Source organism: Lepidochelys kempii, chromosome 8 (genome assembly GCF_965140285.1).
Source record: "Lepidochelys kempii isolate rLepKem1 chromosome 8, rLepKem1.hap1, whole genome shotgun sequence".
Classification (NCBI taxonomy): Eukaryota; Metazoa; Chordata; order Testudines; family Cheloniidae; genus Lepidochelys; species Lepidochelys kempii.
Window position 1 is genome coordinate 37,413,831 of NC_136387.1, and position 140,314 is coordinate 37,554,144.

The 140,314-nt window shown below is 48.9% G+C and overlaps 6 protein-coding genes and 1 non-coding gene across 13 annotated transcripts; 3 read left to right on the forward strand and 4 right to left on the reverse strand.

The window, feature by feature from the left end:
* Nucleotides 1–1,488: 1,488 nt before the first annotated feature.
* LOC140916444 (uncharacterized) lies at nt 1,489–3,115 on the forward strand. Its single transcript, XM_073358091.2, has 2 exons — nt 1,489–1,985; nt 2,574–3,115. Exons 1-2 carry the CDS (start codon nt 1,580–1,582, stop codon nt 3,113–3,115), a joined length of 948 nt encoding a protein of 315 aa, XP_073214192.1. The 5' UTR covers nt 1,489–1,579.
* Nucleotides 3,116–8,879: 5,764 nt separating this feature from the next.
* WDR55 (WD repeat domain 55) lies at nt 8,880–21,503 on the forward strand. Of its 2 annotated transcripts, XM_073356082.1 has the most exons (9): nt 8,880–8,955; nt 13,809–13,868; nt 14,773–14,915; nt 16,035–16,135; nt 16,904–16,991; nt 17,846–18,025; nt 18,438–18,537; nt 18,868–19,037; nt 19,974–21,503. In XM_073356082.1, the coding sequence occupies exons 1-9, from the start codon at nt 8,938–8,940 to the stop codon at nt 20,293–20,295; spliced, it is 1,182 nt and encodes a 393-aa protein (XP_073212183.1). In that variant the 5' UTR covers nt 8,880–8,937; the 3' UTR covers nt 20,296–21,503. The 2 variants fall into 2 exon arrangements, with proteins under 2 accessions (XP_073212183.1, XP_073212184.1); XM_073356083.1 differs by lacking the exons at nt 8,880–8,955; nt 14,773–14,915 and adding an exon at nt 10,453–10,503.
* Nucleotides 21,504–30,473: 8,970 nt separating this feature from the next.
* Nucleotides 30,474–30,556, reverse strand: TRNAL-CAG (transfer RNA leucine (anticodon CAG)). Its single transcript has one exon. It is a non-coding gene; the product is annotated as a tRNA-Leu (tRNA).
* Nucleotides 30,557–36,398: 5,842 nt separating this feature from the next.
* DND1 (DND microRNA-mediated repression inhibitor 1) lies at nt 36,399–46,937 on the reverse strand. Of its 2 annotated transcripts, XM_073356087.1 has the most exons (5): nt 46,829–46,937; nt 44,226–44,343; nt 39,314–39,775; nt 38,326–38,745; nt 36,399–37,547 (listed from the first exon to the last, which is right to left on the reverse strand). In XM_073356087.1, the coding sequence occupies exons 1-5, from the start codon at nt 46,850–46,852 to the stop codon at nt 37,531–37,533; spliced, it is 1,041 nt and encodes a 346-aa protein (XP_073212188.1). In that variant the 5' UTR covers nt 46,853–46,937; the 3' UTR covers nt 36,399–37,530. The 2 variants fall into 2 exon arrangements, with proteins under 2 accessions (XP_073212188.1, XP_073212185.1); XM_073356084.1 differs by lacking the exon at nt 36,399–37,547 and having other exon boundaries at nt 37,682–38,745.
* Nucleotides 46,938–50,305: 3,368 nt separating this feature from the next.
* On the reverse strand, nt 50,306–73,943 carry HARS1 (histidyl-tRNA synthetase 1). The gene is made up of 13 exons (XM_073356093.1): nt 73,783–73,943; nt 73,468–73,557; nt 68,843–68,962; nt 68,150–68,245; nt 66,953–67,078; nt 66,589–66,696; nt 62,513–62,611; nt 57,606–57,699; nt 57,144–57,271; nt 56,820–57,062; nt 52,907–53,023; nt 51,846–51,992; nt 50,306–50,859 (listed from the first exon to the last, which is right to left on the reverse strand). Exons 1-13 carry the CDS (start codon nt 73,873–73,875, stop codon nt 50,800–50,802), a joined length of 1,521 nt encoding a protein of 506 aa, XP_073212194.1. The 5' UTR covers nt 73,876–73,943; the 3' UTR covers nt 50,306–50,799.
* A 9,789-nt stretch (nt 73,944–83,732) lies between these two features.
* LOC140915792 (histidine--tRNA ligase, cytoplasmic) lies at nt 83,733–97,334 on the reverse strand. Of its 5 annotated transcripts, none has more exons than XM_073356089.2 (13): nt 96,869–97,334; nt 95,566–95,655; nt 94,877–94,996; nt 94,402–94,497; nt 93,244–93,369; nt 91,392–91,499; nt 91,045–91,143; nt 90,293–90,386; nt 89,808–89,935; nt 89,484–89,726; nt 87,830–87,946; nt 86,944–87,090; nt 83,733–86,462 (listed from the first exon to the last, which is right to left on the reverse strand). In XM_073356089.2, exons 1-13 carry the CDS (start codon nt 96,977–96,979, stop codon nt 86,406–86,408), a joined length of 1,536 nt encoding a protein of 511 aa, XP_073212190.1. In that variant the 5' UTR covers nt 96,980–97,334; the 3' UTR covers nt 83,733–86,405. The 5 variants fall into 5 exon arrangements, with proteins under 5 accessions (XP_073212190.1, XP_073212189.1, XP_073212192.1 ...); XM_073356088.1 differs by having other exon boundaries at nt 89,808–89,938; XM_073356091.1 differs by lacking the exons at nt 93,244–93,369; nt 94,402–94,497 and having other exon boundaries at nt 96,869–97,329.
* Nucleotides 97,335–97,517: 183 nt separating this feature from the next.
* Nucleotides 97,518–124,537, forward strand: ZMAT2 (zinc finger matrin-type 2). The gene is made up of 6 exons (XM_073356094.2): nt 97,518–97,641; nt 109,463–109,556; nt 110,759–110,882; nt 112,058–112,131; nt 120,701–120,846; nt 122,874–124,537. Exons 1-6 carry the CDS (start codon nt 97,624–97,626, stop codon nt 123,015–123,017), a joined length of 600 nt encoding a protein of 199 aa, XP_073212195.1. The 5' UTR covers nt 97,518–97,623; the 3' UTR covers nt 123,018–124,537.
* Nucleotides 124,538–140,314: the final 15,777 nt, after the last annotated feature.

Consider the following 140,314-nt stretch of genomic DNA (forward strand, 5'->3'; position numbering starts at 1 on the left):
CCTTTGTCCCCTAATGCCATGTCAGCGCATTAGCATCTTATTGCAATACTTAACCCTAAAATATCCCAACAGACCCATCCCACTCCCCTCTCCCTGCCCCCTCCCTCAAACTGGACCAATCCCTCCCTCCTCCACAGAGAACAATACCATCCCCCAAAACTGGACCTGCACTGCCCCCCCAGATGATGGCGACCCACCACCCCAAATTGGATCCGTCCTTCCCCGCCCCAGAGGAGGGCACCCTCTACCCCAGACTGGATGCATCCCCCTCCCCTCCCCAGACTATGGCACCCCCCTGCCACTCCCCCAAACTGGACGTGCCCCTCCTACCTCCCCAGACAACGTTGCCCCTCTAACCATACTGGACACATTTTGCCCCCTCCTCAGACGACAGCACCCCCCTACCCCAAAATGGACTAATCCCACCCCTCTCCCCAGATTATGGCATCCCCAGCCCTCTCCCCCAAACTTGACCTATCCTGCCTCCCTCTCCAGATGACAGTGTTCCCCTCCCTCTCCCCCAAAGTCAACCTGTCCTGCCCCCATCCCCAGACGACGGCACTCCCCATGCCCCAAACTGGACATGTCCTGCTCCCCTCCCCAGTCGACGGTGCCCCCTGACCCAACTAGACCCATCCCACCCTCCTCCCCAGATGATGGCATCCCCCGCCCCTCCCCCAAACTCAACCTGTCCCACCCCTCTCCCCAGGCAACACCGCCCCCGGCATCCTCCCCCAAACTGGATCTGTCCTGCCCCCTGCTCCCAAATTGGACAAATCCTGCCTCCCTCCCCAGAAAATGGCACCCCCGCAGCCTCCCCAAAATGGAACCTTCTGTGAGGAAGTGGGGGGTTATCCTTGTTATGTTGTATGTGAGTCTTACTGTTTAGCCTATGTGAGTTTTACTGTTTTGCATGAATAATGTGTACCTCAGTTTCCCTGTGTGCTGCACCAATACCTCGGTGGTGGGAATAGGGGTGTGTCACTTTGGCTGAGACCTCTGGGGCAGGTGAGGCTGTTCCAGCTGTCTGCATGTATGCTATGCCCTGGTCTACACTAGGACTTTAGGTCGAATTTAGCAGCGTTAAATCGATGTAAACCTGCACCCGTCCGTCCACACGATGAAGCCCTTTATTTCGACTTAAAGGGCTCTTAAAATCGATTTCCTTACTTCACCCCTGACAAGTGGATTAGCACTTAAATCGACATTGCCGGCTCGAATTTGGGGTACTGTGGACACAATTCGATGGTATTGGCCTCCGGGAGCTATCCCAGAGTGCTCCATTATGACCGCTCTGGACAGCACTCTCAACTCAGATGCACTGGCCAGGTAGACAGGAAAAGAACCGCAAACTTTTGAATCTCATTTCCTGTTTGGCCAGCGTGGCAAGCTGCAGGTGACCATGCAGAGCTCATCAGCACAGGTGACCATGATGGAGTCCCAGAATCGCAAAAGAACTCCAGCATTGACCGAACGGGAGGTACGGGATCTGATCGCTGTTTGGGGAGAGGAATCCGTGCTATCAGAACTCCGTTCCAGTTTTTGAAATGCCAAAACCTTTGTGAAAATCTCCCAGGGCATGAAGGACAGAGGCCATAACAGGGACCCGAAGCAGTGCCGCGTGAAACTGAAGGAGCTGAGGCAAGCCTACCAGAAAACCAGAGAGGCAAACAGCCGCTCTGGGTCAGAGCCCCAAACATGCCGCTTCTATGATGAGCTGCATGCCATTTTAGGGGGTTCAGCCACCACTACCCCAGCCGTGTTGTTTGACTCCTTCAATGGAGATGGAGGCAATACAGAAGCAGGTTTTGGGGACGAAGAAGATGATGAGGAGGAGGAGGTTGTAGATAGCTCACAGCAAGCAAGCGGAGAAACCGGTTTTCCCGACAGACAGGAACTGTTTCTCACCCTAGACCTGGAGCCAGTACCCCCCGAACCCACCCAAGGCTGCCTCCTGGACCCAGCAGGCGGAGAAGGGACCTCTGGTGAGTGTACCTTTTAAAATACTATACATGGTTTAAAAGCAAGCATGTGAAAGGATTACTTTGCCCTGGCATTTGCGGTTCTCCTAGATGTAGTCCTAAAGCCTTTGCAAAAGGTTTCTGGGGAGAGCAGCCTTATTGCGTCCTTCATGGTAGGACACTTTACCACTCCAGGCCAGTAACACGTACTTGGGAATCATTGTAGAACAAAGCATTGCAGTGTATGTTTGCTGGCATTCAAACAACATCCGTTCTTTATCTCTCTGTGTTATCCTCAGGAGAGTGAGATATAATTCATGGTCACCTGGTTGAAATAGAGTGCTTTTCTTCAGGGGACACTCAGAGGAGCCCATTCCTGCTGGGCTGTTTGCCTGTGGCTAAACAGAAATGTTCCCCACTGTTAGCCACAGGGAGGGGGGAAGGTTGAGGGGGTAGTCACGTGGTGGGAGGAGGCAAAATGCGACCTTGTAACGAAAGCACATGTGCTATGTATGTAATGTTAACAGCAAGGTTTACCCTGAAAGAGTGTAGCCACTGTTTTATAAAATGTGTCTTTTTAAATACCGCTGTCCCTTTTTTTTTCTCCACCAGCTGCATGTGTTTCAATGATCACAGGATCTTCTCCTTCCCAGAGGCTAGTGAAGCTTAGAAAGAAAAAAAAACGCACTCGCGATGAAATGTTCTCCGAGCTCATGCTGTCCTCCCACACTGACAGAGCACAGACGAATGCGTGGAGGCAAATAACGTCAGAGTGCAGGAAAGCACAAAATGACCGGGAGGAGAGGTGGCGGGCTGAAGAGAGTAAGTGGCGGGCTGAAGAGAGTAAGTGGTGGGCTGAAGACAGGGCTGAAGCTCAAATGTGGCAGCAGCATGATGAGAGGAGGCAGGATTCAATGCTGAGGCTGCTGCAGGACCAAACCAGTATGCTCCAGTGTATGGTTGAGCTGCAGCAAAGGCAGCTGGAGCACAGACTGCCACTGCAGCCCCTCTGTAACCAACCGCCCTCCTCCCCAAGTTCCATAGCCTCCACACCCAGACGCCCAAGGACGCGGTGGGGGGGCCTCCGGCCAACCAGCCACTCCACCACAGAGGATTGCCCAAAAAAAAGAAGGCTGTCATTCAATAAATTTTAAAGTTGTAAACTTTTAAAGTGCTGTGCTTAAAGTGCTGTGTGGCATTTTCCTTCCCTCCTCCACCACCCCTCCTGGGATACCTTGGTAGTCATCCCCCTATTTGTGTGATGAATAAATAAAGAATGCATGAATGTGAAGCAACAATGACTTTATTGCCTCTGCAAGCGGTGATTGAAGGGAGGAGGGGCGGGTGGTTAGCTTACAGGGAAGTAGAGAGAACCAAGGGGCGGGGGGCTTCATCAAGGAGAAACAAACAGAACTTTCACACCGTAGCCTGGCCAGTCATGAAACTGGTTTTCAAAGCTTCTCTGATGCGTACCGCGCCCTCCTGTGCTCTTCTAACCGCCCTGGTGTCTGGCTGCACGTAACCAGCAGCCAGGCGATTTGCCTCAACCTCCCACCCCACCATAAACGTCTCCCCCTTACTCTCACAGATATTGTGGAGCACACAGCAAGCAGTAATAACAGTGGGAATATTGGTTTCGCTGAGGTCTAAGCGAGTCAGTAAACTGCGCCAGCGCGCCTTTAAATGTCCAAATGCACATTCTACCACCATTCTGCACTTGCTCAGCCTGTAGTTGAACAGCTCCTGACTACTGTCCAGGCTGCCTGTGTACGGCTTCATGAGCCATGGCATTAAGGGGTAGGCTGGGTCCCCAAGGATACATATAGGCATTTCAACATCCCCAACAGTTATTTTCTGGTCTGGGAATAAAGTCCCTTCCTGCAGCTTTTGAAACAGACCAGAGTTCCTGAAGATGCGAGCATCATGCACCTTTCCCGGCCATCCCACGTTGATGTTGGTGAAACGTCCCTTGTGATCCACCAGAGCTTGCAGCACTATCGAAAAGTACCTCTTGCGGTTTATGTACTCGGCGGCTTGGTGCTCCGGTGCCAAGATAGGGATATGGGTTCCGTCTATGGCCCCACCACAGTTAGGGAATCCCATTGCAGCAAAGCCATCCACTATGACCTGCACATTTCCCAGGGTCACTACCCTTGATATCAGCAGATCTTTGATTGCGTGGGCTACTTGCATCACAGCAGCCCCCACAGTAGATTTGCCCACTCCAAATTGATTCCCAACTGACCGGTAGCTGTCTGGCGTTGCAAGCTTCCACAGGGCTATCGCCACTCGCTTCTCAACTGTGAGGGCTGCTCTCATGTTGGTATTCATGCGCCTCAGGGCAGGGGAAAGCAAGTCACAAAGTTCCATGAAAGTGCCCTTACGCATGCGAAAGTTTCGCAGACCCTGGGAATCGTCCCAGACCTGCAACACTATGCGGTCCCACCAGTCTGTGCTTGTTTCCCGAGCCCAGAATCGGCGTTCCACAGCATGAACCTGCCCCATTAGCACCATGATGCATGCATTGTCAGGGCCCATGCTTTCAGAGAAATCTGTGTCCATGTCCTGATCACTCACGTGACCGCGCTGACGTCGCCTCCTCGCCCAGTATCGCTTTGCCAGGTTCTGGTGCTGCATATACTGCTGGATAATGCGTGTGGTGTTTAATGTGCTCCTAATTGCCAAAGTGAGCTGAGCGGCCTCCATGCTTGCCTTGGTATGGCGTCTGCACAGAAAAAAGGCGCAAAACGATTGTCTGCCCTTGCTTTCACGGAGGGAGGGAGGGAACGGGGGCCTGACGATATGTACCCAGAACCACCCGCGACAATGTTTTAGCCCCATCAGGCATTGGGATCTCAACCCAGAATTCCAATGGGCAGCGGAGACTGCGGGAACTGTGGGATAGCTACCCACAGTGCAATGCTCCGGAAGTCGACTCTAGCCTCGGTACTGTGGAAGTGCTCCGCTGAGTTAATGCACTTAATGCACTTAGAGCATTTTCTGTGGGGACACACACACTCGAATATATAAAAGCGATTTCTAAAAAACCGACTTCTATAAATTCGACCTTATTCTGTAGTGTAGACATACCCTATGACTGCTGCCCTTTGTAACCTGAGACCCAGGAGGGGGATGCAACCAGGTGACGACCAGCTGACTCTTTGCCTGGGAAGCAAGACAAAGACAAGGAGGAGGGCAACATAAGAACATAAGAATAGCCATACTGGGTCAGACCAAAGGTCCATCCAGCCCAGTATCCTGTCTACCGACAGTGGCCAATGCCAGGTGCCCCAGAGAGAGTGAACCTAACAGGTGATGATCAAGTGATTTCTCTTCTGCCATCCATCTCCAGCCTTTGACAGAGGCTAGGGACACCATTCCTTACCCATCCTGGCTAAGGTTAATGGACTTAACCCCCATGAATTTATCTAGTTCTCTTTTAAACCCTGTTATAGTCCTAGCCTTCATAACCTCCTCAGGCAAGGAGTTCCACAGGTTGCCTGTGCGCTGTGTGAAGAAAAACTTCCTTTTATTTGTTTTAAACCTGCTGCCCATTAATTTCATTTGATGGCCCCTAGTTCTTATATTATGGGAACAAGTATTCTCTATCCCTTTTTTAATGATTCCTAACATCCTGTTAACTTTTTTGACTGCCCCTGCACACTGCGTGGACATCTTCAGAGAACTATCCACGATGACTCAGTGGTGTCTGAGGTCAGGTTGCTGGAAGCTGGCAGTTTGCTTGGGGGGACTGGAAGAGGGGGAGTCCACGGCTTCTGGTCCAGGACTCCCCAAGATGGTCTTGGCTGAAAGTCACTGATTTCTGTGCTAACAAGTTCTGTTCTACGCTGTGTTCCTGTTGACTAATAAACCTTCTGTTTTACACTGGCTGAGAGTCATGTCTGACTGCAGAGTTGGGGTGCAGGGCCCTCTGGCTTCCCCAGGAGCCCCGCCTGGGTGGACTTGCTGCGGGAAGCACATGGTGTGGAAGGGGATGCTGAATGCTCCGAGGTCAGATCCAGGAAGGTGAAAGCGGTGTAAACTTCTTGCCCTGACAACATGCTACACCAGAGTCTTGACTGGCCTTATATGGAGTAGTTCCAGAGCATCGCCCTAATGACTCCGAGACAACGTCCTGCCCCACTCCCCAGATGACAGTGCCCCTGCCCCCTCCACCAAACTGGATCCATCCCGCTCCACTCCACAGATGATGGCGCCCTCCATGCCCTCCCACAAAATGGACCCATCCAACGCCCCTCCCCAGCTGATTGCACCCCGTCCACCGCTCCCACAAACTGGATCCCTACCGCCCCCCTCCCTAGACGACAATGATGACGCCCCCCACCACAATCTGGACACATCCCACCCCCCGCACCAAATGACTGTGCCCTGCCTACCCCTCCTGCAAACTGGACCCGTCCTGCCCCTCCCCCAAACTAGACCCATCCTGCCCCCTCCCCAGAGGACTGCGCCCCCACTCCCTACCCCAAACTGGACCTGTGCCACCCCCCTCCTCAGACAATGGCACTGAAGGCCCCCTCCCCCAAATTGAGCCCATCCCGCCCCCTCCCCAGATGATGGTGGCCCCCACCCCCTGCCCCAAACTGGACCCACCCTGCCCCATTCCCCAGACAACAGCACCCCCTGCCCCCTCCCCCAAACTGGACTCATCCCTCCCTCCTCCCCAGACAATGGCGCCAAAGGCCCCCTCCCCACTTTGCCCGTCCCACGCCCCTGTCCCAGAAAACGGCGCTCTCCCAACCCCAGATGATGGGGCCCCCCCAACCCCTCCCAAACTGGAACCATCCCAACCCCATCCCCAGACGACGGTGCCCCCACTCTCCTCCAAACTGAACCTGTCCCGCCGCCCCTCCAGATAACAGCACCCCCTACCCCCTTCCCCAAACTGGACTCGGCCTTCCCCCCTCCCCAGATGACAGCGCCCCCACTACCTTCCCCAAGCTGGACCCCTCCTGCCACCCTCCGCAGACAATGGCACCCCCCTGCCCCAAACTGGACCCATCCTGGCCCCTTCCCAGTTGACAATGGCTCTCCCCCACCCCACACTAGACCCATCCCACCCCCCTGCCCAAATGATGGCTCCAGAAAGAAAGAAATCTGATGAGGTTCAATAAGGATAAGTGCAGGGTCCTGCACTTAGGACGGAAGAACCCAATGCACAGCTACAGACTAGGGACCGAATGGCTAGGCAGCAGTTCTGCGGAAAAGGACCTAGGGGTGACAGTGGACGAGAAGCTGGATATGAGTCAGCAGTGTGCCCTTGTTGCCAAGAAGGCCAATGGCATTTTGGGATGTATAAGTAGGGGCATAGCGAGCAGATCGAGGGACGTGATCGTCCCCCTCTATTCGACATTGGTGAGGCCTCATCTGGAGTACTGTGTCCAGTTTTGGGCCCCACACTTCAAGAAGGATGTGGATAAATTGGAGAGAGTCCAGCGAAGGGCAACAAAAATGGTTAGGGGTCTGGAACACATGACTTATGAGGAGAGGCTGAGGGAACTGGGATTGTTTAGTCTGCAGAAGAGAAGAATGAGGAGGGATTTGATAGCTGCTTTCAACTACCTGAGAGGTGGTTCCAGAGAGGATGGTTCTAGACTATTCTCAGTGGTAGAAGAGGACAGGACAAGGAGTAATGGTCTCAAGTTGCAGTGGGGGAGGTTTAGGTTGGATATTAGGAAAAACTTTTTCACTAAGAGGGTGGTGAAACACTGGAATGCGTTGCCTAGGGAGGTGGTAGAATCTCCTTCCTTAGAAGTTTTTAAGGTCAGGCTTGACAAAGCCCTGGCTGGGATGATTTAATTGGGGATTGGTCCTGCTTTGAACAGGGGGTTGGACTAGATGACCTCCTGAGGTCCCTTCCAACCCTGATATTCTATGATTCCACCACCCTTTCCCCCAAAGTGGACCCATCCCACCTCCCTCCTCAGACGACCGTCCCCATTTCCACCCCCAAACTGGGCCCGTCCTGCCCCTTCCCCACATGACTGTGCCCCCTGCCACCTCCCCCATATTTCATCTGTCTCACCCCCCTCTGCAGATGATGGCGCCCCCAGCCCTAAACCAGACATGTCCTGCCCCTCTTCCCAGAAGATGGCACCCCACCTACCCTCCCCCAAGCTGAACGCATCCCCCTCCCCTCTCCACACGACAGCACCCACTCCCCACTCCAAACACAACCCGTCCCATCACCCTCCCCAGTCAACGGTGCCCCCCCACCACCTCCCCCAAACTGGAAACCCCGCCAGACTATGGCACCCCTGTCCACTCCCCCAAACTGGCCCCTTCCCCCAGACGACAATGACCCTGTTCCCTCCTCCATATTGAACCCATCTTGCCCCCTACCTCAAATGACCGCTCCCCCTCTCCCAAACTGAATCGTCCCGCCTCCCCTCAGCAGGCTACGACGCTGCTCCTTCTCGTAGCTGGACTCCTCCCACCTCCGCAGTCTACAGCGCACCCCCGTGTTCCCCAAATTTGGAACCATCCCTCCCCCGACAATGGCGCTGAAGGCCCCCTTCCCCAAACCGAGCGTGGCGGGAGCAATGGGAGCAGCGCCTGTTCGAGCGCTCAAGGCTCGAGCAATTAGCACTGAGTCCCGGCCCGGCGGGGCAATGTTCCGCGTGCACAGGGGTAAAGTCGGCTCGGGGAGGGGCAAAAGTCCAAACACCGCCCGCGGGTCTCGAACCCCCTGAGGGGCTGGTGTTTCAAAACTTTAAAGTTTAGAAGTAACCACTGAACTAATGCCAACCGCGTAGCCTGTTCCGTCTGCAGAGCCTAAGAGTTCTCAGCTGGGCTTGACCATGCAAACGACAAGCGAGAAGATAAACGTCATAAACCCTTTAAATTGCCCTCCCCGAGACGGGTCCTGGAAGAGGAAAGGCTAACCCGGCGCCTAGCTCAAGCGCCTGACTGGAACGCATCCACTCCTTCCCTGCCAGGACCGTTCCGTGGCGAGATGGTGGCGCCCAGAGAGGTGAGCGCGAGCCGATTCCTCCATCAGAGCGAGCCGGCCACTCCCTCACGACCCGAGCTGGTGGCGGTTTTTTTGGGGGGGAATGCGACCCCCCCCGCTGCCCCGACCCCGCCCGCCTCGCGGGACCCTGTTCTCCCCGCGGCCAGTCAGCGGCCTACGTGTCCCGGTCCGGCCGCGGGTTTCTTGGGCTGCCCCCGCGTGCGCGGGGCTGCGGATCGACCCCCGGGGCTGCAGCCGCCTGAGAGAGGGAAGCTGCTGGCGGGGCCCGGGGGGCAGGAGGCTGCGGCGCCCGGGAGGCGGCTCGAGGCTTCTGGCGCCGGGTAACGGGAGGAAACTTTTCTTTCCCTCCTTTGGCGCGGGGAAGGGTGGTTTGAATCCCGCATTTCCCGGTTCAGCAAACCCGGCCATCGGCTCCCGGCCCCAGGACAGGCCTGTTCCTGCACTCAGGGGCAAGCGGTTTAGCCCGATGTTCCTACCCACGCGCTCAGCAGAGGAGTTAAAATGATGAGGGGCATGGAGCAGCTTCCAACTGAGGAGAGATTAAAAAACTGGGACTTGTCAGTTTGGAAAAGAGATGAGGAAGTGGGGGATCTGATAGAGGTCCATAAAATCATGACAGGTGCGGAGAAAATAAATAAGGAAGTGTTATTTACTCCTTCTCATAACACAAGAACTAGGGGTCATCCCATGAAATTAATAGGCAACAGGTTTAAAACAAACAATAGGAAGTATTTCTTCACACAACGCACAGTCAACTGGTGGAACTCCTTGCCAGAGGGTGTTGTGAAGACCAAGATTATAACAGGGTTCAAAAAAGAATTAGATAAATTCATGGAGGATAGGTCCGTCAATGGCTATTAGCCAGGTTGTTTGCCAGAAGCTGGGAATGGGCGACGGGATGGATCACTTGATGATTACCTCTGTTCAGTTCATTCCCTCTGAAGCACCTGGCATTGGCCACTGTGGGAAGACAGGATACTGGGCTAGCTGGGCTCTTTGGTCTGACCCAGTATGGTAATTCTTATGTAGTAGCTACTAGAGTTTGTATTTTAAATATCATTAGCCTCCAGTCTCATTGAGATGAATGGGCCAGTTCATACCTGAGAACTCTTGTTACTGGCTGCCTATAGGCCTGGGTGGATCTGCCTATGTGTTAATGTTTGGGTTGCACTTGAAAGGTTTTTTTCACAGGCATCAGTGCTAAGGCTTGATAGCTTGTTTGTGTTAAAAGAAAAGGAGCACTTGTAGCACCTTAGAGACTAACACATTTATTTGAGTATAAGCTTTCGTGAGCTACAGCTCACTTCATCGGATGCATTCAATGGAAAATACAGTAGGGAGATTTATATACATAGAGAACATGAAATAATGGGTGTTGCCATACACACTGTAACAAATGCATCCGATGAAGTGAGCTGTAGCCCACAAAAGCTTATGCTCAAATAAATTTGTTAGTCTCTAAGGTGCCACAAGTCCTCCTTTTCTTTTTGTGGTTACAGACTAACATGGCTGCTACTCTGAAAACTGTAATGAGCGTGATCACTTAAGGTGAGCTATTACCAGCGGGGGGGGGGGGGGGGGAGAGAAGACACCTTTTGTAGTGATAATCAAGGTGGACCATTTCCAGCAGTTGACAAGAATGTCTGAGGAACAAGGGAGAATAAACATGGGGAAATAGTTTTACTTTGTGTAATGACCCATCCAATCCCAGTCTTTATTCAAGCCTAAGTTAATTGTATCCAGTTTGCAAATTAATTCCAATTCAGCAGTCTCTCGTTGGAGTCTGTTTTTGAAGTTTTTTTGTTGAAGAATTGCAACTTCTAGGTTTGTAATCGAGTGACCAAAGAGATTGAAGTGTTCTCTGACTGATTTTTGAATGTTATAATTCTTGACGTCTGATTTGTGTCCATTTATTCTTTTACGTAGAGACTGTCCAGTTTGACCAATGTATATGGCAGAGGGGCATTGCTGGCACATGATGGCATATATCACATTGGTAGATGTGCAGGTGAACAAGCCTCTGATAGTGTGACTGATGTGCTTAGGCCCTATGATGCTGATGTGATTAGGCCCTATGATGGTGTCCCCTGAATAGATATGTGGACACAGTTGGCAACGGGCTTTGTTGCAAGGATTGGTTCCTGGGTTAGTGGTTCTGTTGTGTGGTTGCTGGTGAGTATTTGCTTCAGGATGGGGGGCTGTCTGTAAGCAAGGACTGGCCTGTCTCCCAAGATCTGTGAGAGTGATGGGTCGTCCTTCAGGATAGGTTGTAGATCCCTGATGATGTGGTGGAGAGGTTTTAGTTGGGGGCTGAAGGTGATGGCTAGTGGCATTCTGTTATTTTCTTTGTTGGGCCTGTCCTGTAGTAGGTGTTTGTGTTGTTTCTAAAAGGAGTGCCGAGATTCCTGAGCATGATTCTACAGCAATTAGTTTGTCCCCCTTATACCTGGGGCCCTGACCTGCTTGCATCATATCTGGCTTTGCTGGCGTTGTCTGTCTGCACTCTTTGATTCAGTACATTCACCTCTTCAACAGTGGCTACACACGAACTTGCACTGGTCTAACCAAAGATGTGTTTTTAAACTGATTCAGTTACACCACAGCAAACTCCTTTACGGACACACATGTATTGATTTACAGGGACTTTCACTCATTTAACTAAACTGGTTTTTACACAGATTTAGTTAAACCAGTCCAATTTCTGTGTGTAGACCAGGCCTAAGGCTCCGTCCACACTGCAGGAGAAGGGCTGTGTTAACTGATTCCATTTTTTTAAACAGTAGGTGTTCCTTTCCCATCCCTTGCGGGTCCTTAGCAGCAACTCTTGTTCCTCAATGGAGCCCAGTAGTCCTGCCCTTCTCTTTGTGCCCCATGGAGGACTCAGGGACATTTTGTCTTCCCTTTGACATGCTGTGAGAGGAGCAGCTGTTATAGTTCAGGGCAACTGCACTTGTATTCCCCCTCTGCTGGGTGGAGGCATGGGTCTCTCTCCCTCCTGACTGGGGTTTTTCTTGGCTGCACAGTTCCCTACCTACACTGTAAAAGCAGCAAAGAGTCCTGTGGCACCTCATAGACTAACAGACGTATTGGAGCATAAGCTTTTGTGGGTGAATCCACAAAAGCTTATGCTCCAATACGTCTGTTAGTCTATGAGGTGCCACAGGACTCTTTGCCGCTTTTACAGATCCAGACTAACATGGCTACCCCTCTGATACTTACCTACACTGTGTTATTCCCAGCAAGCCGGGCAGCCTGGACAGGCCAGTGGCTGCACTTTGCTCTCTCTCTTCAGAGGCTTTAAACAGTGTAATTGTGCACAGTTACAAGTTACCCCACAACTCTTTCTAAGCAAGCACATTTATTCTGAAGGTGAAAGCATTACAGAGAAAACATTAAAACAAAGCATGCTAATAAGCTTTCCAGAGATCACCCTCTCACTCCAACAAGGGCTCTGGTGAAGTCAGTCCTTCAAAGCCCACAAAGGGATTTTTCTGTGGCTACAAGTTCATAACTAGGGCCCTACCAAATTCATGGTCCATTTTGGTCAATTTCACAGTCAAGGGATTTTAAAAATAGCTGAAATCATGAAATTTACTATTTAAATCTGAAATTTCATGGTGTTGTAATTGTAGGGGTCCTGACCCAAAAAGGAGCCGTGAGGAGTCGCAAGGTTATTGTGTGTGGGGTTGTGGTACTTCTACCCTCACTTCTGCGCTGCTGCTGGCAGCGGCGCTGCCTTCAGATTTGGAGAGCGGTGGCTGCTGGCCAGGAGCCCAGCTCTGAAGGCAGAGCCGCCGTCAGCAGCAGCACAGAAGTAAGAATGGCATGGTATGGTATTGCCACCCTTACTTCTGCGCTGCTGTCTGCAAAGCTGGGCCCTCAATCAGCAGCCGCCACTCTCCAGCCAACCAGCTCTGCAGGCAGCAGTGCAGAAGTAAGGGTGGAGCATGGTCTGGCATTGCCACCCTTACTTCTGCGCTGCCACTGGCAGGGTGCTTCCTTCAGAGCTGGGTGCCCAGCCAACAGCTACTAGCCTCTGGCTGCCCAGTTCTGAAGGCAGAACAGAAGTAAGGGTGGCAATATCACGATCCCCCTAAAATAACCTTGCAACCCCCCTGCAATTCCCTTTTTGATAACCCCCCCCAAGTTGATAAACGCTGGTCTCCCCCATGAAACATGTACAGTATAGGGTAAAAGCACACAAAAGACCAGATATCACAGGGGGAGACCCGATTTCACGGTTCGTGACGTGTTTTTTTTCATGGCTGTGAATTTGGTAGGGCCTTATTCATAACAGCTTCAGCTCAGAACAAGTACATCCGTGAATAGGTTAGTCTTTCCTTTCTACAGCCTGGGCCTTTGATCTTCAGATTCTGGAAACAGATAAGCAGTAGACAATCATCCTCTTCTCAGGATATAGCTCCAGAGGGCTTTTGCATAATTTGCATTTTCCTCCCCTGGAGATTCCCCCACTTGACACAGTGTCCAAAAACTCATTCTGGGCTTATTATTCAGTATAGTAATTTGAAGTTCCTAACTCACACCCCATCTCCCCCCAGCGAGCACATACAATCCTTGATAACACGTAACCTTTATGTTTGATACAGTGGACTCGAAAGATACTTAATTCAATGGGATTTTTCCAGGCTATAGAAGGAAATAGTCATATCTGTCACAGTAGTATCTCCTGAGTCCTGGCCCCAGGGAACATTTCTTGCTGGGGCTGGAGTGGGTCCATTTGCCTTGAATGTGTTCCCTTGGTTGTAGCTGATTGGAGGCAGCTCTGGCAACCTGCTCCCCAGGATGCACCTTCCCCCACTTAAATCTGATGGTCTCTTTCTCCTTCCACCTAGGGAACGTCTCAGGAGCTGGAGGCAGCCGTGCAGGAGGAGGAAGATGCAGGGCATATGCAGGTGGGCGCCCCCTTTTGGGTGTATGTTGGATGGGCAGTGGGGAGCTCTGCTGGTGTCCCCTTGTATGTGGGGAGGGTTCAGTAGTGTAGGATTGTAGGCCCTGCTAGCAGCCCCTGTGTGCGTATAGGGGAGAGTGGAATTGAGCATCCCGGTGGCTCCTTGGCTGACCATCTAGCTCAGGGGTGGGCAAACTTTTTGGCCCGAAGGCCACATCTGAGTGGGGAAATTGCATGCAGGGCTATGAATGTAGGGCTGGGGCAGGGGGTTGGTGTGTGGAAGGGGCTCAGGGCAGGGGGTTGGGATGCAGGAGGGGTGTTGGGTGTGGCAGGGGGTTGGGGTATAGGCAGGGGTCTCAGGACAGGGAGTTGGGTTGCAGCGAGGCTCAGGGCAGGGAGTTGGGGTGCATGAGGGGATCGGGGTCTGGGTTCCAGCCCGGTGCCGCTTACCTGGAGTGGCTCTGGGGTGGCAACAGCACGCACCGGGGCCAGGGCAGGCTCCCTCCCTCCCTGCCTGCTTGCCCTGGCCCCACACCTCTGTTCCAGGAAGCGGCTGGCACCACGTCCCTGTGGCCCCTGGGTGGGGGAGGGGGGACAGAGGTTTGAGTGCCCTTGCCTGTGGGTACCTCCCCCAAAGCTCTCATGGGCCGCAGTTTCCTGTTCCCAGCCAATGGGAGCTTCAGGGGAGGTACCCACAGGCGAGGGCAGTGCACGGAGCCCTCCATCCCCCAGGGGCCGTGGTGCTGGCCGCTTCCTGGAGCGGAGTGGGGCCCGCAGCACCATGGGGGTGGCAAGCCCATGGGCCAGATCCAAAGCCCTGAGGGGCTGGATCCAGCCCGCAGGCCATAGTCCCGTCCTGTCCCCTCCCCCCCCCCCAGTCTAGCTCATGTCTCTCTACCCCCACAAAGGCAGATCTAGAGCAGGAGGAGCTGGAGCCCAGGCTCCGAGACACCCCAGAGGACATCTCCTTTGAAGCTGCTGCCAACACCATTGCCTTCCACCCCAGCCAGGACATCCTTGCAGCTGGCGATGTGGACGGCGATGTCTATGTGTGAGTTGGATCTATCGGAGAGAAGAGCACTGTGTAGATAATCAGCAACAGGCCCTAGCAACAGGCAGTACAACCAGGGAGTTGCAAGGAAACCCCCAGGGGTCAGCACTACCCAGGAGATGGAGAGAGAAGGGCCCCTATGGGGTGAAAACTGTGGGTAGGGGTCCGTGACCCCATGGCCCATCCAGCTCTACCCCACCACTGTCGATAGGAGCCAGGCTCAGCTGCTGGAGGTGATGGTGCCAGGAGAAGCCGTGGGTTTGGGAAGAGGCTTCCAGTGGAGAGTGATGTGTGTTCACAGGTGTTGTTTTCCATGCTCCAAGTCTAATCTGGCTTGAAGAACCCACTTATCTCTGCAGAGGAAGACTGAGGCTGGGCAAAGCTGCTTCTAGTATTGGAGCATTGCATTTGGGATGCTGTAGCTGGGGACACATCATCCTTCCTCCGCCAAGGGCTTAGCCTGGGAACAGGTTCTTGGCTGGCATTTCTCCATTTGGCTGCCACAAATCTGTATTGCACTCACACAGGTATAGCGCAAGGTCTCTGCCTCTCACTGCACCTGCCGTTTGTCCCCGCTGCAATGGTGCCTCTCTAGTGACCCGCCTTGGAAGGCATTAGATTAGATTTCTAGGGAACCCGCCCGGCATGTTCAGTCCCTCACAATCCCATTGGTTTGAAGATTGGTCTCCTACTAACTGTGGGGAGTCCCCAGTTCCTGATAGTGAGCGCTGGGAAGCAGGGGTCTCCCTTTGTGGGAGCTGAACCTTGATGCTGAGATGCTATCTGTTCCTTTCCCATCACACAGCTGGGGCTCCTGCTCCACCGGGATCTTTTTTCTTCCATGTGAATCCAGCTCCTCAAACCTGACTCCTGTTTCTCTTCCATCCCTGGGGGCTGGCGATGCCCCAGCAATCTGGACATGGCACATCCCTCCTTTCTTCAGTCCTGCACCATGAAAGCCCCCTCTGGACACACACCTCCTCATTCCTGTACCAGGAGCCCCTAACTTTGGATCTGAATGCTCCTTCCATGCCCAAAAGCTGTGCTCCTCAGCTGGAAAGGCAAGACAGGGAGCAGCTTCTCACTGGTGTCCCCTTAACACACATGCTTTTGTTTCAGGTATTCGTACTCTTGCCTGGAGGGTGGGAACCGGGAGCTCTGGTCTTCAGGACATCACCTGAAATCCTGCCGGGAAGTGTCCTTTTCCCATGATGGACACAGTGAGTGCACCTCCCCTTGGCTTTCTCGCACCATTGTAGTGACCTGTGCAAACTCACTGGGTGGAGGTCAAGCTAGCAAGGAGGATGCCTTTCTGTCTTCTGGGGGGCAGCCCTTCTCCTTGCACCCTGGAAGGGGGGCTGCTGAGCCTCTCTGGGTCACAGCCATGCAACAGTTTGAGGAGTTTGCTGGGTTTTGTTTAGAAGTCTCTCAGCCAATTGCTGAGCAGGCCGAGCTGTGGTTGGCTCAGGAAATGTGCTGAGCTCCCAGCCTGCGGATAAGATCCCCCTGCAATCAGCTATGCCTGGGAGTGAGGGATCCAGAGAGCCTGGGGAGCACAGGGAGAGTGTAGAGAGGCAGGGCTGGGGCTGCTTGACTGTTGCACAGTGACTGTTCAGAGCCATTCATTCAGTCAGTACTGTGGAGACTAGAAATCTGAGAGGTGTGGCGGGGGCAGGGCTCCCAGGCTGAGACTCTCCCATGCTGCGCTTTCTCCTCCCTCACCAGACTGCCAAGGGATTCCTCCCTGTAGCTCAGAAGTCCCATTCTGCTGCAGTGTTTCTGCTCCCTAGCACACTGCACTACGCTGGATCCTGGCTGGCTTTGTGATCACAGAGCCCAGGAGTAACAGTAATCCTGCAGGAATGTTGCTGGTGAGGGATAAGCACAGGACATGGGCACTGGAGTTGAGTAACTCGGTGTCACTCCTGCTGCTCCGATTGCTGAATGGGCTGGGGGTGCCGAATGTATACTGTGTGTCTTGTTGCCAGAGCTCTTCACTGTGTCCAAGGATAAATCCATCCACATCCTGAACGTGGAGGAGGGCCGGCTGGTGACACGCTTCTCCAAGGCTCACAGGTATGTGTCTATAGGGAATTCCCAGTCCCACGCAACCCTCCAGCCCTGCCCTGCCCTGCCCAGCAAGGGCATCTTGGGAACTGGCTTCCCAAGGTCCCTAGAGCAGGAGAGTGGTTCCTCCCTGAGTGTTCTTTGGCTCATGTTTCCACTAAAGCTGGCTGCTCCCCTTGGCAGGGAGCTGGTCTCCCATGCACTCTCTTGCCCATCGTGTCCATCCCTGACGCTGAGTGCTGCTCGGTGCTGGCTGGGCCATGTGTGGGATGGGGAGCAGGGAAATCTGCCCTAAGGCTGCCCTGCATGGTGGGGCTGTCAAAGACTCAGGTGGGACGCTGGGGCAAAGAGCAGGCCAAATGACCAAAACCCTGGAGCCAGCCGTGGGGCCGGAACTGTAGTGGCTGCCTGCTGCGTCCAGATGGCCACCAGTCACCCTCTAGCACCCCTCTGGCTGAGTCGGGCTGCAGGAACTAGCTCTGGAGGGAGCTGATTCCTTCCTCCCCCACACACACTGATGGGAGGCGCTGCCCTCTCCAGATGGCCCCCTTGAGAGGGTCGAGAACTTTCAGGGAGCTCTCCACTGCCTGAAGATGGGCTCCTTCCATGTTCCCTCACCCTAGGAGCACCCAGCGTGCTGGGGGTGCCAAACTCCCCACTCCCCCAGATTCCACCTGTGCTCGGTACTGTGGCTAGAGCCGCCATCTAGTCAGACCTCCCTGACAGGGCCTTTGAATGGCAGATGGCTCTCTGAGGTGTCTCCAGTCCTTGCCACAGCAGGGAGCATCTCACAGGGCTGCCTCAGCTAGAAAGATTCTCACAGTCCCCGATGCTGCTGGTGACTGGAGTGGGGGTCTCCACAGCTCGGCCCTGAACAGTCTGCTGGTGATAGATGACCACCTCTTTGCCACGGGGGATGATGGTGGGATGCTGAAGGTGTGGGACCTCCGCAAAGGCACAGACATCATGGAGATGCGGCAGCATGAGGAGTACATCAGCAGCATGGCCATAGACGAGAACAAGAAGCTCCTGCTCACCACCAGGTGATGGTGGGCTCCTCAGCCACGTGCGCCGCAGGTGCCTGTGGGCAAATCAGGTAGCAAAGCCTGCTCCAGGGGGTCTGAGAGCAGCTCCCCTAGGGGGAGAGCAGGTTTTTTTGCACCTCGTTGGTTCTGCTTATCTAATGCAGATGGCATGGTTGTCTCCACCCTCAAAGGAGGGGGTAAGTGCTGTTATCCCCATGGCTCCAGACCCTCTGTCTGACCCCAGACTCTCTGTAATCACTGGAGTTTGTTGTGCTTCTCATCCTGGATGATCCCAAATGGGGGAATCACTTATACCCTCTCTCTGAAGTATGCAGCCACCTCTGGGAGGTGTACAGGTAACACTTGCCAGGACAGGAAGTGAGGAATCCCATGTTTAAGTGAATGCAATTTACCACTTTGGTTCCCACAGCGGTGATGGAACCATGGGTGTCTTCAACATCAAGAGACGGCGCTTTGAGCTGCTCTCAGAGCCTCAGAGTGGAGACCTGACGTCCATCGCGCTGATGAAGGTAGGAGCTCACAGGCCACCTGTGACTGTCCTTCATGTGGGAGTAGCAATATGGAGCCAGGCTTCCCTGCCTCAGCACTGAGCTGTCCCAGACATGGGCAGCGGTGGGCGCCCCAGTTCCCTTTAATGTTCAGCTATGAGCTCGAAGGACCCTGCTGAGTTAAACATGTGGACTCCCTTGACTAAGAGGAAAGGAGCCCATTCTGTCCCTTGCTCCCTGTGCTATCGGCCCCTGACTGAGCACTTCCTGCTAGAGAGCCCATGTGGGGAGGGGAGGGTCCTGTCCTGAGCTACTGCTTTTTCAGCTCCACCTCATTCACCTCTTGTCCAGAGGGGGAAGAAAGTGGTGTGTGGCTCTAGCGAGGGGACCATTTATCTCTTCAACTGGGACGGTTTTGGTGCCACGAGCGACCGCTTTGCAGTGAAGGCCGAGTCCATTGACTGCATGGTCCCTGTCACGGAGAATGTCCTGTGCACGGGTTCCATCGATGGAGTCATCAGGTGAGAGAGCCCAGTGCTGGCTCCTGGCAGGGAGGCTGGGAAAAGGGGGCTGCTTGCCTTGTTTCTGCTAGCGGGGCTAGGAGGACGGGATGAACTTCTGCTCAGAGGATCTACAGGGTGTGAATAGCAGGGAGAGTGGGGGGCGGGGGAGAAGGGCAAAGGGAGTAGGAGTACTGGGGTAGAATTGAGGTAGGCAAAATATCAGGAGATATTTGCCAAAGGCAAATGCAGTCATGGAATAATCTACCAAGGGAAGAGGTGGGAGCCCCATCGGTAGGGCACATTACAAGCGGACAGGGCAAAGCCCTGGCAGAGGTACTGCAAGGGAAGCTCCTGCCCTGATGCTGGGGGATGGACTTCAGACAGCCTATTGGGTTGGATCCTTCTGGGTGCCTCCATGAAAGGGCTGTTGGTGGGAACTCTTGGGAGCTGTGCTGCTAACGCCATGGAGGCAGTTAAACTGGAAGAAATCAAAACCCCAGGCTGGCCTTGCTGTGTGTTCAGGGCTGTTCCCACTGTGTGTTTCATTCTGGGTGCTCCTGTTCTCAGTGCATTTCCCTTCATGGGTTCTGGCATTCAGCTCTCCCCACCTGTTGCTGCTGGATTTGGATTCATTATATTAATTCCTGACAGTGAAGTGAGGATCCATCTCCTTGGAGATGAATTTTCTGAGCTTGCTTACTAAGCCCTGAATTTGGGGTTTTAAACCAGTTGGCATTTTCCCTCTTCTAAGCTCTCAGCATCCCAGAGGACCCCCATCTGGTAGGTAGTGATGGGGTAGCATACAAGGTTACTGGACAGTTGGCCCTATATTATATAGTCTTCTAATCTTAGTGCCCCAGAACACCTCCTTTTGGTGGGTGGGTTGGCTGGAGTACCACGCATAGTTACTGCACAGCTGGCCCTCCATTAATCAAGCTTCTGTTCTTGTCCCAGGGCGGTGAATATCTTACCTAATCGGGTGATAGGCAGCATTGGGCAGCACCTGGGGGAGCCCATTGAACAGCTGGCCAAGTCCCACACTGGTCAGCTGCTGGCCAGCAGTGGCCATGACCAGAAGGTGAAGTTCTGGGACATCTCATCACTCCGCTCCATGGTGGTGGATGATTACCGGAAGAGGAAGAAGAGTGGGCAGCTGAAGGCCCTGAGCTGCAAAGCCTTGGGCGGCAGAGAGGACTTCTTTGCCGACATGAGAGAGGAGGCAGAGGCCCCAAAGGAGGAGCAGGAGGAGGAGAGCGACAGCGATGACAGTAACTGATGGAAGCCCAGTGGCCTCTGGGAGATTCCATGGCCAGAAAGCTCCGTAGGGACATGGACTATGAAGCCAGCAGATTCTGTAGCCATGGGAAGGATGCATCCTCACTGTGTTGTGGAAGCAGTTGGAGGCCAAGCTTATTTCCCCATAGAGGACTGGCTCATCTGGGAGTGTTCCTGCAGGCCAGAGTGCTAGCAGGGCCCTTGGTGCAGCTGAGTTGACAAGGCGCAACATCCCTCTCTGCATTCCTCATTAAAGGCCAATAGAGGTCTTATTGGGAGAGGGGCTGGAACCTCCTGCCAGCTGGGATGACCAGGCTTTGTTTGGAAAGAAGCAACTCTCCTGATGGGAAAGGAGTGTCTCCAGTTTTCTCTCTCCAAGAGGAAAAAACCTACCTCAGACCCCTTTCCACCCTCTGCCCCAGCCCTTCCCTTGTGAGCTCTCATGAGCACCAGCTGCTTTATGAGACCAGGGCTGAGTCCTGAATTCCTTCCCCAGCCCTGCTGGTTGGCAGGAGCCTAGCGGTGAATGTGGTAGTCTGTGCTCCAGGAGCTCTCTCCAAACTCCTTTGTGTACCAAAGAATCCCTGCAGCCTCTGGAGCATGGGAAATGCAGGGAACAATGTGAATTCCAGTCTCCTCTGCATGGAGCACTGAGCCAGGGCCCTAGAGCATCTGGCTGTGCTTGTCTGAAGCAGGTGCCTGAGCTCTGAGTGCTGCCTCTGGGATTACACAGCAGAGGGTTCCCCGTTGCTCCTGTGTCACCCGAGATGCCGAAAGCCACTTTCTCAGAACTGCTGCTTAGGCACCTGTAGTAATGAGATGTGGGACAGGGAGGGGAATGGGAAGAAGAATCCCCCCGGCTGCCAGCCATGTTTCACACCAACCCCCTCCCTGGCCTCTTGAAGTTTGCTACAAACTACTGAGCTCAGAGCCCCTTCGCTGGTCTGGGCAATATGGGCACTGTTGCCAGCTGTATTTCTGACAGGCCAGGCTCTCCCCAGCCACCCTCACAACTTCTCCTCCCTTTAAAGGTGTCTTCAAGAAAAACAGCCAGTTGCACCAGCTTCTCTCCAAGCTGGGAAGATTCATGTAGACAAGAAACTTGGACAAGCTACAGTGCAGAGCCCCAGTGCTGCCTGTCTCAGGAGAGTAACTGATTCCCATTGTGAATTTGTATGTGAATAAACCACCAGGAAGCCTGTGTCCCAAGCTGGCCGGGATCACTTTATGTGATGGGGTTGGGGTGCATGTGATAATCCAGCAGAGTTTGCTATTAGATCAGTACTGCCAGTATGTTGTAACAGTGAGAGTGTGTGACTGACCATCACACTGCTACTGCTATGGCATTTGCTGACTGGGAGAGTGCGCGCTGCTTTCTGCATGTGTCTACTTAAATGGGGAAGTGGATTGGCAGAGATCGGGAGCAGGCGTTTCGTAGTGCAGTCGGAAGGCATGGGGACAGGGATGTGGCCCAGTAAGTTACAAGGCCTTTCATCTCTGGCCTCTAAGATTCAGATTTGACGTACAAGCTGAGGGAGCGACCAAAAGACACAGCAGAAATTATCTTGGCTCTCCTGACTATTCGACATTGGTGAGGCCTCATCTGGAGTACTGTGTCCAGTTTTGGGCCCCACACTACAAGAAGGATGTGGATAAATTGGAGAGAGTCCAGCGAAGGGCAACAAAAATGATTAGGGGTCTAGAACACATGACTTATGAGGAGAGGCTGAGGGAGCTGGGATTGTTTAGCCTGCAGAAGAGAAGAATGAGGGGGGATTTGATAGCTGCTTTCAACTACCTGAAAGGGGGTTCCAAAGAGGATGGCTCTAGACTGTTCTCAATAGTAGCAGATGACAGAACGAGGAGTAATGGTCTCAAGTTGCAGTGGGGGAGGTTTAGATTGGATATTAGGAAAAACTTTTTCACTAAGAGGGTGGTGAAACACTGGAATGAGTTACCTAGGGAGGTGGTAGAATCTCCTTCCTTAGAGGTTTTTAAGGTCAGGCTTGAGAAAGCCCTGGCTGGGATGATTTAACTGGGAATTGGTCCTGCTTTGAGCAGGGGGTTGGACTAGATGACCTTCAGGGGTCCCTTCCAACCCTGATATTCTATGATTCTATGACTGAGGGGGCTGGCCTGACATTCCTTACTCAGGTTGACCGCCTATGGGGCTGGTTGTCACCAGGGGCAGGGGACATGCAGAGAAGCCCCAGGGAAGGAGGAGTGTGGTGGGCCCAGGTGTCTGGCTGTTGCACCCCAATTCAGTGTCAGCTTCCATTCCTGCATGTAGAGCCACTGCAGGCCTCTATTCAGGATAATGGTTTTTCCAGCACCCCTTTGGCTAGTGCCAGGCTGTCTGTGTTACCGAAGAGCAGCTTGGTGGGGGGTTGCCCTAGAGCCCAGATCAGGGACCTAGAGTGGCCCTGGAGACAGGAGCTGAGATTTTTCCACATGTGCATCTGATCTGTGTGAGCGGGTCAGGGGTTGCCTATGCCCCTGTGCACTTCTGGAAACCCAAGAAGTGGCAGCCTCATGCTCTGGGGCTGCCCCATCTGTACAAAAGTCGAGGGCAACTATGGAGCCCATTTAGCCCTAAGAAGAGCGGTTTCTGCCTTTGGCTGGGGAGGTGTGAAGGGGAGAGCTGGAAGCCTGTGAGGTTAGGTCTCTTGCCCTAAGAAGAGAGCAGCTACAGGCAAGCTAGTGCTGTTGCTGTGGTGAAGGCAGCTCTCTGCTGGTCTTGAGATGTCTGAGGCAGCCTTGTGGCACCAGGTTCCCCTATCAAGACAGGAAATGAGGCCTCCTGGCTTCTCACCACCAGGAATGAGAGCCTCTTGTGGAGGGGCTGGAGCTGGCTAACCTGTGCCCCTCTAGAGACAGCCCTGCCCTTCTAAGCGGCCTGGAAGGGAGCAATTCAGGCAGCAGTGAGCCAGACCCTGAGTTCAGGGAGTTTCTTTTTACCTGTGTTGCTTTTTAAATGGGCAGAAAGTGGCACAGGACTAATTTGGGCTGGTGCTGGAGTATATCCCTTTGCATGGCATTTGTGCAGGAGCTGGGAGCTGAGCACCAGGGATCTGGGGAACAGATGGATCCTTGCCAAGCTCTTCACTATGTGTAGTCACTGGGGAGGCGTGGAAGAGAACGTGCCATTGTCTGCGATACAAGAGGGACTTCATGCAGTTGAGGTTATAGGAAGGATGTACTGGCCCACCCCTGCCTGCCTTCCCTCCTCTGCTTCCTTTTCCTCCTCCCCCTCTGACACCGAGCTACCGTTAGACTGCCAGCTTCCCAGCCTGCCTGCCCTTGCCAGCCCTAGTAAAATTGTTGGTAATTTGAAAAAGTCCGGTTCAGGGTGAACAAAATAGTGTGGGGTTTTTTGTTTTTTTTTGTATTTGTAAAGGGCTAGAGTCACAAAATAGCCAGCGGAGGAGGCACTGCTGTCCCTGCCACCCTTAAACATGTCAGCCCACCAGATAGGCACTCAGCTGGGATTTGGGAGACCCAGGTCTGAATCCTTGCTCTGGGCCAGGGCTCTGAACACAGGTCTCCTTCATTCGCAGTGCCTGCCCTAACCCCAGGCTATTGGCGTGAGGTGCTCTCAGTCTCTCTCTTGCAGAAGCTGTTCCACTTTGTGTAGGTGATTGATTATTCTTCGGAGTAGAGGGCTGGGGTCTGGAACCTCAGTCTCCCAAGTGAGTGCTCTAGCCGTTGGGCTGTAGAGTCATTCTCACATTTGTATGCTGCTCTAATGAGTATTCAGGCATTTTACCCAAAGTGGAATAGCTTCAAAGGAGAGATTGGGAGAGATCCACAAACAAATAGCCTCAGTCCAGAGCACGGAGTTGAACCTGGGTCTCCCACATTACAGGGGAGCATGCTAGCCTCTGGGCTAGAGATTATATGGTGTGGGTAAGGGTACCAGCTCCACCATCCCCTTCTATGGTGTGAATGGCACCTAAATCCCCTGGTGAATCAGGCCAACAAAAAATTTACAGGCTAAAACTATCTGGCAAATTCATGTCAAATCTGTGAGTATAAGAGGGTTAAAAAAATAACTAGATAAGTTCATGGAGGAGGATAGGTCCATCCATAACTATTAGCCAGGAGGGGCAGGCATGGTGTCCCTAGCCTCTGTTTGCCAGAAGCTGGGAGTAGGTGACAGGGGATGGATCACTTGATACCTGTTCTGTTCATTCCCTCTGGGGCACCTGGCCATTGTCCACTGCCTGAAAACAGGATATTGGGCTAGATGGACCTTTGGTCTGACCCAGTATGGCCGTTCTTATGTTCTTAATAGTTTTGGCTTGACAGAAACTGCATTTTTTTTTTTTTGGGCTAATAAACTATTTGTCCAAAAAAAATTGCCCACCTCTACTTTAACACAGCTTGACTAACGCAGTTCTCCGAAAACAATCCATTCCACCAATGGGGAGGGAGACGAGCCTGGAGCCCTGCTAGCTGGACTCAACATGAGCAGGCTCTGGCTATGCCTAGGCAGCAGAGAGAACCACGTTCTGTGTAACCCGGCTCTGAGTCACTTGGCCTGGTTACAGCTCACCCTGTTGGGACACACACACAGCAGTATGTTTCCCGGCAGGAATGGCAACTGTGCTGGCTTGTCCATGCAGCATGGGCGTGTTTGTATCAGTGCATGCTGGGGAAAGGTGGCTGTAACTCCACAGAGCAGCTGGTTCCAGAGCAGCCATTTCTCAGGGTGCAGTGCACAACCTAGGAGAAAGGAGGACTGGCTTATCTGTTTACATGGATACACAGGCAGATGCCACAGGCCTTCTTGTGCACAGGGTATAAACACAATAACACCCATGCAGTTAGGAGCTGTGAGTTAGCCATGTTGATGTGGACATGAGCCATATATGAAGTCAAACATGTGCCAACCTGTTAAAACTCAGTAAGTCCTTGTGCGTTCAGTTATGAGGGAGCTGGGAATCTAGTTCTAACATGGCTCCAGTGTGTAGGGTATGTAGGACCTCAGCTTTGTTTCCCTACATGGGCGAATGCCTTGGCCGTACTCACTGATTCACAGTTTAAGGCCAGAAGGAACAATTAGCTCAGCTAGTCTGATCAGTACATCGCAGGCCATGACATTTCACCCAAATGTTTAACTAAACATTTTAATTAATTAATTAAAGTAATTTAGCCCTCAAGAGACTCAACTGTTGTGTGCCACAGGCAGAGAACAGGACAGATCGAGATGTCACCTGTCCCTGAGGCCCCTGTAACGGCAGGGAATCGATCAGGCGAAAGTATGGCCAGATGATCTGGGGATCCATGCTGCAGAGGAAGATTAAACCCCCCCCAAGGCACCAGACAATCTGACATGGGGAATTCCTTTCTGACTCCAGACCTAGCAGTCAGTCAGACCTGAGCATGTGAGCAAGACTCACTAGCCAGGCAACTAAGACTGATTCTCTGTACCACCTCAGAGCACTAGCCCACCCCAGCTCGTAGACCACCTCTAGCTGTGGCCCATCTCTGATGCTTCACCCCCACCCTTAGATTGTACTGGAGAGTGTTGTAACCAGGCACTCTGACTCAGCTGTAATCTGGGCCTCCCTGGCCACAGAAATAGGTTCAAACCATGTTAGAACATAATCTGTTTTTTCCTTCTTGTATGTGATGATCTATTTCAACCCCGGTAGATTCCTAGGCTAAAGCTGGTTCCAGATGTGGTTATAACACATGGCCTCCTAACCTCACACACCAGGAAACCTGTTGGAACCTGCTTTGGCCCCAGCCCTGTTTAACAGAAGGCTTTTTGTTGTGTACAAGGACTCTTAGATGCTCCCTGCCTCCCCCTCCTCCCAGTTCTCTGTTCAGTTTCCACATAGGCTGGTTTCTAGCTGGCAGGGTGGGGCAGGGAGGATGGACTGGCTGGCAGGGAGCTGGTGGATGCAGATGAGGTTTCTCTTGTAGGTGAAGCTGTGTGCTCTGTGTGAGGCTCCCTGCAGTCTGGACTGTCCCTGGGTGCGTTGGCCCTGCTGTGATGATAGTGCAAGTATAGCAGACTTGCTGCACTGGTGTGGGCTACGTCCTGGGCCCCATGTGCAGTGTCATTGCTCAGATGTGCCCAGAAATAACCATCACGGTGGTGGATGTGAACGAGGAGAGGATCCGCGCCTGGAACTTGGATCAGCTGCCTGTCTTTGAAGTACTGCTCAGGAAGGGGGCTGCGTTCCAGTGACTGGAGCAGGCTGTGGGGAAGGGCAGCCTTCTCGCTTTGATTGCTGTCAATCACTCGGTGGGGAGGAGAGGCTCCCTGCCCCACCCTGGGCTGAGCTGACTCCCCGCTGCAATGAGTGTGACTCCAGTTACAGCAGAGGCTGCGGCACAGGGACCCCAGTGCCTTTTCAAAAGTTTTATTAGCTCAGCACAAAAGGTGAATGAGAGTTGTTGAGTGGCTGAGTTTGTCCCACTCCAGTAACAATGCCCCAGTAACCTGGGATTGCCCAACGGGATTGGATTGGATTGGACTGGCCAGAGATGTGGCTGAGCCCAGCATCCCCTCTCCCGCAGCACGGAGCGTCTGATGGCTCAAAGGAAACTGTTACTCCACAGTAATACCTGTAAATGCGTGTCTTGTCCATGACACGCACCTCCCAGTTGGTGCCCTGCAGCACAAGGCCTGCAGTTGATCCTGGTCAGCGTCACTCTGGTGCTGGCCTCTCTAATTGGTGGGAGTGTGTCCGGTCTTCTTGCCACTAAGAGTTCTGCCTGGGCGCTGATTGGTGCTTAGCTGGAGATGGCCCAGGGTGCTGGTGGGCTTCCATGTCCTGTTCCTCAAGGCCCCATGCAGGTGACGTTGTGAAGGGCACTCTCCTCTTGCAGTCCCAGCCAGGCAGGGCCTAACATGGCTCAGTTTGAGAATCCCAGCCCCGGATGAGGTGGCTGCGGCTGAGGGTGTTATTGCTAAGCCCTTTCCCCCTCTGTGTTGCACCAGGAGCTGGAGTATGAGAGAATCCACAAGGCGATGCTCAAACCAGCCTCTATATTTGATGGCAGGAGAATCCTGGACAGTTTGCATTATTGGCTGCAGCACTTAGGCTTTCAGGTACTTCCTCTGCACCCCCCACCTCTGCGTGTGTGCGTATGAGGATTCAGGCCACTGGGGGCCATGGCAGGAGAAGGCAAAGAGCAAATGGCGAAGGTGCAGTGAGTTGTCTGGTGATGTGCACACTGCCCTCTGCTGGGTGCAGTTTGTACTGGTCCCTATGGGTCCATTGACTCCTCTAGCAGAGCCCTGGATTTTGGGTGCTGGAGGTGGTGGGTTTGGTTCTCTGCTGCTGCAGTTGACTGATGACTAATGTGGGGATGAGCCTACAGGGCAGGATGGCTGGGCTGAGGTCTTCTGTGTGGCTTCCTCTTTCCAGGTGGAGACAATTGGGAACATCAGCCAGAGAATCCTGTTCACGGCAAATGACATCTCTGAGCTGGACCTGCTGGCTCCCCCCTTAAAAAAACGAAGGTTTAACCATGCTTCACCTGCCTCCCTGCCTGGGATCACCTGGTGTGACACAGACCAACCCTGGGGCTGAGATTGGAGCTGCACACAGTGATCCACCTGACCGCTGTGCCATCCTGTAGCTCCAGGGCTGACCCTGCGGGCAGGCCCTCCCACTGCAATCGGCTCAGCCCAGCCAAAGTCCTGGTGGGCCTGTCCTACCTAACATCCGAGCCTTGGCGGATGGCAAAGCTGGTTCTAGGGCAGCTTTTTAACTACAGCATTCACATACTGTGTGAACCTCGAAGTCCTTCACTTGACTTTTAAATGCCTGCCTTCCATGTGCTTTTCTCTCTGCAGTGAGTACATGGCACCGTCCCCCACCCGCTCTGCTGGGAGGGGGTGGGGATGGAGCCCAGACTGGCCCCCCGTATTTGTTCCTGCTCAGAATGTTCATACAGTGTTTCATTCCAGATTTTCATAACAAAACGCATTTGGCTGCCTTTGGGGCACTGCTGGGGCTCTGTGCTGTGAACTTCTGCCTCTGCCCTGTTCTAAGGGAAGGGACAGGTGGGCTCTAGGGCCTCTGTGGCTTCGTCTCTCATGCTGCAGTTTCCAAACTGCTCTTCAAAGGGCTGGTCCCTTAGCCTGGGGTAGGTGCTGTTTGGGAACCCCTGCTTCAGCGGGGTTAGGGCTGGTGCAGCGTGCTGGCTTGGCAGCTGTGCAAGGTGAAGGCCAGTGGTTCTCCCATGGACAGCACCAGGCAGAGAAGTGGCATGGACCGCAATGTCCTGTGGCCTCCCATGGTTGGAAAACACTCACAGGAACAAGAGGCAGGGCCATCTCTGGTTGGTAACACCTTGTAAAAAACGGTGCATTGTGGAAGGTCAATGGCTTTCTATGGGACAACCTCAATAACTAGCCTAACCCAGAGAAGCTAACAGCCAAGGCACACTAGTGCTGCAAAGGCCAGCTCTTCCATTGCCTTCCACGCTAACTGCTGGAGAACTGGCCAGTTGCCTGTTGCTCCCCATAATTGTCTTTGATTTCTCCTCTCATAAATTAGGGTGTGACAGCAGCACCTCCATGGCATCTCTCAGAGCACTGCTGGAAGACAAAGTGTGAGCCTCAGGCTGTAGTGAGGGAAACTGAGGCAGAGCTTAAGGCCAATGCTTTCAGATGGCAGTGTCCAAACCATGTTCCTCCAGCCATAAAGTTTTACAAGGTCTGTCAACAACAGTTTGCTAGGGAATGAGGGGTGGGTTCCTAGCCAGGGCCAGGAACTGGAGGAGCACAAACGGCAGCGAGCAGAAGCCATTGCACCTGAGCTGAAGCTCCCATCTTTGAGCACTAGGCCCATGCCCACCCTGGGGCCATGGTGCCTCATATAAAAAAAACAACCCACCCCGCAATTCCTTTGGCTTACCCCCACCCTACTCGCCTTATGATCATCAGCTCCCCTGTTCCAGTCATCTACACTGCATGAGAGGGGAAGCCTGCTGGGGCAGAGACTCAGAGAGGAGCCTCAATGAACAAGCCCCCCCCCCCACCGCCTCAGTGCCCCAGAATGGTGTTGGCTCCAGCTTCCTGCTGCCTGGAGCTTCTGATGACACTAATGGGGCAGTGGGTATGGGGAATTGTTGCTCCTCCTTTCCTGCTCAGACCCTCCCTGCCACCATCCTTGAGCGAGGCCAGGGCTGTGGAATACCCCGCTCCCCTCCCCTCTGACCCATGGATGGAGGGGTTTGCCCAGCCCACTGGGGGTCTCAACATGTGCTTTGGGTTTAAGCTGCTGTCAAGCAGGGGTCTGGCAGTCGCATCTCTCTCTCTCTCTCTCTCTTAACCTGGCACCATTAGGGAGGTTTTCTGTTCTAAGGAACAGAAAAAACATAGATCCTTTTTGCTTCTTCTCCTTGCCTCCCCTCATGCCCATTGATCGAGACACCCTCCCCCCAGCCCATGCCCCACAGGGCTCCCAGCTCCCCACCTGCATTAGCTTCCTATAGCCATCCTCATTAGCGTAGGATTGCTTCTTGGTTCTGTGCATAGCAGGGTTTTGCCTGGTGCCACTTTTCTGCTGCTTCCAGGGGGCAGAGGCAGCAGAGCAAAGTGGGGGCTGACCACAAGGCTCAGAGTTGGGGGCAGGATCCCGGTGGATGGAGGCACAGCTCGCTGGTTAGAATGGCCTTTGTGCAGGACATTAGCGTCGGGCCCAGCCTCTCCAGTGCCTCCTAGTGGCCACACAGAGCAAAACAGCTCAGCGGAGCCAGTACTCCCAGGGTTTTCTTGGGTTTGTCCAGGGTACCCTGGCAGCATTGTGCTGGCCACAGCGGCAGAACCTGGCTCTGCTTCCTGGCTTCAAGCCCGGTGTCGGTCGCACAGCTTCCGGCCTCAGCATTTGCCTTTCCGGAGGCGGTTTGCGGGAGCGAATTGCTGTTTAACATGGCAGATTGATGAAGGCCGTGTGAGCAGGGGCTGTGCTGGGGGGGGGGGGGGGGGGGTCAGAGTCTGGCTCGTCCTCACTCTCCTCTGTGCAGTCGAGCTTTCCTAGCCTGCCATTAGGCGAGGGTCGCTGCCCGTCTCTGGAATACGTGGCTGTGGGATACAGAAAAAGGCTGCACCCTATATAATATCACAGGCACAGCAGCTTATGCGAGACATTTACCACTTTCTAGCGCTAAGCACTCGCTGCTTTCAGGAGTGAATTTAATAAAAATAGCATTTGTCAGAAGTGGGATTCGAACCCACGCCTCCAGTGGAGACTGCGACCTGAACGCAGCGCCTTAGACCGCTCGGCCATCCTGACAGCTGTAGAAAAAAACCCTTCCTGAAGGGAGCTGTGCTTACTTGCCAGGTTTACTGCTTCCAGGCACGTGCAGGACTTTGCTTTTCCCCAGCTGAACTCCCTGCTATTTCCTCCCCTTCCTCCCGCTGCATGCAGTGTGTCCATGGCTTGTTTCAATGTTTTGTGGTAAGCTGCCACCCTGTGGCTATTTTGAGCCATGGCAGTTAAACTGACTGCCACCTCCCCCCAGCTTACAGTGTCCTTTCAGCCCTGAGACTCCAGGCGAAGTTGTAGCAGTTTGTTTAACCCAGGGGTCTCAAGCTCAGGGCAGGGGGTAGGGCTGCAGAAGGGATGTGGGGTGCAGCAGGGGGTTCGGCTGCAGGAGGGGTTCATGGGGGGGCTAGCCCAGCACACACCAGGGGCAGGGCAGGCTCCCTGCCTGCCTGCCCTGCCCCCGCACTGCTCTGGAAAGTGGTCGGGACTTGGGGGCAGGGGGCACAGGGGGTCTGTGTGTTGCCCTGGCCACTCCTCCAGGTACCTGCCCCGAAGCTCCCATTGGCACAGCTCCCCCCTGCCCTACCCCCAGTGCGCGCCAGGCCAGAGCCTCTCTAGGTAAATGCTGGGGGGGAGGGGAGCAGGGGTACTGCAGGGAGCTGGCAGACTGCAGAAAATAACCCCTGGGCTGCATGCGGCCCACGTATTTGCAACCCCTACAGCCGGTGCCCTCACTTGTAGCACAAAAGACAACCAGGCCTTACCCCAACACCTTGCAGGAGACAGGCATGCTGCCATTTGGGATGAGCCCCATGGCCAGCTAATTGGCCCAAGAGTTTGAAAGCATAAGAGAGGATTTTGGGTCAGGCTGTCAGGTATTTAGGCACTACAGCAGCATAGGCACTTTTGAAAAATCCCATGAGGCACCTAAATACCTTTAAAGATCCAGCTTTCAGCACCTCACCACTTCAGACTCAACCACAGTGGCCTTGTTTCACTGACTGATCTTCTGTTAGCCTGCCCATTGCACCAAGACCTTGCTGATTACCTGTTCTGTTCATTTCATCTAGGGCACCCGGCACTGGCCACTGTCGGCAGACAGGATACAGGGCTAGATGGACCTCTAGTCTGACCCAGTAGGGCCATTCTTATGCTTTTATGACCTGGAGTGTTTGAGAGTTTGTTCATTTGCCATTTCTTTTTATTGCACCCCCTTGGGCCTGTGAACTCTTCAAAACAAGCACCTACTTAGTACATTTTACCCATTGTGCAGCACCTGGGATTGCTCTGCACTCCAGAAACCACTGACAGCTAAACTCTAAGCCCATAGGCAGCAAGAGCGAGGAACGTGCCCTTCTGCTACACCTCACTTGGGATCCTGTGTGTGGAAACAGCAGCATATGCAGCTGAGGCTTTTAACATTTCAGCAGTGACCAGTGAAAATGTTGTAAGCAGGGGAGTCTCCTGCCCCTTTATGTAAGGGCAGCTTTAAGAGCAGAGGTTCTCAGACTGGGAGTCATGAGCCTGCAGGAGGTAACGAGCTGTCAGCTCTGTAGGGCTCAGAGCCCAAAGCCTGGCCCTGTGTGGGGATAGTAGCCCCTGCTAAATTAACCCCCCATTTTCAATTTATAAGGGGGGGGTTACTGAGAGGCCTGATGTGTGAAACGGGTCACCAATACAAAAAGTTTGAGAACCACTCTCTTAAGAGTAACAGAGGCGAAGGAAAGAAGGAACAGGTGGCAGCGATAGACCATCTATAGGGGAAAAAAGCTCTTTGCTTTTTATAAATTAGCAACAAAAGGTGCTAAGGCTGATGTAGAGACTGCTGAGGCTGAGAGCTACTGCTACATGCTTAATAGATGCTTGATGGTTGAAAGGGGATGTGCTTGTAGCAAGACTTAGAACTGCGCCATGTTTTTATTACTGTAAAAGTCAGAGGCCCCTGTCACAGATCCACAGGCCCCATGTTCAAGACAGCCCCTTCAGTACAGTAGCCTCCTCTGGGTCACACTCTCACTAGGGGAGGCCTCTTGGCTTGTGTCTTAGGACCAAACCTCAGAGCTTTCAGCTCCACTGCTTCATGCCTTGAGCTCCCTGCAACAAGTCCCCCTGGATTGGGCACCTGAGAAAGACTGGCACACCCAAAGGGAGCAATGCACCCCCTACCCAACACTGGAGTGACTCAGCCAGCAGGAGGGTTTATTAGATGTCTGGAATGCCCTTAGTTACCCTAGAGAACAGAAAGTTACAGAATAGGTCATGTGGGTCAGTGCTGAACCCTCTGACTTCTTTAGTCCCCCTCAGGAAGCTTCTCTCCTGCCTCCAGCAGCCCACACTTAACAACCCCACCTGGCCCTCCTCAGTCCTTTGTTCTCCAGCTCATCACACGACAGTGGCTTCCTGTAGATGGTGGGCCATCCCCAGCCCTTTGTTGCTAGGTGCCAAGTGTATGACCAACTGGAGTGGCTATTGTGTGTGGGCCTCTCCCTGCACATGGGACCCCGGCAGCTCAGCACTGATCACAGTTGTATCTCTGAGGCTATGAACACATTACAGTTTACATTGGTATAAGCTATGTCACTGAGGGTATGACTAAACAGCCCCTAAAGGCACATTAGTTACACTGACCTAAGCATCAGTGTGGACACTGCTATGTCAGTGGGAGAGCTTCTCCCGCTGACATAGCCATCCCTGCTCCTGGGGGCTGGAGTAATTTAGTTGATGGGAGAGCTCTCTCCTGGCAGCACAGCATGTCTGCACTAGCAGTACTGCATAGGTGCAGCTGCACCATTGTAAGCTCTGTAGTGTAGCCATAGCCTGACTCTCTCCAAAGAGTAAACCACCTTCCCCCTGTCCCTGTTTGGTGAAACTAGTTAAATATGCACCACACAGGGAAACTGAGGCACACACCACAGTCATACAAAACATTAAAAATTCCCACTTCATCCCAAGCCCGAGGAAGAATAGGTGCTAGGTGCTGTACCCAACATACACAAAAAGGGCAGTTCCTCTGCCCAAGTGACAGTCTACCTGGACAAAGGGTGGGAGGAGAAACATTAAGTAATGCACTCACATAGCAAGTCAGTGTCTGAAGGACTTGAACCCCACTCTCAGGCCCCAGGATCTATGCCATGCTGCCTTCTGGTAGCACCTATTTAAACTAAATAGCCATCCCTTGACCTTCATCAAATCAACATACTTGGCCCTTTGCATAAGGGATTAAAAAAGCCCAACCTTCCACTATATAGCCGACTGCTCATGCATTGGCTGTAGCTTTTCTGATACTAGAGAGCAAGGTGAGGGAAGCTTAGGCTTTGTACATCACTGAAAAACACCAGTCTTCTGCTGCAGCTCACCTTTAATACACCAGGCCTGGCACACAGCCCACAGATGCTCTGGCCTGTGCACAGCCCTTTCTCTCCTCTCCTGCCCTAGGCCTAGGTATAGGACGGGTTTCTGCTCCCTCCTTTCCAGAAACCAGTGACAGACAGGTGGGCAGCAGTACAAGGGCTCAGCGTGGTTATCCATAATCAGCCTTTCCTAAGTCAGGCCCCATTAAAAAAAGGTGTCAAGTTAGGCCTGGAATTCCAGGAGTGACCAGTGATTTTGGGTGCCAACATCTTGAATTTTAACCGCATGGTGGGGTGGAAAACAGAGCCAGAGCAGGTTCATTCAAGGCCATGGCTCCCATCATCATCTCAAGCCCTAACAGCATCTAGACACAGAGACATACTGAGGAGTTGCTCTGACAGAACTGGTCCAAGGCACCGCAGTTACCTGTGCCAGTTCATGCAGAGGACAGCTGTGACCACTCTGGTAGGTTGGGACAGAGACTAGGCAACACCACCCATGCAGGAGCAAGTCACACAAAAGGCAGCACAGTCCCTTAACTGCAAGAGCCATTTGCATGGAGAGTTTACAAGCCATTCCAGAAAGCACTCAGCTAGGAAGGACAGGGGGATGGTCACCCTCAGGGGAATGCACTAAGGAGCTGGGGCAGAGATGAGGGAAGGGAGTCCAGAGTGGAGAGTACTGTGCTTTGGCTCTCCTACACCAAGCCCTCCAACAGGGCTTTCCACACCGACAGCACATTCAGCAGTATGGAGTAGCCAGACTGTGTCCCAGATGGGCTGTTTGATCACAAAAGGATGCCTGTGGTACATCTCTTGCCTGCCTGCTTACCCACCCTACCACTAGGAGAGGGGGAACTCCCTAGTCTCATAACAGAAGAGCCTGACAAGGGGGGCGATGAGAGAAATGTGACAAGAGGGCAAGTGCCAGCAGATCCTTGGGAAACCTTATTGAATTAAGGGAGTTTCTGTACTATGGGGCTAGGGTGTACTCTCTAGGGGGACATGATGTGAGGCTAGGGGATTCAAGGACTAGATTGACCAAGGGGGCAGATGAGAATGAATAGGTTGGAACCATCAGTGGGTTTCCTGGGAAATACTTTGGGAAGGGTTAATACAAATTCCCTTAACTCTACTTACACAAAACCAAGCCTGCCCGACATAGGCCCTAAGGAGAGGCTGCTGCTTATCGTACAAGAGGCTGGAGATCAAGGGCCTGAGCTGCATCACTAAAAAGGCCAAATCAGCCCTGTCTGGGCTCTAGTTCTGAATCAGACAGCTATGAACTTTTAAACAGGGGGGAAAGGGGTATGTATAGATGCTGAATTTGTAACAGCTAGTAGGGGCCTAGGATGGAGTGGGCATGAGCTCCAGGAAGCACTGTTCCTTGCATGGAGGTTTTTTTAGTGCTTTCAAAAAGTTTTCACAATAAGAATAAATGTACTTGCTTAAAAACTGGGTGTAACTGCAGGCAGTTACTCTGGGCATAAGCAGTGGAGAGGAAGCAAAGCACAGACAGTGGCCAGTTTATGCAGTCTGGCTTGCTAGGAATATCACAGTATAGGCAGGGAACTGCAGCACAGAAAACCACCTCTCAGGAGAATGAACTAGTCTCTGTCACTATCATGAGGTGACAGCAGGAAGCCAGAGAATTTAAGTAGGAGCCCACAGTGGAGCACAGGAGGGGAAGACAGGTGCAGCTGCACTGAACTGATAGATCTCCACAGGAAGGGGCAGCTGGTTTCCCAGGAGGACATGAGCAACCACCATGAGGCAGGTGCTTCACTCCTAGCTGAGCCTTTGCATTCATCCCCAAAACCCCTCTTCAAAAACCCATCTCAGGGGCAGAGCATCTGTCACCCCTTCCCAAGTTCTTTAAGGCCAGGGCAGCTCACCAGCAGACAGACCCTGGAGATGCTCAGTACCAGGAGTAAGGCTGAGCACCTGCCACTGCTCCCTGAAGCATTTAAGCTTCCACTTTACCTTCAGCAGCAGCTGGCCTTCTTGAACTGAGCTGCCCCCTGCCAGCAACTCTCCCTACACCTCAGCAGCTCCTCCCTAACCCTGCCAGCCCCAGGCATTAGCTAAAGGAGAGATGAGGTTGAGCTTTTCAAGGCCCAAATGCCATGTGAGTGGACAGGCCAGTCTTGGAGACAAAGCAGTGGGGAGAGCAGAGCTCATGCTGCTGGGGGCAGGGACTGGGTAGTCAGAGGCTAGGCTGGAGGATACTCTAGAACAGCACCTCACTGGCCTGGCTTTGGGAAAGAAAGTGTAGCTGGCACAAGGGCAGCAGCATCTGGCTACTGCTGACAAGGAAGCCCACCAACGCTTCTGCTCCAGCAGGATGGTGACTCAGCATTGCAGCAGGGGAGAAGAACCCCTCCCCCTGAGCCCAAGCCAACACTGGTGACAGAGGCAGGATCTATTCCACATACAGGGGGCCCAAAGGGCGGTTGTCACCATACTCCAGAGAAGACCAGACACAACAGTTGCCTTTCAGGCTACTTTAATACAACCTCCCAACCCTTCAGTCAGAGTCTGAATGATCATTCATACACAGTGGCATGGACTGTCAACACCACTGGGGACTGGAGGACCCCAAATGCCATTTCCTTACAACCCCTTGCTCATAAATAGCTTGGTGCCTCAGAGAGGTGGTCACCATTTCCTCATTAAAAACAGCTCCCGTCACCATGCCAGCCGTGACCCTCCCCTACTTAGGCACTAGCAGGATTCAGGAAAGGCCTCCGCTCACGACTCAGCCCAGGAGGGATGCTTCCAACAGAGAACACTGGATTCTTCCAAACAGAGCGTAGGCCAGTGGAACAGGCAGCATTGCAGGGGGTGTTTCCCACCCAGCGTGTGTCCCATGCTCTTCCTTGCTTCATAGGACAGTTGTCTGACCTCATTGGCCAAGACCACAATAAAAAACTCAACCAAGCTTTTAAAGCAAAGTAAACAACTTTCAAACAGAATGAGTCAAACAAAGAGCTAAGAGAACAGGATTTAGTCCCAGGAATTTAAACAGAGCAGCCCTTCCCCCAGATGAGGGTAGGGAAAGCAGAGGCTTGCTCAGTGCACCTGCAGGGCTTGCTACCAATATAGCTCTGTGCTGTACATGCCAGGGACAGTCATTAATTGCCCAGTCTAATAGCAGGGAGTTCCCCAGGCCCTCTCCAAAGAGCACTCTGGCAGGTACATTTCAATACAAATAAAACCCTAACAGAACAAAAGAAAAATCTTCGAGCCTGGTCAGACTCACCCAGTCACCCAGCATGCATCTTCTTATGACCCCAGGACCTATGCAGATTGGGTCCTTCATTGCCTGGCCAGTTTAGCTGGTCCCTCTATGATGGTATGTGGGAATCCCCATGACATGCACCTCCCCGGGTTACTGCACCTGGGCACAGCCAGAGCAGAGAACATAAAAACATTAAAAAAAAACAAAAATCTGTGTCAAACATCTGAGAGAAAACACAAACAGGGACCAGAAGCAGCCTCTGCTTAGTGCCCACGTCCTGTAAAACCAGCTTACAAAATGTGAACACATCTACCCCACCCCTCCTCCCCTCAAGGGGCCAGAGACAGGAACACAAAGCCAATGCACTGAGCCCCAGAGGGGCAGCGCACGGCTCTGTGGAAACATCCAGCCTACACCACCGGGCACCCTGTTGGGGAAGGAAAAGAGAATTAGAGCCATATGCAACACAGCAGAGAGCTAAACAGTCAGAGAGACAGTGTGCCCCGCCCCTTTCCCCATGCCTGAACACCCCTCCCCTTCCAAAATAGACTATTTACCCAGCCTTTCCTGCAGCTCTCAGCTCCTCCTTCAGCTACAGCTCACATCAATACACTCCAGCCACTGGAGTGCTAGCACAGGAAGCCCATAACCCAGAGTCACTCTACTGGGTAGTATTTCACCTACCCTCCAGCAGGAGGCATTTCACATTCCTTTGATTTCCGCCCCCTTCCCCATCCTCGAAATCCCAAAGGTAACAGGAGATACTGGCATCCCCTAACTTGGAGGGCAGGAAAAATCCCTCAAGCGAACAGATGTTTCCAAGATTAAACCTTGAAACAATTTTAGTTTCATCTTCCTTCTCGCTGGCTCATTTCACTTTCATTCTGAATTTCCCCCTCAGCCAGACTCAGGGCAGTTCATGCCTGGTCTCTAACTCTACCGAAAGTGTCTCACGCATAAGGACTAAGTTGCAATGGCTAGGTTGGCCATGCAGAAGAGGACTATCAACCACTGGCATTCCACTGGAAAGAATGTGCAAACATTTCTATGGCTCTTTCCTAAACCTACATAAAAAGGTCAAGATACCAGGCTGAGTTTGGTCCAACAGCATCCCTGTAACTGAGTCACTGGGTTTTTAATACCCTGGCTTTTGGGAGCTGTTCCCCTCAGCCCCAAGACCTCTGCAGAGCCGTGCACAGACTCACCCAAAGTTTTGAGCAGCTGCAGCGCTATGGCATTTTTGGCCTTGTCATGTCCACTCAAGCCAGATTTATCAGGTTTGATCCACATAAACCCACTGAAGGGGGATGGGTAACCTGGAATCACCACCTGATACCAGAACCGCAGCCAGCCGTCAGGGTTTGCTTGGACACATTTAGTTAGAAACACAGGGATTCCCAGCTGCTGCTCCTTGCACAGTGCGTTCAGGTAGTCTAACACACAGAGTGCCTGTGGCAAGGGGCACGTCACAGCATTACCAGGTGCCTGGCTCGGACTGTCCCTCTCGCAGCCACGAGGCTGTGAGCTTTCCGGGAAGGTTCTCTCTGAGTTGGCACGGAGTTTCTGCTTCATGTCTACTTTCAGCCAATCCACTTCGATTTCCTCTCCATACAGGCCCAAGTTACCTATGCACAAGAGGAAGCAGGTCTTAGTTTCAGAGCATTGGTGCTCCTGGTGCTGAGAATGGGGACGGTACATGCAAGAAAGCAAGAGGGAGTAAGAATGCACACAGATTCCTCCCCCCCACACTTATCAGGTATTGGACAAGACAGTGAGATCCTACTGATAATTCCCTGCAATTCTGGGTTGGGTTTACACTGACAATGGCTACAGGTTACCAGATATAGGCCTAAACTAGAGAAAACCCACCCCCAAACGCATCTAGCCTGAGGGACCAGCAACAGCTCTGCTGTCATTTCCAAGCTCTCCTTTCTGCCCTGGTGATTTATACCCCAGGAAAGCCGGGGCAATCAACTGCCACAAACAAAGGCAACATCCGAAAGGACATGGAAAGGGACAAGACAGTAACCAGTGTTGCCATTTTAAGGTGATATCACCCTATCAGAAGATACATGCACCCACTACTCCCAGACTAGTGCTCAGAGAAGCCACTGCCACTTCTGGGATCTGCAATGCCCCTTCCATTCTGATTCCTCTTGCCCTGGCCCACTCCTCCCCACAGAGGTGGAGTACCTTCCACTAGAGTTTTCTTGGCCATGGCTGCGGCTCGGTGGGAGTTGTATTTCAGCACTGCAAGCTGTCCCCCCTTCCGGGAGGGGCTGCGATACAGGGATATGTTCAGGACCCCTGTTGTCACCTCCTGCAACAGTGTCTGCAGCTGGCCCTGCTCCACCAAGGACGACAGGCCATCCACACATAGCTCACACTTCTCAGTGCTCCTGCAAACCATGATGGGGCAGCCCTTCTGCACCTCAAAGTTGTTCAGAGCCGCAATAGCTACTTGTGCACTGCGCCGATTGCTGTACTTGGCATAGGCGAAGCCACGGTTGAGCCCGCTGAAGGTCATCATGAGGCGGAACTCATACAGCTTGCCCACGCTTTGGAAGAGAGGAATTAATTTGTTTTCATAGATGTCCTGAGGGAGTTTTCCAATAAATACCTCTGAGCCAGATAGAGGGGGCTCCCCGATCCAGCCTGTAGATACACAAAAGCCAAGCAGTAAGACAGACACCCCCAGTCTCCAACAACTGCGCTTCCCTGAAACTCAGTGTGACAAGAGGCTGTGCCACTGGAGAGCAAAGTGAACCAGGCCTCAGCTTACCCCTTATCTGCAGAAGGATCCTGGGTAGGCAATGAGCCTTGGACACCAGCTCTGCACACAGGACAGGCTGGAGCAGATCCAAAAGGGTAAAGAGCAAGGCCGTCCTGCTCAGTGGGAGAGGACAGAGGGAACCCTCTCATCCAGGGGTGAGAAAAATTTTAAAAAGGTTTCTTTGACTTAGTTTTTTAAATTATTATAAGTTTCTTTTTATAAGTAAACCAGTTTAAAAATGAAATCTGATTAATTGCTTAAAACATTTAAATTAAAAAAGTTAAATCCATGAGCTGCTATCAAAAAACTTGGAATTAAAGGCTACTTTTCTATAGGAAGAAAGGTCTTCCCCCAATTCTAACTTGGCTCTATAAGCTTTATAAATATGGCACAATAGGTCATGTACTGTATGAAAGGTTTTATTTAAAAAAATTATATGCTGTTGTGTTTAAATTCCAGTTACCATCCTAATGGAGCTTGACAAATCATTAGCAAAAAGTTAATTATCTAGCAAGTAAGCAGTATATCAGTCACCATTTTCTAACATACTAAAAACATACAATTAAGACTCTGAAAATGTTAAGCTATAAAGTTGCTTAGATACATGTGGCAAAAAGATGCACCAAATCTAGTGTCAAGGCTCTATTTAGTTGTAAAGCACTATGTTTTAATGGGTACACCAACCAGTAAGACAGCACCTTTCTTTAAAAATAAGTGGAGTACAAATGGAAAAGTTAATTAAAATCAGTATTCAAACAGAGGCTCTCAGTTGGTGATTTGAAGATCAGTGATCATCTTCAAAGGCCTTGATTTAAATCAATGCACCCTGCTCCTTTCACAGCACACCCTCCCTCTTGCTCACCCACCAGGCTGCTATGAGGGAAGCTAGCTGCTGGGTGCCCAGGTGTTTTAGCCTCCAGAACCTGCCCCACCCCACCCCCCCAACAACTGTCCCAGTCTGGGGGGGTCCCTTGGCATGCTCTCAAGGCACAGACCCTCTGTCTACACCCCTACTGCCCCAAGACCCTTGGGCTCAGTGCTGACCCTTCAGATCCACTCCCCTCATCTTAAAATACATCCTCCTCCATAACTCCATCCAAAAGCATGAAGAGGGCCCTACCAAATTCATGGCCCATTTTGGTAAATTTCATGGTCATTGGATTTTAAAATTTTAAATTGCATGGGTTCAGATATTTAAATCTGAAATGTCACGGTGTTGTGAGCATGGGAGTTCCGACCCAAAACGGGAGGGATCATGGGGAGATCGCAAGGCTATATTGTAGAGGGTTGCAGTATTGCCACTCGTACTTCTGGAGAGCTGGAGCCGCTGGCCGGGAGCCCAGTCTGCCGTCAGTGCTAGTGCCAGCAGCACGAGAGCTGGGTTCCTAGCCAGCTGCTGCTGAGCTTCCTGCAGCTGGGGGAGGCTTCCAGAAGTGGGTCTCTCCCAACCCTGGGAGTGGCCCATGCAGGGGACAAGGAAGTCCCATTCGTCCCCCCCCAGACCAGCCAGGATTAGCAGCTGGAGCCTGGCACATGGTAGAAGCCCCCAACTGAGGCCGCCCAGCTCTCCCTTTCCCCAGCTCTGGACCAGGGTTCAGAGGCTAAGGGGACATTGGGTTGGCTGTGCATGGGGCAGGGTGACCAGAGTTCCTCCCAACCATAGCACCCTGGGCAGTTGCCCATATAATCCACCTGTAAGGCCAGCCCTGCCCCCAAAAAAGTGATGACCCCCTCATACCATGGTACCCTCACTTCTGCGCTGCTGGTGGTGGCGGCACTGCCTTCTGAGCTGGGTGCCCACCCAGAAGCCACTGCTCTCTGGCCACCCAGCTCTGAAGACAGCACAGAAGTAAGGGTGGCAGTACTGTGACCAATGGACAGATTTTGCAGGGGAGATCAGATTTCATGGTCTGTGATGCATATTTTATGCTTGTGAATTTGGTAGGGCCTTAAGCATGAGCCTTTTTGGTACCTCTGTGGGCTCAAGTGGTAGGTGTGAATGCTTAACACATACACACTTTGCACAGAAGTCCAACACATCCTTGATCTTTAAGAGAGAAAATTACTCAGGGTCTACCTACACTATAAACTTAAGCCATCCTCTATTAGGTTGACTTACTGTGGTAGTGCATATCTGCACTACTGTCCTTGGTTTGGTGGTGCACATCCTTACCAGAAGCGCTTCCACTGACCTAAAAGAGGCAGCGTGGGGAGCTGAGACCCTAGTCTTTCAATTTTGCTGGCAGCTCCCTGCAAGAGCCTGAGCTGCCCCCGCCCATGAACTGCCTCCCCATTCCTTGCCAGGAGCAGGGGGAAACCACCCGGGGTTTCTAGCCTCCTTGTTCCCGGCTCCAGAGCCATACAATTGACAAGACCACCAACGAACATTCCCGGCTGGGAGCGGGGTTCAGCTACCCATCTCTCCAGGGGTACAAGAGGCAGTTGGGCTCTAGCTGCCTAGCTTCTTGTCAATTGACAAGAGCCAACAGCTTCTGTAAGGAATGCAGTGTCTACACAGACACTGTGTTGCCCTAACTACACCTACATAAGCCCTACACCTCTCGTGGCAGTGGAGGAATTATACCTGTGTAGTGGGGCACTTGCATCGGCAGGACAAGGCTGCAGTGTAGACACTGACATAATTAGGTCGATGCAAGCTGCCTAACATCGACCTAACTGTAGAGTATACTATGCCTCAGACTACAGATCATTTAGAAAACCTAACTGCAACACCCCTCACTAGCTCACCCTGCCCTTGGCAGACAAACTCTCTTCAGGTTGTTTAGCAGGGTCCCTGGCCTCAGACTTCTACATGCTGGACTGCTTCTCCTGCATGGAGACAGGGGTGTCCCTAGACATTTTGGTGTCCTCCGCGGCTGGGGGGGGAACTGCACCCCAGCACAAGCTGGCAGAGTGGAGCAGGTTGGGGCTGGGTCACTCCACTTCCTGCTGCCCAGTGATTGCAGAGCAAGTCCCACCCTGCACTCATGGTGTGACAGGAAGTGGAGTGACTGGGCCACAGCCCACTCCACTCTGTTCCTTTGGCTCCCAGCCTTGGGACTTGGAGGGCAGGGGGTAACTGCCCCCCCAGCACTCACTGGTGGTGCAATGTCTAGGAGTGGCCCTGCTCAGCGCTCACAGAAATGGGGCCCATGACCCTGCATACCCCCACCCCCGGGTCACCTGTCTGTAGCTGTTGTGGGCTGCAGGGGTTCCCCCTTCACACATGCAGAACACCTGAGCAGGATAAGGTGGAGAAAGAGGACGACTTGGATGACACGCTGAGCAAGATCCTGCAAGCCAGAGCTGTATCAGATCACGAACAAAGGACCTGGAGGTTGAATACTGCAGACTGTATGGAAAAGGATAGAGTGGACAGGAGAAAGATGCAGGAGTCCCAACAGGAAAAGACAACAGATTTAGCAGGATATAATTGAGCTTCTCCAGCAGCAAAAATCCCTAGAGACTCTTGTGGACCTACATGTTCAAACACAGGCTTGCCTCCCTTTGCAATCCATGGAGAGCTTCATCATATCACTCCAATACACCCTTCAACACTCTTCTCATGGCTCTACAAATACCAAAAAGATCGCGTATCCTGTGCTTGCAACGCTCATGATAATAGTGCAGAGCTGTACAGACTCCATGCTTCTATTAGAGATGGCTAACAGTGACAAGCCCTGCCTGGGTTCATAGGACTTTCAAAACAGGAGCAAAAATTATGGGGTAGAGATGTTATGCTATGCAGAAAGTTGCATGATGGGAACTTGACCCTGCAGTTCCACCCACCCCTGCACAACTTGTTTCTACCCCTCCACACATTGCCAAAAGTTCCCAATGGCACTTGCACACCAGGATACCTACCCACTGCATATAGTTATAGGCACTCCTAGTGAGCGTGCAGAGCACCAATGCAAGGAGCCAAGCATACAAGTGATATAACTGCAGCAGCTTTATGCTTATGTAACGTGCACTGGCAAGAGTTTGTAGTGTGGATGTGTCCCAATGTGCTTCACCTTGGGTAAGTCATCACCGCATTCAAATGCCAGGGACAATGTTGTGTCAGACATGATATATCCTTGCCAGCAGAGGTGGAAAGACACACACACACACACACGATACTAGTTTTCATAGCAACAGCTTCACAGTATCAACTAAAATTCTTACATTGTACAGACGCCCCCATATCACCACACTTCCTCATCAGGAAACTTATCTAGGTTTTCCATTCATTGCTACCCATCATGGAGCTGTGAATGGACTCAGCAGTTTGGAACCAGTAGAGTGACTGTATTTCTATGCCTAAAGTAACTGAAAAAGCGGTCAACTTACCTGGAGGAGGGCCTCCATACTTCCTCTGACCATTGACCTGCACCAGTTGGATGCCAGTCATCTTCACCCAGGCCAACAGGGCTGTTTTGTTGTTCTGATTGATGGCATCACTCCACATCTGTCAAGGAACCAGACAGATACTTTGTCCAAGGTTGGCCCAGTGGTTATTTCTGACCTCATGTCTGAGGCCTTCAGAGGAAGTGAGTTAGCAGTGACCCACACCACCAGCAGACAGACACCCATTTACAACCCTCCTCCAAAAACTACCACCAACTGGTATGTAAAACTTTAGACTGCGCTTTCTTATTCTCCAGGGTCAGAGAACATGTGACAAGACTCCTACATCACAGAGACTTCTGGTGGCTCTACTCAGTCAAGGTTCACCTACCTGGTCTGGTTAAAAGGAGCCATAGTAGATCCAGTGTTGCAGGGAGGCCTCATCAGCTCACTCCCACTTACTCCATGGTGATGAGGACCTATGAAGCTCCCTAGATTCCAGCAAAGACTCCAGAATGAAGTCCAGGTTGCAGAAGGTTTTCAAGAGAAAAACCTCAGTATTAGAGAATAACTTAAGAGTAATACATAAAAAGGTGTTCAGACACCTTGAAGAAAGCAGTCAGCCAGCCACCAACTCAGACTGATGCTAAGACAGGACATCTGGAACAGGATGGCAGAGAGAATATCATACTGCTGTGACAGCCTCTGACACACTCACTCCAGTTAGAAGCTACATTTCCTAAGACTTAAATTGCAACTCAGCTGGAGAAATATTGGTTAAGTGACAGCTCCCATACCCCACCCAAAGAGACATCAGCATCTTTCCTAGGAATGGAGACACTACTACAAGAAGTTACTAAAACCTTTTCTACATGGGACAATTGCATCAGTTTCACTCAAGTTTTTTTTTTTTAAACCCACTTTTAATTAAACTGGCACAAACCCCTGTGTAGAGGCTCTTATCCTGGTTTCAAAACAAGGATGTTTTGATTTAGCTTAATGTGATTAGAAGTCAGTTTAAGTTGCACTGAAATAAGTACATCCACACAGGGGTCTGCATTAGTTTAACTAGACTAGGTTAGACATCACCCTTTACATACCATGTAGCAAGCATTTTAGAGACCGCTCTCAAGCCTCAACATTAGTTTCTACAGCTAGTACATATTTAGTTGTACTGTTTTCTAAAGCAGGTAAAATCCTTCCAGAAGACAGAGATTAGAGAGCAGGAAAGTGATTGGCCCTAAACCGCCTAGTTCTCTAAACCAGCAACAATGCCCCCTACATACAGAATCAAACATGCGAGAGCACCTCATGGGGGCTTAACACAGCCATGAGATGGCCATAATGCATGTTAAGATTTTAAGTCACCTTCCTTCTCCCCTTTTCAAGATGGGCTTCCTCCCCAGTTTGGGTTGTCATTGTTGGGTTGTCTAAAAGTGTTTTAGGAAGATTATTTTCCCCCTCTAATCTGGGTATGCAGCACCCTGCCACCAAAGCTAAGCAACTTGCATATCTTGACAAGAAACATGGTCTCATTGCAATAGCCAGCTGAAGGGAGTGATAGCTGAGCAGTTGGGAACACCTGTGTCAGCCAAAAAAAGGCAGTGGGTGTGTCAGAACCATCAACATACAACAGATAGTGCCAGGGGCAGCCCAAACAAACAGACTGACATTTACAGATAAAGAAAACCAAAAATGTGTAGCTAAATCCTGGGGAGAGTTAAGTTAGTTTATCTCTGATTGTTTGGCGGCTCCAAGCCTTTGAGGGATCAGTACCACTCAGACACGGATTTCCAGACTCCACCCCCACCTTTTCCTGGAGTTCCACTCCCTCCCCTGCTCCTCCGCAGGGACGGGCATCACCCGACACCTCCTCGCTGGTCTCCCACCTCAGGGCGCACACAACCTCCGTGCTCCTCCATTCTGACAAGGGCGCCACCCCAGGCCCAGCCTCTTGGGACCCATGGGGGAGGGGGAAGAGCTCGCAGAGGGGACCCAAGTTCATTAACGCTCCCTGGGGCGGACTCCTCTCCGCAAAGCGCCTGTTTAGGGGAGTCTCCGGGGAGCGAGTTCGGCCCCTTGGCCAGACCCGCAGCAAAACGGGCCGGAACCTGCTGCAAGGCTCCGCCAGGCCCCTGAACCTAGCACTTGCCATCCAGCGCCAGCTTGCGGAGCGACGCCGATTCTACCCCTTCCCAGCGGGTCAGCACCGGGAGCACTGGAGCGCCTACCCCAGAACACCGGCAGCGTCGCAGATCCCCTCCATGCCGGCACTCCCCGCACCAGGAGGGTCCGGACGCCCCCGCCCTGCCCGAGGAGCCGCTCACAACGAAGCTCTCTCCGCGGCCGGCAGATGGGTCGGGCCCCCTGGGGCCGGGGAAGCGCTGAGCGCCGCTCCAGGAGCCCTGTACCGGCGGAAGGCGCCGCAACAGCCAAAGGGGCTGCGCCGCCCGAGGAGGCTGGAGGTTCCCCCTGCCCTCCGGGAGGGGGAGGCAAGAGGGGACCGGAACTACCCAGGGGCACATGCTCGGCACCATAGCCCAGGCCCCCTTGCTCGGGCCACTATCCAGCCAGGCGAGCCCCGGGAAAGGCCCCAGGGCGCTCACCTGCGCCTCCAGCGCGCCCTCCATGCTGCGCCAGCGAAATCCCTCGCAGGGGTGGCTCCGCCCGTCGCCCCTTTATAGCCGCCCCAGGCCTGGAAGCTTCCAGCGGCCCCGACCGGGGCTCGCTCATTGGGCGTTGGCTGGGCTCACCCCGCCCCCCGGGGGTTAGGGTGGAGCCGGCCTCGGCCCTGGACGTCGGCGAGGCGCCTCGCTCCGGCACCAAGGGTCAGGGGGCTGTGGCAAAGTTGCCGTCTCCAGGCATCGTTACAAAGTTACAGCCCGAGGGGGCCTGCGGAGAGGGGCGCTGCTCCCAGCAGCTCCCGTGCCAGGTCTGCCGGCAGGGCAAGGGGCCAGACGGGCAGTGTCCCCACGGAAGGGGTGGGAGCCCCAGCTGATCCCCCGAGGGTGCAGCAGTAAGGCGGATAGCACCTGCCACTTCTTCCTGTTCCAGAGCACTGAAGGATGGTTATGCACAGAACCCCCCCACCCTCCCCATTAGGTCCCTTACTGTGCCAACACTCACACTCATGATAAAGACCACGAGAAGTAATGGCTGCAGGAACCCACAACTACTACTAGCCCAATGCCCTGGTAGGCCCAGCTACTGTCGAACAGTGAGGGCTTGATGCTGGCAAGATTCAGAATAGCATAAGGGAACTGAACAGGAATAGAGACTGCTCAGGAACCAATGCTGGCTTAACACAACGAAATGTCCCTGCATTTGCTAGCAGGGTCAGAGAAAGGCAACATGTTCTGGGGTGGTTTGTGCACTGCCCTGCATGAACACGGCTAGCAAAGTGTCATGCTCCCCCCTCTCTCTAGTTCAGTCGTTTCAGATACTGTTGCCCTAGCAGTCAACAAGTTTTTTGCAGAAACTTACAGCTACCTACTCATAACCAGCTTCTCTGGAAAAGAAAGCAGGCACCAGAGCCAGCCAAACCCACCCAGTTCTGATTTTTCAGGGAAAGTGGCTCATGGAGAAGACACGTTTCTGCATTTCTTTTCTCACAGAATTAATAGAGCCGCTTCCAGCCCTATCCAACCCAACCCAGCACAACTTTGGTTTGTTCAGAAGAAGTTTTAAAGGAAAACAGCAGTGATCAGTTGTAGCACCTTGGAGTCAAGTATTATTAAATCAGAGGCGCCCTTTGAAGTAAGTGGAATATCAGGGTTGGATCCTGTTCTATTTGCTTAGGAACCTTAATCCTTAGCCCACCCTCTCTGTACCACCACCAGTTATCTCAGTGAAACCTCCCCTATACTGATACTCTAATGAGAATTAAGGTTTTGCTGACTGTATGACTTTAATAATTCAGCACCCATTTAAATGCATGAAAAAGTAGCAACTCTGCAGTTTTCTTTCTTGCTAGTTGGAAAGCAGGTGCCAGTTCCTACATTTAAAAAGTGTGCTAAGTGTGACCACTCTTACCTTGAAAGAAAAATAGGAGCTGCTGTCTCATTAATTTATGCTCTTGAGTTTTACTTTTAAGTATACAAACAGGACAGTCTGCTGAAGATGCAACATTTGATTTAAAGTGATTTAGGTGACATTTCAATGCATGCAACTTTCTAATCAGTCTGGGATATTTCCAAAAGGCTCAGATCATTAGGCATCCAACTTCCACTAAATTTAATGGGATTTGGACAAATTTGAAAATTCCAGCCTTGGACAAACACACTTAAATAGCATTAGGGTTTGACACAGAAGAAGGGGAGCGGTTAAGACTCACTTAAGTGATTAATCTTGAGAGAGAGGATTTGGGACAAAGATTAGGTGAATGGTCTCAGAAGTAAACAATTCTACATTCTACAAGCCCGAAGGGATGCAGAGGGGCAGAAATGTCTAAGGTTTAGACAGGCTATAGCAGGGGTGGGGTAACTTTTTGGGACAAGGCCACATCTGGAAATAGAAATTGTATGGCAGCCTATGAATGGCAGACTATGAATGCTCACAAAATTGGGGTTGGGGTGCAGGAGGGGGTGTGGGCTCTGGGGTGAGGCCAGAAATGAGTTCAGAGTGCGGGAGGGGACTCTGAGCTGGGGTGGGGGAGTGGGGTGCAGGCTCTGGCTGGGGGGTGCAGGCTCTGGGGTGGGGCTGGGGATGAGAGGTTTGGGGTGCAGGAGGGTGCTCTGGGCTGGGACTGAGGGGTTTGGAGATTAGGACTGGGGAAGGGGGTCAGAGCGTGGGGTGAGGCTCAGGGGTGCAGGCTCCGAGTGGTACTTACCTCAAGTGGCTCCGAGAAGCAGCAGCATGTCCCTTCTCCGGCTCCTCCACAGAGGAGTGGCCAGGCAGCTCCAATTGGAGCGCATAGGAGCAGGAGCGGGGTCACGCCGCGGCTTCCAGGAGCCACATGGAGCATCCCCCAACCCTGCGCCCTGGCTGGAGCGGGGCCATGCCATGGCTTCCAGGAGCTGCGTGGTGAGGCCCCTGACCCTGTGACCCGGCTGGAGCACCGGAGCGGGACAAGCCCCAGACCCCACTCCCCAGTGGGAGCTTGCAGGCCACCTTAAAATGGCTCGCAGGCTGCAGTTTGCCCACCCCTGGGCTTTAGTATAGTTCTTATGGCACCGAAATAGTAGAGGAAGAAGAGCTGATAAACCCTACTGACTGGTAAACTTAACCCAATAAGCAGCAGCCGAAGCAAAGGTGGCTAAAAATATATTGAGGTTTTTGCAGGGGAGTGCATTGTGAGAGCTCAAGGAGATTATCAAGTGATAGTACACTGCACTGGGTAAAGACTTTTTGGAGTAATTTGGGCAGCATAGAGCAACTAAAATAATGAGACAGATAAAACTGGGATTATTTAGTTCTGAGAAAAGGGAGTTCTGAGAAATTGAGAGGGAGCTGACTGCAGTACATCTGCTTGCTAAGGGTTATCCTCCAATTAAACTGAACGTGTCTGAGGTCACTGGGTAAACCAGAACTAGGGGGCACATATTTAAAGGATCCCATGTAAACCAAATTAAAGTAGGGATTATTTTACAGACTGGTGAAGAGAAAACAATGAATGATGGAATCAAGTCCTAATGCATTTAAACCACAATGGGAGGACTCTATGGAATTTTATACATTAAAGGGGGGATTAGGAGCAGCCTGCTGCCCTTCATAGGGAATTTAGTTGATTATGAGTGACTGGCACAAAGTTAAATTACTTCTACAATACTTAAGGAATTAGATAAGAATAGAGATGGCAGGGACATCCTGGCTACCTCCTGCTTCTGCACACCACTCAACTCAGGTCTTCATTTTGCTTTTTCTTCAATGTTTCCAATGGGAGTTTCCAGATAAGGCTTTTCACTGCACACTCCAAAATACCATCCCCAGTGCACTTTTTAAAAGGTCTCTGGAACTCAAGGAATGGAACAGCAGCATCAGTGACATTTAACACCTGGCCCTAGTCCAGGGGGAGTGCGGGGGAAGAGGAACAGAAACCTTGACATACTGGCAATTCCAGAAGACAGTCACACAAGAGGCAGGTGTGGGACTGTCAGAAGGTTTATTAAACTTGCTTAGAATGTTTTACACTTCGAGACAAGGTCATTTGCCCTCTAGGCAGAGAAGTGACACTGTGCAGAACATTTATTCAAACAGAAAGGAACATGAAGCTATGACCAAGATCCTCAGTGTCTGCCAATGGCCCAGGGCGCTACAGCTCTGCCCAGTAATAGTAATGATTACAGACACACGGCTGGCATTCTCCAGAGTGTCTCAGGAAACATCCTCTCCAGCTCTCTCACTGGCTATGCCCAGGAGCACAGCGTTCTTTAAAAAGCAAAGCAGCATCTCTGCTCCCTCTGGGAAAAGGAATTTCATGATAAAATAATAAATACGGCTTCAAAGACCCCTGTGTCCCCACTGACATGTCATGAGCAAAATAGCCAAGAACTGCGGCATTTAGAGAGGAAATCTCTAAAGTCTTCCCCTTCCCCAGTATCAGTTGAAATCCAACAAACTAGCAGGTGTGGCTGGGAGGCTAGGGCTGGCATGTTCGCCTCTTGATTTCCTCAACGAGGTTTTCCCTGCGAACATCAATCTGAAAAACAAATACAAAATGAATTAATAGAACCACTCCCCTCCTATAATCTAGCCTCCTCCCGGAACCATTCTTCTCCAGTCCATCCAAGAATACCCCAAATCGCAGGCACTGCCCTGTCTGACAAAAGAGCACCAAGCCGCCCTCCCACAGATCAAGCCAAAGTACCCAAAACTGTTCATTTTTGAAGTAATGTTTCTAACACACACACACACACACACACACCTCTTCTCTGCAAAAGAACTCCTAGGTAAGTGGCTCTCCAACTTGATTCGTCTCTAGCACAGGGTCCAATCTAAACAGTTTTTAATAACTCCTTTCTCTATGGCATCCTTAAGAGCTGGTTGCCTAGCGCACAGAGAATGCTGCTATCCACCTTCTCATGCAAAGAAGCACGACCATATCCAACACGTTCACAGGCTCTCCCTGACTGTAGGAGCCAGTTCAAAGTTGCCCTTGTTTCTGAACCATCCCTCTGTAGACTTGCTCCAGCTTATACGTGCTAAGTATTGTCACCAAATCACAGACCTTATCTCCACTCCCCTCCCTGTCCACATCTAGCATCTGCCTCCCCTCTGTCTCCACACTCAGTTTAGCCATTGTCGGTGGGCGAGCCTTCTTCTCTGCAGTACCTGCCACATCAAACAGCCTTCCTGTATCTCACTGACTCTTCAAGTCAGATGAATGTGCCTAGCTCCTTTGATATCTTCTGCTGTTATTAACTCTAAGGCCTCCTGAGATGCAATATGTGGGAAGGTCCCCATACTAATACAGCTGCATTATATCCACTGTTGGGGTATAAAGGAGAAATTCAGCAAAGGTACCCAAGAATCATTCATGTGGCTGAGAGATTACTGACACCTCAATCTCTCTTCCTACATCCATTCCCACGTAGTGGGGTGGCTTTAGTCCATTTCATCTTTGGCAAGACAAAGCCTGTTAATGTCTATCTTCAGCCTATCACTTATATGCAAAGGCATCCTCACCTCTTCCCTAGTAGCTACGACTCGCAGCTTGACAACTCCATCCTTCAGCTCCTGCTCTCCTATGATGGCAACGAGAGGGATTCCCGTGTCTTCACAATACTGCAGCTGGTTCAGCAGCTTGGGGTTCTTCTTATACAGCATCTCTGCCTAGGGCGGGACCCACAGTACAGCAATAGATTTAATACCTGCTGATTTCTTCAGGCACCCACTTGTCATTCCTGTTCTTGGATTTCCCCATCTAATTTGCATTTGAGGCAGCAGGACCAGATCTCTCAATCACCAGGCAGGGCTCCCCACTTTTGAAAAGCAACCCAATTAGAATGCTTCCAAAACTGGAACAGCTTACCCAGCATTAGCAAAGTGTACCATGGGCACAGGTGGAGCTCTTTTCCTCTGCACTGCTTTGCTGAAGCACAGGGAGCCTCTCCTATCAGTTCCAATGGTGGGTCTGGCAGCTGAGGCTAGAGAGCAAAAGATGCAATATTCCCCAGCCAGGCATGGCATCAGGGGCGTGGCACAAGGCTCTTTGTCTTAGCTCTGCTGGCATCAGAAGGGCAACCGATTCATGCCATGTTAGAGAGTGACTTTTGCCCTGTAGAAGAGGTTAGCAATATTCCCAACTTGGAAACCAACCTGGAGCCAAGTGAGAGCTTGTGTAAAGGATTTCTAGTGCTGCACAACCCAGGGAAAACAGGAAGTCTGGAAACCACCTGCTGCTGCTGCCAGGATGTAGCGTGTACAACTTTCCTTAAAGGGGTGCCAACCCTCCTTCCCAGCGACTGGCAGCTCTGGCCCTGCCTTGTGTACAGCAGAGGGAATGCCTAATTGTAGGAATGGTGAAGCTGGATAGACGAGAACAGGCAGCAAGGTCACATTCAAGTAGGCAAGGCTTGCTGCTCACGTGGCATGTCTCCCCAGAGTGTCTCCCTCCTCCCCACTTATGGGGTTAGGGTAACAAGAACAGGAGAATGGCTCTAAGCCCATGACCAGCACTGGGAACGGAAGGGCTGGAGCCAACCAGTTTCCTTCCTCTCCCTCACTCAGACTCTGCTCAGCCATACCTTGATCCCAGAATCCCACAGCTCAGAGATGAGCTTCAGTCTGTCTTCAAGGAGTTTCTTCTGTGCAGCCGCTACAAGCACCTGTGTCTCTGTGGTCCGGATCTTTTCCTCTGAAGCCTGGATGCAGGGACAGAGTCTTGTGAGAGTTGTTGACGACGTATAGAAACACCCAGCCGCTCATGTGCTGAGACACTCCTTGCCCCCCACTGACCCTTTCTATCAGGAACCACCACCACTTCACACAGAGCATTTTGCATGCATGGATTCAATGGGACTGGAAAGCCAGTAGCTTTGACAGTGGAAGGACAAGCCAGCAGCAGCAACGCAGTGGAAGAGCCCCTGGGAATCCCAACAAGCCAAATCCCCACAGTTCTACATCCTACTTCCTTTGGGATCCAATCTCATTTAAAATGCAGTTTCTAGCTTTCCCCTCTCTAGTGCCACGGCACTGGAGTTTCTGCTGGACATGAGCAATTCCATGGAAGCTTCCCCTCAGAGGCCTTCCCAGTGTAACAGATGTACTCTCACTGATGTAGCCTTACAAAAAAACATCACCAGCTCCACAGCAGCAGCAGGAAAGGTGGGACCCCGACCGAGCCAGGAACCACTAAGTAAACAATACCAAGCTAGAACGAACACACTCTCTCCCCCTTCTGCCCCACTGGAGGCCAGGAGCTTCACCATCTTTATGCTCTTCCTCCCCTTTCTGCCAGTTACTCAATGTGGCATTTTCCTGCCTCAATTTTCCTGAGAGGCCCCTTGTAAAGCTCACCTGTTAAGGAGAAGCAGTGGGCTTGTGCCCCAAGCTGGAGAGGAGGTGGTGGCCTAAATAGATTTGTTTTCTTAACATGAGAAAAATCAGATCTTGTCTGGTCTGTATTTGTAAGGGGACTATGGCTGACTAGAGAGCTAGGGTCATGAAATCACAAGAAACTGAAACATAAGCAATTGAGCAGGGAAGGGATTTGCAGTCAGGTTGCTTTAGACTAGGTGGTCTGCCCCTTTAAGGGCCAGGCAGCCCTGTTATGAGGCAGAGCCCATTTAAGAACAGGTGTTTGGACTTGGGAGAGGGAATGATCAGCTCCAGCTGGGAAGGGTCAGGTGCTTCCCATACAGACTGAAAGAGCTCAGAGGAGGGAAGCTACAGGAAGCAGGTTGGTTATTGTGGCAAGGGACCTCCCAGGGTGACGGCCCTTAGAACGACTGGGGAAGAGCCTTGTTTTGTGTTAGTTTGTGAGTTGTGTGTTTGAACAATTAATGAAGCCCTGAGGAAAAGGGTCCAATCCAGCCTCTGGGATGGTGCCAATCCTGCTGGGGCTGTGGAGATAAGTTAAAATAGCCAGTAGGCTGCTGGCTTAACTCCTGACAAAAGACTTGGCAGAAAAGTTCCCAGGAACAGATGCCCCTCCAACCCAGCAAGGAAGGGGCTGGGGAACGGAGGAAGGAACAGGAGCAGAGGTCAGAGGTAGCACCATGGCGATGGGGCAAGGCACCTTCACAATTCTGCAGTGACAGACACTGCTTTCTCCAGTTAGAATGTGAGCTCCTACCTCCCTGCTCAGTGTACTAAAATCCATGAACATACCATGTGGTAGCTGTCACCCTGAGAACTCTGTGCTGTACCACTTTATCTTTTGGTCAATAAGTTCTTTGGGGCAGGGGCTGCGTTTTCCATCTTCCTAGGTGTTAAAGCAGCATGTGGCCTGAGGAAGCCCCGATTCTGATCAGGGCCTTTGGACATAACCACACTATGAATAACAAGAGAGGAATATCAGAGCTTTGTCCCATGAAGCAGAGGCAGGGAAAATTCCCAGACTGGGTCTCGTCTCCCTTGTTTCTTGGAAACTGGGGCTGGATATGCTTCATTTTGATGGTAAAAACAAAAAGCCTTTTTCTGGGAAGTCCTTCCAGTCCTTGTTATACATTGTGGAGTATAAAAAAGGACTTGGCCATCCACTGCTTGTCTCCTTTAACCCTTGATGCTCTCCCTTTTAATTGGCCAGCCTCTGCTCTGTAGTCAGTGCAATAGCAAGTGGGCACATGATCTTTAACTGTGGCTACAACCTGCTGTCCCTATCCCCTGGAACGGAGCACAGCAGAGTTAAAGTCTGGCTAACAGCTCTATGACTGAGTAGCCCAGAGAAAGAGACAGCAATGGCTTTCATAGAATCATAGAATATCAGGGTTGGAAGGGACCTCAGGAGGTCATCTAGTCCAACCCCCTGCTCAAAAGCAGGACCCAACCACAATTAAATCATCCCAGCCAGGGCTTTGTCAAGCCTGACCTTAAAAACTTCTAAGGAAGGAGATTCCACCACCTCCCTAGGCAACGCATTCCAGTGTTTCACCACCCTCCTAGTGAAAAAGTTTTTCCTAATATCCAACCTAAACCTCCCCCACTGCAACTTGAGACCATTACTCCTTATCCTGTCCTCTTCCACCACTGAGAATAGTCTAGAACCATCCTCTCTGGAACCACCTCTCAGGTAGTTGAAAGCAGATATCAAATCCCCCCTCATTCTTCTCTTCTGCAGACTAAACAATCCCAGTTCCCTCAGCCTCTCCTCATAAGTCATGTGTTCCAGTCCCCTAATCATTTTTGTTGCCCTTCGCTGGACTCTCTCCAATTTATCCACATCCTTCTTGTAGTGTGGGGCCCAAAACTGGATACAGTACTCCAGATGAGGCCTCACCAGTGTCGAATAGAGGGGGACGATCACGTCCCTCGATCTGCTCGCTATGCCCTACTTATACATCCCAAAATGCCATTGGTCTTCTTGGCAACAAGGGCACACTGCTGACTCATATCCAGCTTCTCGTCCACTGTCACCCCTAGGTCCTTTTCTGCAGAACTGCTGCCTAGCCATTCGGTCCCTAGTCTGTAGCTGTGCATTGGGTTCTTCCGTCCTAAGTGCAGGACCCTGCACTTATCCTTACTGAACCTCATCAGATTTCTTTTGGCCCAATCCTCCAATTTGTCTAGGTCCCTCTGTATCCTATCCCTGCCGTCCAGCGTCACAGCCCTCCAGTGTCACCTTTCAAGTCACTTTGTTGTCTGCTGGGCTGGGGACTTCACTAATAATAAATCCACTATACAGAATTCCCCAGTGCCCTTTGCTGTAAATGTGACACATGGGAACAGACCTCCAAAGCCAGCTATTATGAGACTCTCCTCCTTGCCAACGGGATCTCCTCCTGCTTTATCCCCGTATGGGCAACGGAAGGGGTTGAGTTTGGCACTGGAGTTATCCACTGCTGCCAGCCATTATGGCTGACCTTCCCAGAAGTGGCCCTTGAGTCAAAGTGCCTCAGGTTTTGGGTGCCCAAACCGAGAGCTGTCAGGTGTGACCGTAAGAGGCATGAACAGCTTCCACTGGCTCCAGCTAGAGTTTGGGTGCTCAGCACCTCAGAAAGCCAGGTCCATGGCGTCTCAGGCTGGGCACCTAAATTAGTGGGCACTTTTGAAAATCTGTCTGTAAATATAGTCAGGGCCACCATCCACTCTGCAAAGAGGGATCTAGCCCCTCCGTCTCATGACATTCTAAGCTTTACCTGCCTTGAGAGTGAACTGTGTGATGTAAGAAGTGCCCAATTCCTCTTTTCTTAAGAGTTGTCATGTGAGCAGGGCCTTAGAGGCTCTGACTCCAGATCTGAACCCGGGTCTTTTGTTGCCAGATGGAGCTACAGAGACTGCTCAGCCACTACTGTGCTATTTACCTACCTAAAATAGGTTGATCATGTAGAGCCACAGGAATCTGATTTAGGCAACTAAGTGGCTGACCAACACAGGTTGTGAGCCTCCACTCACCCCCACTCTGCAGCTTTTGATCAGCCCTGTGTCAGCTGGGAGGAAAGGCAGGTGCCAGTCTGTCCCCCAGGATCAAAGGAGGAGGAGGAATCAGGTGGCAGTCACCTCCACTTTCTGCTCCATGATGGAGAAGATCCGCTCGATTCCGATGCTGACTCCCACACAGGGCACCTTCCGCCCCTTGGGGTCGAACATCCCCACCAGCCCATCATAGCGGCCACCTCCAGCCACACTGCCCACGCTGACCGGCTCTTCCTTGTGGGCGTTCCGAGGCTGCAGCAGGATGGCCTCGTAGATCACCCCAGTGTAATAATCCAGACCCCGTGCCAGGCTCAGGTCAAAGGAGATCTGCGGAACAGGAGGGGAATCCCATTACCAGGCACAACAAATGACCCAATCAGGCCTGCTCAGTGTCCCTCCACCACTCACCTTATCTGCAATGCCAAACAGGGTCAGGTACTCAAACAGCAGCTTCATGTCTCCCAGCCCCTCTCGGGCCAGCTTGTTCTGGGACAGCTTAGTGTCCTGGAGCAGCTGCTCAGTCAGACCCAGCCCACCTGCAGAAATGACACACAATTAAAATATAAAAGGCAGGGAGGGCTTGGGCTCCCATGGGCTCGCTCCACTCAGCCTGGCCCACAGCCACCTGCTCACTCCTCCAGCCTCTCTATCTCCCTCCCAGGGGATACCGACCACGCACCTTACCTGCGATGTACAGGCTGCAAGTCAGCTCAGCCTGGGCAAGAGCAGCTAAACCTCTGGGGAACCCTGACCCTCCCCATATAGAGACCAAGGAAATTGGAGTGACTGGTGAAGTGACCCACACAGGCTCTCCGCTGACATGGGTGAGGCCGGACAGGGAACCAAGTTTCACAGCTCCACAGAACTCACCATGCAGTTGAACGTATTCCCCGATACGATCTGCAGCCTCTCGCGAGAGCCCCTTCTCTCCAACCATCTCGCTCTTCACATCCTCCCATGTTGCCTGGGGAGGGGGAGATGAGAATGTTAATCACAGCTCCCCAGGCTGAACCTGCTGCTCCTGGGAGTTCTCAGTGGAGCGCTCATCACCATCTCTCCCTGTCTGCCACTGTTCTGCTTCATATAAATAGAGCAGCAAAGAGGAATTGGGAAATCAGACTCTAAAGCACCTTGATGCCTCAGAATTCTAGGATCTAGTCAGTTTCTCTCATGTGAAGCAGAACAATGTGGGGCAAGGTGTAAAAGAAGACACAGAAAAAATGGTTACAAGAAGAGAAAGTGAGAACACAGCTAGAAAAGGCTAAGAGAAAATAAGAGGGGAAAAAAGTACTGCAGGGTAGACAACAAGGAACACTTTGCCGAAAAACCTACCCCACAGCACCAAGGTTGGTAAGTATTTATCTCCCCTCTTTTAACAGAGGGGAAACTGAGGCACATAGTGGTTAAGTGGCTTTTCCAAAGTCATAGCTAGAGTCAGCTTCAGAGCTGGGATTAGCTGTGGTACCTGGGCTTCTGGTCCTGGGATCACACCACTACAAAGAAAGAGGCAGCGATGAAGAGGGACAGATTGGCTACTTTTGTTAGTGACTCAGTTGTCTGTGGAACGATGCAGGCTGGCAACATTTACAAATGAAAAGCCAATTATGTATTTTAGTAGCCCACTAGACCAGGCCATTCACTCCCCTCCTAACTACTATATTTCTTGGGAGTGCTACACCAAAGAGCATATCCAATGATCCAACACATACTACCCACTTACCTATGCATCCCCTCAGGGCATTGTTACTCTGACAACGTTACCCCTTACCCTACCTTAAAATCATCTTGTAAATCCAACCCTGGGACAGCAGCTCTAATGGAATTCATCAAGCAAGAACATGGAGCAAAGCTATCACAGAACTCAGGGGTTACATAGCAAACAAAAAGAAAAGGAGTACTTGTGGCACCTTAGAGACTAACCAATTTATTTGAGCATGAGCTTTCGTGAGCTACAGCTCACTTCATCGGATGCATACCGTGGAAACTGCAGAAGACATTATATACACACAGAGACCATGAAACAATACCTCCTCCCACCCTGCTGTCCTGCTGGTAATAGCTTATCTAAAGTGATCATCAAGTTGGGCCATTTCCAGCACAAATCCAGGTTTTCTCACCCTCCGCCCCCACACACACAAACTCACTCTCCTGCTGGTAATAGCCCATCCAAAGTGATCACACTATCAGAGCCACACTATCAGAGGCTCGTTCACCTGCACATCCACCAATGTGATATATGCCATCATGTGCCAGCAATGCCCCTCTGCCATTTACATTGGTCAAACTGGACAGTCTCTACGTAAAAGAATAAATGGACACAAATCAGATGTCAAGAACAACATTCATAATCCAGTAGGAGAACACTTCAATCTCTCTGGTCACGCAATCACAGACATGAAGGTCGCTATCTTACAACAAAAAAATTTCAAATCCAGAATCCAGAAACTGCTGAATTGGAATTCATTTGCAGATTGGATACTATTAATTTAGGCTTAAATAGAGACTGGGAGTGGCTAAGTCATTATGCAAGGTAGCCTATTTCCCCTTGTTTTTTCCTTACCCCCCCCCCCCCCCGACGTTCTGGTTAACCTTGGATTTAAACTTGGAGAGTGGTCAGTTTGGATGAGCTATTGCCAGCAGGAGAGTGTGTGTGTGTGTGGTGTGTGTGTGTGTGTGTGTTCTCGGGTGGGGGGGTGAGAAGGCAGTTTCCAGCACAAATCCTGGCTTTCTCACCCCCCCCCCTCCCCCAGAACACAAAAGGATACGCGGCCTAAAATGTTTGAAAACCTCTGGTCTGGAGCAATGGGGGAAGGAGGGCTGCTAAAGACCAGCTGCTGCACGCTTTGTTTTATTTACAACTACTCAATATAGTTAGTTTACTAACCACTCTGCCTTTTCCTGTGTGTGCCGAGAGATTTCACTAGAGCAGCTGTGTAAATTTTTCTCCCCCAAATTCCTCTGAATTAGTAAACATTCCAGCAAGTTTCCAAGTGTCCTACTGACACCCTTTGCTACCCACATAGGGATGTGCAACGCCCAGTGACGCCAAGGGTAGTGCTTGCTGTGCGCTTGCAGGGGTGGGCCCTGTGTATAAATTTCTCACTGTTAATACTTTCAAACATATGAAGATAATTGAAGTACAGCAGACATCTCAGCTGCAAGGATGGCTCTCAGTGCTGTGAGTAGAGGCAAAGCCAGATTAAGGCACAGACACTATAGGTCCCAGCACAAGGGTCCCCTTCTCCTACAGTCGGGTGAGCACATCAGAATCTCAGCTTTCGTAAAAAAGTTCCAAGCCCTCATAAAGTAGACCCTCAGTTATGAACTGACCAGTCAACCACACACTTCATCTGGAACTGGAAGTACACAATCAGGGAGCAGCAGAGACCCACTCTCCCAAAAAAGAAGCAAATACAGTACAGTACTGTGTTACATGTAGACTACTAAAAAAATAAAAGGGAAAGCAGCATTCTTCTTCTTCACAATAAAGTTTCAAATCTGTATTAAGTCAATGCTCAGTTGTAAACTTTTGAAAGAACAGCCATAATGTTTTGTTCAGAGTTACAGACAGTTCAGGGTTACGAACAATCTCCATTCTTGAGGTGTTCATAACTCTGAGGTTCTACTGTATTTTCAAAGGAAAGCTCAAAAACACAAACAAAGTGTAACTGGTGTAGCTATATCTGCCTGAGTCCACAGAGAGTCTGAAACAGCAGCTCTTAGAGGGGTAACTGTCCTATGCATCTCAACCAGGTATTAACATCAATACTCAATGCATGGTGTCGGGGTGGCCAATACCACCCCAGCACAGGATTGTGCATATGGCAGGAGGAGAAGATTACAGTGGGCGCAACCCAACCTCCCAAGCAACTACACCAGCTACCAGGTTAAGTACTTTGGAAGCTCCCTGCTGTCACTGCTGCCCCTCTGGGAGAGGGGCTGGGCCCCTCCTGTTGCTGCTGCCCTAAAGGACAAGGGGGAAGAAGGAGACCCTATGCTAATGTCTGTGCCTCTCTGGGAGGGGAGAGGGCCCCCCTGCCATCAGGGCTCCAAGTGTGTGTCCACGGCAGAAGGAGGTCACAGAGCCCCACCTCTGTCACGATGTCCCTAGGTTGCCTTACCCTGGCTCCTTACCTGGGCTTTAACTCTGTTTACAGATTTTCCAGTGGTCTGGTTTCTGGCTCTGACTCTATCATAGAATCATACAATATCAGGGTTGGAAGGGACCTCAGGAGGTCATCTAGTCCAACCCTCTGCTCAAAGCAGGACTAATCCCCAACTAAATGTTCTTTTAAGGTTAATAACTTTTTTTAAGGTTTCCCCCTTTAGTTAGCAGAGAGGAGTAAAGCCATTCACAGCCTTAACTCCAGTTTGTAAAGTCTGCCTAGGAATTACAGTCAAGACTCCATTCAGCTGGGCAGCCAGCTGCAAAGAAAACTGTCTAGAGAGGCAGCTGAAGGCCAATCCACTTGTTGACCTCATTTCATCTTCACAAACCAAAGTGGAGGTGAGAATTGCTGCTATTGTTCCTCCTGGAGTCAAAGCTATTGACCAGAGCAGAGTGCTGGTGTGTTATCTTTAACTTTGGCTACAATAGAGAATTGCACCATTACAGCTTATCCACACTAGCCAGCCTGGTTGGCATAAGCCTGTCAACCACAAGAAATGGGCAGATTCCGTGCACTGTGGGTACCAATCCCAGCCCTCCCAGCTTCTTCAGGCTGGTCTCTCTTATCTTCCTCTGTACTTCCATTTGATTAGAACATGGAGATGGTTTCACCATTACCCCATCTCCCTAAGCACCCACAGTGCAGCTCCTTCCTTCCTCACAGGACACACAGGTTGCTAGGGCAGGGGATGCTTTGAAGTGACAAGTCCGCATATGACCCCAGCCTTCCACAGACACTACAGCCAGCAATGCCCAACCTCCACAGACTGCATGTCTCCTGCTTTGATGCTGGCTGGAGCATTGTTGAGCAGTAGAGCACTTGCTCACAGGGTGATATTTACAGAGCCATTGACAGGACAATGCCGCTACATCCTACTCATTTGCAAATTTACCTGACAGAACTCAGTCCTCAGTCACTTGAAGTGTGGCTCCCTTGCCGGATCCTAGCTTCTATACCCATCCTGCAGCAGTCTGCCACTATGCCAGATACCAAGGCTTTAGCAAGGTTCCATTAATACTACAGATCTGTGCTGGAGAACAGCTGGGCTGTAACGAGGTCCCCAGCACAACAGTGGATGTTGATGGCCCCAAAAACACTGAATTAGGAAAAAAAGCTTTTGAACATTCTGATGCAGCATGCCCAAATAAATTTGTTATAAGAGATGGTGCCCCAAGGACTCCTCGTTGTTGATGCAGCACGGATTCCAGATGGCAACCAGGAGTGGGGTGGTGGGATCCCTGCTCCAGACACACAGGAGCTTCACTACTCCAGGTTAATAACCAGCAGCTCGTACTTTAAGTCTTGCGATAGTGAATTAAGAGACCTGCAGAATCCCATCGATTTAGGGTGACTTGCATTGTCAATCTGTTTGCTCAGGACCCACTGGGGATGTTAAAGGAAATAGTGTAACTAGGTCTCCACAAAACACCCTATCTAGGTGCTGAACCCCCAATGCCCAACACACAGGGTGAAGAAGAGAAATAATTTAACATTTACTAGCATTCTCTAACCAACTTCCACTGCCCTTAGTCTGTCTGAGCAGTCTGTGCTGACTAGGAGGGCTGTGAAACCCACAAAGCAGCAGTAACAGGAAACTTCAGCCCTTACCTTGTCTAGTTTGTCCACAGTGGAGCAAATTGTTCGGAACTTGCTGTCTGGTACCCCACAAACTGCAAACATCCCATCGAGGATACGCCGGTCGTTGACCTGGGAGGAAGTAGAGTCTCTCAATGGGAACCAAATGGAAATATCCCAGTTACAACAAACTCTTCAGCTTCACTCCTCTATGACTTTGTGGGTAGAGAAGAGGGGCTGGCTGCCATCCCCATCCCACCTAGCCAGCTACCTCTACCATCATCAGCTCCCAGAAGTCCCAGGGGCTTAGCTGCTCCTGCTATGAAACAGTGGACAAGTGAAAACTGGATGACAATTTAGCTGGACTTTCAAAAGCCTCTGACAAAGGGCCTCACAGGAGACTGTTCAGAAATGAGAGTCATAGATGAGAAGTAAAGTCACATCATGGGACAGAAAACAAAGAGGAGGAGGAAATGTTCAGTTTTCAGCATGGCAAAGGTTAACAGCAGGTGCCCAAAGTTTCTGTATGAGATGAGGACCACCATTTACTGAAAACAACAACAAGCAGCAAGGTGGCAAAGTGACAATTATTACAGTTACCCAAGTCTGAGGAGCCAAGGTAGGTGTGTGGATGGCACAACAGCAGACAAAGCTCAATGAATTCCAATGTAAGGTAATGCACACTGCTGGGTTTCACATTAACTACCGCCACTTGGGGAAAAAAACCTGAACATCAATGAAAACCGTGCAGCAGTGGCCAATAATGAAAACAGATGCAAAAGGAATGGGACAGGGAATACTGGAAATACTCAATCCATTAAATTCCTCAATGGCAGGCCCTCACCTGGAAGACCAATGACCGTTCCAGTCACCCTCTCTCAATGGAGAAAAAGCACAAAGAGTGGGGGTGCAGAAAGAGGGGAGAGCAGAGATTCAAAGTCTGGAAAGTCTTCCAGATGGGAAGAGACTCAAACAATTGGAATGAGTCTACAACAGAGATTAATTCACTAACAAAAAGTTTCCTTAACACAGAGTTAAGATTGCTGAATGGTATCTTGTGGCCTTGCAAAATGTCGACTCCAGGAAAACTCAGACTTCTGAAAAGAATCATGAAATACAGAGATAAGGTAAATGCCCAGACCTCCTTCATTCTGCCCCCCTGCAGCTGGCAACAGCCCCTTGGAATTAGCTGCATGCACTCCAGCTGCTTTCACTGCCTTAGATGTTGCTGAATTGAATGGTGGAGGGATTATCTGGAGCAGATTGGAAGAGCTGTGATTGAGATATGAAGCTATTGGGAGGAGCGGGTGTTGTGCCCTTCTAAGGCTGTGTGAGAGCCCCTCTCCCTGACCATGTGATCAAAGGAAAGAGGTGCATGCGTATCTTGGGAGATACACCTCATTTCAGTGTTACATGGCATGAGTAGCAGGGTGCAAGAGTCTTCTTGCCACCGGGATTATCAGCAGTTAGGTGGAAGTAAGATGAACGTTGTCTGTGGGTTTAATGAAGGGTAAGGGAAAGTACAGTAGAAAGCTGTAGTATTAGGTGGTATTGTGTGCCTAAGGGTGAAGGGGGGTGTACAATTTAGCAGCTGTAGTGTTCTTTCTGTGGGGCTGAATGTGGGGCAGGCGTAGGCAGCTCCTTTTCAGTACAATGCAAAGGCAGAGGGCAAGTATGTGTTATGGCACATGGGCACTCTGCTCCAAGAAGGCAGAGATATGATTGTGTGGGCGTGGACATCTCTCTATTTCATGGTTTTCACAAGTTTGAATTTTGCTGAGCACGAGCTGTCACTGGGCAATCTTAACTCTGCTTTAACCAAATTTCTTGTCAGTGAATTTTCTATGGATTTTTTTTTTTTTTTAAACAGAAAGAAATGTTGGTAGGAGTTAGTGTTCATTATGGGGCAGTTGTAATTATCATATAGATTTGCAGTTGAGATGCGACTATGGCCATGGAATGAGAATTCCTGGCTCTCCCATAGTACTTTTCATCAGATCTCAAAGTACTTTACCAAGAAAGGAAACAGCATTATCCCTATGGGGACACCGAGGAACAAAGCAATGCTGGGACTTGGCCAAGGTCACTGAGCAGCCTGTGGCAGCACCAAAAATAGAGCCCTGATTTACTGAGTCCAAGTCCATTATTCTAACCACTAGACCACTTGGTAGCTGTCATTCTGGCATGCCCCTGCCATACACTTTGTGAGGCTTAGGAAGAGTTAGGCATATGCCTAACTGAAAAGCTAACCTCTCACAAATTTTGTTCTCAATTTTGCTCTCCCAAAGGGACAGTGGGTTTCATGCTGGGTCAGATGTCCAGCATTAGGGATCTCTGTGACAGGATCAGAGCCCAGGTTTGATCCATAGATCTGTGCACAAAAAATGCTGTTAGAATCTCTCAATTTTGAGAAAAGCTGGGAGTTTTTTTGGGAGGGGATTGATGGTGAGGGACTGTATCTTCAGAACCCCTTGATCAAATGATTCTAAATTTGGACCAATAACTTTAGCCCATGCCTCTGTGAGGCACACCTAATGTCAAAGTATATCCCAGTAACTATGTAGATTTTAGATCACATAGAGTCATCATTTAAACAGAAAGCTGTTCTTAACTTTAACTAGCAGGGTACCAGTTCTGTATATAAGAGTACATGACAGAGAACTAATCTTTAATGAAGGGTAGAGAGGAGGTAAATTGGGCACTTCTAGTCACTTTCTCTCAGAATACAGAACAAAAACTACAATTACACCAAAAACTCAAGGGATTTTTTAATAGCACAATGCATAATTAACCTGTGCAACTCATCGCTACAAGATGTAACTGAGGCCAGCAGTTTAGCAGGATTAAAAAAGCAATCCAATGTTTATATGGAGAATGGGCACACCTGCAGTTAAACAAGGGAAGGAACAAATTTTTGGACAATTCTAAATCCTCCTATGTCAGGGCATAAACCAATCACTGACTGATGAAGGTCAGGGCAAGCAGCTTTCCCTGTGGGCAGGTTATTCCATAATTGTCCATCATGCGGATTCTTGCCCCTTCCTTAGAAGTACCAGCTGCTGCCACTGTCAGAGAAGATACTGGTTTAGATGGATTTTGGGTCAGATCCAGTCTGGCAATCCCTGGCAGCTCCCCGCAGGTGGTCCAACAACACAGATAGCCCCCATCATAACCAGATCCCCCTAGGAAAACCCAGCAACAAGATCGCGAGGGCTGGCTCCCACCCCTCCAGCTAATCCACAGAGCCCAGCAGTGTCTCGCTAGGTCTACGAAATCACCGGGGGCCTTGGCTGCCTTCAAGGTTCTCCCGACACCACTACTCTCATTGCTGTCTCGGGGCACCTGGTCCCTTTCTAACACCCTAGCTACCTCTAATTTTACCAGGTCCCATTGCCCCCACTTGTTCAAGGTAGACTCATAAGAGCTAGTGTCTGCACAGCAGCATGTGCTGCCACACATGGGCTGGGGGTTGGTCTCCTGTTGCGCAGCAGGGGCTCAGCCCAGGGAAAGATTCCCTGGAGGAGGTGATGGATTCTCAAAAGGGAGCAGGGATGAAGGTCAACAGTACAAGGCCTGCAGGGTGGAGGTGTGGAGCTTGCAGACTCAAGGTGCAACACGCAGGTCCTCACCATGAGCATCAGAAGCCCTGGAGAAGGAGACGAATACTACCGGACCCCTTTTTTAGCACTGGGTGCCCAACAAAGCAGTTGCCCTGCTGCCTGACTCCATCCACCAAAACAGGACAAGTTCTACACCTCCTGGAGCAAAGCACGTTAGACACGTAACAGAAATGAGGCATAACACCCTTTACTACAACAGGCAGAGAAGTTGGGTGACCCTGTCCGCCCCAGAACTCCCTTCTGAAGAGCAGCTTGAGATGGTGATTGCCGGGTGACAGCCAGAGTGAAGCCTGATAGTTTCTCTAGCATAGACAGTGCATAGAAAGGAGTTCCCACAGGCACTAGGGGTTCTGGATCCATCTGCATTGTGCATTACAGAGGGTGCAGGTGTTGCCAGGCTGAGACCATGAGCAAGTGGGAAGCAAGAATGCTCTTCACTTCACATCATCGTCCAGAGAAACCAGCACTGGCACCTGGCTCTGGTTTTACCTTAATGAGGAAGTCTCCGATCTGCAGCCCGCTCAGGATCTCATGCACGATCTTCAGACACTCAGCATCAGGAATCATGGGGTCAAACTGGCCGGCGATGTCAAAATCCTGGGGCACAAGCAAAGGCAGTGAAAATCTGGGCAGTGTAACACAATTGGGGGAGCCCAGCAGCAACCAGGGTCTCCATATATCCAGCTCCCCATGTGGCAGCCAGGCCCCAGACACAAATGAAGTTCTCTTCCTCCCTTTCCACTTCCTCGTGCTTTGAGCCAGCACTCTAGTCACAAATATAGGGCCACCTTGACTGAGTTCCTGGGGAACCCTGGGCCCAGATGTGGAGAGCATTCAGGCTGCCGGTACTCACACACTGGTAGAACTCCCTGTAGCGGCCCCTCGTCATGGCTGGGTTATCCCGTCTGTAAACTTTGGCAATGTGGTAGCGCTTAATGTTGGTGATTTTGTTCATTGCCAAATAACGAGCAAAGGGCACCTGAGCACAAAGGGTTAAGGGTGGAACGTAAGACGACCCTCCCATGGCTCGGAAGGTCCAGGACAAGAGCCATCCAGCCCTTCCAAAGGGGTTTGGTGTGGACAGGATCACCCAACTTCTCTGCATATAGTAGCAAAAGGTGTTATGCCTCATTTCTATTATGTGTCTAACCAGCCCGGTTATCACTCTTCAGGCAGAAGTCTGGTTAACCCCTCCCCTGTTATCCAGGCTCAGTAGGGGTACACACCCTTCTGCCAGGGGTAACAGCTAAGAGGCACTCATGCTCACCACTTCAATCACTGAAACCAAAGGGAAGAAAAGGAGACAGCCCTGCAGCAATTACTACTATCACACATTCTGCTTCATAAAGGCATCACAGCTTCATTAACCCCCATAAGAATTGCCATACTGGGTCAGACCAATGGTCCATCTAACCCAGCCTTCTGGCTTCCGACAATGGCCAGCAGCAGATGTGTCACAGGGAAAGAAAAGAACAGGGCAATTTATCAAGTGATCCATCCCCCATCATCCAGTCCCAGCTTCTGGTAATCAGAGGTTTAGGGACACTCAGAACATGGGTTTGTGTCCCTGACCATCTTGGCTAATAGGCACTGATGGACCTGTCCTCCATGAACTTATCTAACTCTTTTTTGAACCCAAGCATAGTTTTGGCCTTAATAACATCCCCTGGCAATGAGTTCCACAGATTGACTGTGCGTTGTGTAAAGACAAACTGCCTTATGTTTGTTTCAAACCTGCTGCCTATTAATTTAATTGGGTGATCCCTGATTCTTGTGTTATATTAAGGGGTGAATAACCATTAAAACAGCTGAGTACAGTGAGTCTGGCATAGCCAGGAACAGAACCCAGGTCTCTATTCCTAGACCTGTGCTCTTCCCATTGGGCCCTGTTGCATGACTGCCCCACCACTGAGGACCTGGAATCAAAAGACTCGGGGAGAGACTGCCCTCCCCATCTCCCTCTTGAGGCCTCCACATGACACTGCCCATCAGTGAATGTACTATGTAGGATGAAATCGGCACGCCAGGAGCAGGAACTGTGGCAGGATACAGTCAGGTCATAGCGAAGAGACAGCAGCTCTCCCCCCTGGTCTTTCAGGTCGTAGATGAGCTTTGAGTCCTCCCCATACTTCCCTGTCAAAGTTTCCTAAATGAAACAGAGAGATGACATCTTAGGTGAGAAGGGACAAAACCTAGGAGCACAAAGCTGCAACAAGAGGCTCAGTGAGGAAGCTAGGAGATGCCACATGATGAGCAAAGGGTGATCTAACCCTCCTTCAACCACAGCTTTACTACAGAAGGCTCTCACTTTCCATGGGAGCTGCTCACACTGAGGTCTTAGTCAGGGCAGCTGCCCTTCAGGTTATGACTAATGCAGCTACCATACTTTAAAATGCACCCAAAGATTTAAAGGGGCAAACAGCTACAGGCCTGGGGATCATGCCTTAATGGGTCAGTGCCTTAACCAGCAGAAAGAAAAGGAGTACTAGTGGCACCTTAGAGACTAACCAATTTATTTGAGCATAAGCTTTTGTGAGCTACAGCTCACTTCATAATAAATTGGTTAGTCTCTCTGATGAAGTGAGCTGTAGCTCACAAAAGCTTATGCTCAAATAAATTGGTTAGTCTCTAAGGTGCCACTAGTACTCCTTTTCTTTTTGCGAATACAGACTAACATGGCTGCTATTCTTTAACCAGCAGAGCCACCCCCTCCCAGATGTCACCACACAGCTCCTGCACTCACCTTCAGCTCAAACACAGGGGTGTCGATGACCTCAGCTCCATGGCGCTTGAAGGTGCTGATAATGATGTTGAAGACTTTCTCCCTGATGGCCATCTGCTTGGGGTTGTAGTCCCGGGTGCCCTGAGACCCCAAATCAAAGGGAAGTGGGTGAGAAGAAGAGCAGAGAACCATGGCCTGAGCTAGTGGAATGATTCTGCCCAGATGAACATTAACATAGATGGGTACACTGTGCATGGAAGAAGCCGAAAGGAAGGAAGTGGTGGACTAGGTGTGTCTAAAATACAAAGCCAGAAAGACAGGGATACACAACAGGGAACAGCATCAATACACCTGAGGAAAGGGAATTAACTAAAAGCAAAAGCTCAAGCACAGAGAAGAATTAGAGATCCTTGGACCATCTCTAAGTGCAGGTGGAAGCCATAAGATGCTGCCCAGAAGTGAGCTGGCTACTTATACAGCTGCTGGGTAGCACACAGCTAATGGGAGCCAGAGGTTCATAGACTACAGAGGGAAACTTCATGAGCCAGAAGGTGGAGAATCCAGCATGGATCCAATTACTTCTACAGGACGAATAGCATGCTTGGTCCTTTGCAGGCATGTAAGGTCCCTTTGCAAGGTCCCTGCCTTGAAGAGCTCACAATTTAGAGAAGCACCAAAGAAAGGAAGATGTTTCTGAGTCAGCGTCTGGTAAAATAACCCATCTAGAGGATAAGGCTGAGACGACAGAGGAGCTTTGGAAATTTAGGAATAAAGCATCAGGCTTATAGGTGTTTTAGTCTAAGAATTCCTTTACACAGAGAACTTGGACATTTTAGCCAGTGAGGCCAGAGGGTCTGATACTTGTCTCCTGAGTGCACCTTTGCAATGTGAACGGGATGAGATTTCTCATTCCATTTCTTCTTTGTTAGAACCACTGAATCATTCTGATCATCCCCTTCAGACAGCCAAAAACCACTATGGCTGACTATTAATAAATTCAGTCCTTACTCTCACATGGCAATTACCGGCTTTGCCTCTTCTACTGATAGAGTCATATGCAGTGTCAGGGAGAGAAAGGGGACACACAGTATGGAATAATGTGTGATTCTGTGGGCCAGAAAAGGAAGACCGGCTTTTAATGTTACGTTTACTGCACTGAGACGTCATTCAGGCAGAGAAACTGGGAGGCTGTGGCTAACAGGTTTTCAGATCTTGAGAAGCTGGGAATGGTCTCACATTTTAAACAACTAGAGACTTTCTTCCACTTTTGCGGTCTTACTAGTTACTTTTTTATTTAACTAAAATTTGGAGCACATGAGCTAGATGGATCAAGTTATCCAGCCTTTCACCTACTAGTCATTGATTCAAATGCAGCCCACATTCATTACCATCCATAGGTTGCTTAGTGGCCTATGTGGAATGAGTTGAGGGGTCTCTGAGGGCTAGTGCCTAGCGTACAGATGTCCACATCACACACACTACCATCACAAATGGCATTAATTACCCGCTTGCTGCTGTTCTCAACAGAGGCCAAAAAATGACAAGGCCCAAGATTGAACTCCCATGCCCATAAGGATGGGCCCTTCTAGAAAGAGGCAGATATGTATGCAGGCGGCATGCTCTGCTGCTAGCCATCCCAGACGTTACATCTCACCTGACACCAAAAATCTCCAGAAAACGACATTTCCATTGTTTTTAATCAAAAGTTTCTAGTGACTGCTTGTGAGGTCTCTAGCCCTAGCCACACTAGCAATTTTTTGCAATTATGCTGCCATTGGTCTAACACCAATGTGGCACCCTTGAGGCTAGGACGCGCAGCATTGCTAGTATAGGCTAGCTGCCAGCTTTTACAGTGATAAAGACACTCTGCACTAGTGCTCCAGCTGCTACTAAGGCCACTGCTACTGTAACAGCAGGAGGCTGCCTGAAGATTGTGCCATGTGTACAGTGGCACAGCCTTTGAGCCTACAAATCTATTCAGCCATTTACACCACATTCATCACTGCCATTTGAGCAAACCATAGCTCTAAGCCAGCAGGGGGGTGGAGGGTGAGAAAACCTGGATTTGTGCTGGAAATGGCCCAACTTGATGATCACTTTTGATAAGCTATTACTAGCAGGAGAGTGAGTTTGTGTGTGTATGGGGGTGGGGGGGGGGGTGAGAAAACCTGGATTTGTGCTGGAAATGGCCCACCTTGATTATCATGCACACTGTAGAGAGAGTGGTCACTTTGGATAAGCTATTACCAGCAGGAGAGTGAGTTTGTGTGTGTGGTTTTTGGAGGGGAGTGAGAGAACCTGGATTTGTGCAGGAAATGGCCCACCTTGATTATCATACACATTGTGAAGAGAGTGGTCACTTTAGATGGGCTATTACCAGCAGGAGAGTGAGTTTGTGGGGGGGTGGGGGCGGAGGGTGAGAAAACCTGGATTTGTGCTGGAAATGGCCCAACTTGATGATCACTGTAGATAAGCTATTACCAGCAGGACAGTGGGGTGGGAGGAGGTATTGTTTCATGGTCTCTGTGTGTACATAATGTCTTCTGCAGTTTCCACAGTATGCATCCGATGAAGTGAGCTGTAGCTCACGAAAGCTCATGCTCAAATAAATTGGTTAGTCTCTAAGGTGCCACAAGTACTCCTTTTCTTTTTGCGAATTCAGACTAACATGGCTGTTACTCTGAAAACTGTAGGTTGGGACCCTAAAATGGGGTCGCCAGGGCTGGCTCAGACTTGTTAGGAGCTGGGCCAAAGTCCGAGCCCCACTGCCTGGGACCGAAGCCAAAACCCAAGGACTTCAGGCCTGGGTGGTGGGGCTCAGGTTACAGGCCCCCTGCCTGGGGCTGAAGCTCTTGGGCTTTGACTTTGGCCTCCCCACCCAGGACGGTAGGACTCAGGCTTTGGCCCTGCCACCTGGGCTCAGGCTTTGGTTCCCCCTCCTGGTGTCATGTAATACTTTTTGTTGTCAGAAGGGGGTTGCAGTGCAATTAAGTTTGAGAACCCGTGCTCTAAGCAATGCTAACTTCCCTCATTTACTTGAATTGGGCTAATGGAAGCCACCTTATTACCTTTGAAATTGGGCACATATTTAAAGGAACCTGAAACAGACATCTGAAGAAGTGGGTATTCATCCACCACGAAAGCTTATGCTCCAATACATCTGTTAGTCTATAACAGGGATCTCAAATGACTACGAGGGCCACATGAGGACTAGTACATTGGCCCGAGGGCCGCATTACTGACACCTCCCCCTGCGCTGCCTTCGGCCCAGTCCCCACTCCACCCCTTTCATGAGGCCCCGCCCCTGCCCCGCCTCTTCCCACCCCTTCCCTGCCCCCATTCCAACCCCTTCCGTGGATGGCAAGAGCAATATCTTAAAGAAAAGTTTTCTAGCCCTTCTCCTGGTGAATAGCCTTGAAGATGTAACGGATGCAAACTGGTCATCAGGGTTACTTATCACCACTATGCCCTAAAGATCACAGGTTAGTCACAGTCCTCTCACAGCTGCCCTGGGCTGGCCTTTGGTGTCCCTTCATTTTTCGGAAGACCCCATATCAGTTCACAGCTAGATGGGCACCGTTGCCCAGGCAACTGCTGATGGAGTTTGGGTGGCCACAAGCACCCTTTGAGACGGATGTCTTCAGCTGTCAGCTCATCTGCTGAGCAGCCAGCATGATCTCTGGTCAAAAACGAGCAGGTCAATAGAGAGAGGCAGCATGGTCTAGGGTTTCTCAGCCCATGGGTCAGGACCCAAAACTTGGTTGTCAGAGTGCTTCAAAGGGTCATATGGCAGCTCCTGTGGCTCCTGTCCCATGTGGCTGGCTGGGTTTGCCTCCCTGCTCCAGGCATTGCAGCCTCTGGGGTCCCATCGCCACTCACGTTTGGCCCAGCTATCATAATAACTGGAGTCTGGGTAGGCCAAATTTGAGTGAGTGGCACAGCAATCCCATGAGCTAGGTCACAACTCCACTCACTCAAATTTGGCCCAGTCAGGGAGCGGGGCCAAACCTGAGCGGTGCTGCAACCCTGGAGTTTGCAACACCCAGAGCAGAGAGCCAAGCCCAGCTAGCCCCATAGCATAGGAACTGCAGGAACTGCCAATGTGGGGAAAGTGCCAGGCAGGACCCAACCCACCCGGGATCCAACCAAAACCACCCCAGGGCCTCCTCCCCCAGACTATTTACTGGCATGTGACAGGCCATAAACATTTACAAATGGGTCCTGAGCCCAAAAAGGTTGAGAACCACTGATCTAGGGGGAGTATAATGGCTCCATGCAGGGCAAGATGGCAGTATTACTTGCCATATGGGGTGTCCCTTGCAGTGCACATGTGCTCACTCAGCCTGCTGTCAGTTACACCAGCTCTTCTGGGGTTTATGAAAACACAGGGTTTTATCCTGGCTTTGTTAACTGTCAGGAGGAAGCCCTGAAGTCTGGGACATTCATCTATCTCGAAGGCACAGGGTTAAACGATTTATTTATCAGCAGTGGAGACAGTTTCTCTTTAATGCACAGTAAAGTGTGGTCATAGCAGACAAGGCACTGAGGGATTTCTGGGAAGGTAGGGCTGGGATACACACAAAGCTGCACTGTTTAAACTAATGATGGGTTTCTAAACGCCTTAGAGTCCAGGGCTGGGGACTTACCTTTGGGGTCTTGAGGACAAACTTGTGTTTCCCCTCTTCTGTGCCCAGCTGCGCCTTCAGCTCCAGCAGCTTGGCCACCTGCTCAGCCACCTGGGGACAGAGACCGGGCGGCAGATGAACAGCACAACCCAGGGGAGGCATCTGGGTATCCCGCTTCCCCGGCCCCCTCCCCGGGCACCCCGTTTCCCCGGCCTCGCTCCGGGCATCCCCCCGGCCCGAGCCCCAGCCAACCCCCCCGGGAGAGGCGCGCAGGGGCGGGGCCGGGAGGGGGCGGTACAGCCCAGCCAGGGAGCCGCAGGGGGGGGACGAACTCACCTCTTCCGGACTGGCCTTCTCCTGCTTCAGCCGCCGCACCGTGTCCCCCTGGCGCCGTAGCGCCTCGTCCAGCTTCGCCGCCTCGTCAGCCATGGCCACCGCAGCGCCCTGTCAGCCCGGCTGCCGCACTCCCGTCTCCCCCAACCCCGGAACCTCACTGCACCGAGCATGCGCGGAGGAGATGGGCATGCGTAGTAGCAGCGTCCGAGGCCACTGCCCACATTTTGTCCTTCCCTGCTCTCTCAGCGTGCTGACTGGTCAGCGTGCCAGACAGAGCTGGGGAGCAGGTGGCCGGGCTATGGGCACAGCGAGACAGTCAGCAGTTAAAGTTACGCATGTCTTTAGTGCCTTGCTCCATCAAGTGTCCAGTTAAAAGCTTGATTGACAGTCCTGGTTGCTGATGCAGACTCCAGGGTGATCTCAGTGATACTACGGGGAAATAGATCCAGGAGGCCTGAAAAAACCTGTTTGCACCTCTAAGTCAGTGGCTCTCAACCTTTCCAGACTATTGAACCCCTTTCAGGAATCTGATTGTCTTGCATACCTCCAAGTTTCACCTCACTTAAAAACTACTTGCTTACAAAAATCAGACATAAAAATACAAAAGTGCCTCAGCTCACTCTTACTGACAAATTGCTTCTGTTCTCATTTTTACCATATAATTATAAAATAAATTGGAATATAAATATTGTGCTTACATTTCAGTGTATAGCATATAGAGCAGTATAAACAAGTTATTGTTTGTATGAAATTTTAGTTTGTATTGACTTTACTAGTGCTTTTTTATATAGCCTGTTTCAAAACTAGGCAAATATCTAGATGAATTGATATACCCCCTGGAAGATTCCTGGTTGAGAACCATTGTGCTCTAAGTGACTCTCCCCCTCCCCCCTTTCCTCTCTCTCTTGTGGGAGAGGGAATGGTGTAGTTTGTTTGTACTACATCTTCTTTACCTGGTCAGTTTAGTTGTTCAGATGATTTTGTCAGTTAATAACTGTTACCGTTTCTTTATTGTTGTTATTAAAATTGTAACATTAAAGGCTTTGTCTAAAGTCAAGTTCAGTATAGATTCAGACTTTCATATTAACAAGTTGGTATATTCATTAGCTACATGTTAATGTTACTTTCATTTTTAACATGGCTTGATTTTAATATTTTTTTTATATTAGATGCTGTTGTTACTAACAAAATCATCATGTACATATTTCAATATTATAGAGTTGGCTGGCACGGTGAAACGAAATATTAATTACAGAAATTCAAAATTGAAGATCCTAGCTAGGTTAAAACCTCTTACGCTGACTGCTGTTATAATACTTCTGTTATTATTGTGAAATTTGTTAGTCTGTAAGGTGCCACAAGTACTCGTTTTCTTTTTGCGGATACAGACTAACACGGCTGCTACTCTGAAACCTGTCATTAGGAATGCATCCGATGAAGTGAGCTGTAGCTCACGAAAGCTTATGCTCAAATAAATTTGTTAGTCTCTAAGGTGCCACAAGTACTCCTTTTCTTTTTGCGAATACAGACTAACATGGCTGCTACTCTGAAAACTGTGAATGTGTAATTCTCCATACTAATTTTCTGTATTTGTCTGCCAGTTTCCTTCCTTGTACAGCACAGGTTCATTCTGGTCACATGATGACTCCTATGCTAGATGCTTTACTGCATTGGCTTCATGTCAATGACCACTGCCTTTACTTTGCCAACAGTAAATGATCTTTGTCATCAGTTATTTCACTTCTCCCATGAACAGTTCAGTACTTTGCCACTGTGCCACATGTAACCCCATGGGTGCTGAACTTACTCCCATGAATAATCACGAAAGGTACTATTGTAACTAACTTTAAACCCCTCCCTCGGGCCCACTTCTAACATAATGTCTATTGAACACTGCTACCTGGTAACAGTTAAGCAGCTGGGAACTGATATGTCTAGCAGTGATCATGACTTTCTTAACCTCTATGCCAAAAAACTACAAACACAGCTATTCTGTGTAAATTTAAAAAAAATATTTGTATTAGTTACCGTGTCATCCTTCCCTTTTTAAATCCACCTCTCTGTTTTGTTTTATCTTTTTACTATGACCTGGATTCTATAAAGACTTATGCATTTGCTTAATTTTAACCACAATTAGTGTCCTTGAAGTCCCCACTATGAGAAAGCAATCTGAGTGTAACTGATGCTGCCTGAGTATACAGACAGCCTGAAACTATGGATCAGAAGTACAAACTGCTCCATACTTGTTCTGCGTGGTTAACTCTAAAACATAAAGCTTTGTGGGGACTCCCAAGTCCCCTGACACTACCCCATCCAGGTACTATGACTCTGTTTACTCCTGGGTTTTTAGTAACTTGCACCACTCTACACTGGGAGTTTGCACTGTTGCAGAAAAATCACTGTTGCTACAGTGGTGGCTAAAACTGCCACTGTAGACAAGCTCTGTGCGTATTGGTGGCCCTTTCTCTTGCCAGTCCATCCTGACTCTTCTGAGTACGTCAATAGTGCACTTTACATACACACACTCAAAACACATCTGAAGACAGGGAGCACAGATCTGGGGAGGTCTTAGCCTCCTCAGTCTCGAATGGTGTGGCCTCCACCAACTCAGCTGATGGGTATGGTATAGATCAGTGTTTCCCAAACTCTTTTGGCCGCGGAACACTTTTTAACTTATAATATTATTTTGTAGTCGTTTGGTTTTCAAGTAAAAAATTGCATTATTTATGCTCAAATATAATTTTATGCCATGATATTCAATATGAGAGCTATCAATAACTGGAAAAAGAGTTTTATGTTAAATTATAGTCATTCAAAAAGAGTTGTAAACTACTCTTCAAATATGCCAAATTTAGAATTGAAAAAAATTTAAAGACCCTATTACCAGCAGGACAGTGGGGTGGGAGGAGGTATTGTTTCATGATTTCTGTGTGTATATAAAGTCTGCTGCAGTTTCCACGGTAAACATCTGATGAAGTGAGCTGTAGCTCACGAAAGCTCATGCTCAAATAAATTGGTTAGTCTCTAAGGTGCCACAAGTACTCCTTTTCTTTTTTTAAAATTATGATTCTTTCATGGAACACCTATTCACATTGTGCGGAACACCAGTGTTCTACGGAACACAGTTTGGGAAACGCTGGTATAGATAGCTTTTTTCATTACCACTCAAAGCAGGGGCACTAGAGTATTGCAAGCTGAGCCAGAGACACAGGGGTTTGTTTATAGTCACACACGTTGCGATTCTCTCCATGACCTCTTTGCACTTGGCTTTCCAAGAACTGAGTTTGACTCAAGACTTTGTCATTCAGATATCTTTATTTGACACAGAGCAACGCTACAGTGCATTGATCAGACTCAAACACAGGGGGTGGATACAGATACATCACAGATCCAAAGTTACAGAAAAACAAGTCCATCAATACCAGACAAACCAGTGTGGAACATCAGAGGACAAAACACTTTACTGATTGCTCCTCCCTCACCCCCATGAAAAGGAGACATGCTTTACCTGCTTTAACCTTGAAAATAACTTATTTCCTTTCCCTAGTTAATAAATCTTTACATAGTTTATTATAGGATTGGCTACAAGCATTGTCTTTGGTGTGAGATCTGAGATATAACTGACCTGGAGTAGGTGACTGGTTCTTTGGGACTGGGAGTAACCTGAATATTGCTGTTATCTTTGGTGTAAGGGCCCATCTATCAGAAAGGTATGCTTACCTGGATGACAAGATAGATTGGAATATCCAAGGGGACTGTTTGTGACTCCATGGTAAGACTGTTACAGTGACCCAGAAGTTCACATTCGTTACTGGGTTAGTGAACTCTTTTATAGAACATACCCAAAACTGGTTGTATCTGCACTGCTTTTTGACAGTTTGCCCAGAGGCTGGCATTCATGGTCATGAGCCGCTCCAGACAGTGTGACAGGCTGCTAGTGGGCAGCTGGAAGAGATGGACTGAGACAGGCTCTGTCCACGGTGGAGAAAGCCACACTGTAGTGGAGCTAGCTCCTGTGGTGAGTCTCTGGGGTAAGAGGCTCAGGGAAGCAGCCCCGGGGCTGTTGCTCCAAGAAAGGAGCAGAGCTGACTGAAACTGTGAAATGGCCACGAGCAGGAGTGCCAAAGGCTCCTGGGAGGGGTGGTCCCTGAGGCTAAGGAATGAGTTAAGACTGTTTTTGTGTTGTTTGCTAACCTCTGTTAAGGAAATAAACCTCCTTGCAAAAGACATGGCAGCACATGCTTTGGAGTGGCGGAGAAGCCAGGCCTGGTGACAATGACCTTGACAAATTGGGGAATTGTTCTGAATTCAACAAGATGAAATTCAGTAAGTAAAGTATTTTGCACTTCTCTTTAGGAAGGACAAATTAAACGCACAACTACAACATGGGCAGGGAGGAAATGGCTCAGTGGTAGTACTGCTGAAAAGGTTGTGGGGTTATAGTGGTTCACAAATTAAATGTGAGTCATCAATGTAATGCAGCTGTGAAAAAGCCTAATATTCTGGGGGTGTATTTACAGGAGTGTCATATGTAAGACTTGGGAAATAACTGTCCTGCTTTCTTGGCATTGGTGAGGCCTCAACTGGAGCACAGTGTCCAATCCAAAAACTGGGGAGAGTCCAGAGGAGAGCAACAAAAATCATAAAAGGTTGACATATGAAGAAAGATTAAAAAAAGGAGGGATGTTTAGTTTTGAGAAAAGAAGACTGAGGTGGGACTTGTTAACAGCTTTGGCTATGTGAAGGGCTGGTATGAAGAAATCTGAACAGTTGTTCTCCATATCTATAGACAAGAAAAAAAATGAAAAACTCACAAACATTTAGAATTAAAAACTAATGTTGCAATACAAACAGGAAGTGCTATACCAGAAATACAGTGAGATGTGACTGCTGAAGCTAGGAGCAACTATTAATATTTTTAATGGTTATTGTTATTAAAAATATCAGTTAAATATCAGTGACAAATATCTGCACAATGTTAATGAAGATAAATGAGGAAATGCTAAGAGTAATAACATTTTGAAGAGTATATAATTTACAGTGGATTACAAGAAAAAGCCACTGCAGTTCAGGCAATTAGCCATTCACAAATTTGTCTTAACTGCAGTTCTGTGAGGTTAGATACAGACATATAAACTGATAAGGGATTCTTCCAAACACTGACAATTATAACATTTGGAGGGTGGGGGGTGTATGTAAAATATTTAACGGACTCAAGTTTCCTTTACCAGCTCAGTACATTATATCGGACAGGAAGCGCTGCCTTGTTCAGCGAGTGAGATGCACTCTGCCTTTAAGAGCAGAGCCCTGGTATGCCCCTACCCCAGCTCCAGCTCCAACGCCTCCGCCGCCTTGTCCAGCTGTTTGCCTCTCCTGTGCATTCAGTTGGGTCTCTGCACAGAGTCTCTCTGTCCCACCCCCCAGCAGGAACAGACCGCACCCCAAGCCAGGGCAGAGCCAGGGGCCAGCAGCAGCTTCAGCTGCTGTTACTGAGCATGCTCAGTCCCTACAAGCCGCAAGGTCTGACTGGCTCAGTTTGTAAAATAAAACTGTCAGTGTCACCAGAGAACCGGGAATGGGGGCACGACTTCCGGGGCCTAGGCTCCAGAGAGGCCGGCCGCTGGGAAGCGAGAGGACTTCCGCGGAAAGGTTCCTCCTCATCCCTCCTACCGGAAAGAGGAGCGACAGGAAATGGGAGGAGGAGGACTTTCGGCGCCCAAGCTAGAGGCAGGAGCAGGAGGACTTCCGTTTAGCGGGACATACCGGAAGGAAGTACATCGCCTACCAGGCCAAAGGAGTCTCGTGGAGGACTTCCTGGTCCGGTGCGTCACCGGAAGAGGAGACTATCAGCGCCGGGAAGCGAAGCGTAGGCCTGCTGGAGAGTGCTGGGCGCTGGAGGGTTTGGAGTTTGGCTCCCAAATAGAACCATAGAGGCTCATGGGGCTGAGGGAGAGGCCTGACCCATAGAGATCGATTGCGGGGCTGGAGGACTTCCGGGAATGGGGCTCATCCGGAACGAGTAGAACGGGAACGCGAAGCTTCCGACTGCCACTGCGTGGGAGGTAATAGGAGGAGGGGCTTAGAGCGGTGTCTTGACTCCCGTGATACTCCGCGTGGCGGGGATTTTGGGCAGAGCTTGACCCCCACGTACCCCCTCTACAACACTGATTATCAAGGCCCTTCCCGTTCCCATAACAACCCAGCATGGGTGCATGAGGTCTGAGCCAAAGAGCCACAAGGAGAGTTCGCCTCCAGCCCGTCCCCTCGAACCGCGGTTCAGTTTGTACAGCACCTAGCGCAGCGGGGCCTCCATGGTGCAACAGTAAAACAAGCAACAGTGAAAGGTGTCTCAAGAGCAGAGTGTGTGAGCGATTCTGGGTGAATTGCTACCTGCCTGAAGGTGGGATCCCATCTCCCCCCAAGTCAAGGGTGTGAGTTTGGAATTTCCTACTAATAAGGGGAGCCTGCAGCACACAGGTAGGAAAAGGACCCTGATTAGAGTCAGTGTCCTTGGCCTTGTTGCCCAGAGAACACATCCCATCAACGAGACCATGTTGTTTTACTTACTCTTGCAGTTCCCATAGGGGCAGTAGTTACCACACACTTCATAGGACGTCTTTACAGATAGGAAAGGGCCTACAGTAGAGAAACGAGGACTTAATTTATGCCAGGGCTGAACCCCAGCACCTCTAGGTATGGCCGTTCAGAGCCCCAGCACCTCTGGGCTTGCTGCATCAATTATGAATGTAAAACAATTGCTTGAGCCCTGGCACCTCTTTCATTATAAATTAAGCACAGAGAGAAACCATTACATTTTAGTAATTTCTTGTGAGCCCTGCAGAGCCAGCTGGAGCCTGTTTTAGCCTTGTGCATTGTCAACTATACTGCTAATTAAGTTCTAGGTAAAAAACAAACACATTGTGCTCATTTTTCAGAATAGCAGTCGTGTTAGTCCGTATCAGCAAAAAGAACAGTACTCCTGTTCATTTTGCTCATTGACATCTGTACAATCCCCCTGAAGACAACAGGGCTCCTTGGGTATCCAGGAAGGTAAGATTTGGCCGTGCCACCTCTTAGTGGTTATGATGCATGGATTCCAAAGGACACAACTGGCTTACAGAGTTATTGGTACTAGTAGCTTATTTGCAAGGCTACGATTTAGTTACGGAATCAGTGACTTCCAGTGACCTCTGTGACTTCACTTCCAGTGATTGGGAGCTGCAGGCCCCTCCTCCGCCAGTGGGGGCAGGGAGCTGCAGGGTCCTCCCCATTGCCTCTGGTAGCCCCCAGAGCTCCAAGTCGCTGCAGAGGACACCCCACAGCTCCCAGCTGCTGTGGGCAGTGGGGAATCCCAGCTGCCATGGGTGGTGGGGGAACTGAAGCCGCCAGCCGTGGCAGAGGAACCCCCGAGCTCCTGGCTGCCTCGGGCAGTGGGGAGCCCTGCAGCTCCCGGCCATGGCAGGGGAACCCCACTGCTTCCAGTCACTGGCGGTACCCTGCATGCCCCAGCTGCTGCAGGCAGCTCCTAGCCCCTGTGCAGCTACCCAACTTCAGGTGGTGTGGGGATCCACAGATCCCCATTTTGTCAGGTATATGTTTAGGAAAAGTCAGGGACAGGTCACGGCTTCCCGTGAATTTTTCTTTTTTGCCCGTGACCTGTCTGTGACTTACTAAAAATATCCATGACAAAATCTTAGCCTTCATAGAATCAGAGAATATCAGGGTTGGAAGGGACCTCAGGAGGTCATCTAGTCCAACCCCCTGCTCAAAGCAGGACCAATCCCCAATTAAATCATCCCAGCCAGGGCTTTGTCAAGCCTGACCTTAAAAACTTCTAAGGAAGGAGATTCCACCACCTCCCTAGGTAACGCATTCTAGTGTTTCCACCACCCTCCTAGTGAAAAAGTTTTTCCTAATATCCAACCTAAATCTCCCCCACTGCAACTTGAGACCATTACTGCTTGTTCTGTCATCTGCTACCACAGAGAACAGTCTAGAGCCATCCTCTTTAGAACCCCCTTTCAGGTAGTTGAAAACAGCTATCAAATCCCCCCTCATTCTTCTCTTCCGTAGACTAAACATCCCCAGTTCCCTCAGCCTCTCCTCATAAGTCATGTGTTCCAGTCCCCTAATCATTTTTGTTGCCCTCCGCTGGACTCTTTCCAATTTTTCCACATCCTTCTTGTAGTGTGGGGCCCAAAACTGGACATAGTACTCCAGATGAGGCCTCACCAGTGTCGAATAGAGGGGAACGGTCACGTCCCTCGATCTGCTGGCAATGCCCCTACTTATACAGCCCAAAATGCCATTGGCCTTCTTCGCATCAAGGGCACACTGTTGACTCACATCCAGCTTCTTGTCCACTGTAACCCCTAGGTCCTTTTCTGCAGAACTGCTGCCGAGCCATTCGGTCCCTAGTGTGTAGTGGTGCATTGGATTCTTCCATCCTAAGTGCAGGACTCTGCACTTGTCCTTGTTGAACCTCATCAGATTTCTTTTGGCCCAATCCTCCAATTTGTCTAGGTCCCTCTGTATCCTATCCCTACCCTCCAGCGTATCTACCTCTCCTCCCAGTTTAGTGTCATCTGCAAACTTGCTGAGGGTGCAATCCACACCATCCTCCAGATCATTTATGAAGATATTGAACAAAACCGGCCCCAGGACCGACCCTTGGGGCACTCCACTTGATACGGGCTTGCTATTAGACATGGAGCCATTGATCACTACCCGTTGAGCCCGACAATCTAGCCAGCTTTCTATCCACCTTATAGTCCATTCATCCAGCCCATACTTCTTTAACTTGCTGGCAAGAATACTGTGAGAGACAGTGTCAAAAGCTTTGCTAAAGTCAAGGAACCACACGTCCACTGCTTTCCCTTCATCCACAGAACCAGTTATCTCGTCATAGAAGGCAATTAGATTAGTCAGGCATGACTTGCCCTTGGTGAATGCATGCTGACTGTTCCTGATCACTTTCCCCTCCTCTAAGTGCTTCAGAATTGATTCCTTGAAGACCTGCTCCATGATTTTTCCGGGGACTGAGGTGAGGCTGACTGGCCTGTAGTTCCCAGGATCCTCCTTCTTCCCTTTTTTAAAGATGGGCACTACATTAGCCTTTTTCCAGTCGTCCAGGACTTCCCCTGATTGCCATGAGTTTTCAAAGATAATGGCCAATGGCTCTGCAATCACATCCGCCAACTCCTTCAGCACTCTCAGATGCAACGCATCCGGCCCCATGGACTTGTGCTTGTCCAGCTTTTCTAAATAGTCCCAAACGACTTTCTCCACAGAGGGCTGGTCGCCTCCTCCCCATGCTCTGCTGCCCAGTGCAGCAGTCTGGGAGCTGACCTTGTTTGTGAAGACAGAGAAGCATTGAGCACATTAGCTTTTTCCACATCCTCTGTCACGAGGTTGCCTCCCTCATTCAGTAACGGGCCCACACTTTCCTTGACTTTCTTCTTGTTGCTAACATACCTGAAAAAACCCTTCTTGTTACTCTTAACATCTCTTGCTAGTTGCAACTCCAGGTGTGATTTGGCCTTCCTGATTTCACTCCTGCATGCCCGAGCAATATTTTTATACTCATCCCTGGTCATTTGTCCAATCTTCCACTTCTTGTAAGCTTCTTTTTTGTATTTAAGATAATCAAGGATTTCACGTTAAGCCAAGCTGGTCGCCTGCCATATTTACTATTCTTTCTACACATCGGGATGGTTTGTCCCTGTAGCCTTACTTATTTGTAAGTGGAGCAAGTTTATCTAAGTACTTATATGTACCCTATGCCCCCCGCCCCCACCAGTGTAGTATCAGAGTCCATAGAAAACCTACTATTGTATTTTTACACTTCGCTTTCAGAGTAGAAATGTGCTTTAAACTTAGCTTTTATGTAGAAAAGTTATATAAAAACTAAAAATTTAACAAATAACTAAGCAGCTTACATTAGTCATGCATTACGAAAGCCTTGTCTGTCTTTATTTGGTTTTCTATACTTGGCTTAGAAAAGCCCATGGCAAAAATATCAGAAAAGGAAGGCAATTTTCTGTAGGAAGACCTCTCATTTAATGAATTTCAATAGAGCAGAGGTATATTCTTACTCCAGACCTCCCCCACTTGTCTCTAGTTATGGGTTTTGGATGCTGCCCCCATGGCCATTTTAGACATTACATATATGAGACATATTTGTGTGCATAATTTTGAAACTTTGGTGCTGAGAAACTGGCTGCCTGGAGCTGGACTCTCTGCGCAAAGCTGACAGCCTCGGTTTTCAGCATTGGGTAGCTAAGCTCCCAGCCTGGGCTGTCAGCATTCCACGCTGCCCCCGACTTAACGACACACACCACTAGCAGAAGGGGGGTAGTGGGGACATGAAAAACAGCAGTAATTACTGTGGTGGCTGTAAGTCGACATAACTTTGGTCAATTTAATTGTGTAGCAGAGTCAAGGCCTTTATTAACCCTCCACTGGGGTTACCAGGCCTTGCTTTCACAGGTCAAAACACTGAGCAGAATGCAAGAACAGGAGGACACCCCTGCAGACTGCTGTGTATGTGTAAAACTAGACTTCTCAGGGTCGTCATCACATAGACGGTTAGACAAGAGGTATGAAATGTGTGTGTAGATTTTTTAGTTGCTTTAATCCTTTTCATTGAATGCTTTGTTCCCATAGCTAAATAAACAATACTTTTGGCTTTAAGAAGGCTGTTTTGGGTCATGGAATGAGCTCCTGGTTGTAAGCTCTCAGCAGGAAGAACTGCAGGTATCCAAACCCAGTTGGACATGCAGTGTAAGAACTGCTAGTGCCCATGGCCCAGTTTGAGAGTGGAGAGTCACATGATTCCACCTTGAGAGATGTGCAGGTACAAACCCCGATACTTGAGAAGGGGTGTCCTCAGAGATCAGAGGTGGGACAGAGCCTCAGGGAGCCCTGAGCCATAACAGGCCTTGTCTATGCAATAACTTTGTTTCTGTGATCTAGAGGTGTCAAATTTTACAGTTATACCAGTATAAAACCGATCTGGGCACTCTTTTTTCAGTAGAGTGCCCTTATGTCTCCTGGGAAGGGGGTTAAGATAAAATCACTCTTACAGTGGAATAATAATGTCCACAAGGGGTGGGCGAGATGGAAATGATACTTGTATAGCTGCTAAGACTTTCCCCAGGTAGACAAGCTCCTCAGGGTGAAAGTGCTAAATGGTTTTTTCTCTCCTCCACAAGTGCTTGGAGACCTCTGACTGCTAGAAGCTGGGACTGGATGATGGGATTGCTCACTGAAAAAAAATATTGTTCTGTTCTGCTCACTCCCTCGGAAGCATCTGGCACCAGCCACTGTCACAAGATGGGATACTGGGCTAGACAGACCATTGGTCTGACCCTGTAGGGCCATTCTTAGATAAGGGCCATACATACAAACACCAGAACTTGGAATAGCCCATTATTCCAGTGACTGCTGTGCTCTACAGCTCACTGTTTCACACATTTGAAAATAGTCTTTCCTTTCAAAAAAACTATTCTACCCTAGCAAGCTGGGGAAGCTACCCTTTATAAGTGACAAAAAGAAAATCCCAGTTGGGAACTCACAAAAGTAGCTACAACTCAGGTGTAGCACATTGCTGACTTCAGCTAGACCTATAAACAGCCGTCAAACAACTTCAGCAACCCACAGTATTTTATTTACATAATTTATCCATGTTTGCATGGAAACCAAAGTCTCAGCTCATCCACAGCCTCATTCACTTTAGACAAAACCACGGGAGAAGAGACTAGATCACTAAAACCTGGATCAATGGGGTCATTTCCTGGGAGGAGGGTTGTAGCTACTGTGCAGCACTATGCCAACAGCCCAGCCACAAAATGGGAATGTCATGTCTAATCTCCTGACGACATGTAGGGATACTGAAGAGCATCCTTGAAGCATAGTTCATGTGTGTCCTGGACAGCAGTGATACTCCCATCCCATTGAGCAGGGAAAGAAATTTCCTAGTTCAGCTCCATAACTGGGGGTGGGGGAAGGGAGCCCCACAGATGGGGACTGACCTTCCAGCGATTCAGAGCTGCCCTGCACAGGCGAAGGGCAGATAGATTCTAAGGACAAGTTTCCATGGAGGTTCTGGATATGTGAGGATGCTCACAAGGCTACCCTCAGCAAGCCTGAACATAGCAAATTGCTGAGTCAACTTGCAAAGGCATCTGGGCATTGGGCAGGACCCAGCAAGTGTGAATTCCTTCAAGATAGCGAATTAACTCTGCGCTAAGGCCTAGGTCATTGCAAGGGAATCTGCCTTACTGCAAATGTAGGAGCTCTGCTTTGACCAATGAGCTTGCTACCATAATACAGACACATTAAAATAGACCCACTCTTCATGCTACTTAACCTGAGAGGTGAACAGTTGGTAATCTGCCCTATGCCTTTAAAACCATGTCCACTCCCTACAAATGGAGATGCTGTACCAAGTCATAAGATTGATGGGGCAAGGTTAATCTCAGTGCAGCAGGATGTACTTCAGCCCGATCAGCACTACCCAAATCCTCACAGAATCATGGCCTAGCAGCGCATCCCATGGCTGGAAACAATCCACATGGCAGGAAACAGGTCCAGTGAGTCAAGCTGTTGTGCACAGAAGGGCTCTAGGACTCCACCCTTTTTCTGATTTCCTCAGCAAGCTTCTCCCTAGGGATATCGACCTGCACAACAAACAGGAAGGAACTGGTCTCAGCAATAAAACTGTCTCATGGGAAGTGACCTGAGCTCCCAACAATATCAGGATGCCCACTTACCTGTCTTCTGCCATCCCTCAAACCCTCCTCTCTGTGAACTCCCACTGGAAGTGCCACCCCATAAAAGTCCATCCCCTGACCACCAAGGAGAGACTTGTGGAAGGAGTGAGGATTAGGGATTTCCTGTTCCACACCCCTGAGGGACAGGATTAGACTGCTCAGCAGAGAGCTTTAAGTGATCTGTAACTCTGAGGAAGGTTCGCTGTGGACTTAGACTAGTTTGTAAAGAGGATTCAATCTGTACTGGAGCCTGGTTAACTCTAGCGATCTGCAAGCTCGCAAAGAGGCCCTAATAGCCAGGGAGAATGTTGTCTAGAACCTTTCAATGGGTTTTGGAGGCAGCCTTTGAACCCCTTAGCCTATCCCCAATATCAAAGGACATCCTCACCTCTTCCCTGCTAGCTACGACTCGTAGCTTGACAATTCCATTCTTCAGCTCCTGCTCTCCTACGATGGCTGCGAGAGGGATTCCCATGTCTTCACAATATTGCAGCTGGTTCAGCAGCTTGGGGTTCTTCTTATACAGCATCTCTGCCTAGAGGGGCAGGCAATGTGGTTGTGTTCAAGAGGTTACATAGAATATGAAGTGACAGACCCTACCCAGTTCTAACTCATTGCGAGGACGGGCTGGAAATTTGCCGATGGTTTTCTGGTGGAGAATGCAGATTAGTTGAAATCTAAACATTTTGTGGAGGTGGTTTGATTTCGACTAAGCTCCAGTGGAACCCAGGCAAGTTTTGAAACTCATCTGCTAGGCAGGTTTTCCTACCAGCTGGCCTGCCTCGTGGGCTACCAGTTCTTCTGCAGCCTACCTAGCAAGCTGACAGGGCCAAGGCCCTGAGAGCACCAGCTCCCAAACTCTGAGGCTCCTGGCTCAGCTAGAGCTCCCAGTTCCCCTTCAGCCTGCTGGGTGGAATTTCATCTGGAAATGATCAAAATTGTGATTTTTTTGGGATTCTGTTTTTGTGGGTTTTGAAATTTCTGGGTTTTGTTCCAAATTGGAACTAAACCAAATTTTGAAATTCCACATGCCTCCATGAAACAGAATTACCATTCTCCTCAGAGCTCTAGCCATTAGCACAGAGTCCCCTGGGGCAGATGGTTCCAACAGGCTCAGTACCAGCAGCTGCCTTTCTCCGTCAGAGCGAAACAACGAAGAGGTTGGCAAGTTTGGTCTTGCTGTGCCACCTCTCCCCAGAGACGCTCTCTCTCCCCCCATTCTAAGGGCTGGCTTTGAGAAGCACAACTAGGCCAGTCCAATTGCCAAGTCTTACCTTGATCCCAGAATCCCAGAGCTCAGAGATGAGTTTCAATCTTACATCAAGGAAGTTCTTCTGCGGGGTTGCCACCAGCACCTGCGTCTCAGTCGTCCGGATCTTCTCCTTAGAAACCTGGGAGCAGGAACAGAGTTGTGAATGAAACATATGGAAACATCCTATTGCTCATGAAGACATGCTGCAAGGCACGTGACAGTTGCTCCTCACCCACCCCTTGTACCTATTACTGGAGAATGCTACCATATTCCTAACACAGCCTATATAGGGGAGGATTACATGAAAAACAACAACAAAAACCCACCAAACTGTGTTCAAAGAATGTTATTTTGCAATGTCAAACTTGTGCAACCTTAATTTATCTCCCTTGGGCACATGCATCATGACTCTGGATTTCATTATGTACTATTTTTTCCACAGGATCCCTGCCTCATTCTGAACACACACTGGACTTGTCCTGGGAATGAGGCAGCTGTTCAATAATTTTTTTGAGCCTCACCAGACAATGAGTTGCCTCTGTCTTATTTACCACACATCACCCCAACACTAAACTAAATAAAGAATTATTGATTTCCTCATGGGTTTTTCCGCCATCTATCATAGTAGTATGACGTTCACAACCATTAAGTTAATTATCTTCATAATGCCCTGGGAGACAAGTATTTTACAGATGGAAAATGTTAAGGAAAAGTTAGCACATGTGACTCCATTTTGGTTTGGGGCCCACCATTGTTTAAATGCCAGCACATCATACACCAGGAGGAGTGATCCTTAGATACTGAATCCCTGTGAAAATCCTCCTCGTCTCCAGTCTGCCTTGACTCCCAGTATCTGGTTTTTGTCAGTCTCTGCCTGCCTGTCTCTTGGCCTTGATGTGAGGCCTCCCATTCTGATAATAAAAGTTACTGATGCATGGCTTTAGGACCATGCTGTGTAATTAACATACTGGTTTAGCACGAGGAATGCACCAAGCAGGGATAGGTGGTAGATAAGAAAAAGGTTTGTTTATTGGCTAAGGTTTCCGATGCACGAGGGCAACATGCTTTGCTAAAAAGTATATAACCTTTGTATAATCTGTATTCAGGGTCCCCTCCTGGCTAGCAGGGGGGCACCACGCTCGAGCGTAATAAACTTGGTGTTTTTTGGGAACTCTGCAGTTGTGGACTTTGTTTATGTGCCTCAGCCTAGATTCGAACTGTGCGTGTCCTACCAGGTTAATTCGTAGCATTTGTGTGCATGTCCTACCAGGTGTAATTTGTAGCATTTGTGTGCATGTCCTACCGGCCAAAATGAGGATGCCAATTTACAGACAGGGAAATTGACAGAAAAGCAACTTGGTCCAAGCTTCAGCTAAGGAGTGGAAGAGCCCGGAATAGAACTCAAGACCTCCTATGTCCCAGCCCTACCTTAGTGAAAATTCCAATTCAAGGGATATGCCAAGGAAACATGTAGCAGAGGACTCAGGTCTCCTGCATTTCAGTCAACCACAAGCCCATCCTTTCTTTACTACAGTCCCATGCCTCATCCACTACAGATCTTCCAATTTCTGCAACAAACGTGTCAGGTATCCTACAGAAAGTGGCCTCCTTACCTGCACCCCCTGGCTGGTCCCCACAGTGGTGGGCCATTCTGCGTACTTCTGAGTGGCACTCACCTCCACTTTCTGCTCCATGATGGAGAAGATCCGCTCGATTCCGATGCTGACTCCCACACAGGGCACCTTCCGCCCCTTGGGATCGAACATCCCCACCAGCCCATCATAGCGGCCACCTCCAGCCACGCTGCCCACGCTGACTGGCTCCTCCTTGTGGTCGTTCCAAGGCTGCAGCAGGATGGCCTCGTAGATCACCCCAGTGTAATAATCCAGACCCCGTGCCAGGCTCAAGTCGAAGGAGATCTGTGAAACAGGAGGGGAATCCCATTACCAGGCACAACAAATGACCCAGTCAGGCCTGCTCAGTGTTTCTCCATCACTCACCTTATCTGCAATGCCAAACAGGGTCAGGTACTCAAACAGCAGCTTCATGTCTCCCAGCCCTTCCCGGGCCAACTTGTTCTGGGACAGCTTAGTGTCCTGGAGCAGCTGCTCAATCAGACCCAGCCCACCTGCTGAAATGAGACACACCTGAAATATACTAGGGAGGGAGACATTGTGTGGCCAAGCTCCTATGGACTCACTCCACCCAGCCTGGGTTACACCCACCTCCTCACTTCTTCAGCCTTGTGCATCTCTATCTTCCTCCCAGGGGATACCGACCTTGCATCCCACCCGGGACACCCAGGCTGCAAGTCAGCTCGGCCTGGGCAAGAGCAACTAAACAACTGGGGAACCCTGACACGCCCCATGCAGAGACCAAGGAAGCTGGAATAGCTGCTGGGAAGGTGAAGTGACCCACATGGACTCTCAGCTGGCCTGGGTGAGGCTGGACAGGGAACCAGGTCTCACAGCTCCACAGAACTCACCATGCAGTTGAACGTATTCCCCGATGCGATCCACAGCCTCAGGTGAGAGACCTTTCTCTCCAACCATCTCACTCTTCACATCCTCCCATGTTGCCTGGGGTGGAGGAGATGAGAACATTAATCACAGCTTTCCTGGCTGAATCTGCTGCTCCTGGGAATGCAAAACCCCTTCCCCAGCTTTCCCCTCCACACCAATACTACCCCATGGGTTCAGAACACACACTGAGGAAACTGCAGGAAAGGGGAGACCACTGCCTGGTGGCTAATCCAGTTAGGGATCTCCCATTTCTAGCCTTCCCAGAATAATTAACAATAGACTTCACTCTCATTTGGTGCCTTCAGTCTAACCTCTCAAAGCTATTAATGAGTTAGGCCCAGATCCTCAAAAGGTATTTGAGAGTTAGGAGCTTACTTATTTCACTGGAAGTTAGCAGACCTTTGAGGATCTGAGCCCTAATCCCTCCAAATCCCTGGAGAGGCAGGAAGTCTTATCCCCATTTTACAGACGGGAAAGCACAGGCACAGAGAGCGGATGCGACTTGCTCAAGGATAGAATCCAAACTTCTTGGCACTTGGGAGAGCCAAAGAGAATGTCAGCTCTGAAAGTCCTGCTTCAGATACGTGTTTCCATCCTACACATTTGGAGATGGATCACAGTCCTCCCACCAGAGCATGCACAGCTGAGAGCTAGGGCAGTGCTAGACAGCAGTCAGTGTCTGCCAGCCAGGGCAGGGAAATCCGCAGAGCATTACCTTGTTCAGTTTGTCCACAGTAGAGCAAGTGCTATGGAACAGGCTGTCTGGAATGCCACATACTGCAAAAACTCCATGCAAAATGCGCCGGTCGTTGATCTGGGGGTGGGAAGCAGAGTCACTCTGAATCGGAGCCCAATGGAGCCTCCCAGTAAGATTGAATCACTTCCACTTGGTTTCTATATGGCTCCAGAGGTCTGTGAAGCAGCTGTAGTCAAAATCCCCCCAGCCTCTGAAGGAAGGGATTTCTCGTACGCAGGGCACACTAGAGTAGGGGGTGGGAGGGCAGGCTCATTCTGGCCTGGGAAGACATGTAACTTTATTAAACCAGTGGGCTATGGTTTTACCTTAATGAGGAAGTCTCCGAGCTGCAACATGCTCAGGATCTCATGCACGATCTTCAGACACTCAGCATCAGGAATCATAGGGTCAAATTGGCCAGCGATGTCAAAGTCCTGGGATACAGGAAGAGGCAGTGAGAATCCAGGCAGTGTAACCCAGCTGGGACACCGCAGAGGCAGTCATAGAATATCAGGTTGGAAGGGACCTCAGGAGGTCATCTAGTCCAATCCTCTGCTCAAAGCAGGACCAATCCCCAACCAAATCATCCCAGCCAGGGCTTTGTCAAGCCTGACCTTAAAAACTTCTAAGGAAGGAGATTCCACCACCTCCCTAGGTAAATCAGGGTCCCCAGACACACAGCTCCCTGTGCTGCACCCCATTCCCTGTACCCAAAGGGGAGCCCAGGCACGTAATGCGGAGGCCTGTACTCTAAACTGTTCAAGGTAACAGAAATCCAACTCAGCCTGTTACAGAAAGCCATTGTTTATGAAAGTTAGCACAAATTGGAGGCAACCAGATTAAGATAAACTGGACTGTTTAAGTTAAACCACTGTGCTTAGGGAACTGCAAAGCTCCTGGTAAAGAGAGGGATGGAATGGGACATGTCGACTGTAAGTTGTGAGCTTTACCATCATGGTTGCCACCTCCACCATCTCCTGGAATCCACCAGGACACCATTGGGCCTTCATAAACCTGATGCTGAGACAGGGCCTGATCAGACTGGGCCAGAGAGAGGGAACTGATGACATCATTGTCTCCACCCGGAACGTGAGATTTGCATTCATGCTGTCGCACTCCCTCATATGTCATTTTCCTTCTTCACCTTATTTCTTCCCTCTCCTCTCCCTTTCCTTTTTCTGTCTAAAGAGTCTGATTTAGCCTGCCAAGACAACACCATCTTTTGCAACACTGATTTGAGCCTGTGACCAAAGAAGCAAGCTAAAAGCAATGCCTTCAACAGCCCAATGCGGGTACAAGTTTGCCAGGACTCTGAGCATACTGGGTCTGATTTTCACCAGCAGTGAGGTTGTAAATGAGAGTCAGCACCCAGGACAGAAGCAGCATTTTCTACCTTTGCACTTCTGTTTTCTCTCCTTGGGTGTTTGTCTTCTTTTCTCTTAAAGAAACAGGAGTGGACTTCAACAACAGTTCCAGCCCATCTTAACTAACTTTTTCTCTTTTCCCCCAAAAGGACAGTTAGTAACATATTTAATTGAACCTAAAAGTCTGTCAAATAGGGGGTTTCCCCTGTTCAAACTCTTCAGCTAAAGGGAATAAGGCAGTGGCTCTCAAACTTTATTACTGGTGACCGCTTTCATATAACAAGTCGCTGAGTGCGACCCCCCTTATAAATTAAAAACTTACAACTTTTTTATATATTTAACACCATTATAAATGCAGGAGGCAAAGCCGGGTTTGGGGTGGAGGTTGACAGCTTGCGCCCCCCATGTAATAACCTCACGACCCACAGTTTGAGAACCCCTGGAATAAGGGATATTGTTAAGTCTGACTTAATACTTTGCATTTCAAATGCATTAACTGTTTTTCCATCTTTTCCTGTATTTTTAATAAAAGGTTAAAAAGACTGTTATGGTGGTTGTTACAATGGGAGTCACAAAACCTTGGACCACACTTAACTGTTTGATATTGTAACAGTAAAAAGGGTTTCACTGCATCTTATCCATGAGACACTCCCCTTTTCAGCACAACAGGCCCCAGACACACATGGAGCCCTCTTCCTCCCTGTCCCCTTCCCCATGCTTTGTGGGGAGCCAGAACCCAAGACCCCACGCAAGGAATTCTGGGCCCAGAAACAGCTCCTGCTGCATGGAGAACACTCAGGCTCCTGGTACTCACACACTGGTAGAACTCCCTGTAGCGGCCCTTCGTCATGGCCGGATTATCCCGTCTGTAAACTTTGGCAATGTGGTAGCGCTTAATGTTGGTGATTTTGTTCATTGCCAAATAACGAGCAAAGGGCACCTGAGCACAAAGGGTTAAGGATGGAACCTAGAGATAATCTCCTGTGGCCTGGAGAGTTCAGGGCCAGTCATTCAGCCCCATTATCACTCTACAGGCAGCTGCTGGGCCAGTACAACACAACCCCACAGCAAAGCCTATGCTAAAGGTCACCTGCAAACTGTGGCCACCTGTCCTAATGGACAGTAAAATCTCAGTCCCTATGAGTGCACCTTCTTAGTAATCACACCATGTTAACAGCTAGAACAAACAGCCTCATTGGTGGGTCATTTGAACAGATGTTGCAGTCTTTTGCTGCTATGATACAAACTGGGATTACATACATAATATAGTGACAGATTAAGGGCCAGAGATAAGGGAGCAAAAATGCTTTCAGGTGAAATTTTGACAGAGCTGCAGTCAGTAAAGCACGGTCCTGGATGGATGACCCATTTGGCAACAGTAACAAAGGCAACGGCTCTTTCACTGAGAATAGGGAGGTTGTGTGAAGAATCAGAAAGGAGGCTAGCCAAGATGAGCACAGGCAGATGGGGAAGGCAGTAGAGAGAGGAGATTCAGTGTCCAGGGAGTACACTGGATGGAGCAAGCCCATGGGCGGTTTCTATGTACAGACCCTGAGGTCACCCAGAACCTAGTTTTGAGGATGGGGTGATTTAGTCACCATTCTGTGTGTCTAGTGGTGAATAGTAATTCTTCAGGTGCTGGAGTTGGAAAGGCTGGGACTTGAGCTTATCCTAGAGACGGGAGCTAGGTGGCAGGGATGGAAGTTTGGATGAGGATGAGTTGAGATAGAGGTGTCCATGGACAATGGCATGGAGGCAGTTACAGGTAGGCTTAGAAACAAGGGAAACACTGGAGAGGAATGGGATGAATGTATACAAAGTGGCATTAGCATGCATGTTCCTCCCCAGTTAGGAGGAGGTGACAGAGACTTCAGTATGTCCTCACCTCCACCCCATGTACTCCTGCCTAAGAAACACCAGCAACCCCTGGATGAGATGGTGCTTCCCAAGGCCCGGGACTCTAGCAGGATACAGTCAGGTCGTAGCGAAGAGACAGCAGCTCTCCACCCTGGTCTTTCAGGTCATAGATGAGCTTTGAGTCCTCCCCGTATTTCCCTGTCAGAGTTTCCTACAGAAAAGCAAGACAACTGTGTCAGGCAAGAGAGGACGAGCTCCAGAAGCAGAAAGCAGGAGCAAGAAGCTCCTAGAAAGAAAGCAGGGAGAATCCTTGAGCCTGATTTTAGAGGTGATCAGTTGGATCTAACTCCGGTCAGATGATCTAACCCCCCCCTCCAGCTTTACCACAGAAGCTATTCACAGCTGAGTTCTTAGTCAGGGCAGCTGCCCTTCAGGTCACAATGAAAGCAGCTACTGCCATTTAAAATGCACCCAATAATTACAAGGGGCATAAAGCCACAAACCTATGGATCACATCTGACTCAGGGATCAGTGCCTCCAGCAGCACAACTTCCTCCTCCCAGATGTCACATCACAGACCCTACCCTCACCTTCAGCTCAAACACAGGGGTGTCGATGACCTCAGCCCCATGGCGCTTGAAGCAGCTGATGATGGTGTTGAAGACTTTCTCCCGGATGGCTGTTTGCTTGGGGCTGTAGTCCCTGGTGCCCTGAGAGCCCAAACCAAAGGGAAGTGGGTGAGAAATGTTAAAAGTGAAGAATTATAACCACCAACCTGCAACAGTAAAACCATCCAATATCTAAACTGTTCCCAGCTCCTGCGGCTGCTCAAAGCTCTGAGCCCAAAAGTTTGGCGCTATAACAAAGGTCAGCTAGGCCTAGAATAATGGAAGTTGATGATTCATTAGACCTACTGCTGTTTGAAACACTAGGGAAGTTTTAGTGCACAGGGTCCACATGAACAGTTGGCTTGCTGGAGCATTGTAGATTTATGCCCCCATTTGCTATGCACTAATTCCTCGTTTAGATATGCCCTTAGGCATAAGAGTCAATTGGGAAGAGGCAATAGAATGGGAAATGGAGAAAGAGCCATAGGCTTGAGAGGCTGGAGCTGAGGAAAAACTGTGCACCCTACCACAAAGTGCAGGATAACAAGCAGGAAAGGGGCAGTTTGTTTCAGTGGTGAAAGCACCTAAGTCATATGCAAGTAGAGATGGGGTAACCAGGAGAGGAAGCAACCCATGAGAGACCCAACTCCCTGAAGGAGGTGGGGAGTTACCTTGGGGGTTTTCAGAATGAAGTTTTTTTTCCCCTCATCAGTTCCCAGCTGTGGCTTTGGCTGCTGGAGCTTTACCACACCCTCTGCCACCTGGGGATAGAGAAAAGGCTTTTGATTAACAGAATAAGACACTGACCCCTGAGTGTCTGTCTGATGTCAATTCAACTGGTGGACCTACAAGGCTTGCAGGAGGTTTCCCTAGTTTCTAACAGCTCCACTATAAGGAGGTGGGAGTTACCTTTGGGGTTTTGAGAATGAAGTTCTTTTCCCCTTATCAGTTCCCAATCTGATTTCCTTCCCCAGACCCGAAGAAGAGCTCTCTGTAACTTGAACGCTTGTACCCTCCAACAACTGAGGTTGATCCAATAAAATATATTATCTCACCCACCTTGTGTCTCCAATATCCTGGAACCAACACGGCTTACAACAATACTGCAAATAACAGCTCCAGTGTAATTCAAGTCCTTGCTTGTCCTAGTTTTTCTTGCATTTGACGTTTTAAGTTAGCAGGACAGCCAATGGATTCTTAGCAGCCCCCATTAGAATGCACAGGAATCTGGGAGCCATTGACACCCACTGACTACAGAGTAGAAAATATAGTTAGTTGTTTTAGCTAGATAAACTAGAAGGCTCCCAAATCTGGATTATCATCACTTTCTATCCAGCCTGAATAATCCCTGCCAGAACTCCTGGGGGACTCCAAACTTTGCCCACCAGAGGGCTGCACTGGCAATTTGCCTGGGATCTGCTGCCTTCATCTAACCCAGTCCTTTAATCGGGATCAAGATAGAGCATCACACACTGGAACCTCTAGTCTGTGCACTCAGGTCACATCCTGGTAATAACTGTTGGTGCTCACATAGCACTTAACACCTTGAAAATCAGTTGGACACATTAATTCCCTCGGCATAGAGTTCTGTGGCACTTTATAGACTAACAGACATATTGGAGCATGAGCTTTCGTGGGTGAATACCCAATTCGTCGGATGCGTGTCATTAATTACCTCAACATTCACGACACCCCAGGAGATGCTTTCGCCATCAATAAAGATGGCAATAGGAGCGACACGGAGAGCGTGTCCAGCTACCCAGAACCACACAGCGTCAATATCAGAACTTGGGTTAGGGTCCAAGTGCCAGCCCCTGTTTCTCTACAGCTTCGCGGGCTCTGCCAGGCTTAGGCTCCAACCTCCCACGTCTCCTCCCGGGAATCAGAGCCCGCCTGAAAGACAAAGCCTTGTCCGCTGGGAGCGGACGGACTCTCGGGGCTGGAGCAGGACCCGCCACCCGGAGCGAGACTCACCTGGTTTTGGGGGTGGGCAGCAAAGGCCCGCAGGGCGTAGGACGGTGCCAGGTGCTGGCCCCCCAAGGGCACCCGGCAGCCCCCCGCGGCGAGGGGGCGCAGCCAGTTCATGACTCAGGAGGTAGCTGGATCTTGGCTGGAACTCGCCCCGGCCCTGCGCTGGGTGTGGGGAGACCCGAAGCTACGCAGCCGGGAGCGGGGAAACGGGGGCGAGACACGCGTAAGGGGTTGGCGCAGGCACCTCAGCTCCCCGGCCCCAGCGATCTCCGCAGGGCCACAGGCTGACAGGGAGCCCCCGGGGGAGGCAAGAGCTGCACGGACACCCTGCCCCGGAGGACTCAGCCTCACTGCCGCCATAGAGTAGAGAGTGGCTACGGATAGAAAGTTCATCCTCTCTAACCATAGAGCCTCAGAACCTCTAGTGCGTTTCCGCAGAACTAGAGCGTCCCGGAGCCAACCGGACAGAGCTGTTCCGAGTCAGCACCAGGGAAGACTATCTGGAACCATGGAGTCTCAGGAGACTTTCTAGAGAGGCACAAAAATAAGTTCAAAAGTTACTCATGCTCCAAGCACCCAGCCTGCGCAACCTTGAACATCCGCTTCCGCCAGTCACTTGCCGTCTCATCTCAAAGAACGATATTACGCTCTAGCTACCGCGGCCGCCACTCTATGGTACTCGGGAGGACTGGCTCACTTTACGACTCTTGCTGCCAGAGCACGGCCCTTTCTGGTTCCTTATTCACTTCACATTCAACATGGCGTCGGGCAGCGGGGTAGGTGTTAAGAAGGGGGCGCGAGGGGAAGTCCAGGGCTGTTCTCTCTCCCGGCCGGGGCGGAGACCCCCACTCCGAGCCTGGAGGCGCTTGCCGGGATGCTCTGTGCCCCCGCCCGCCTGGGGCCGCTTCCGGGCCCTGGCTCGGGGCCAGGTTCTGTCTTAATTGGCGCTTGCTCACTCCCTTCCCCGTGCGCTCGGGGCAGCCTGAACTCGTGGCCGGTCTCTTGAGGCAGGTTCTCGCCCTCCGTCGTGTTTCGGAGCCGCGCTCCCTCTGGCTCAGCCTCTTCTCTGGCTGGAGGGTTGTTCCCCTCTCCGGTCGCGCTGTGCTTTGTCTCTCCCAGCGTCCGCCGCTAGCTTTTGGACAGGATTCGTATTTGGTGGGAGCCTGCTTTAGCTCTTCCCATTCCGTGGCAGGGATGTTAGTTGCAGTGTAGTGTGGAGATTTTGATCTAGTTTTTCCAGATACATTAATTGAGTGGCTCTCAACTGTCTGGACGACTGTACCCCTTTCAGGAGTCTGATTTGTCTTGTGTACACCCAAGTTTCCCCTCACTTAAACTACTTGCTTACAAAATTAGACATACAAATACAAAAGTGTCACAGCTCACTGTTACTGAAAAATAGCTGACTTTCTCATTTTTACCATAGAGTTATAAAAAGAATCAATTGGATTATAAATTTGTACTTACATTTCAGTTTATAGTATATCGAGGAGCATAAACAAGCCATTTTCTGTATGCAATTTTAGTTTGTACTGACTTTGCTAGTGCTTTTTATGTGGCCTATTGTAAAACTAGGCAAATATCTAAATGAGTTGATGTACCCCCTTGTTGAGAACCACTGCATTAATTAGTGTTCTGGGTTTTGATGTAGTGTCCTCATCACTGTTTGTTTCAGTTATTCTGGGAGAAGTTTCCTTCATTGGTTGGAGGTTAATATTGGGAGATCTGGGACTGCTGTTAATCCATTCATAAGTGCTTATTCAGATTTAGATTTTGCTCCTTCACTATTTTGCAGTAGGATTGTTGCTGTTTTGGCTGAGATGGAGCTAGGAGTGCAGTGGTTGGGTTTTTTTGGATATGCTAATGAGGGTGAGGTTCATCTCACTTTTGGTCTGTGACTCCTATTCTGCTGTACATATAGAATTTTGTTTGCAGGACGGTAGGTGGAAGGTTTCTATTTAGGCTAGGTCACCACTACAGACTGTAGTCACTGTAAGGTTTCGCGTGTAGCTGCTCTATGCTGACAGGAGACAGCTCTCCCATCTGCTTAATTAAGCCACCCCCAATGAGTGATGGGAGAGAGCCTCTCCTGCCAACATAGCACTGTCTACACTGGTGTTTTTGTTGGTGAAACTTATGTCAGTCGGTTGGGTGTGTTTTTTCACACTCCTGATGGACAAAAGTTTTACCGACTAAAGTGCTAGTCTAGACATAGCCTTGGGGCTTGTGCCATTATGTATGCTTTTTCTGACAAAGTTGGACCCCAGACTTGCTCCCTTAATCAGTAGTAGAATGGGAGGCGAGTGTATCTGTCTAGTGGTTTCTTTGTGGCATAGTAGGTCCTGCAGGGGTTTCTCTAATTCTTTTATAACTAGTTTGAAATCCCCTCAACCACTTATTATGTGACTTAAGTATATGTAATTTAAGATGTCTTAAATTGCTGTTTTATTATAAATACTTTATTTGTTTTGTGGCTTTTCCTGAAAGATCAGAACTCTTATTTTATCAATGTTAAACTTTTATGTTAATATGTTGAGATCATAGAATCATGGAAGGTTAGGGTTGGAAGAGATCTCAGGAGGTCATCTAGTCCAACCCCCTGCTTGAAGCAGGCCAACACCAGGAAACAAATCCCTACTGTGGCAGTGAGAGTGCCAAATCCTAAGCACTAGACTACCAGATATGTTTCTAGTAGGTGTAAATGCTTCTACAGGTATATGTGGATGACAGCATGCTTAGATCATTCATGTGCATGAGTGTAGGTTTTATCAGTTGTTTAGTGGGAGTCTGGGTTTTGAGAATTGCTGTAGTAGACACCTGACAGGTTATAGTCTATGTAGAAGATGGTAGTGCTGAGGGGCAGAGGGACAGATTTGGGGTAACTGCTTCCTTCTTCCAACTTGAACTTACAAAAAGATACCTAGGGAGAATTCACCATTCTCTTCCCCCTCCTCTCAGAAACAAAATGAAACAAAAACCTGACCTGAGCAGAAGACAGACACTGTTCTCTGTCGCACTTGAAACCCTGCTCTTCTGAGCCACAAGTAGAAGGGGGTGGAGTTCCCCCATAAAAATGCACTTGGGCAAATATATTTATTATCCCCTGTAGAAGAGACTTTATTTTCACTAAACTTCAAGCAAAGAAGCTTGGAGATATCTTATCCCCAAGCCCAGAGATAGACTTATGCTTTCTGAAAACCCCTCAGTGCTGGGGAACCTTTCCCTGCAAATTCAGGGAGAGCTCTTAGATTCTGAGCTACTTGAGGGGCTTTTGGGGGACATGAGTCTCTCTCTCTCTCTCTCTCTGCACTTGGGGATAGGATTTCCAAATCTCTCATGTTGCTGCTGTCTTCCCTTGTTCCAGCCCTGTGTTTCTCTGGCCTCTTTTTTTTTTTTTTCCTTTTAGCCCCTCTGTCCTCTGATCTGTGAAAAAAGTGACAGCTTCCAGATTGGCTTTTGTGTTACTGTGTATACAGTAACGATTTTTGTTGTTCATTGCCCATCTGCTAAGTGGAGAAGCCTCACTCCCCTAGACCATATTCTTCCTGGTGCCTCAAACTGCTACCAGTTCTTTTATCCCAACACTCAGTTTAAGGGCTTGTCTACACTGGCAACTTACAGTGCTGCAACTTTCTCGTTCAGGGGTGTGAAAAAACACCCCTCTGAGTGCAGCAAGTTTCAGTGCTGTAAAGCACCAGTGTAGACAGTGCACCAGTGCTGGGAGCTACATCCCTTGTGGAAAGAAAAGGAATACTAGAGACTCTCTAAGGTGCCACAAGTACTCCTTTTGTGGCACCTTAGAGTCTCTAGTACTCCTTTTCTTTTTGCAAATACAGACTAACACGGCTGCTACTCTGAAACCCCTTGTGGAGGTAGTTTTTTTTAGAGCGCTGGGAGACCTCTCTCTCAGCACTCTGCCGCAACCACACAAGCCACGTTAAAGCACTGCTGTGGCAGCGCTTTAGCGTTGCCAATGTAGACTAGCCGTACGTTGCTGAATCCATGCTATGTGGTTGTGAGGAGGCCATTCTGACTGCATAAAAACCCTTCAGGGCTTCATGTTGAAACTGAATGAAAGGAGCATTGGGGTCACATGGATAAGGTTGAGATAAAAGTTAAGGCATTCATTAAAACCACTTGCTAACTAGAGATCAAGACTGTTGTTTTAACAAACAAAGGTAATGCCAAAGAATCAGTTGTTAGCACCACCGGGGCGCTTATTTATAATTTTCTGCTTCCTTGGCGAAGCTTTCCATTGCTTTGAGTCACATAGTGGAAAAAATGAGCAAAACAACTGGAATATTCAAGGGGCAGAATGGTCTAATGGTTGGTGCGGGAGACAGTCAGGCCCTGAATTCTATTCCTGGCCATAGGAGGATGTGATGGTCATTCGTTAGAGCAGGACTAGAATCAGGACTCTTGGGTTTCGTTTTCAGCTTTGTCTCTGTTTTGCTATGTCACATTCACAGCCATTCAACTTGTCTGTGCCCTACAATTAACATGGGGCCTCGGGTACTTTTCAGTCCTTAGCAGATGTCATCTACAGGGGAAATATCATCTGTAACCTATAAGCAATTGTTAATATAAAGATTTAGGGGCTTGCGGCAACCTCCATCCCCTGTTAGATCAATCTGAAAAAGTTCCTTTAGAATCACTAGGTAAGCCCTTGTTACAGGTCATTCAGAAGTTGGATCTAATTCATTTCACTGTGTCTGGCCTGGGGATGCTGGTAAAATATCTTCAAAAGACTACATACTTTTTATTATAAAAAGAGAGTGAAGCAGCAACGAGGTTGCCTTCTCTTAAGGCTTCAACTGACTTTGATTCGTGATAATACTGTTTTTATGTGGAAGAATCTAGAGTCTGGAAAATACCCCCAAAACATAATATTTTGCACTTTGTGAATTTCCCTTTTTTTTTTACATGGGGAGGCTGCTAATAATCTTAGTTCTGACATGTTTTACAATGCTTAGGAAGCTCTGGGAATAAATGAGAAGTTTTCTACCCCTTTCCAAGACATTTTTATTCCTATCACTGGATGTTCATTCCATTTTAAGGATTGCCAGGAGGGGGAAGTTTTGAATGATTGTATTGTTGCTATAATTTCAAATGTTTGTTATTTTTTATTTTTTTAATCATGATTGGAGTCTTCATTTGGTTAAGTAAGGAAAAGGTGTCATGTATTGAGGGTATATAGTGTTTCTTTTTGTTCCCCAGCTGCGAGCAGAGAAACCACTATTCACATAAATGTTTTTCTTTTTATCAAAGTGAAATTAAAAGCATGCATGCAAAATAAAATTAGAGAACAACATATATTTGATCCTAATCATCAGTTGAAGTTGTGGGGGTACACTTTTCTACAAAATGAAGTGTCTAAGCATTTACGAACCTCTTTCTTAGTCAGTGTTCCTAACTTATAACCATCTGGGTGTTGGGTCTGGTAAAGAACCTCATCTTTTGGAGCAAATGGAATATATAACTGCACACACAGAGAGTAGATACATGAGATGGAATACTTACTGATTAGAATATCCTATGTTGGCAAATATAATAGCATATTAAAATTAATTGGCTACTTAAAATGAAATTGTCTCACTCTTGGCTATAATCCTGCATGTGTTTCCTGCCAAAAATACAGTGAACTTGAGTTAAGATTGCATCGTCTACCAATACAAATTGTAAAAAGCAAGAAAATAAGCAGTTGTGATTTTTAAAGCTCCATCTACACTTTGCTTATCTGTTCACCATCTCAACTTGAACTGTCTCCACTCTTATCCTGAGCTGCAATTCTTTCTCTTTTCCACTTTACCCCCAACCTTATATCAATAACAGGCTGGGCTATAGTGAAAGGGAGCATGAAATGGTAGCATTCATGATTCTAAAGAATTGTAGGAGGGAAAACAGCAGAATAAAGATAATGGATTTCAAGAAGGCAGACTTTAGCAAACTCAGGAAGTTGGTAGGTAAGATCCCATGGGAAGCAAGTCTAAGGGGAAAAACAGACTGAGAGAGTTGGTAGTTTTTCAGAGGTGACATTAAGGGCACAAGAGCAACTATCCCACTGCGCAGGAAAGATAGGAACTATGGCAAGAGACCATGCTTGCTTGACCAGGAAATCTTCAATGATCTGAAACTCAAAAAAAAAAAAAAAAAAAAAAAAATCTAAACAAACTACACAAGCATGCAGGGCTGTGTTCCTTGTAAGCTGTGTGGTTGGTCACGTGTGGTCGCCCAGAAGAGATTCAAGTGCTGCGCAGTTGATTAGCAGAGCCATGCACATCCAGCCAGCAATGTGTTCAGGTGCCCCCCCCCCTGCTTCTTTTCAGCCATGTTGCTCCTGCAGCTGCTCCCAGTACCCTTCTGCTGGCTGTGCAGAGTGGAGAAAGGAGGGTGCTAATGTCAGGGTGTCCCCCACCCCCTGTACCGTATCTCCACAGAGCAGGGTGGAGGGGACAGGGCTCAGGGTGAGTGAGTGCCTTAAAGAGATAGTCCATGGTCTCTCAGACTTCCCCAGCAGCCAGCACACAGACTCTCTCTGTCTCTCACGTGCACACACACTCTGTCTATTTCCCTGCACATGTACCCCATCTCTGCAGAGCTGGGGAAGGGGGCCATGGTTCAGGAGGAGGAGAGCTTTCAGTGAGTGCCTTAAAGAGACAGCAGATGGGCATCTCTCAGAAACTTCCCTAGCAGCTGTATCTCTCTCTGTGTCACACATCTCCCAACTCTGTTGTTGTTTTTACTTCTTGGTACTTCCTGTAATGCACATATATTCTCTCTCATCCGATGAAGTGAGCTGTAGCTCATGAAAGCTTATGCTCAAATAAATTTGTTAGTCTCTAAGGTGCCATAAGTACTCCTTTTCTTTTTGCATATATTCTCTGTAATATTATTCTTTCAAAATGTGTTTTAGTTTTTTGACTGGTCTATGCATTTCATAATTTTTATTTCTGGCTGGAGTAATTATCCCTATTGGTAACTTTTTAAAAATATATATTATATCTAGGTTTTTTGTTTCTACTGGTAGCGCACATTCACACATTACCTTGGTGCACGTAACAAAATTTATTCCACACATGGGTGGAAAAAATTAGAGGGATCATTGATGTAAGGACAAAATTAGAAAGGCCAAGGCACAAAATGAGTTTAAACTAGCTAAAGTCACAAAGGGTAACAAGAAAACATTCTACAAATACATTAGAAGCAAGAGGAAGATCAAGGACTGGTTAGGCCTGTTCCTCAGTGAGGGGGGAAAAGATAATAACAGAAAATCTGGAAATAGTAGAAGTGCTAACTGATTTTTTTGTTTGTTTTTCACCAAAAAGGTTAGTCATGATTGGACGTCTAACATAGTGAATGCCAGTGAAAATGAGGTAGGATCTGAGGCCAAAATAGGGAAAGAACAAGTTAAAAATTACTTAGATAAGTTAGATGTCTTCAAGTGGCAGGGCCTGATGAAATACATCCAAGAGCAATGTTTCTCAGATGTGGCCATCAGGGGCTTTTCTTGCTGCCACAGCCTTCTGGGCTGTGATGGGTGGGTGGGGCTCCCCTTCCCTGTTGCTTCTGGATGCATTGCCTTGATGTTGGTTGCTGGGGCTACCAGCAGGGATTGGGTCCTGCCCCCCTCTGGAGTCACCTGGGGCACAATGCTGGAGGACCAGGCAGCCAGTGAGTTCCCCGCATTCTCAGGGGTGTTGGGGCTCAGGCTTTGGGCTTCAGCCCTCGGGTGGCAGGCTCTGGACATGGGGCTTCAGGCTTCGGCTTCGGGCTCCTGCCCTGGGCTCTGGCTGCGTGAAGACAGGCCCCAGACTCTGGCCACACGGCTTTGGGCTCCATCCCTGGACCCTATCCTCCAGCCACAAGGCTTCAGGCTCTTGCAGCAGGGCTTCAAGTTCCAGCCCCCTGCTACCTCCCCCAACCCCCATCTCCCCTGGTTCCCCCTGCCTTCCCAGGGCTTAATTTGTCCCCAAGCTTGCCAGGGCTGAGTAGGACTGCTGTGAAAAGTGATACTTGTATGATTGTTAATATCACTTCACAACAGACTTACTAGCTAGCAATAAATATCTACACATCCAAATCATTGTAATTTGTTCATATTTATTTGGTTTTCCTAAAGCTAATTAGTATTTTATGGAAAAAGTGTGAGTGCGGCCACCAGCAAGAGTTGGTGGCCGTATTCTGAGGCCACCAAAATATTTGTCCTGAGAACTCCTGTTAGAATACTCAAGGAGCTGACTGAGGAGATGTCTGAACCATTAGCGATTATCTTCAAAAACTCATGGAAGACTGGAGAGATTCCAGAGGACTGGAAGAGGGCAAATATAGAGCTAATCTTAAAAAAGGGGGGAATAAGGACAATGCAGGGAATTACAGACCAGTCAGCTTAACTTTAGTACCCAGAAAGTTAATGGAGCAAATAATCAAGCAATCAATTTGCAAACACCTAGAATATAATGAGGTGATAAGTAACAATCAACATGGATTTGTCTAGACCAAATTGTGTCAAACCAACCTAATAGCTTTCTTTGACAGGGTAACAAGCCTTATGGATAGGGAGAAGTGGTAGATGTGGTATATCTTGACTTTAGTAAGGCTTTTGATACGGTCTCACATGACCTTCTCATAAATAAACTAGGGATATACAGCCTAATGGAGCTACTCTAGGATGGGTGCATAACTGATTGGAAAACCATTCCCAGAGAGTAGTTATCGGTGGTTCACAGTCAAGCTGGAAGGACATAGCAAGTGGGGTCCCGCAGGGATCAGTTCTGGATCCGGTTCTGTTCAACATCTTCATCAGTGATTTAGATAATGGCATAGAGAGTACACTTAGAACATTTGCGAACGATACCAAGCTGGGAGGGGTCACAAGTGCTTTGGAGGATAGAATTACTATTCAAAATGATCTGGACAAACTAGAGAAATGGTTTGAAGTAAATAGGCAGAGCCCTGTACGGACACAAATTTATGTCCGTGGAACCACAGGGCTCTCCCAGGTACCGCAGCGGCGAAAGGAGCAGAATATGGGGCTGCCGCTCCCAGGAGCCAGCGCCCCCTGCCGACAGCTCCTCCTGCATGGCTGTACCATCCCCCGCTCTGCCCCTGTTCCTTCCACGTAGCTGTCTGTATCTCCTGTCTGGGGATGTGCACGCTGTTTGAACACAGGAGCGCGACCAGGGACCGGTCGCAACCGGTGAGCCTGGTTCCAGCCCCAGTGGGTGGGGTTGGGGTCAGTACAGCCATGCCAGCGGAACTGCCGGTGCGGGGCGCTGGCTCTTGGGAGCAGCAGCCCCATGTTCTGCTCCTTTCGCTGCCATGTTTCCTGGGATAGCCCTGCGGTTCCATGGATACCGATTTATATCCATGGGTATACATTTGTATCTGTGCAGCACTCTATAAATACGATGAAATTCAGTAAGGACAAATGCAAAGTATTTCACTTAGGAAGGAACAATCATTTGCATGCATACAAAATGGGAAATGACTCCCTAAGAGAAGGTATTGTGGAAAGGGATCTGGAAGTTATAGTGAATCATAAGCTAAATATGATTCAACAGTGTAACACTGTTGCAAATAAAGCAAACATTCTGGGATGTATTGGCAGGAGTGTTGTAAGTAAGACATGAGAAGTAATTCTTCTGCTCTACTTTGCGCAGATAAGGTCTCAGCTGGAGTATTGTGTCCAGTTCTGGGCGCCACATTTCAGGAAAGATGTGGACAAATTGGAGAGAGTCCAGAGGAGAACAACAAAAATGATTAAAGGTCTGGAAAACATGACCTATGAGGGAAGACTGAAGAAATTGGGTTTGTTTAGTGTGGAGAGAGGGAAACAGGATAACAGTTTTCAGGTACATAAAAGGTTGTTACAAGAAGGAGAGAGAAAAATTGTTGTTTAATCTCTGAGGACAGGGCAAGAAGCAATGGGCTTAAATTGCAGCAAGGGAGGTTTAGGTTGGACATTAGGAAAAATCTTGATAACTGTCACGATAGTTAAGCGCTGGAACAAATTGCCTAAGGAAGTTGTGGAACCTCCATCATTTGAGGTTTTTAAGAGCAGGTTAGATAAACAGCTGTCGGGAATGGTCTAGTTATTACATAGTTCTGCCTTGAGTGCAGGGGACTGAACTAGATGACCTCAAGGTCTCTTCCAGTCCTACACTTCTATGATTTTATGGTAGGAGAGGGAGATTAGCTACTTGAGATGCCTCAGGCATGGGGAAAGCACCACTCCAGTTGGCTGCTGCCTTTAGTGAACCGTTTGTGGTTTGCTAGAGGGACATATATGATTAGATCAGTCTGAATGGGGCTCTTCTTTGTGTTTTAACAATTGTGGATAGGGCATAGGTGGGGGAGAGGCTCAGAGACTGGCAGAAAGGCTGAGCAGAACAGTTATCTGAAAAATAATTGTGGCAACGTGGAGACTGAATTGAATCACAAGTGCATATCTTGTCACAACCTTAATTTTGGCATCACCACTGATGCCTAGATAAAATTTGCACATCATGTGTGCAGAGGTCATATCCATGTGATTAATTATTTTCCATAATTAATCCTGTATCCTTGAACATTTGACAGTGTCACTGCCCATCTTCCCTGGCACTCACTTGAGCATTCTTAGTTTTTGATCAAAAGACATTTAAAAAAAAAAAATTCCGTTCCAGAAATGTGTTTTCTCTTCCTGTTCCCCTCCTCTCCCCCATTTGTCAGAGACGCTGGAATAGGAGAGTTACGGTTTTGGACCTGAGACAGCTTTTCTGCAAATAAAAAAAAGTAATGATTTTAAAGTCTGATATGTGACTAGGGCCCTACCGAATTCAAGGTCCATTTTGATCAATTTCATAGCCATGGGATTTTAAAAATAGTAAATTTCATGATTTCAGCTATTTAAATCTGAAATGTCACTGTGTTGTAATTGTAGGGGTCCTGACCCCAAAAGGAGCTGTGTGTGTGTGTGGGTCACAGGTTATTGTAGTGGAGGTTGCAGTACTGCTACCCTTACTTCTGTGTTGCTGCTGGTGATGGTACTATCTTCAGAGCCGGAGAGCAGCGGCTGCTGGCTGGGAACCCAGCTCTGAAGGCAGAGCCACCGCCACCAGCAGCAGCGCAGAAATAAAGATGGCATGGTATGGTATTGCCACCTTTACTTTTGCACTGCAGCCTGCAGAGCTGGGCCCTCAGTCTGCAGCCGCCACTCTCTGGCTGCCTAGCTCTGAAGGCAGCAGCGCAGAAGTAAAGGTGGCATGGAATGGTGTTGCCACCCTGACTTCTGTGCTGCTGCTGGTGGGGTGCTGCCTTCAGAGCTGGGTGCCTGGCCAATAGCCGCTGTTCTCTGGTCACCCAGCTTTGAAGGCAGAACAGAAGCAAGTGTGGCAATACCACGACCCCTCTAAAATAACCTTGCAACCCCTCTGCAACTCCCTTGTGGGTCAGGACCCCCAATTTGAGAAACATTGGTCTCCCCCGTGAAATCTGCATAGCATAGGGTAAAAGCACCCAAAGACCAGATTTCAAGGTCCATGACATGTTTTTCATGGCCATGAATTTGGTAGTGCCCTAGTGATGACCTTGCAGGGCTGGAATCAAGAGCCTTATCCCGTTGGAAAGGGGAGGTCCCTAATTTCCCATTGAAACCCAACACTCACTTCTAGTCGTGGAAGGACCAGGGATACAACTGTAAATGTGAAATGTTTATGCATAGAAGATCTATTCTAGGTTATTCTTAAGAGGCCATAGCTCACCAGAAATATGTGCAGTTGGTCTCCTGGTATTTTTGGAATCTGGCCTTTGCAATTGCAGGGATACAAAAATTTCAGGGCCCAATTAATTTTTTTTTTTAAGTGCTTAGTTTTTCTACAACTTGTATTCTGTGTATGCCATACTTAGTTGGAATATTCTGTATAAGTCACTTTGGCTTTGTTTCTTGTGAATAGGGCGTCCATCTCATAATCATGTTGATTAAACCTCTGTACCACACCATCATGTACTCTATGTGTACAGGTATAGACATATGTGCACACACACCTTTGTATGCATTTATCTCTCAAGAAAAGGAGTACTTGTGGCACCTAAGGTGCCACAAGTACTCCTTTTCTTTTTGCGAATACAGACTAACACGGCTGTTACTCTGAAACTTATCTCTCAAGAGTATCTCAATCTTAGGTTTATCAGCATGATCTTTTGTGGATTCAGATTTAATTGACTTTGGTGAGAGAGATGTCACTTTTTCTGTATTATTGGGCTTTGTCACTTGGTGTTTATAAATATTTGTTTCCATAATTTTTAAAACCCCATTATTTGTCTCATAAATGGAAAATGGGGATTATTATCTCAAGAGCTCCCTAAGCTTTCATTTTTGCAGAGCCATGAAATCCTCTGCTAAAAGGTGCTGTACGACTGCAAAGCGTTATTTTCCTACACCAGCCCGCCTGCTCCTGGCTGTGGGTAAAGAGGAAGTCATTGGAGTGTGCACTTTTAGTGCACTTACTTGTTGCCATGGCCCAACAAGCCACACAATTCCAGCTTTGTCCAGGATCAGTCTTTTCTTGCTGCTAGTGGAGTTGTGCAGTGTAGCCTCACATTTTGTTTCCCTTGCAGACTAAAAACCTGGATTTCCGTCGGAAGTGGGATAAAGATGAATATGAGAAACTTGCAGAGAAACGGCTCACGGAAGAGAGAGAGAAGAAAGATGGTGAGTAGTGCACTGACTCCAGGCAGACTGTTTTTCTTGCAGCAGGAGTGTTCAAACTTTTTGGCCCAAAGACCACATCTGGGTATGGAAATTGTATGGCGGGCCATGAATGCTCACAAACTTGGGGGTTGGGGTGCAGGTGGAGTGAAGGCTCCGGAAGGGGGTGTGGGCTCTGTGGTGGGTCCAGAAATGAGTTCAGTGTGTGGGAAGGGGCTCCGGGCTGGGATGCGGGTCTGGGGATGAAGGAGTGAGGGGGTACAGGAGGGTGGGACCAAGGGGTTCAGAGGGCAGGAGGGGGATCAGGGCGTTGGGGCGCGGGAGGGGGTCGGCATGCAGGCTCTGGTTGGCGCTTATCTCAAGCAGCTCCCAGAAGCAGGGGCATGTCCCCTCTCCGGCTCCTACACAGAAGCGTGGCCAGGCAGTTCTGCATGCTGCTCCATCCGCAGGCACTGCCCCGGCAGCTCCCATTGCCGTGGTTCCTGGCCAATGGGAACTGCAGGGCTGGTGCTGGGGGAGGCAGTGTGCAGAGCCCCTTGGTTGCCCCTACGTGTTAGAGCTGGAGTGGGGGACATGCTGCTGCTTCCAGGAGCTCTGTGGAGCCACGGTATGCATGGAGCAGGGCAAGACCCCTCTCCCTGACTGGAGACCCAGAGCGGGGCAAGTCCTGGACCCTACTCCCTGGCAGGTGCTCAAGGGCCAGATTAAAATGTCTGAAGGGCTGCAGTGTGCCCACCTGTGTCTTACAGTGACTCATCCAGCCCCTTTGAGTGTGAGAGGGAAATCAGCTGGAAGCAAATAACAGGAATTCAGGGCCAGTTTGTCCTCTGTTCCTTTTCCTTTGTTTGTCATAGAATATGTTTTTGAAGGGAAGAAAAAAAAAAAAGGCCAGGAACCTTATTCCTTTCCTGTTCTATTCCATATAGAGATGGAGGAATGATCAACATCTGGAAATGGGAAGAGCTCAGATTGTGGCCCAACTGGTTGACTGGGGATTCTTTAGCAATCTTATTAATTATAAACTATCACTTACTCTTATGTTCCCTACAATGCAGGGAAGAATTACTCTTTTAGAAATGGAATCCCAGCGTGAACCAGATGGCCCAATGGTTCTCTATGGCCTTCTCCACTGTGAGCAACTTGTGATCCATTGTTTTAGGTTCCCAAACCTTTCTGAAGAAGTTCTGTTGTGTGTTTGTTTTTAGGCAAACCAGTTCAGCCTGTCAAGAGGGAACTTCTGCGGCACCGAGACTATAAAGTGGATCTGGAATCCAAGCTGGGGAAAACCATTGTCATCACCAAAACTACCCCTCAGTCAGAGATGGGAGGGTAAAGCACCTTTATTTTTTTTCCAGGCTCTCATGCGTTCAGATGTTAACAAAGAAAAAGTCTCAGGATAGTCTTACGTGCAACTAGGGTCATGGCAAAGCAAGGAACCCTTATAGAGTGCCAGTTTTTGTACGTTCTCAGCAGCACAGGAGGAAGACTTTTTAGTTACAGCAACTTCGACCAGCGTCTATATTGTGTTAAATCTGGAAATTAACTTTCTGGAATTATGGCCAGAAGTGCAGCAGTACAAGCTTCTTCCTCCCTTACCACTCCACATCAGTGTTTCTCAGCCACTCTGGGAACAACCTCTAGGCAATCTATAGCCTGGTCAGTTCTTGGCTAAGACTGGCAATAGGAGGCAAGTTGCATATTAAGATGCTTTGTGATCTAGATACTTCTCCACTAGAAATGGGGCTGAGAGCTGTTTGCGTTACAGAAATCCCCAAAGGTCTCTGCTGTAGTCGGGACTCTTGGTTACTATTGACAGGCGTTACATTTAAGCTAGTGAAAGTCTCCTTAACCCATCACCAGTATTCTGAGCCATCAAGTCTCTGGAACAAGGAGCTTTAAAGATCGCCTAGAGTAGTAATAAGCATTTCAGTAGCCTGTTGTCAGAGGAAGGTAGCAAAAGGTACCAAGAGAAATGTATGGATGGGAGAGAAGGGGTTTCCTGTTAGAAAGGGGCTGACTGAAAGCAAAAATAAGCCATCATACAGCTGCAAAGATGGGTCAGTTTCTCTTCCAGCTCTTCTCTCACCTCACCTCCCCAAATGTGGGAAGTAGGACGTGGGAGCAATCCCTTCAGACTTTATAGGGTGGTGATTCTACTAGCTCACATTGTTTCTTGGGCTCTCTATGATGTAGATAACTTCCCTTTCACCTGGAGCTATTATCCCAGAAGCTATTATCCCAGAATCAGGCTTATCAGAGTCCAGACAATACAGTTCAATGCTCCTGTGTAATGCTGGACTCCTACTTACCATATTTCTGAATACTTAGCTTACTATCTAGCATTCTAGATTTCTTTCGGTGCAGTATTTTGAATCTAGGGCTGCTGTCTGGAATTGAACCAGGTCCAGGTGAACTTCTCTCTTTAATTGGCGTGAAAGGAAAATTCTTGCAGGATGAATTTTGTTTTGTGCTTTGGAGCTGATCCCTTCTCTCTTTCTCCCCAGATATTACTGTAATGTATGTGACTGTGTGGTGAAAGACTCCATCAACTTCTTGGATCATATCAATGGCAAAAAGCGTAAGGATAATGTATTTTCTCTATGCCATGTTGTGTGATCACTAAAATATTGTTACAAGCCTTTCCCCTACCAAATTTACTTCATTCTGTGTGGCCAGGGCCTACAGTGTCAAGTGTTGGCACATGTGGAAATAAATGCTTTTGATATTAGGATTTACTCAACATTTGCTGGTGAGGGCCATGGAAATGCTGACCTGTTATCTCCTAACAACTTCTCCATGGTGCTGGAGGCCACTGGTGTGAAATGAGCTCAGGAGAAATTGCAAGAGTTATGTCCTTCATTGGATTGGGAGTGAGAAAATGCTTCAGAATTTCTGTTGTTCGAGAACCCCATTGTCAGCAAGCTGTGCAGTTCCTCAGGGAACTTTAAAAGTGGATGATAAATACCATTGGAGCATCAATGTTGGAAGGAGATTCCTAAGGAAGGAATAGGGATATGTCCCCTCATGTCTAGATCCCTCTGTTAGACGGAAGTGGTGTGAGCATAATGAATTCCTGAGCTCTGTTACCAACTCTGACCCGGTCTCCCTCCTTGGCTCTGAACAACCTCTGTGTCTGTTTCCTCATCTGTAAAACATGGATCAAATACACAGGGGTGTTGTGGGGATTAACTACTTTGTTTATAAAGAATTATTGAATTGCCTTGTAGAGCTATACTGTGCAAGCCATGTACCGGGCTCCTGTTGATAGCAACACAACCATTCAGGAGATGCTTGTGCCGAGATGGGATCAAAAGGTTCCATGACATGACATATAAAAAGCTACCCCGCATCCTCTGGTCCAACTCTCATTTCCTTTTTCTATTTGTGTGATCATTCATGGAAGTAGGAACTCCTGTTCTCTCAACTTTATCTTCTGGTTAGTTTAAATTTCACATTGGCTTAGCTTTCCTATTTTATAATTAGGTATAGCTGTAGTGTTGAATTTTTAAAATAAATTTGTAGTGACTGAGCAATTCTGTTGGTCTTGACTCTGTTGGAATTGCAGCTGACCCAGAATGAGAGGCTGGATTCACAAAGTATGTTTCTTGCTGAGTAAAATATCTGCTGTAGATCAACCTATTAGTGAGTAGAGTGCTTAGGAGAGAAGTACTGTCCCAGCAGGTGTTCATCCTGTGTGGGTTTGTCCCCCGTAAAGCATGATGGGAGTGGAGAAGGAGGTCTTCCTGATGGAGGAGGATTTGACTCCATGCCCCTACTCTTCAAAGCTGATTAATTTGTCAGTGTCTAAGTCCTCAGGTTGGAGCCTGTGTTCTCTGCCTTTGAGGTCAGCATTGTCCAGACGTTAATCAGAGGCCATCATCATCAAGGCAGGCACAGATATCGTTTTATTCAAGGAAACGGGAGAGAGTTGGGATCCATCACCTCAGGTCAGAAGTGAAGAAGGAAGGCAAGACAGATTTCTCCATTTGTTGCTATGGGAAAAAAAGTGGTGGAAAAGGAGATCTCAACATCCTAGTCCAAAGTGATCAGTCAAAGAGTTCTCAATCTAAGTAGTCCTCAGTCCTTGTGTAGTAGGAAGAGAGCCTGAGATATAAACCCTTGTATCAGAGGCCGGGTATGAGGCCTGAGCTAAAGCAGTGGGCAGGCTTTGCTGATATAAAGCAAAGGTAGCAAAAGTCAGGCTGTGAGAAAACACCAGGCTCTGCCTGCTTGCAGGCTCACAGAGCCCAGCAAGAAGGGGGTGGGTATTGCAGAAACACACATTCCTAAGCACTGCTAGGCACAGAGCACTCCCGCAAACACTTCCCAGAAGAATGGTACCAGAATATCCCGATATTAAGGATGGTGTAAAAACATTGCCCATGGATAACAGGAACACAGTGTCCCCTCCTGAAAGATAAGGTCAGGATGACAGTGTGATGAATTGAGATGTTTTGATCGAACCACCATGTACAAGGGGGATGGGTGATAACTAGCACGTCAGGGGGCAATAACTAACTATGTCAGAGGGCAGTACATAACTTGTTTGTATCAGGGTATAAAGCGAGTGTCTTGGTCCAGCTGAGGGGGAAATGGAAAAGTCCGTCCATTCACTGAGCTCCGTCCGTTGTCGTGGGCATACATGTCTTAGTATCCTCGTAGAGTCTGCCAGGTGCTGTTACTGTGTTTTGTCGACAATATACCTGGCCTGGTGCTTTTGTACCTTAATGGATCTCGTGGACATTGGATGGTTCACTCGAGGTCTGCTGTGCCAGCTGTCTGCGCAGAGCTGGGGCAGCACACGGAGAACACACACACGCGGCCGAACATCTAACAACACTGAGAACCCATCTGTTCTGAGGAAGTTACCAGGGGTGATTTCATCAGTTCTTAAAGGTTTTGACAACTCGTTCTTCTGTGGGGGGTGACCACTGGGATTTAGTTTCCCAGTCTACACTAGTCAAGTCTTTACACCACCTAAAGGCAGAAATTTTAGAGGACATGGAGGACATACTGTCCTCTCAGTGGAGGAGCTGTTCATCTGACTTTGGAGCTGGAATGTGGATCTATAGCTCATAAGGGATTAGTATAATTTGACTCTGCTATGGTGCATAGGCACACAGAAAGATTTGATCAGTCCAAGTTAACAGAAACATACTTTGGTATTGTTCCAGGAACTGACTATAAACAGTGCCACTTTCACTAGTAGGTCCCTTCCTCATATGCTGCTTTTATGTCTGGTGCAGTGTCATACAAGAGTGACACAAACCACCATTTTAGGATGCTGTGGCAGTTGGAGGCAGCCACTGTTGCATTCATCATAAATATGGTCTGTGCTGTAACTGGCTTCAGCATCCTCTGAGTATTCGAAAGAAAGTCCTTAGAGAGAGTTTCTGATTCTAATTCCCATATTACTTTAATATCCCCATCTCCTAGAAAGAAGGAATTGGTTAAAAACTGAGGAAGGAGGAATAAGAGGAGGAAATAGAGGATTGTTGTCTTCACTGTCTGTGGAAGCTATGGTCCTTTCTTCTGTGTCACCACCCGAAGATTCCAAGGCCTTTCTAGAGATCATAGTCTAGATGCCCAGGGCTCTGGACCTTCCCCTCTTTCTAGCCCAAAATGAAAAGTCTCCGAATTTTTGATACGTTCTTGGGTGTGCACAGAGCAAAAAAAGGTTTCTGACCCAATATTAAAGGTCTTTTGGATATGGCTAGGAAGTTGTGGGCTCATCTGGCCACAGTACCAGCAATAGTAAAGGAAATGAATTGGTCAAATTCAATGATATTTGTGGAGTACTTCAGTGATACAGTGGTGGGGGCCATATAAAAATGTAGATAGATCTTCAGTCTTCCTGTTCTAAAGACCCAAATATCAATTATCTATTTTTGTTTCATTGTGGATCTCTCATGCGTTTGAAAAGGAAGATAGTGGGAGTGTAAGTCCGTTATGTCCCACTTTCATAGAGACCACTTTTTCCTCAAAGCCATTGTTCCTCAAAGCCATTGTTCCTCTATCAAAGAGCAGGTTTCATGGCATCTATAAAAGCCCCAAATAGTTTCTTTCCTCATCTGTTCCCCTTACAATACTTTTTGGGGATAGACTGCTTCATGTTTCCTTTTCCATTTCAGTCAGACACATGGGTGCTAGAAATGATGGGAAATGGCAGTTGTTTTGTATTTTCTCTCTCTTTTTAGGGGTCTTTCTCACAAGAAGGTGCTGTGGGGAAAAATTACTTCCCTTTTAAAGATTGGTACTATGGGAACAGTGTCTGTTGAGTTCAAAGGCAAAGGCTTCTATTCCCTGTACTTGTATTTTTCTTAAGTCCTTAAAAAAAAAAAAGTGCCTTTGTCTTATCTCTATTCTAAAAAGCTAAACAAATACATTAAGAATTAAGTCTTACATAGTTTCTCTGTCAAATATTCCTTCCATTATTTCACAGCACAGGTTTAATGTGCTCAGACATTTATTTTTGTATTTTTATAAGAGAAAGACCCAGGAAATGTCCAAAGTTCCAGTTCAGCAACAAGCATTTCCAATACAAGGTATTGGCATTTTGCATTTTCCAAAGCCTCAGGGTATTTATCTGTGGTGGCTCCTCACTTAAGAAGACAAAGTTTTCAAGTGTGTCTGCTCTTAGGATAATTTTGGCTTAGCCAGCCAATTGGCAGAGTGGCTCAAGATCTCTTGCAATCTGCCTGTTTCAGAGGCTGATCAAATGCAGAGAAAGTGCTGTTGGAGCCTAGTCAAAGTCTGACTTTCACAAAGCAACTCTGGATTTCTCAAAGGGACTGGCATTGCTGCTGCTTGATACATTTGAAGAGTTAGAGACAGTGCAGCTAGTCACAGAGCAACTAGTGCACCAGCCAGATTTTACCTCATGGTGCTGAGTGTCATGGTGCCATGAATGCTCTTAACTCCCTGAGCAAGATTATGAATGACACCTCTCCAAAACGGGTTACATTCTGGACACAGTCCAAAGTTACACAGTTTGAACGGGATTCTCTGTTTAATTAGAGGCTCGTTCAACACCGCTCTTTCGCTCTGATGTTACTTTCTAGTCTTCTGCAATGAGTGGTTTCAAAGACAATCTTTGAAGGAAAAATTGACATTATTCACGCACTAACTTATATTAATAGAATGTGTTACCTCTGCAGATCCTCGCTAACCTTGCCGCCTCCTCTCTTCCTCAGAGACATTCCTTTTGGGATGTTCTAAGTCAAAGAGGAGCAGAGTACAGATTCTGGGTGCAGTCCTTGTTTACAGTTGGGTTCTGGAACCTTTTTGTCCTAGATAAGCACAGGCATCCTGGATGAATCACAACTTGAAAACCTCTGAATTCATGAACCACTGTGGGGTCATCAAAGTATTTGAATTGTCTATGGATCTGCTTCCTTACTATTGATGAAGGATGTGAATTGAAATGAGGCAATTCCACTGTTCTAGAAAGTTTAAATTGTGCATGCATCAGTTGTGAACATTTTCACCCCATGAGTTTACAATAGCAACTATATAAGACTTTGTTGTATTGCATAATAACAAATCTGAGTTTTGTGATTCTTTTTCCGTTGTACACAAAAGGTAAACTAATGGAATGGGACTGTGTAGTCTGGGATAATCTTTGGACCAGTTGCCCAATTCTGGGGAGCTAAAGGGGCATGGGAGAAAATCATAGGAGAATACTGCGGGAAGAGACGAACATAGGAAATCAGAGGGAAGAGAGAATGTTGGAAGTTTTGAGTATGGAAAAATGAACAATGCAAAAAATTTTCAAAATAAACCTATTGAAGTGAAAAGCAAGAAAAATCAGGGAAAAAAAGGGATTTTTAAGAGTGTTGAGGGTAAACCACTGTAGTTTGTTGAAATGTATTTAAATATGGCTCTGTTAGGAGAACAGGCCTATATTTGACACACATTGCGGGTCAGGTGGTGAGAGATGAATCTACATTTCAATAGAATTTGGAAGTAGAAATTCTGGGACACATTTATTTCCTCCCTGCATGATCTTCACTTATTATTAACCTCTATCCTTTTTGTAAGATCCTGGGGGAGTTGCTGATTGGGAAGGGAGGTGGTGTTCAAGGGTATCTCTCTTTTTATAAAAACTCATTCACAGAATGAAGTTTGAGAATGCTGGATGCAAAGTGAAACTGCCTAGTATCTCTGGACCACTCTGAAGCTGGTTTCAGACATGTAGCAATCTTGTGCCTGAGCTTTGTACTGCTCCTTAACTGCTGATGGCATTGGTGGTTCCAAAGCAATCTGCTGCCCTAAGGCATGTCCCAGACAGGCAGCAGACTATCTGGCAGTGTGGTGGCAGGACGCCAAGAATTCATGGTGAATTGGCCAGGCATAAGTGCTTTGGAAACACTGCCACATGGAAACTTGTTCATAATCAACTCCACTTGTTATAGAGAGCGTTGAATTACCCTAATCAGTTTCTATGAATCTGTTATTTATAATTATTTATCTTGGTGTTTCATTGGAGGATGGGCAGCTCTTTAATCTCGCTGCCTGCATTTTACCAATGACTAGAAATTCCCTGCTTAACACTTTTCAGAGTAACAGCCATGTTAGTCTGTATTGAAGTGAGCTGTGGCTCATGAAAGCTTATGCTCAAATAAATTGGTTAGTCTCTAAGGTGCCACAAGTACTCCTTTTCTTTCTGCTTAACACTGAGCTTCTACAAAATGCCACTGATTTTTTTTTCTTTTTGCTCTGTCATCACTGAAGAGGTCTGCTGCTATGGCAGAACTTGATTCTGATAAGTAGTGTCTCCCACATCAGCACTCTACATCTCTCCAGTCACTTGCACCTTTTGTGGACAGGACAGAGTTGGATTTCCATTCTCAACTCCCAACATTTCAAAATATCTGGGATGGGATAGGGGCTACCATCGTGGCACCTTTAAAGGAACAAGTCAACTTGTCACACTTTTGTGTGTAAATATTTTGTTTCCTATTATTATGAGTACTGACTAAGATTATTGTCACTGAAAAAATGAGACATGGGCCTTTCTCTCCCAACCCTCCTTTTTTAGTTTACATGTGAAACTGCTTCTTTACCAAGTGCTGTCAAAAGCACAGTTTCCCTTGTATAGTCATGCAGTTTCCCCCGTTTCATTCATAGATTCCAAGGCTGGAAGGGACCATTGTGATCATTATGTCTGACCACCTGTATAACACAGGCCAGAGAACTTCCCAAAAATAATTTCTAGAGCAAAGCTTTTAGGAAAAAACATCCAATCTTGATTTTAAAATGGTGATGGAGAATCTACCACAACCCTTGGTAAATTGTTTCAATGGTTAATTACCATCGCTGTCAAAAAATTACACTTTATTTCCAGACTGAATTTGTCTAGCTTCAACTTCCAACCATTGGATTGTGCTATATCTTTCTCTGCTTATACTGAAGAGTCCATTAGTAAATATTTGTTCCCCTTGTAGTTACTTATAGACTGTAATCAAATCACCCGTTAACTTTCTTTTTGTTAAGCTAAATAGATTGAGCTCTTTGATTATCACTATAGAGCAGGTTTTTAATCCTTTATCATGACTCTTCTCTGAACCCTGTCCAATTTATCAACATCCTTCTTGAATTGTGGGCACCAGAACTGCACACAATATTCCAGCAGCGGTCACACCAGTGTCAGATACAGAAATAAAACTTGGTAAGGCAACTCCCATCTTTTCATGTGCTGTATATTTATACCTGCTTACTGTATTTTTCACTCCATGCATCTGATGAAGTGGGTTATAGCCCACAAAAGCTTTATGCCCAAATAAATTTTAGTCTCTAAGGTGCTGTAAGGACTCCTTGTTGTTTTTAGAGCTAAAATAACCTCTCTGCTCCCACTTGAGAATTCCCTTTTTATGCATCCCGGGATCACATTAGCTCTTTTGGCCATGGTGTCATTGGGAGCTCACGTTCAGCTGATTATCCACCATTACCCCCAAATCTTTCACTCATTGCTTCCCAGCATAAAGTCCTCCATCCTGTAAGTATGGCCTCTGTTCCTCGCTGTATACAATTTACATTTAGCTGTACTAAAATGCATATTGTTTGCTTGCGCCCAGTTTACCACACAATCCCAATTGCTCTGAGTCAGTGACCTGTCCTTTTCATTTATTTACTACTCCCCCAGTTTTTGTGTCCTCTGCAAACTTTATCAATGATGTTGTGGTTTTCTTCCTGTTTGTGTGGCTCTTTCACACAGACATGGAAGAGAGAGAAACAATAAAAAATAGATACAGGTGATTGTAAATCCACACACACTGGTTTGGGGGCTCAGGTGCAGGTGTGGATCTTAAATATACATTTTAATTTTGACTAGGTTTTAGAGCAGCGGTCCGCAAACTGTGGGGCGCGCCCCCCGTAGGGGGATGTGGAGAAACATTCAGGGTGCAGCGGAGCCTGGGTCAGCCCCCCCTTCTCCCCCCCCCCCCCCGGGGTTGGGAAGGAAGTGCCACCCAGCCCCACTCCCAGCTGAGGTCTAGCTGCAGCACCAGCCCTGTTCCTGACTGCAGCCCCTGGCCCTGGTTCCCAACTGTAGCTCCAGGTGCGGGGGGCAGGACTTGGACAAAAAAATGTGGGGAACCACTGTTTTAGATTGTGGAAATATCCCTTTAAAACTCATCACCTGTCAGACACTGCAAACTGCACAGAATGTGGAAACCAGGGGCTAAAATGGAGACCGGAGCTCTAATTTGCTGTCTAGTAGCACAGAGCTCTACCAGCAAATCACTTCTGGGGCATTTTTCCCTAATTGATCTTTCAGAGGTTGCACTTGTGAAGCATTGGCAGTGAGCACATTGTGGGCTGGATTTACTGTTGCCCTGTTAGTGCGAAGTGGGTATAAAGTGCTACTAATCAGAATGGCAGCATTTTACATCTGCTTTGCATTTGAGTAAATGACTACACAAAGTACAGGGCAACAGTTAATTGGGCTCTATGGTGGCACTCAAAATGGGCTGGGGAACACTGGTGCAAGGGGATGTATGGGGGTGGAATGGGAATTGGAGGAGGTTAAAATGACACTGTGTGTTGAAACTTCTAATTTTGGGTCCTGGAATAGGCTGTCTGCGGATATTTAATGGGCACTGAAGTAGAAGTAACATGGCTGCTCTGTCCATTCCTGTCCCCTCCAGATCAAAGGAATCTGGGCATGTCCATGAGGGTGGAGCGCTCCACACTAGATCAAGTGAAAAAACGCTTTGAAGTGAACAAGAAGAAAATGGAGGAGAAGCAAAAGGACTATGACTTTGAGGAGAGGATGAAGGAGCTCAGAGAAGAGGTGAGGCAATGGCAGCATTTCAACAATTTAGCATGACCTGAAAGAAATGACATCTTCATTGAAGGAATCATAGAATCATAGAATATCAGGGTTGGAAGGGACCCCAGAAGGTCATCTAGTCCAACCCCCTGCTCGAAGCAGGACCAATTCCCAGTTAAATCATCCCAGCCAGGGCTTTGTCAAGCCTGACCTTAAAAACCTCTAAGGAAGGAGATTCTACCACCTCCCTAGGTAACGCATTCCAGTGTTTCAGCACCCTCTTAGTGAAAAAGTTTTTCCTAATATCCAATCTAAACTTCCCCCACTGCAACTTGAGACCATTACTCCTCGTTCTGTCATCTGCCACCATGTGTCTAACTATCAAACAAAAATGTGCAAAGAATGTTGGCAGCAGGTGCTCCCAGTACACCAGGATCTCTGCGGGGTTAAAAGAAGGTCTTCTCTTCTCTCTCCCCCAAAAAAGTCCTTTATCTGAATTGTCAGAGTAGTTGTTTTCATACAAAACTGTCATCCTCATGTTTTCAACCATAGTGACACTGATCAGAATATATAACATTCAATATATAACTCCCATAACCTGCATGTGGTCCCAGGGCTCAGAAACTGGTAATTAAAGCTGACTTTTCATATATTTCCTTATATATTTCCATACTGCCATGGCTTCTGGTGCTGAGGAAGGAGAGGAACTTCTCCTATGTTTACCGCATCTATGCCACTCCCATGGGTGCCAGAGCTTTAAGAAGCTTGAAATGTGCACACAGGAACTCTGTTAAAATCAAATGCCCCATGTTACTTCCTTCCCTCTCGAACATGTTTTTAAATGGCAAAAGCAAAGCCCTAGAATGAAGATTTGCCTCAGATTTCATTTCAAAATAACCAGGAAAGTTCTTCTGGGAGTTGAAAAGCATCTTGTACGTGCCTGAGCTCTTTGATGCTTTTATTTCCTATGAATGGTCATTACAAAAAAAAGCTCCTGATACATAAGGCTCCCCTGCCACCTTGGTTTCCAGATTCTCTGAGCTTTATTCTACAGCAGGGGTTATCCACAGGGCCACCAACGGAATCCTAAAACATGGCCTCCAACTGTATTGGCTTGGTTGGGACAAAGCTGGTCAACTGCAGGTTTTGTTGCTGATGAACCCAAGGAATTTTTATTAATCTATTTAGGGAAATACAAATGCAGAGACATATTAGGGGTGCAGGAAATTCCTTAGGATGAAAAACTGATGGAAGTCTATATATTCTAAAAAATAAGCAGCTTATTGCTGTCACATACTACTGAGTATGGCTGTTTTAGACTAAATCCCCTGTGTTGGAGTTACAAAGCGATAGACATGCAGGTGGTGATGGAAAACACTGAGAGACCTTGAGCTCCAGCACCAACAGGAACTGCTGCTGAGTTGGGGGCTGAAGTCACACTTCTGCATACCCCCAGCACAAGTCTGGCGCCGTTCCAGGGCCTGCGATCTTTGTAGAATGCTCTAATCAGAATGTTTCAATGAAAAACCCTTTTAAGCCACCCTTTATTCCCCCGAGCCACTCAGAACTCAGCTTATGTTCCACTGAGCAGCTCTCACTCTGCTGCATCAAAAGCCGTCAGACAGTGACATTGTCTGTAGCTGTCATTCAGCACCACAGTTGTTGGAACAGGGCATCAGTACAAGATAAATGTCTCCTGTTTTAAAAACAACTCTCCTTTTGCCTTGTTGAATTTCCGATTAAGTCTTTGGCATTTGTTTAACAGGGGAAGCTGAGAATCTCACAAAACTATTGCAGTATAATCCTCTTAGGTGTAATTTACCTGTTAGGATCACCGGACCATGGCCTTTCCCTGTGGGAAGCCACTCTCCTCCAAGTCCACCATTTTCCTTCCATCCATTGTCTGTCCTTCAGACTGAAAAGAATCCTGTCTCCCTATGTTGGTGATAGAAATTAGACTGACTGATAAGTGTCCAGACCTTCTATCTTAAAGGGTTTGTGGTATAAGAAAGTTAGAATCACACTGCATTTCTTTCCTTGTATTGCAGGAGGAAAAGGCCAAAGCCTATAAGAAGGAAAAACAGAGAGAGAAGAAGAGGAGGGCAGAGGAAGACTTGACATTTGAAGAGGATGATGAAATGGCAGCTGTGATGGGTTTCTCTGGCTTTGGCTCTACCAAGAAGACTCACTGATCAGTTCTGGACTTTTCTCTTTCTTTATAAAGATTGTTTATACCCCCAGGACTCTGGAAAACTCTTCAAAGACTTGACGGAGAATTTGTATGTAATTCTCCCCCTAGACGTTGGCTGGAGGAGTTGGGAAGCAATTTCACGTTCAACTTGTGCTGCAGAACAAGCTCTGTCCCCAGTCATTAGTGCCCCACTGCCTGCAGAGATACCATAACCTTAGCCTAGCTGGCAAACCTCTAAATTCCAAATACAGACCTTTCAATTAGCATCTTCTCCACAAACTCCCCCTGTCCCATCCTGCAGTAAATTCTGTGGAGTTCTCCTGGTTTCTGTCTTTGATTCTTTTCATCTTTTGTGAGGAGTCTGCAAGCTGAATGTTTCTTTTGGAAACCCCATTGGCCTTTAGCCACCTCATTCTTTGTACTAGTCCTGGCTGCTTGTCACTTTGTGTTCTGTGGCCTTGTGTGTGTGCCGGGAAACATCCTGTTGGGTACCTTTTAGTGTTAAACTAATAAAATTCTGTACAGATGGTATGGTTCAGGAATTGCTCGTCCATCTGAGAAATGAGTATACTTTTTGTTTGCTTAAAATACAGATAATTCTTTAATATTTTTTAGAATGTGTAACTAAAGGAATTACACTGTAATGAGTGTTTAAATATGGATTGTATAGGTTGAATTTTTATTTCTTGAGAAGAGCTTGAGGTTTTTTGGACACTGGGTTTGCTGAAACTTCTTTTTGTATTTTATCTGCAATGGGCTCTATTTTTATTTTCACTGTTTTCCTTGTGTTCAGTGGTGTAATCAGAATTTCTTTAGCTTAGGTAACAAATACCTTTCTGGGACTTACCTAGGATAGAGCTAAAGGGAAAACAGCAGAGAAATATGTGGAATTTGCCTAAAATAAATAATTTTTTTTTTTGTTGCTGGAAACTATCAGATTGTTTTGTAGGGAATCTTGTTTTTATTCTTTTTAAGTAAGGACTTGAGAACAGAACAGTAATGGCTTTCAAAGCGTGTGTGTGTGTTTGATATGTGGGTTTTGTTTTGTGTGGGGGTAGGGGGGGCGTTGGCGGGGGTGGAATCTTTGGGTCTCCTATGCATGTTGGTAGGAAATCCCAGATTGGAGTTTCTTGCCTCAGCTGCAATTAATGGACTCTAGTATTTAATGGCCGTTGTAGTATGTCCCTAAATATTTCTGATCTTATTTGGAGCTTTTTCTTTCCCATCTTGCATCTGGTTGGGGACCTGCTTTCTGAGCAACTTCCGATCTCCTATTCCCCAAATCCTTTTCATTGCTCCTTTTATTTACTTCAGTCCAACCCTCTGTGACTCAGCTGCTTTTTCGGGTTAGGAGGATTTACATCTCGTGTCGCTAATTTTCATAGTGCCATCCTTTTTATATTGATGGAATCATTGTTCTTTTCGCTCTCTGTACCTTTGTGAAGTCTCAGACTCAAGGAAGGGCTGCAGTGTATTTAGCTTTCTCTTTCTAATACACACAGAATAAATCCTGTAATGTTTTTCTGCTGTTTTTAATTCCTTAATTTTAGACTGCTGACAGCTTCATTGCCTCAGATATTTCCACTTCAATTCAGATTATAATCCCCATTGAAGATGCTATTGAAATGATATACAGCCAGTAGCATTGCCAGCTGAGATACAACTGTCCTTGGTGATTTGACCCTTGAAACCCAAAAATCCTTTTACTGTGGCTCAGGAATGTCCTCAGTGCACAAAGTGGAAAAATGAATTTCATTCCAGCCACGTACCTGTCCCTGTTCAAACCAAAGCCTCAAACTACATTTAAATGAGCAAGAGAAAGGAAGCTTGTGATTGTACCCACAGTGCCTATTGGGTGGGGGAGAAGGGATTACACTGCCATGGAGCTGTTTCATGCACATTAAAAGTTTCGGATGTTTTAGATGAGATTTTTTACATCAGCCATTTTACCCTGGGTAATGGCTTTGCAGCAGGCTAAGGCCCTTCGATCTTTTGCTCAGACACATTTGCAAACCACTCATGACTACAGACTGAACTAATTAAGTTTGGTTTGTGCTGATGAAAAGCAGCATGGTCCAGTGGACCATGGATAGAAGTGGGAACCAGGGCAGACCTCCTGTGTCCCTGGTGCTGGCTCTGTTCTTGATTTGCTGCATGACCTTGAGAAAAGTAACTTCACAGGTAGGTGCCTCCATTTCCCTTTATGTAAAATGAGCACGTGCTGCTATGGGGATTAACTAATTAATGTCTGCATAGTGATTATGTTGTAGATTCCCTGCCCCCAAGGCACACAGCCCTCGCTCCTTGGAGCAGGCAAAGAGGGTGGCGTAATCTCTGAAGGAATAGTTGGCAGTGCAATGGGGCAGGGTTGTGGCCATTCTCCGATTAGTCCAATTAAAGACGTTACGTCATCCAGCTTGTCTCAGGTTAGCACAAGACAACTGAGGTCTAGGTGAGTTCTTGACTCAGTTTGGTAGCACTTGCGGATGTGGCCAGTAAAGGATTACCAGGCCAGGGATGTTACTTTAGTGGGAGAGCTGACCCCCAGTGTCACCGTACCTGGCTATCTTTGGGTGTGTGCATCGTATTTCACTAGCAGGGATGGATACAGCTCTGTCTCCCAGCTGCCCTGGAGAAGGGGGGAATCCCTTGGAAGAATAGTGGGGGGTGGGTAGGAGCTGTTTTTCATTTGCATTTCTTCCCCCTTCTGCATTAAAAGCCTTTTACCTAAACCCAAGCCTGAGGCCATTTCCCTCTGCTGGGCCTAAGCTTCCGCCTACACATGCCAGTATCTCTGCCTGCTTCCTCAGTCCCAGTGCTGGGGCTATGCTCTCAGGGGGAAGGCTCTTTGTCTTGGTTACTTGCTGGGAGCGGTGGAGTGTGCAGTGGCAGAGATACAGGCTTGTGCTGGATTCCCAGCAGCAGGAGCTGCCTCCAGCCAAGGATGAAAAGCCAGTTTCATGGGAGGAAATAATATTTAGCAAAAAAAAAAAAAAAAGATAATCCACTGCACTGAGCATTAACCCTCTGCTCCCCTGCCTGCCTGGCACTGAGCATTAACCCTTCATTTCCCTCCCTCCAATCCCCCAGCACAGAGCATTAAGCTCCTCTCTCTCCACCCCCCACCCCTGATGAGTATTAAACCAAGACCCTGTTGGGGTGATATTCCTGGGGTGGGGGGAGGGAGAGGCACAGCCTTCCTACAAGGCAGGAAATGCTTTCTCCAGGGTTTAGATCTAGCACAGGACTGGACATGCTCCTTCCCCAGATAGCCATGCACAATGCCTGCTTGCCTCTTGCAATGCCGAGGGCGGTGGCTGCTCCCCACTCTTCCCCAAGCCTTTATGCCACACCAATCACCCCAAGAAAGCTGGAAGGCATGGAGCTGGGGGGGAGGCCCCCTGCCATCACTGCCCACCCTACTCCCAGAGCTTGGGGCGCCTTTCCATGGAACTCTCACACTAGCTTGGACTTGGACATGGGTGGGGGTGGGGTTCACAGCCGCATCTCCTGCCCTCTTCACTGCACCCCACCCCATATTTGCATGTATTTTACCTGGAGCAGGCTGGGTGCTTCTCTTCACCAGCTGCTATAGCTTCCCCAGGCACTTCTTGCTTCCCGGCTGGCTCTAGTTCAGCCATTACTTTGTAAATGCTCTGGCTGAGCAAACTCTGCTTGGATTTCAAGTCCTGTGGGCACTGCCCTGGCTTTCACCTCCCAGGAGACCATTGGGAGCCCGGAGTCAGAGTAGCCACCTCAGAGGAGCTGGTCAGGGCCAGGGATTGACCCTGGGAGCATGAGAAAGAGTGGAATTTGCATCTGTAGAGTAACACTGTAGCTGGGTTAGTTCCAAGATATTAGAGAGACAAGGTGGGCAGGTGAGCCAGACCTGAAGAGCTCTGCATAAACTCAAAAGCTTGTCTCACCAACAGAATTTGGGCCAATAAAGGATATTCCCTAACTCACCTTGTCTCAGCTCTATAGTAAAATACGCAATGGGTGTGGCTGGAGCCCTGGCCAAAGCGGAACTGCACTGAAGGGAAGGGTGCTGTGTTAGGCAGGGAAAATGACCAATTACCCCCCTTTCAAATACCCACTCAATCTATTGTGATTTGTGCCAGCCCCAGTCCTGTAGCCCTTGCTCAGGTAGAGCTGTCTCTAGCTTTGCCTGAGAAAGGACTCAGGGCTTCAGGATGTGGCCAGCTGTAGGGGATTCTCGTACTGCTTAATGCAATGAAATATTTATAGGAGCACTTGGAAAAAAGCATAGGCTTTTATGTCAGCCTATGAAAAAAACCTCAGCTTTCACTATCTCTCTAGTTCATCTAAGCCATCTATCTCAGCACTTATTCTGGCCTCATAACCATGATAGCTGAGTGCCTTACAGAATTACATAGATCTACCCTGTGGCCTTATCACTGCTGATGTTCTCCACACTCTCCTCCCCACGAGAGGGCAGAGTGGATATCATTTTTAATATTGCTGCTGTGAGAAAGCTCAGGTGATGAGAAACCCTACAAAACTCTTGACAAGGGTGAGAGAGCTGCTGTGCTGCACTGGCTGCTTATTACACTAATCGAAACGGCCTCGCTGTTACCTTGTGGTTCCACATCTGTTTGTTGTAACCATCTTGTGTGTCTAATGTTTTATAGGCAGACTGTAATCTCTTTGGGGCAGGGACTTTCTTTGTCTTATATGTGTGCACAGCACCTAATACATATAGGGCCCTGATTAGGCCCCATGGGTGCTGCTACAATACAAATAATGATAATAATGTATGTGTTTTGCCCTGTAGGAGGTGCGAGTTGTGGTCATTGTGACTTCTTGGGCAAGGGAATTCCATAAGCTGGAACCGTGACCCAGCTTTGCAAAGGTATTTAGGTGCCAGAGGTGGTGCTTGCCCATTGGGGTCCTAAGCAGGAATATTTTTGGTCCCCTCTACACAAATTAAAAAAGAGAATAGGGGGCCCTCTTGAGCTGCTCATGGCCCTAAACATATACTTAGTCTGCTTATACCTAGTGCTGGCTTGGTTAGATACCTAGCTCCTATGGGAGTTAGGTGCCTTTGTGGATCTGGGCCCATGTTGCTCGATGGCTTCTAACCTCTCTTGCCTTTGATCAAAGTCACTAAAACCCCATTGCCCTTGGCATGAGCCTGAAGAATACCCAGATGAATACACCTCAAGCTTTACTTGGCAATTTTGGTATTAAAAGACAAGATTTTAGTATTTCACACCCGTTTAACACCTACTGACTCAGTGTTTAACTACTTGGTATTAGCTACATTCCTTCCCAATTAGACAGAACATATGCTAATCCTGTCCCAATTAAGTAACAGCTATTCACTATCAGCTTTCATGGGAGACATCCTGGTAAAACAGCCATCCTGATTTATTTTGTCCCAGTAATGTTGCATATAGAGTCTACCTGCCATACTAAAGCACTTTGGAAGTTACATATATTCAGCAATATGGAATTGCAGCAGTGTCTGGGGGTGAGGGATGGAAAGGGTAGCAGATAACTATCTGGTAAGACACTGCGCAACAGTAGGGCAGGGACCAGTGGGCAGATTCTTACGCTTACTAAATACCCCTTGTGTGCTGTGTGTAGACATTAAAGAGTCTATGATGTATGTCTCTATCCAGGACTCAGACTCAGGCTTGAGCCCAACCTCCCCTTCTGTCTACACACAATTCTATCTGACTTGAGCGTAGCCCCCTGGAGCGAGCAGGAATGGAGGGTTTGAGCCCAGGTACTCAGGTCCAAACTCCATTGCTTTGCGGTGTGAACACAGCTCGAGCCTGGGCACCCCCAGACTTGGGTTGTGAGAGTCCACTAAAGCTATACCACAATCCCATGGGACAGTGTCTTTAGTTCTTTCTAACCCAAGACTGGCCAATTGACTCTCAGGAAATGGAAGCCTCAGCCCTGGTTCACGTAGAGCTGCTCAGTGTTTAATCCTTCCATTTTATCTGGCTGCTGAGCGGCAAGGAGAGTGAACTTTAGCTATGATCACTGACGCTAAGAAGTCCTTTGCCAGTATGCTGCTAGCTGGTCAAAGGAGCTGTGATGTTATCTGATTAAAATATGACCATGTAGATCATTGTTGCTACCACTGTTCTATAATTGCAACACATCTTGTACAAAGGTTGTCAGGTAAGATGTCCCTGGAAAGGGTATGACTTGCTGAATATGATTATGCTATTTGTATGCATGTATCATTTTTTTATTTGAAGTTATGACTGTTGGCTTTATACCTGTATTCAAAATGTTTGCTCCTGGATAGCACCCACAAGATAGTTAGCCAGCTCATCTTGGAGGGACTATTCAAATTGAGTGGCCCATCAAAAGAACATTTAACTCACAATGGAAGATTCCCATCTACCCTGAATGGACTTTCCTGTGAAAGTGCTGTTTGAGGTATAGGTAATGACTTCTACTATGACTAAGGGCAAGATGCAGATGTAGAGCACTGTGAGTTTAAACCAGCCCTTGGCGAGCGCAGTAGGGAAAGTGCTGCAGTGTGTCCACACTGTCAGATTCAAGTGCACTGGCGTGGCCACATTAGCAGCTCTTGCAATGGCCACAGAGAGCAGTGCATTGTGATAGCTATCCCAGCATGCAAGTGGCTGCACCGTGCTTTTCAAATGGGGGGAGGGGTGGAGTGTGACAGGAAGTGTGTTGTGTGTATGGGGGGGGGAGAGAGCATGTCAGCATGCTGTGTTGTAAGTTCAGACAGCAACACACCCCTCTCCCCCCACCTCTTGAGCAACATTTCACACTAATGGTTGCTTTGTCCCGGAGCAGATAAGCATGTCGGCTTTCAGAAATGGAGCTTCAAAAGGGCATATCCACATTCCTGCAGCCGATTCCAAATGATGACAAGAGTGGCCACTTGACTTCAGGGGATTATGGGACCGATCACAGAGGCCGATCACAGCACAGTAATGTAACACCTCATTCACACTGACGCTGGGGCGTTTCAGCCGAGATGCACCAAGCGTTATGCTTCTCGTGGAGGTGGATTACCAGGAGCGCTTCAGCTGCAGAGTCCAGGCGCTCTAAGTGCCTTGCCAGTGTGGACAGGTTGTGAGTTAGGGCATCCAGGGCTGCTTTAATGTGCTCTAACTCTCAAGTGTAGCCATGCCCTAAGCGTAATCATGCATGGACATGTGACTTGCCCATGTGACTCCAAACACCATCTTGTCACCTAGCTGGGCTGAGGGCTTTGTTTGAAACAACAGTTTTCCCTCCACATAGCAAAAGCTATAAAAGGCCCTGGAAACGCCTCCATTTTGCCTCTTTCCTACTCCAGCCTTTTTCCAGCTCAAACCTCTGGACTATGGATTTATACTAATGGGAGCATTCTAACCAATGGACTGAGGACCTTCCAATGATTTGGAAGCAACCAGAGACTTGACTTAAGCCAGCAGTTTATTCCATCCCTGCTACAATCCTGAATCAAGAACTTTGAGGTTACTGTATGCATTTGATTCCTTTAACCAACTTTAACTCTCACCTTTCTTTCTTTCTTTTTATAAATAAACCTTTAGATTTTGGAAACTAAAGGATTGGCAACCGTGTGATTATTGGGTAAGATCTGAGTTACATATTGACCTGGGTAAGTAGGTGGTTTTTTTGGGATCAAAAGTACCTTTTTGTTTGATAAGACTAGTTTTAAAGAACCACTCATCTGTAAGTCTAGTGTTTTGGTGGTGATACAAGGACTGGACTACCTGAGGAAACTGCTTTTCTGACTTCTTGTTAGCCAGTGGGGTGAGACAGAACTTTACTTTTGTTGCTGGTTTGGTATATCTTATGGGGGAATACACCCCAAAACTGGTGGTTATCTGCCCTATTTCTCAACAGTTTGTCCTGAATTTGGTATTCTCAGTTGTGACCCACTGAGGCACCGTTACAGGAGCAGTCGGATTTTGGTTAATCTCCAGTGTGAGGTGAGCAAACAGTTCAATTTTAGCCTGGGCAGCAGGTAATGGAGGCTGGGTGTGGGTAAGCCTCCCCAAACCTCAGCTAATACTTCCCGCTGCAGCCCCAGGGCCAGGTCGTGGAAGGACTCCGAGCTCCTCTGGGTGGCCCAGGCTCAGGGCTCATCCCTGGCTGGGGCTTGGGGCTCCTTTGGACTGCTCTGGGGGCTGGCCCAGGCGTGGGGCTGCTCTGGGCACTGGTGGGCCAGCCAGGGTTCAGGGATGCTCTGGGCACCAACCACATTTCCAGGCTGCACCAGTGGGCCAGCCAGCAAGATCAGGGAGGGGGACGCCTTGGGCAGAAGAGGCAGGGCAGGAGGGCTAGCCTCCTTGAATGGGGGTGCATGTGCTGCCCATGAATTTTAGTGAGAGTTTAATGAAATAGCCAGGAAGCTGGAAGCGTTGGGGATTCATTGGAGCAGTGACCAGTACGGGGAGCACTTTAATCAGCTCGGGAATGACTGCTGGAAAGCCAGGCATGAGAACTGCACCTCTGGGAAGTTGCCATCATCCTACGCCTTTTACGAGGCATTTGACCAGGTGCTGGGTACTGCACCGAGCCACTAGCAGTTCACGGTAGCCTGGTCAGCCAGGATGGCAACCTTCACAGCCCTGAATACAGTGTAGGAAAGCCAGCAAATGCCACATGAGGTTGCCAAAGTGATTCTTGTGCTCAAACCCATCCCCAAGGACAGAGGCACTGACTTTCCACTTTCCCCAGGGGTGCTCGACCCCTGCTCCTCCCCAGACCCTGCCCCCATTTCACCCCTTCCCCCAAGGCCCCACCCCGCCCTGACTCTCCCCACTCCTCCCCCTCCCTCTAGTGCACCCCACTCTCACTCCTCCCTCTACCCCACAGCACCTCCTGCACACTGCTGAACAGCTGATTGTGGCAGATGGGAAGTGCTGGGAGGGAGGGGGAGCCACTGATCGGTGGGGCCTGCCAGCAGGCGGGAGGCACTCGTGGGAGGGGGAGGAGCTGATCAGTGGGGCTGCCAGTGGGTGCTGAGCACCCACTATTTTTTTCTTGTGGGTGCGCCAGGCCCAGAGCACCCATGGAGTTGGCACCTATGCCCAAGGAGGCTTTGCCTCTGGAACACATTCTGGGTCCCTACTCAGAGGAGCTTTTTGAACCCCCCTGGAGTAACAGCCTGCCACAGAACTGGCAGCAAAAACCGAAAAGGCAGAAATAGCCCTTCAGCCTGGTAAGTTTCTGGTTCCATGTTTGTTGTTACTGATGTAGGGATGAGAGGATTTCTGGTTTATGACTCAATGCAAAATGTACAACAAGCTGTGGGCAGCAACAGGTATCTGCTAGTGGCGGATCACACATCAGTGCCTTGGTGTCACTCCCCTTCCCCTATATGAAGTGCATCTGGGCCCCCGGAGCACGAGCTTAACAAGGAAACCTAGCAAAGTGGACCATGCCGGTAAAGGTGAATGGGATAGAAATGCTGGGGCTCATGGACTCAGGGTATGCCCAGACCCTCATGTGGAGCTCTGTGATTCTCAACTGGGGGCAGCATCTTGTTACAGCATGTGCATGGAGACATTAAGTTGTATCCCTGCATTTAAGTGATTTTAGTAGTGGTGGAGCATACAAACCCCCTGATGGTTGGCCTAGCCCCACCGTTCGCCTGTCACGTTATTATCAACCTAAACTAGAACTATTTTGGGGAGTTGTTTAACCCTCTCCAGAGATCAGGCCTCCTAGCCTCCACCCAAAAGCCTGCCTGAGCCAGTGAACTTGCAGGGGTTGGGGAGATTGCTGATCCTGGGGAGGGAACATTCAGCTAATCAAAGTGACCCTGCAAGACAAGGCCCCATTCCAACCTTATGGGAAGGCTATTCCATTACTTGAGTCTGAGATTCTGACCCAGTTGTCCAACTTCGAAGAAGAACAACAGGCAGACGACACTCTGAGCAAAGCATGCACCCATGTGGCAGCAGTAAATGGGGAAACCATCAAACTCCATTAAGAGGCATTGTCCCCACACTTAGAAATTCAGGGTGACTGCCTATATCACATTGAGAAGGACCGGCAAACCGAAGAAGTTTGGAGACAGATTCTGGTGCCCTGACCTTGTCAGAGGGAGGTTATGTGGGTGGCTTATGCCATACCCTTTTTGGGACACCTCAGGAGGGAGAAGATGTTAGTCCAAATTCTAACCTAGTTTTTTCTGGCCCAGACTCTACAAAGATGTTCTGTATTTTTGTGCCTCATGCCCAGAGTGACAGCTCACAGCCCCATAGCCAACAGAGAAAGCTCCCTTGATTCCCCTCCTGCTAGTAGGCACACCCTTTGAGCAGATTGGAATGGACATAGTTGGCCCACTGGAGAAGAGCACCATAGGCTACATAAGTTCTTTTTAGTTATAGTGGAGTATGCAACCAGGTATTCTGAAGATGTACCATTACACTCTATGAATGCCAAAGTGGTTGCTGCTGAACTTAAAAAAAAAATCTTCATTTGGGTTGGGGTTTCTGCGGGAAATCTTAATGGATCAGGGAACAAACTTAGATGGACATCGTACCAAAAGGACTGAAGGTAAAAAATCCATTACAATCTACATACCACACAGACTATGCTGACAGCTTGTGCCACACGCTCTCAAAGAAACTGCGGAATCACCTGATCAACATCCTCTACAGCAAACAGGGAAAGATTAAGAATGAGCTCTCAAAAATGGATACTCTCATAAAAAACCAACCTTCCACACAAACTTCTTTGTGGCTGGACTTTACTAAAACTAGACAAGCCATTTACAACGCACACTTTGCTTCTCTACAAAAGAAAAAGGACACTAAACTTTCTAAACTACTACATGCTACAAGGGGCCATAGCAATGGTTCCCTCAACCCACCTAGCAATATTGTTAACCTATCCAACTATACTCTCAGCCCAGCAGAAGCAGCTGTTCTATCTCGGGGCCTCTCCTTCTGCCCCTCCACCCCCACGAACATGATACAGTTCTGTGGTGACCTAGAATCCTATTTTCGACATCTCCGACTCAAGGAATATTTCCAAAATACCTTTGAACAACATACTAATCCACAGAGGTCTCCCTACCAACACTACAGAAAGAGGGATTCTAGGTGGACTCCTCCTGAAGGTCGAAACAGCAGACTGGACTTCTACATAGAGTGCTTCCCCCGACGTGCACGGGCTGAAATTGTGGAAAAGCAGCATCACTTGCCCCATAACCTCAGCCATGCGGAACGCAATGCCATCCACAGCCTCAGAAACAACTCTGACATCATAATCAAAAAGGCTGACAAAGGAGGTGCTGTTGTCATCATGAATAGGTTGGAATATGAACAAGAGGCTGCTCGGCAGCTCTCCAACACGAGTTTCTACAAGCCATTACCCTATGATCCCACTGAGAGTTACCAAAAGCAACTACAGCATTTGCTCAAGAAACTTCCTGAAAAAGCACAAGATCAAATCCGCACAGACACACCCCTGGAACCCTGACCTGGGATATTCTATCTACTACCCAAGATCCATAAACCTGGAAATCCTGGGCGCCCCATCATCTCAGGCATTGGCACCCTGACAGCAGGATTGTCTGGCTATGTAGACTCCCTCCTCAGGCCCTACGCTACCAGCACTCCCAGCTACCTTCGAGACACCACTGACTTCCTGAGGAAACTTCAATCCATCGGTGATCTTCCTGATAACACCATCCTGGCCACTATGGATGTAGAAGCCCTCTACACCAACATTCCACACAAAGATGGACTACAAGCCGTCAAGAACACTATCCCCGATAATGTCACGGCTAACCTGGTGGCTGAACTTTGTGACTTTGTCCTTACCCATAACTATTTTACATTTGGGGACAATGTATACCTTCAGATCAGCGGCACTGCTATGGGTACCCGCATGGCCCCACAGTATGCCAACATTTTTATGGCTGATTTAGAACAACGCTTCCTCAGCTCTCGTCCCCTAAAGCCCCTACTCTACTTGCGCTATATTGATGACATCTTCATCATCTGGACGACGCTACAGTGCTAATAAACAATGGTCACATAAACACCACCCTATACCGGAAACCTACTGACCGCTATTCCTACCTGCATGCCTCCAGCTTTCACCCTGACCACACCACACGATCCATCGTCTACAGCCAAGCTCTGCGATACAACCGCATCTGCTCCAACCCCTCAGACAGAGACAAACACCTACAAGATCTCTGTCAAGCTTTCTTACAACTACAATACCCACCTGCGGAAGTAAAGAAACAGATTGGTAGAGCCAGAAGAGTTCCCAGAAGTTACCTACTACAGGACAGGCCTAACAAAGAAAATAACAGAACGCCACTAGCCGTCACCTTCAGCCCCCAACTAAAACCCCTCCAACGCATTATTAAGGATCTACAACCTATCCTAAAGGATGACCCAACACTCTCACAAATCTTGGGAGACAGGCCAGTCCTTGCCTACAGACAGCCCCGCAACCTGAAGCAAATACTCACCAACAACCACATACCACACAACAGAACCACTAACCCAGGAACTTATCCTTGCAACAAAGCCCGTTGCCAACTGTGCCCACATATCTATTCAGGGGACACCATCACAGGGCCTAATAACATCAGCCACACTATCAGAGGCTCGTTCACCTGCACATCCACCAATGTGATATATGCCATCATGTGCCAGCAATGCCCCTCTGCCATTTACATTGGTCAAACTGGACAGTCTCTACGTAAAAGAATAAATGGACACAAATCAGATGTCAAGAATTATAACATTCATAAACCAGTCGGAGAACACTTCAATCTCTCTGGTCACGCAATCACAGACATGAAGGTCGCTATCTTAAAACAAAAAAACTTCAAATCCAGACTCCAGCGAGAAACTGCTGAATTGGAATTCATTTGCAAATTGGATACTATTAATTTAGGCTTAAATAGAGACTGGGAGTGGCTAAGTCATTATGCAAGGTAGCCTATTTCCCCTTGTTTTTTCCTACCTCCCCCCCCTCCCCCCGATGTTCTGGTTTAACTTGGATTTAAACTTGGAGAGTGGTCAGTTTGGATGAGCTATTACCAGCAGGAGAGTGAGTTTGTGTGTGTATGGGGATGGGGGGGTGAGAAAACCTGGATTTGTGCTGGAAATGGCCCACCTTGATTATCATGCACATTGTAGGGAGAGTGGTCACTTTGGATGAGCTATTACCAGCAGGATAGTGAGTTTGTGTGTGTGGTTTTTGGGAGGGAGGTGAGGGGGTGAGAGAACCTGGATTTGTGCAGGAAATGGCCCAACTTGATTATCATGCACATCGTGTAGAGAGTTGTCACTTTGGATGGGCTATCACCAGCAGGAGAGTGAATTTGTGTGGGGGGGTGGAGGGTGAGAAAACCTGGATTTGTGCTGGAAATGGCCCAACTTGATGATCACTTTAGATGAGCTATTACCAGCAGGACAGTGGGGTGGGAGGAGGTATTGTTTCATATTCTCTGTGTGTATATAAAGTCTGCTGCAGTTTCCACGGTATGCATCCGATGAAGTGAGCTGTAGCTCACGAAAGCTCATGCTCAAATAAATTAGTTAGTCTCTAAGGTGCCACAAGTACTCCTTTTCTTTTTGCGAATACAGACTAACACGGCTGTTACTCTGAAAACTGTCTGAGATGATACAGCAACTTTCCTAATTATTGAAAACCAAGGTCCTCAGAATGTCTGGCCACCATCCCCAAATAGACAACTTGGTGGAATGGTTCAACAGACAAAAGGGTGTTGGCAGATCCAGCTCACACCAGAATCCCAGGAAAAAACAGCTTTTTCCACCCCCTTCGTGCTCTTCCAGTTCTGAACAATGCCCTTTAGACTACATGGGGCACCAGCCATGTTCCAACAACTAACGGACCGGGTCCTCCAACTGCATAGCCATTATGCCACCACATACCTAGATGTTGTTATAATCTATAGTTGAAACTGGCAAGACCACCTAGAACATGTGACAGCCATATTACAGTCCCTCAAGGAAGCCGGCCTGACAGCGAACCCTAATAACTTTAACTTTGGCAAAGATGAGACCACCTATCTCAGGTACACTTTGGGAAAAGACACAGTGCGACCCTTGATCAATAAGGTCCAGGCCTTCCAGACATACCCCACACCTTCCTCGAAGAAACAAGTACACCGGTTTTTAGGACTAGCTGGGTACAGCCATCAATTTATTCTGGGGTTCTCAACCATTGCAGCCCCTCTTACCAATCTTCTCAAAAGTCTATCAGAGGATCCAGTGGACCAAGGCTTGTTCCCTAGGGAGAGAACCCACTCTGTGATTGAGAAAGAGGCGTTGGCAGTGCAAGGGGCTATGGGCTCCCTCCGCTACCACCTTCTAGTCACAAGCCATCCTACGGAGGTGCATGGATATGTGCCATGAAGGATACTAATCCCTGAATTCTGAGGTGGTACCTCTCCCTCCAGCCCTTCTCTTTCTGCATCCAACACCGGGCAGGAAGAACCCACATGAATGCTGACTTCCGTTCACAAGATGGAGGAGAGCAGATGGGGGGACTGAGGAGTCAAACTCCAAATGGGTTCATAAAATGTGGGGATGTGTGATGAGGCAGAGAAACTGCCCACAAGCATGCCAGGGGTAAGGAGAGCCTTTGGGCCCAGCTAGCCCCACCCTGTTATGCCTGCTTTCAATGCCAGGCTTGGAGAGGGGAGAAAAGGAGACAGTCCGGCTCAGTTCGGGGCTTACTGGCAAAGAGGCAGGAGCTAGCTGCCTCCCTGCCAGAGGGGAAGGGTCACTAGCCTGCCAGCCAAGGCAGTCACCAGGGAGTAAGTACCTTCTCCCCAGCCAAGGGAGACTGTGGAGGAGATCTAGAGCCTTTGGCAACTGAGGTAACTGCGTGACTGAAGCACAGAGACATTGCAGGTTTGGCCTCACCAAACATATAGCTGCTCCACCCATAGGAGCCTGGGACTGGGGCAGGGTATCGCCCAAGATCCACGAGGGGATGCTCTGGGGAGGGCCCCCTGTTCAGGGATTGACTCACACAGGGCCCTGGGCTGGGATCCAGTGGAGAGAGAGGGCCCAGGTCACCCTACCCCACTGCCTGAAAGGCTGAGGCACCTTGACCAGGAAAATGCAGGGCCTGAGGTTGGGTGCTCCAACCACTAGGACGCCTGGCCCTCCAAACACTCTGCTATACACCTCTTGGGGCAAACTAGTATTTTACAGTTGTTAATGCTTCTCTCCTATCTGACAATTTACAGTTGCAGAGCAAACTTGTAAATATTATCTGAAAGATGGGATACAGATGTTATAAGTGAGATTAATGCATGCAGCAACTCACAAGTGTTCCATAAAGTCTAAACACATTTTTAGAACTAATATCTATTTTAATAATACTAACATGCAGGTGAGTGTGAGTGGTTCCAGCTATGTATGTCAGGGTTCAGTTGGGACCTAGGGGCCTTAGCATGAGCTAGTATCTGGTCTGCCAGCATCACAGAAGCACTAATACAATAATACACTGTTTGATGTCTGCTTTTATGCCCTTCAATCCTCTGCTGATCCTTCCACCTCGGCTGCATGGGCCCACTCCAGCAGGTCCCGACGATGCAGAACTGTCACAGACCACTCCAAGCGGAAGTGTTTCTGTGGTGAACTTATGGTCAACATTCTGGCATGGGCCACTCAGCAGGTGCAGTTCCAGAGGGAGAAGGATTCACAGCTAGTGGAAAGGCACAGCCAGGCTGCAGAGTGAAAGGAGAGAATTTCAGCGTGCAAGGAGAGGTTTCTAGCTCAGTTTCTGGAGCAGGAACGTCGGCTGAGGGAGTAATATAGACTCAAGCAGAGAGACCTGTTTGAGAGCTGCTTATACTTATGGCTGCCAGAGTGCAGACTCCTGCTGTACCTGTGCCACATCCGGAGTTCGCTGCACAGTACCATGTGCTGCAGACCGGAAACACTTGAGACAATTCCATGGTCGGGCCTATACAATTGGGATTTAACAGCAGTGGGACAGGGCAAATCTACCCCATGCAGTGCTCCCCCAATGCAGGCCCCTTCCTCCTTGCATTTGTCCATCCCCATGTTGACCCCCTTTTCCCTGCAGTTTTCCACTCCAATGCAAACTTCCACTTCTGTGAATACCTCCACCCAACTACAGAGGTGCCAAGTAAGTGCTAAACATGGAAGGAAGGAAGGGAAAGGAGAATGGGGTACCAGGGGACACACAGCAGTAGGGGGTTTAGTTGTTGGCACTGGTTTCACTGTTCATCGTTTGATTTATGCACTTTGTTTTATTCCTGGTTTGCTGTTGGTTTATTACTGGTGGTTTAGTTTGCTAATGGCTGCTGGCCTGTCTGGCAATGGTTTAATTTTTTTTTTCTAATTCATGTTCAAAAATAAAGGTAATAAAATTTATACAATGTGTATTGCAAATAGTAAAGGTAAACGTGATGGAAACCAGTAAGCGGTATTGTGACAAAGTTCCTCCTCTACCTTATTGGGTCTCGCGCTTATTGGCAGATTTGCTCGCCTTGGAGCTTCACAGCAGCCCTCAGTTTGGCCATTTTCGTGAACCCACAATCCAGGTCAACTCCTCCTGTGTCTGACCAGTAGTTGGGAGTTTTGGGGAGAACCTGGGCCCGCCCTCTACTCCAGGTTCCAGCCCAGGGCCCTGTGGAATGCAGCTGTCTAGAGTGCCTCCTGGAACAGCTGTGCGACAGCTACAACTCCCTGGGCTACTTCCCCATGGCCTCCTCCCAACACCTTCTTTATCCTCACCATAGGACCTTCCTCCTGGTATCTGATAATGCTTGTACCCCTCAGTCCTCCAACAGTCCGCATTCTCACTCTCAGCTCCTTACAAACTGAAGTGAGCTCCTTTTTAAACCCAGGTGCCCTGATTAGCCTGCCTTAATTGATTCTAGCAGCTTAATTGTGGTTGGCTGCAGGTGTTCTAATCAGCCTGTCTGTCTTAATTGTCTCCAGAAGGTTCCTGATTGTTCTGGAACCTTCCCTGTTAGGAAACGGAACGTCTTTTGCTTGCTCCTCAGCTATCTGCTTTCTGTTCTTTCCTAAAGCCCCCTGGCCCGGATTTTTCTTACTTTTTGCACCTGCCTTAGTCCCCCCCGACCGGGTCAGACGCTTTTTTGTTTTTCTTTTCATTTTTTGTGTTTTTTTTTTGTCTACGTCCTTCGCCGGCCATCCCCCCCACGCCTGCTTTCGGGCGCAGCTATTTGCCTCAGCTGAGCCCCCGGAGGGGGGGGGGGAAGATTGCCTATTTTGCTGTCCGGAGGGGGGAGTGGAAACCCCCAGACCCAGCCGTTTCGCCAGT

What these genes read in the sequence shown, in the direction of transcription:
- WDR55 (XM_073356082.1), top strand. An exon ending in AAGATGCAGGGCATATGCAG is followed by an intron (nt 13,869 to 14,772) that starts GTGGGCGCCCCC and finishes ACCCCCACAAAG; the next exon opens with GCAGATCTAGAGCAGGAGGA. An exon ending in CGTCCATCGCGCTGATGAAG is followed by an intron (nt 18,538 to 18,867) that starts GTAGGAGCTCAC and finishes CCTCTTGTCCAG; the next exon opens with AGGGGGAAGAAAGTGGTGTG.
- LOC140915792 (XM_073356088.1), bottom strand. Translation starts at nt 96,979, where the DNA reads ATGAACTGGCTGCGCCCCCTCGCCGCGGGGGGCTGCCGGGTGCCCTTG. An exon ending in CCCCTGTGTTTGAGCTGAAG is followed by an intron (nt 94,498 to 94,876) that starts GTGAGGGTAGGG and finishes GCTTTTCTGTAG; the next exon opens with GAAACTCTGACAGGGAAATA. An exon ending in CTGTGGACAAACTGAACAAG is followed by an intron (nt 90,387 to 91,044) that starts GTAATGCTCTGC and finishes CCTCCACCCCAG; the next exon opens with GCAACATGGGAGGATGTGAA.
- HARS1 (XM_073356093.1), bottom strand. Translation starts at nt 73,875, where the DNA reads ATGGCTGACGAGGCGGCGAAGCTGGACGAGGCGCTACGGCGCCAGGGG. An exon ending in TCGGAGACTTCCTCATTAAG is followed by an intron (nt 62,612 to 66,588) that starts GTAAAACCAGAG and finishes ACTTCCTCCCAG; the next exon opens with GTCAACGACCGGCGTATCCT. An exon ending in GGAATACGTTCAACTGCATG is followed by an intron (nt 57,272 to 57,605) that starts GTGAGTTCTGTG and finishes TCATTTCTGCAG; the next exon opens with GTGGGCTGGGTCTGACTGAG.
- ZMAT2 (XM_073356094.2), top strand. An exon ending in AGAGAGAGAGAAGAAAGATG is followed by an intron (nt 109,557 to 110,758) that starts GTGAGTAGTGCA and finishes GTTTGTTTTTAG; the next exon opens with GCAAACCAGTTCAGCCTGTC. An exon ending in TCATATCAATGGCAAAAAGC is followed by an intron (nt 112,132 to 120,700) that starts GTAAGGATAATG and finishes TGTCCCCTCCAG; the next exon opens with ATCAAAGGAATCTGGGCATG.
- DND1 (XM_073356084.1), bottom strand. Translation starts at nt 46,852, where the DNA reads ATGGAGGGCGCGCTGGAGGCGCAG. An exon ending in GTATGGAGGCCCTCCTCCAG is followed by an intron (nt 39,776 to 44,225) that starts GTAAGTTGACCG and finishes GTGTATCTACAG; the next exon opens with GCTGGATCGGGGAGCCCCCT. An exon ending in CAAGAAAACTCTAGTGGAAG is followed by an intron (nt 38,746 to 39,313) that starts GTACTCCACCTC and finishes TCTTGTGCATAG; the next exon opens with GTAACTTGGGCCTGTATGGA.
- LOC140916444 (XM_073358091.2), top strand. Translation starts at nt 1,580, where the DNA reads ATGAAGGACAGAGGCCATAACAGGGACCCGAAGCAGTGCCGCGTGAAA. An exon ending in AGGCGGAGAAGGGACCTCTG is followed by an intron (nt 1,986 to 2,573) that starts GTGAGTGTACCT and finishes TTTCTCCACCAG; the next exon opens with CTGCATGTGTTTCAATGATC.